We start from the raw sequence: 132143 nt of genomic DNA on the forward strand, positions 1-132143 counted from the left end.
ACATTCATATACAAGGGCCAATTTAGACAGGATCCAATTAACCTACCAGCATGTCTTTGGAGTGTGGGAGGAAACCCACACAGGCACAGGGAGAACATGCAAACTCCAGGCAGGAGGTGCCATGGTTGGGATTTGAACCAATGACCCTAGTACTGCCAGGTGGAAGGGCTAACCATTTAGCCACTGTGCTGCCCAACCAATCATGGTAAAGTATGAGGAAAATGGTCTGAAATTACACTGCTGTAGGAAAATCACAGCTTCTGCAAAGCCTGGTCAGAAAAGCAGCATGCTGAGTTGTCTTGTGTATAAACTAGGACAGATGGTGTGTTCAGTGCACCCCCATCATCACAAGAGCCAGTGTAAATCTGCTTTTATTGCTTGTTCTCAAACCCTCACATTCAATTCACAGTAATCCTTCACTTGTCCGCACATCCATAGTAGGACTTCTCTCCACAGATCACATGCCCCCTGAGCTCTTTATCATCCACATATCCATAGTAAGCCTTCTCTCCTACACAGATCACATAGCCCCTGAGCTCTTATTCATCCATAAATCCTTAGTAGTCCTTCTCTCCTCCACAGATCACATGCCCCCTGAGCCCTTATTCATCCACACATCCATAGTAGGCCTTCTCTCGTCCACAGGTCACATGCCCCCTGAGCCCTTATTCATCCACAGATCCACACATCCATAGTAGGCCTTCTCTCGTCCACAGGTCACATGCCCCCTGAGCTCTTATTCATCCATAAATCCTTAGTAGTCCTTCTCCCCTCCACAGATCACATGCCCCCTTAGTCCTTATTCATCCACACATCCATAGTAGGCCTTCTCTCCTCCACAGATCACATGCCCCCTGAGCCCTTATTCATCCATAAATCCTTAGTAGTCCTTCTCTCCTCCACAGATCACATGCCCCCTTAGTCCTTATTCATCCACACATCCATAGTAGGCCTTCTCTCGTCCACAGATCACATGCCCCCTGAGCCCTTATTCATCCACACATCCATAGTAGGCCTTCTCTCGTCCACAGGTCACATGCCCCCTGAGCCCTTATTCATCCATAAATCCTTAGTAGTCCTTCTCTCCTCCACAGATCACATGCCCCCTTAGTCCTTATTCATCCACACATCCATAGTAGGCCTTCTCTCCTCCACAGATCACATGCCCCTTGAGCCCTTAATCATCCACACATCCATAGTAGGCATTCTGTTCTCCACAAATCACATGACCCCTGAGCCCTTACTCATCCAAAAATCCACACATCCACAGTAAGCCTTCTCTCCTCCACAGATCACATGCCCCCTGAGCCCTTATTCATCCGCACATCCATAGTAAGCCTTCTCACGTCCACAGATCAAATGCCCCCTAAACCCTTATTCATCCACACATCCATATTAGGCCTTCTCTCCGCCACAAGTCACATGCCCCCTGAGCCCTTATCTCCACATCCATAGTAGGCTTTCTCTCCACAGATCCCATACCACCTGAGCTCTTATTCATTCACAAATCCACACATCCATAGTAAGCCTTCTCTCCTCCACAGATCCCATACCCCCTGAACCCTTATTCATCCACAAATCCACACATGCTCAATGAGCCCTCCCTCATACACACATCCACATGCAGTGTTGCCAACCATCAGTATTTTTACTGGCAGCCAGTACAAAAACAGGCAATTTTCTCCTGCAAGTAAATGCCAGTGACAGGAAAAGGTTGCCAGGTAAAAATATGGCTGAGACGCTCAATTCCCAGTCTGGAGCCAGTCGAAATCATCCGAGATTCTGCTACAGTGTGTTTTGGCAGCGGTGATGGGTCTGGCAGAGGCATTTCCTGAGCGTATCATGTGATGTCATGGTGGAAAGGAGTCGAACGGAGCATGGTGCAAGGGAGCCATGGTCAGAGCCTTGTGTGCGGCAAGGCAAGCCGGAACCAGGACTGTCTGTGCTGTTTGGACTGAAGGGACCACCTAGCATGGAGAGAGACTGTCACTGTGACTCAGGAGGGGACATGTCATGTCGGTGAGGTGTCATCGTCATCATTTGTGCTGCTGCACACTGCCACCAGTGTCACTGTGAGAGTCAATTTCATGTGTGTGTGCCTGCCCATTCTAATTTTTTGTCCTCCTGAGTCCTTTCCCTGAGCTACTTACTATATTGAAAATAAAATAATTTTTTTTTTTTTGTCTTAATATCTACCTAACATCACATCACTAATTGCATATTGTACTTCAATCAAAAAAGCTCCTAAACAGCCACAAAACACTACTTCCTCCCTAGGAAGTGAATAATCAATTATGTGTACTTTTTGTGATGAACTTCTAAATACACCCAATCTATCTTAAAGATTCAGTAAACCCATATATTCCAAAAGGTGATAATCAACTCTGAACCTAGAATAATAAACCACCCCACCAATATATAATCCGAAATAATCAAATATAACAATCAAAATAATAAAATAACAATAGAATAAAATAAAAATAATAAATAAAATAAGTGTCCAAATCTCCAAAAAATATAATATAATATAAAATAAATGTCCAAAATTCCAAAAAAAGGTTCAAAAAAAGTTCTTTTTGTGTTCAGTGAAGCAAAACGATTCCCAAAAATACCTTGATATCCTCAAATAAAAAGAAAAATATCATAGTGTAATACCCTCAAACATAAATATATATGCTTCACACTGTGCAAACTCAAATCACATCAAAAAATAGTGAAAAATCAATAAATAAAATAAACGTGAGAAATCGTGATCACTCCAATCTCAAGTGAATAGTGATACTAGGTATCAATATCCTTGATACTCCAGCCAAAGTAGATGCTAAATACTATTACCCTCTTATGGTATATTCAGGCATATACTGTTAGACAGGCAAGGTATTTCTCCATCATTCTTATCCCGGGGTATTCCTCATATGGACAAAGAAAGGCTCTATCAGGCAGATTCCATAAAAAGGTATAAATTTTAATCCACACTTATATGTAAAAACACGTTATCCAGCTCTCTGCACTGAACATTTCAATCTCTGGTTGAAAAACGATTGTTTCCAACCGACAAAATGGCCGCGGCGACACTTCCGGTTAGCGTGCGTGCGTGATGACGTCACTCACCTAACGCGTTTCGTCACTTCCGGACTTCATCTGAAGGGATACAGGAAGTGACGAAACGCGTTAGGGGAGTGACGTCATCACGCACGCACGCTAACCGGAAGTGTCGCCGCGGCCATTTTGTCTGTTGGAAACAATCGTTTTTCAACCAGAGATTGAAATGTTCAGTGCAGAGAGCTGGATAACGTGTTTTTACATGTAAGTGTGGATTAAAATTTATACCTTTTTATGGAATCTGCCTGATAGAGCCTTTCTTTGTCCATATGAGGAATACCCCGGGATAAGAATGATGGAGAAATACCTTGCCTGTCTAACAGTATATGCCTGAATATACCATAAGAGGGTAATAGTATTTAGCATCTACTTTGGCTGGAGTATCAAGGATATTGATACCTAGTATCACTATTCACTTGAGATTGGAGTGATCACGATTTCTCACGTTTATTTTATTTATTGATTTTTCACTATTTTTTGATGTGATTTGAGTTTGCACAGTGTGAAGCATATATATTTATGTTTGAGGGTATTACACTATGATATTTTTCTTTTTATTTGAGGATATCAAGGTATTTTTGGGAATCGTTTTGCTTCACTGAACACAAAAAGAACTTTTTTTGAACCTTTTTTTGGAATTTTGGACATTTATTTTATATTATATTATATTTTTTGGAGATTTGGACACTTATTTTATTTATTCTTATTTTTATTTTATTCTATTGTTATTTTATTATTTTGATTGTTATATTTGATTATTTCGGATTATATATTGGTGGGGTGGTTTATTATTCTAGGTTCAGAGTTGATTATCACCTTTTGGAATATATGGGTTTACTGAATCTTTAAGATAGATTGGGTGTATTTAGAAGTTCATCACAAAAAGTACACATAATTGCATATTGTACTTGTTTGTAGCCTAAATACTGAAACTTGCACTTAAAACTGTAATTCTTTAACTTTTGGAAATGCCAGTAAAAACATGGCTGTGCTAGTAAAATTTGGGAGTCATGTCAGTGAATTTCAATCTGCCAGTGAGCCCTCCCTCATCAAAAGTTTCAACATGTACAGTGGACCCTCCCTCATCCACAAATCCAATCATGCACAGTGAGCCATCCCTCCTCCAAAGATCACCACATGCCCAGTAAGCCCTTCCTCATCCACAAATCGGTATCATTACAGTGTGCCCTTCCCCCTCCACAAATCCACACATGCATAGTGCACCCTCCCTTGTCCATAAATCAGCATATGCACAGTGTGCCCTCTTTCACAAATCCACACATGCCCAGTGAGTCCCTCCTCCGCAAGTTCACACTTGTGCAGTGAGCCCAGGACATTGCTAAGTCACCCCCAGCTACCCAGTGAGCCTTCCTTCATTCACATAAATCAACACCAGCACAGCGTGTCCTCCCTTGTCCACAAATCCCAACATGCTCAGTACACCCACCCTCATCCACAAAGCCACACAAGCCTAGTGAGCCCTCCCTCCTCCACAAATCCTCACATGAACAATGAGACCTCTCTCATCCACATTTCCACACTTGCTCAATGAGCCCTTTCTTGTCCACGAATCCATACATGCCCATTGAACCCAGGACATTGCTAAGACACTCCCAGCTGCCTAGTTTGCCCTCCTTCATCCACACAAATCAACATCAGCACAGTATGTCTACCCTTGTCCATAAACCCCAAAGTGCACAGTACACCCACCCTCATCCACAAATCCACACATGCCCAGTTACCCTTCCCTCATCCACAAATCCATAGTAAGTCTTCCCTTGTCCACACATCCTTATTAACCCTTCCCTCATCCACAAATCCACACATCCATAGTAAGCCTTTTCTTGTCCACAAATTCACACATGCCTCGTGAGCCTTTATTCATCCACAAATCCACACATACACAGTGTAACCTCCCTCGTCCACAAATCCACACATGCCCAGCTAGCCTTCCCTCGTACACGAATCCACACGTGCACAGTTCACCCTCCTTCATCCACAAATTCCAACATGCACGGTGCGACCTCCCTCTTCAAAAAATCAACACATACCCAGTGTGCCCTTCCTCCTCCACAAATCCACACATACACAATGAGCCCTCCCTCTTCCACTAATCCACACATGCACAATGAGCCCTCTCTCATCCACAATTCCACACTTGCTCAGTGAGGCCTCTCTCATCCACATAAATCAACACCAGCACAGTGTGTCCTCCCTTATCCACAAACACCAAAGTGCACAGTACATCCACCCTCATCCACAAATCCACACATGCCCAATGATCCTTCAGTTGTTCACAAATACACATTTGCACAGTGAGCTCTACTTCATCTATAAATTTGCACATACCCAGTGAGCCCTTCCCTCCTCCACAAATCTATACATGCAAAGTGAGTCCTCCTTCCTCCACAAATCCACACTTGCCCAGTCAGCCTTCCCTCCTCCATAAATCTACTCATGCCCAGAGAGGCATCCCGCCTCCACAAATCTACTCATGCACAGTGAGTCCTCCCTCCTCCACAAATCTACACATGCCAAGTGAGCCCTCCCTCCTCCACAATTCCGCACATGCCAAGTGAGTCCTCCCTCCTTCACAAATCCACACTTGCCCAGTGAGCCTTCCCTCCTCCACAAATCTACACATGCCCAGAGAGCCCTCCCACCTCCACAATTCCACACATGCATAGTGAGTCCTCCATAAATCTACACATGCCCAGTGAGTCCTCCCTCCACAAATCCACACTTGCCCAGTGAGCCATCCCTCCTCCACAAATCTACACATGCCCAGAGAGCCCTCCTACCTCCACAATTCCACACATGCACAGTGAGCCCTCCCTCCTCCACCAATCCACACATGCCCAGTGAGCCTTCCCTCCTCCACAAATCTACACATGCCCACTGAACCCTCCCTTGTCCATAAATCCACACATGCCCAGTGAGTTCTCCCCTTGACCACAAATCCAAACATACACAGTGAGCCTTCTCTCTTCCACAAATCCACACATGCCCTATGAGCCCTGCCTCCTCCATAAATCCACATATATGTAGTGAGCCCTCTCTCCTCCACAAATCCACACATAAACAGTGAGTTCTCCCTCCTCTGCAAATCCACACTTGCTCGGTAAGTCTTCCCTCCTCCATAATCCCACATATGTACAGTGAACATTGAGTACTTGACAAAAAATGCAATGGCATTGGTTGTGTCACAGTAGAGAAAAAACTGCACCGGCATAAATGGTGTAAAAAAAAAGTCCCAGCATCAGTGGTATCACTGCAGGGAAAACTTGCCTCGTTGTCAGTGGTATTTTTGGAATGGAAAAATGCCCTGGAAGGAAAAAATGCATTGGTTGTACCACTGAAAGAAAAAACCTCCCGGCATCCATGGTATTGACCTTGTGAGATTTTTTGTTTCTTTTCTGCGCTGTGTGTCCTTGAAGACTAGTGCCCCAGTGTAGGATGCTGAGGAAAAGAAAATATGTGGATAGTGAGGTGTTCAGGGAGGAGTGGAAAGGAAAAACAGACTGCAAGCTGGGGGGGGGGGGTAGTTAAAATAGAAACAGGCTTACTGCAACTTGAGGGGAAGAGAAGAAACATGAGGAGTTACGAAGGATAGAAGGAAGATGAATACAGTGAGCAGTGGGAGAGGTCATAGATGCAGAGGCAGGGAGGGCAATGCAACAAGATGTGCAGGGAATAGGTTGAAGCTGAAGAAGAATAATAGGTAATTAGCTGAATGATCAGGAGTAACTGCATACTGCAGGAAAATGAAAGCTGCACAAATATATGAAAGCTGCACAAACATGAACTCTTCATAGCAACATATTTGTAACTCAATCTAGGTAACATGTTGCTGCATTGTAATAGTCTCCATAAGACTCTATAACAACAGAGTCTAACTGAGAATCACTACTCCAGTAAAACATTTCAGAACACAAATACTTACAATTATCCACCTAGACAGTGTCCCTCTCAATTGAAGTTCAGAATAGCTCTGGTAACACTGGTGAACAGCTGGAGGGCTCCAATGCAACAGAGTGGTCATCCTACTGGAATTAAAGTACTCTGGTAGCAATTAGAGAGGGGCTTTCTACAGTGCCTGGGCCTTCAAGAGAAGCTGCGTGATATTAGGATTCGACATGCCTACTCTGTCAGCAGATGACTTCTCACCTGGCTGAGGATCCCTTGCCCAGCTAAAACTACCAATGCAATGTTAAAGTGAGCACTTCAACACATATGGTGAACACTCAGTGACCACTTCAATTCATACAGTGAACACTCCGTGAACACTCAAAATAGTGATATTAAATACCATTACCCTCTGGTAGTATTCATAAGCTTATCATGATATCCCTGGTAAAAGTATTACTTCCAAGTTTTCCTTCACTTCAGGAGCCCATCCTCCATATTCCTCATAAAGCAAAGGAGACTCATATAATAGATTTCCAAGTATATGGATAAATGTATTAAATAACTTACATTGGAGATATTAAATATCAGCTCTGTGGCAAACAAAACCAGCCTTGAAATCAATAGGGCATAAAACCACGTCTTCCAGCAGTCAAAATGGGCGCTGCAGCACTTCCGGTTTTCGTGCGTGCGTCTTGACGTCACGTCCCCTTAACGCGTTTCGTCACTTCCGGACTTCGTCTGAAGTCATATGTATTGAAGTGCCCACTTTAAGATTGGATTTTGGTTCACATTTATTTAGTTGATGATTAATATATAAATTTTGGATATATACATTTATATTTATAAATATTTTTTTTTTCTTTTCTTTTCTTGCATAATAACTAATAATCACAGTTGTAGTGGTTTGGATTTTGCACAGATTTATTTTTGCACTTTTTACTGTGATTTGTTATTTGGAAGATAATGCACTATATGAGTGTTCTTTTTTTCGAGGTATCACGAGGATTGAAATAGGATTGGAATCCTTCCTACTGGACTTATTTGTATTTGTTTTGGTGGACGTTTGATTTGGACTTTAATTGGACTATTTTTCATTCATTTTATAGGTTTTTATTTTTGGGAATATTTGGTTAGATAATATTCCGATTGTTCACTTGGTATGGTGAAAGAAAGGTTATATTACATTATTGGACAGAATAGCAGCCATGGGTCCACCCAATGCCATGAGCTGTCAACCAAAGTTAGGCAGACCTGATAAAGAACTACTCTTTCAGTTCCTGAAAAGGCTTTGTCCACCCCTACAACAAAACGTCTTGGCTATGTATCTGTCAGTGTGACAGGGACAGTGATCGAGGAGGGAAGAAGTATGATCACTCCAAACTCATCTCCTGGCACGAACAGAATTATTTACCCTCCTGTGACAGATACTTGAATCAGCCACAAGCACCCACACTTTCAATGCAGTGGCCGAGTTCTAAAAGGAGTCTACAACACCCTTATAAATTCCCCTTTCTGGAGATTGTATAATCTGCTCATATTTCAGTTCATTTCTCATTGATGCATCTGTATTACTGCAATAGGGACATTAGATTTTAAGCTCCTTTAGGGACAGGGATTGTTAAATATGGTTAAATGTTATCTAAATCTCTGCAGCATATGATGGCACAAAATAAATGTAATAATAAGTAGATTAGACCTAGATCTGAATGTGTGGCCTCTGATGCCGGATGAAGATGTTTTATTGTATTTATTTCTGATATAATTCATGTTATGTTGCGCATTAACATGCTTTGTATTAGGGCAGCCCATTCGTTTTAAAGCTCCATGCACACTGGTCAGCTGGTCGGACCTTGGTTGCTGCATTGAGGAGTCCTTTATCATACAACACACACTGTTTATCTATGTAAGTGCCTGACAGGCAGTACCTATGTTGTATTTGCACTCCTTTGTTCAATTTTACAATGATTACTGTTTAAGTCTGTTCATCTTTTAGATGCATTGCTAGTCCAGTCGCAAAACATTTTGGGCGTTTTCCACACAGCTTGGACATTCCCCACCCTCTGAAGTAAGTAAATTGTATCTACCATCCCTACTTAACTTCCATTGGAACAGCCTGTAATTTGGCTGATGGGGGGAAACATGCTGTGTTTCAATTGTGCAATGCAATTTTAAATACACATTTGATATGTTTTAGATGTGACATGTTAATAAAGCAACAACTGATTTTATCTTTTGTGTACCAAGTTTATGTGCCTAAAAAGTCCATTAGTTAATGTTTTGACACAGGATTTAAAGACTTAAATCTGGGAGTTGATAACCCACATGTACAGAGAAGTCTGGCCTTACAGTGAAACTTATTTAAAGGCTCATTTGGCTTTCAAGTTAGCTTTACAGGCAAACCATTTAACAAACATGGTGTCCTCTCAGTGGTGAACGGTCTGTACGATCCACTGGGGTTCATAGTTCCTATCACCTTACAAGGCAAATCCTTACTAAGACATGTATCAGAGACTACTAAGGAATGTTACTCTCTTCTACCAACTGACAAACAAGCAAGTCTTGAAAACAATCTCTAGATGTCTTAGATGGGATTCACATACCACATTGCTATACTTCTCTTTCCCTAACTGCAAGTCAGAGAAAGGTGAATCATATTTTCTCAGATGCATCCGTGGAGGCCATAGCAGATGTTCCCTATCTCAAGGCAATAGACTCTTGTAATCACACCCATGTTGGTTTTCTGTTCTGCAAAGTCAAGCGGGCACCTAAGCCTGAGCATACAATTCCTAGGCTTGAACTTTGTGGGACTGTGTTAGCTGTGGAAATAGCAGACTTCTTAATGTGTGAGTAAGACATTCAAATAGATTACATAAAATTCTACACAGAAAGAAAAGTTGTTCTGGGCTGTATATACTGTACAACCAGACACAAAATTTCTATGTTGTCAGTTGCAAGGATTAGGAAATCCACCAAGCCTGAACTATGGCAATATAGTCATTTGTAATTGATCCTGCAGATCATGTCACCAGGCTAGTGTCTGCAAGTGCCTTTGCAGATTCATCCTGGTTAATAGATCCAGAATTCCTGCTGGATCATGCAGAAGAAAGAACAACTGTCATTTTTTATAATCTCCTAGACCCAGTTGACAATCTAAAAAAGTCAAAACTCTTGCTACCAGATCTAATCAGACGTTCAACCTGGGTTGCCAACACTTTGAACGTTTTGCGGACAAGTCTTGTATACACCCCTTCAAGGTTAGTCCATACTGCATACTGTTATCGCACTGGACCAACTGGCACTAACTGCCATGGCTGGCACATATGCCAAAGGCCTTTCTCCATTGAAGACATTGCTCAAAGTAAACTGATCATAAAAACCAGTGTACAACAGCATGTCTTTAGCACAGAAATGAAATGACTGCCAACTTGAACCCAGTGATTGATAGCAGTAGTATGTTAAGGGCTGGTGGTCATTTAAATAAGGCTAAGTTGGGAGGACAGGGACAGACCCCCTTTATTTTGCCTGGACACTGTCATGTCACCAATGTAGTGCCCTCCTAGTTTAGCTAAGGGTAGCTAGACTCCGATGGTTAGACAGGGGCTGAATTCAGGTACAGGTGTAATAGTCAGAGGGGTCAAATTTTGGTCAGGAGCTGGAAGGCTCTGTAGACTCAGCCTTCTGAGACTTCCACAGAAATAGACTAAAGGAAGCCACCTATAATGACACTGATAGCTAGTGTCATAATCATATCTCCGACTCACTTAACATGTAAGTGTGGATCCATAAACCCAAAAAGAATTGCATACTGAACAATATGGTAGTGACCAGAGCACCCCTACCCAAGGAAAGGAGGTTATTAAATGATCCACGCGGAGTAATATGGGTTCAAAGATTACAAACAGTATTTTATTCGATCACATGGATCATAGGGAGGTTAAACATGAGCACGGTGTACATATCAAACAAATAAAATCATTTTAAAAGCACTTGGCGTCCTCATTTCTGGGTCATTTTGGCAAGTAGAGTACCATATAAGGCAATGTAAGGTAGTGGTGTGGCTTTTGTTCTAGGTTTCCATAGATCTCCAGCTTGTATTAGGATAAACCATATATTCGGTAAGTATATTTTCAGTATGAGCCAGGGTGTGTAGAATAGCCTTCTGGCCCGTGGAAACTGGAACATAAAAATAGAAATAAGTATATATGAAGATGTAGGAGCTAATCACAGCTAAGCCCCACCAGACCTCCCTATAAAGTGGTCAGTGAACACTTCATTACCTTCTCAGTTGTAAGCCTGTCATACCCGCTTCTCAATTGTGGAGACTTCCTGGGTAGCCACCCCAAGTGAAAAAAAGTCCACAGTACCAAATGATTCTGGGGATATATATAAAAATTATAATATGGATCACAAAGCATCAATTAAACCCTGAAAACAGAAACAAAATATGGGTATATTACCATCAAATGAGGATCAAGAGGACTCCCGTCGACTTGAAATAGGATCAGGTCCTTGATGCTTGTTTAAAGATGCATATGGGGGTGGGAAGCCAGGTGGTCTCAATACGTAATTCCCAACACATATATTATGTATGTAGCAGGCCGTGAGTACCTGAGTCTATATACCCAATGAAGGGTTTCAAAAAATTACTCAATCTGAGGATAATAAAGCGGTTTATATAGGATATGGCTTTGTCACAGCAAACAGTGCCTCAGTAGGATTGCATATGTATATATATATATTTTAAATCCTCTAAAGAGGATTTCCAAAGAAAATTCCCCGAAAAAATAGGGTAAATTAGGCACATATAACATACCCTCTTAACTCCATATATGCTCTATGAGTCTAAACAGCAGTGAGCTAAAATAACTTGCCACCGGTGGAAGATATATTCCAATAGGGGATTGCCGTTTGCAGACCGCTGTAATAGTAGCCTTATGGTAGTTTTCAGAGGGCCTCGTGCCTTCCTAGCAGGGAGCTGTGACACCGCCGTTCCTTCCCACCTCGTGGGCGCCGCACCCTATGAAGACGCCGAGCGTAGTGACGTCATTACGTTGACGCGTTTCGTCCGCCAATCACCGCAGACTTCGTCAGAGATCTATGGAAACCTAGAACAAAAGCCACACCACTACCTTACATTGCCTTATATGGTACTCTACTTGCCAAAATGACCCAGAAATGAGGACGCCAAGTGCTTTTAAAATGATTTTATTTGTTTGATATGTACACCGTGCTCATGTTTAACCTCCCTATGATCCATGTGATCGAATAAAATACTGTTTGTAATCTTTGAACCCATATTAATCCGCGTGGATCATTTAATAAACTTCTGAGACTTCCCCCTGCCTAGAACTTTGGAGAAAGTTCTAGAAGCAGTGGGTGAATATAAGGAGTGGCTGATCTGCATATTCAAGGGACTCTGACCAATCCCCAATAGGAGGCTTGGCAAGTAGTCAGAATAGTCCTTAAATATGAGTGAGCATGTCCAGTTAGGGGAGTTGGGTGGAAGAAGGAGAGAGGAAGATGTGAGGCTGTGAGGAAGAAGGCTGCAAGGAGGCCCAATGGGATAGGGCCCACCTTCAGGCCTGGAGCTGGAAAGGGAGAAAGCTTGGAACTCACTGGCCACCTGAGAGAGGACCACCTGTATGGCAGGGAAGGAGCAGCCTAGATGAGGGGCCTGGTAGCAGTAGCCAACCCACAAGTGGTACAGGAGAGCATCTGAGTGAGTACACCTACACCCACTGGGTGGATAGGGGAAGGAACACTCTAGTGGAAGACCAGATTAGCCACCTACCAGTGACTGTTCAACTCTTAAAGTGAGAGGAACAGGATCCCCTGTTCAGGAACACCCCCAGAGTGCTGGGTGAAGAGGAGAAGTTCATCTAGAGTCTGGGGTGGTACACTAAGGAGACGCTAGCACTCCATCAGAGACTGTGCTGCAGAGAAAGCTTGTAAATAGTTCCAGGAAGTTGTCCTCAGTTATCGGTACCCTTAGGCATCCTGTACACCCCTAACCCTATCCCAGTTTAAATCCCCTAACAAAACAACAAAACCCAAGCTCAAGGATTAATTTCTGACTCTGGATACAAGCCTGTCTGAAGATGCGTGATGCCTGGCTGTGCAGGACTATAAGGGCAGCTCAGTGGCTAAATGGTTAGCACTTCCGCCTGGCAGTACTAGGGTCGTTGGTTGGAATCCCAGCCACGGCACCTCCTGCCTGGAGTTTGCATGTTCTCCCTGTGCCTGCGAGGGTTTCCTCGGGTACTCCGGTTTCCTCTCACATTCCAAAGACATGCTGGTAGGTTAATTGGATCCTGTCTAAATTGGCCCCTAGTATGCGTATGTATGAATGTGAGTTATGTACCTTGGATTGTATTCCCCTTGAGGGTTAGGGACTGATGTGAATGTACAATATACATGTAAAGTGCTGCATAAATTGACAGCAGTATATAAGTATCTGAAATAAATAAATAAAATAATCAATTCAAAGCCCCTAGTTCCAGTGTCTCTTTCTCTCACCCAGAAGCTTTGAACTGTTCCTGTTCCGTCTGGATTATTTACAGGTAACCTGTACCTCAGTCGGTACATGTACAACACCTAACAAATTGCTACTGTAACTGAAGAAGGAAGGAGTATCTTATCCTTCTGCATGGATGCAGAAAATGGCAACATTCTGACCCTTGAAAAATATTGACCTTGTCTTGTTGAAGGACCAACAAGCTGGGAAAATTTAATGGCCCATGGAACTCATTATTAAGAGCATTTCTAGTGTTGACAGCAAGGTACACAAGGTGGAGATGAAGGTCAGACTCACAACACAAGGTATTGTAAAGACTTTCATCAGATCTATCATTTACCTATTACTGCTTAATTTTGCACTTTGGGAAACTGGACTTTATTCTACCTGTAATTGATAGAAAGTTTTTCTGACACCTAACAGAAGAATTTGCCAAGAACATTCAGCTGAACTTGAACTCTTTTGCATTTGATAATGTCCTAAGCTGTTGCATTATAGGCTTGTTTCTCTTTTTTTTCTCTCAGGTTTAAAGACTTCAGGTGCATATTGCACCCCATTTAGCTGCATTTTCACAACTACCGTTATGTCATTTATATTACAGTTCTGTCTGACAATACCAGATGGGGAGTGTACAGACTCCACAGTACATGGGAATTGCAGTTGTATTTGTGTGTACAGGCTGTTCTTTAGTTATTTGTTTTTGATTATGCTGCCGCCTTGTGACTATTTTTCTATTGTTATTTTATTAATAATGTTATTTTCTGTATTTTCTCCTCCTTCTTATGATGTCATTTCCTTTTCCTTGTGTGTGAGTTTTTGTCCTTCCCCTTCAAGACACACAGTAGAGCTAGGAAAGCCAATACTCATTTTAACTGTCTATAACTCTTAATATCAAGTCTACCACATCTCTCTATTGCCTCAATGTTCTTCATACAATAATTACATTTTTGCACTCCAGTGTTTGGTGAGTTTAGCTACCTGAGAAAGACTGTCTGCAATGATTGTCTCTGCTGTGTTCAAGATATTTATAGAGATCTAAGGAAAGATAGTCTGTATTACAACAAATGGGGTCAGAATATGATTTTCGTTTGTGCCCTGCTAGAGAGATTTCTCCTTGCTTCCTGCCTTAACCCCTCGCCTACAGGGCACTTATACCCCCTTCCTGCCCAGGCCAATTTCCAGCTTTCAGCGCTGTCACACTTTGAATGACAATTGCGCGGTCAAACAACACTGTACCCATATGAAATTTTTATCATTTTTTTGTGACAGATAGAGCCTTATTTTGGTGGTATTTAATCACCTCTGGTTTTTTTATTTTTTTCTTAAACAAACCAAAAACCACTGAAAATTTTGAAAAAAAAATTTTTTTTCCTAGTTTTTCTTATAAAATTTTGTAAATAAGTGATTTTTCTCCTTCACTGATGTGCATTAATGAGGCTGCACTGATAGGCACTGATAGGCTGCACTGATAGACACTGATAGGTGGCACTGATGAGGAGGCACTGTTAGGTGGCACTGATGGACATTGACAGGCAGCACTGATACATGGCACTGATAGGCAGCACTGATAGGTGGCACTGACTGGCACTAATAGGCGGCACTGATAGGCGGCACTGGCACTGTTAGCTGGCACTGACTTGCACTGTTAGGCAGCACTGACTGGCACTGATAGGCAGCACTGACTGGCACTGATAGGTGGCACTGATTGGCAGCACTGATTGGCATTGATAGGTGGCACTGACTGGCACTGATGGGTGACACTGAAAGGCAGCTCAGACGGGCACTTATTTGTGGCATTGATGTGCACTGGTAGGCACTGATATGTGGCACTGATGGGCACTGGCACGATGCACTGATGAGCACTGACATAAGGCACTGATGGACACTGACAGGTGGCGCTGTTGGGGCTACACTGATCATCAAGGCACACTGATCATCAGTGCCCTGATGATTACTGTACATGTCCCCTCCGCGAAAAGCCGATTACCGGCTCTCCTCTCGAGCTGTCAGCGTGACAGCTCGAGAGGAGAGAAATGCCGATAACCGGCATTTCCCTGTTTACATGTGATCAGCTGTGATTGGACACAGCTGATCACATGACCGAGCCGACATCTTCGGTTCTTTCCTTGATCGGTGATCCGATGTGTCCGAGGGACACAGCGCACTGCCGATCGCTGCGCTGCGCTGCGCGCTCCCTGAGCCGCGCATGCGCAGTGAGAATGGGAGGACCTCATATGATGTCCACCCAGAACGAGAGAACCACCTTGCGCCCATCATATTACTATATGGCAGGCGGGAGGTGGTTAAAGGTGTAGCAAAAAGTGAGATACCCCTATCCTACACAGTAAAGCAAAGAAAAAGGAATTCCTGATTATAAGCCACCATCCCCAAAATATTATGCAAATTTGAGAAAAGAACCTTCTTTTCTCAAAGTCACCTATCTTCGACATTTTGCACTAGAACAAGTCTCCCCATTGGAAGATTATCCTTCACATCTTGCTGTCATAACAACTGTAACATTTAGGATTTTTTACTTTGTCACCAGAACACATAAAGGTTTGAATCTCCCAAGTAGGGCCACAGACCACAATAAAAAAATGGCAGAGGGTCTATCCCTTCCCCACTCTATCCAAACTAGAAATAGAAGTTTTGCCTTTACATGCACTTTACCACATCACAACACATATTTGCAGTGGCAAAGCGTGGACTTTAACACCCACACTCATATAGACATCACGGGCCGGTCGATGCTTATGTGCTGGGGGCACACTCACTCCTCGCTCCCAGCACCAAGACCAAACTATTGAAGACAACGGTCACATGATCACCTATCCTTCCAAAATTTTTAAAGGGACACTGGGACAGGAAGGAAGGAGTTAAGACATGACCACTGTATCTAAGCACATACATTATTTTATTTATTTATTTATTTCAGGTACTTATATAGCTCTGTCAATTTACGCAGCGATTTACATATATATTGTACATTCACATCAGTCCCTAACCCTCAAGGGGCGTACAATCTAAGGTATATGTATATGTTATTACTGTAGTTGCTTTTAACTTCCAGGGCAGTATACATATTCTTGACTTTTGTAATTTCACTGGTGCTGGAATTTCATTGTATTTTCTTATTTTATTTGCTGCATTCGTGGAAAAAAAATTATATATATATATATATATTTATGCAACATTTTAATTGAGGGTTAAGATGGGTTGAGCACTGTAGGATCAGTATAAGGGCGATATGTGTATTAAAATGTACAAATGGTTACAAAATAAATAAGTTCAGTACAAATATCTCCTAGATTGTAAGCGCTAATGAGCAGGGCCCTCTGTTTCCTCTTGTACCAAATTGTATTGTAACTGTAATGTCTACCTTCATTTTGTAAAGCGCTGCGCAAACTGTTGGCGCTATATAAATCCTGTATAATAATAATAATACAGATGAAGGGCTTTGCAAACTGTAAATTAGATACACATATAAAATTGTCCTGGTATTTTTTTCATTCAGCCCGCGCCCCCCCCCCCCCCCCCGACCTCTCCATCACGACCAACAATGCCACCATCAGCCCCACCCCGCAAGCCAAAGTACTAGGTGTCATTCTAGACTCCAATCTGTCTTTCCAGCCCCAGATCCAACCGCTGACAAATTCATGCAGACTCCACCTCCTCAACATCTCCAAAATACGTCCGTTCCTAACTCCAGAAACCGCAAAGCAACTCATCCACTCCCTTATCATATCACGACTTGACTACTGTAACTCCCTCCTCACCGGCCTACCTCAACACCGGCTATCCCCGCTTCAGTCTATCCTGAATTCTGTGGCCAGACTCATCCACCTCACCAACCGCTCTGTATCCGCCTCCCTCCTCTGCCAATCCCTCCACTGGCTTCCAATTGCCCAACGCATAAAATTCAAAATATTAACATCGACGTACAAAGCTGTTCATAACACTTACCCAAACTACATCACCAACCTGATATCCATCTACCACCCAAAACGCACTCTCCGCTCCTCACAAGACCTCCTACTCTCCAGTTCCCTGGTCTCCTCCTCCCATGCCCGTCTCCAGGACTTCTCCAGGGCTTCCCCCATCCTCTGGAACTCACTACCCCAATCCATCAGACTGTCACCTACCCTCCTCACCTTTAGGCGCATCCTGAAAACACATCTCTTCAGAGAAGCCTACCCCACCCTCACCTAATTTGCTGATCTCCTCCACACTTCCCACCACTTCATCCCCCACAGCTATTTCCTCCTGTACCACTCTCCCCTCCCTCCTAGATTGTAAGCTCCAAGGAGCAGGGCCCTCGAACCCCTCGTGTATTGTATTGTAACTGTACTGTCTCGTGTACTGTCTCCTATTATAATGTACAGCCCTGAGCAAACTATTGGCGCTATATAAATACTGTATAATAATAATAATAATAATATTCTACCCGCCGAATGCTGTGTAAGCAATTTTCCTGCCTGTCAATATCCCTGGCAGTCATATTAAAACATTAAATAATGTTTCATTTATATGGCACATTATTTATGTGTCTCTGAAAGGGAACATGCAAACAAAAGCACACACATAGGCATTGCAATTGTTCCCACTCCAAGCTGAAAACTAGCACAGCCCAGCAACAGAGCTGCCTTCTGTTCACACTGCAGACAGCTCATGTTTGGCCTGCACCACTGCAGGGAATGCCGGGGGAGTGTGTCAGAATATCTCATATTATCTCTGAATTTTTACTTTGTAACCTATCTTCAACACAAAATGTCATCACTGTGTTACCTTTCTAGACGTAGTATTTTAGTATTAGCGTACATGGTTCGAAATCCTTAAGTATTAGCAGTTGCACCTGTTGATGCCTCCCCTCGTAGAGCAATGGTAGACATCTGACATTTCTTTTGTGAATGCATTATGCTGGATGCAGAGATGGAGTTAGCTAGTGGTATTCATTTAGAGGAATCCGTAAAGGACTTGGAGCTTTAGCCTGCATGCATCCCTAACACATTTCCAACGACGGACTGAAAATGCAGTTTGGTCCCCATAGCCACTCCTCCTGCTAAAAGCACACTGCATTATCCCATCCTCCCAACTCTAAGGCAAGATGGACATTGTGAGGAAGGTCATTTTAGATTTTTGGAATTCTAGCATGATGTAGTCAGTGTGGTAGAATCAGATTTTTGCTCCTTTTCATCTCGTACTGATCATCTCAACTGAAAAAAAAAAAAAAAAAAAGAATTAGAAGACCCAATGTGACAGCATGTATGCAGCACATATGTAAACCTGCAGACCCACACCCCCATCTTGGTAATAAGAAGCCGGAGCTGGACACAATGAACACCATCTGCATCCTTCACCCTCAAGGTTCAGATCACTGAATGGACCAGACGACCTTTGTTGTACATTTATCATCAACCACTTCACTGACTGCTGGGGGGATCTTTATAAAGGTATGTATTTCCTATATAAACCACCTGTCTCTCTACATTTCTATTCAAGAACAGCGTAAATGTATCTTTTGTCTTCATTTATGGGTTGGAAGTGGATCTTTATCATTTTAATGTTTGTTAAGAGAAAATGTATGGCTTATGATGCAAATGAATATTTACATATAATAAATAACAGCATTTTTTTCTAAGAGGCACATAACCAAAAGGGACTAAAGAGCAGATTGAATTAAAGTTTAAAGTTAACCTTGGACTGACCAACAGGGCACCTCAGGACCCCAGCAATCCTAGAACATGTTATATGCAAATACAGATTATCATCTAAGTTTCTGTTTAAGTAAAGCTGTCCTTATGTTAAATGCTGCCTGTATCTTTGTGAATTCCCTGGGAGCCCCAAAACTCTCCCCGCAAAGCTCTATATTATGCAAAATTTGACTTATGACAACCTCAGACCTGCCACTTCATGTTCTAACCTATTGGTAAGCGAAGCCCCCCATCACAGCGAGAGACTATTAGTGTAGCCTGGAGGGGAGGGCAGGGGAAGGGGTCTTTAGCCTGACTTCGACTGGTATTAAACACAAAAGCAAACATTGATTATATTGCAGCTTACCATTTTGTAGATGTGATTGCTGCATTCATTTTCTTTTTAAGCTTGTCTTCATCTATTTTCACATTGTGATCTTGCCAGTAAGTCTGTTGTTTTTCAAAGGGACAAGCTCTCCAGCAGAATGTATCAGTTGCAAAAGTTGAGACAAACTATTTACCACTGACAGGGTTGCTTACAATGATTGGCTTTTATTTATTTATGGGAAACCTTTATCCTAAAAGGAGAAAAAAAACTGTTGCTGCATCTACAGTACTAGCTGAAGTATGGGTTTGCTAGTGTATTTAAATCTGCTAGTACATCCAACACTCCTCTCCCCCCAGACTGACACTGCTGCTGTTCAAAGGTGCCCCTGTGCGTCTTCATTCAGAGTGGGGGCACTCTAATACAGGAGGTGTGTTACTGGCCAGATCAACAGAGGGAAAATGTATGGCTTATGATGCAAATGAATATTTACATATAATAAATAACAGCATTTTTTTTTCAAAGAGGTGCGTAACCAAAAGGGACTAAAGAGCAGATTGAATTAAAGTTAACCTTGGACTGACCAACAGGGCACTTTAGGACCCCAGCAATCCTAGAACATGTTATATGCAAATACAGATTTACATCTAAGTTTCTGTTTAAGTAAAGCTGTCCTTGTGTTAAATGCTGCCTGTATCTTTGTGAATTCCCTGGGAGACCCAGAACTCTCCCCACAAAGCTCTCTATTATGCAAAACTTGACTTAGGACAACCTCAGACCTGCCACGTCATGATCTAGCCTATTGGTAAGCGAAGCCCCCCATCACAGCGAGAGACTATTAGTGTAGCCTGGAGGGGAGGGCAGGGGAAGGGGTCTTTAGCCTGACTTCAACTGGTATTAAACCCAAAAGCAAACATTGATTATATTGCAGCTTACCATTTTGTAGATGTGATTGCTGCATTCATTTTCTTTTTAAGCTTGTCTTCATCTATTTTCACCTTGTGATCTGGCCAGTAAGTCTGTTGTTTTTCAAAGGGACAAGCTCTCCAGCAGAATGTATCAGTTGCAAAAGTTGAGACAAACCATTTACCACTGACAGGGGTGCTTACAATGATTGGCTTTTATTTATTTATGGGAAACCTTTATCCTAAAAGGGACAAAAACAGTTGCTGTATCTAAAGTATTAGATGAAGTATGGCTTTGCTAGTGTATTTACATCTGCTAGTATATCTAACACTCCCCACCCCCCAGACTGACACTGCTGCTGTTCAAAGGTGCCCCTGTGCTCCTCCATTCAGAGTGGGGGCACTCTAATACAGGAGGTGTGTTACTGGCCAGATCAACAGAGGGAAAATTGCCTAAAAAAGAAAACCAATGCAGCCACCACACGATAGTGGACCCCAGCACTCATGGAGATTCACTTGCCTCAAGGTGCCGGAATTTCATTCACAATATCTGTTTAGTTCATTCACACCACATCCATTTGGCTGTGTTTTTCTGCACCCTACTGCACCGGTGTGTCTGAATGGGGCACACAGAAAACAAAGTAAAGACAGATTTACTTATTGTATACCCACTGCATCCCACAGTGCAATGCAGATGCATCTTAACAGGTACCCAGGGGGCTTGCAATCCATCGTAGGATGCATGCAACTTAAAATCAAGGTGGCATTTGTACACAGCATGTGCTCTAGTTCATGTTTAGAGGTATCTGATTCCTTAGAGATACATTTAGGTGAACCTTATATGTTACAGTTCATTGCATGATAATGTACTGTCAGTTAAGAGTGACAGGTTCACTTTATGTTAGTTATTGCAGAGTATATAGCTGCTTTAGCTGTTTGTGATAGCTATAGTATTTATAGGATAATATAGTAGGATTATTTCATAAAAGCAAAACATATGCATTACAGGAAAAAGAACTAAGATACTTGCGCGCTACCACTAAATTTGAATATTTATTTTATTGAGTATTATAAAGTAAAAGAGCTGCCTACACTGTATGTATCCCTACATCCATTCAATTGTTCATTTCATATACATTGCCTTGAAAAAGTATTCATACCCCTTGAAATTTTCCATATTTTGTCATGTTACAACCAAAAACATAAATGTATTTTACTGGGGTTTTATGTGATAGACCAACACAAAGTGGCACATAATTGTAAAGTGGAAGGAAAATTATAAATGGTTTTCAAATTTTTTTACAAATAAATATCTGAAAAGTGTGGGGTGCATTCGTATTCAGCCCCCTTTACACTGATACCTAACTAAAATCTAGTGTAACCAATTGCCTTCAGAAGCCACCTAATTTTACATAGTTATATAGTTAGTCTGACTGAAAAAAGACAAAAGTCCATCCAGTTCAACCATTAGAAAAAAAAAATTATAATCCTATACCCACAGTTGATCCAGAGGAAGGGAAAAAAACACAGCAAAGCATAATCTAATTTGCTCCTGCAGGGAAAAAAATTCCTTCCTGATCCCACAAGAGGCAATCGGATATTCCCTGGATCAACTTTACCTATAAATGTTAGTATCCAGTTATATTCTGTGTATCTAAGAAACAATCCAGGCCTTTTTTAAAGCAATCCACTGAGCTGGCCAGAACCAACTCTTGAGGGAGTTAATTCCACATTTTCACAGCTCTCACTGTAAAGAAACCTTTCTGTGTTTGGAGATTAAATTTCTTTTCCTCCAGACATAAAGATTGCCCCCTTCTCCTCTGTGATGACCTCAGGGTGAATAACTCTACACCGAGTTCACTATATGAGCCACTGATGTATTTATACATGTTGATCATATCCCCCCTTAATCTCCTCTTCTCAAGAGAGAATAAATTTAGTAATTAGTAAATAAAGTTCACCTGTGTGTAATTTAATCTCAGTATAGATACAGCTGTTCTGTGAAGCCCTCAGAGGTTTGTTAGAGAACATTAGTGAACAAACAGCATCATGGAGGCCAAGGAACACACCAGAGAAGTCAGGGATCAAGTTGTGGAGCAGTTTAAAGCAGGGATAAGTTGTAATAAAATATCCCTAGCTTTGAACATCTCACGGAGCACTGTTCAATCCATCATCTGAAAATAGAAAGAGTATGACACAACTGCAAACCTACCAAGACATGGCCGTCCACCTAAATTGACAGGCTGGGCAAGGAGAGCATTAAGCAGAGAAGCAGCCAAGAGGCCCATGGTAATTCTGGAGGAGCTGCAGAGATCCACAGCTCAGGTGGGAGAATCTGTCCACAGGACAACTATTAGTTGTGCACTCCACAAATCTGGAAGAGTGGCAAGAAGAAAGCCATTGTTGAAAAAAAGCCTGCAAGAAGTCATGTTTGCAGTTTGTGGGAAACTTTGTGGGGGACATAGCAAATGTGGAAGAAGGTGCTCTTGTCAATATGACCAAAATTTAATTTTTTGGCCTAAAAGCAAAACGCTATGTGTGGCAGAAAACTAACACTGCACATCACCCTAAACACACCATCCCCACTGTGAAACATGGTGGTGGCAGAATCATGTTGTGGGTATGCTTTTCTTCAGCCGGGACAGGGAAGCTGGTCAGAGTTGATGGGAAGATGGAGCCAAATACAGGGCAATCTTAGAAGAAAACCTGTTAGAGTTTGCAAAAGACTTGAGACTGGGGGGAGGTTCACCTTCCAGCAAGACAACGACTCTAAACATACAGCCAGAGCTACAATGAAATGGTTTAAATCAAAGCATAATCATGTGTTAGAATGGCCCAGTCAAAGTCCAGACCTAATTCCAATTGAGAATGTGTGGCAAGACTTAAAAATTGCTGTTAACGGACACTCTCCATCCAATCTGACAGAGCTTGAGCTATATTGCAAAGAAGAATGGACAAAAATGTCACTCTTTAGATGTGCAAAGCTGGTAGAGACATACCCAAAAAGACTTGCAGCTGTAGATGCAGTGAAAGGTGGTTCTACAAAGTACTGACTGAAGGGGGTTGAGTATAAATGCACACCACACTTTTCACATGTTTATTTGTAAAAAAAATTTGAAAACCATTTATCGTTTTCCTTCCACTTTACAATTATGTGAAACACACTTTGTGTTGGTCTATCACATAAAATCCCAATAAAATACATTTACGTTTTTGGTTGCAACGTGACAAAATGTGGAGAATTTCAAGAAGTATGAATACTTTTTCAAGGCACTGTATTAGTATGTGTGTATTAGTTTTATCTGCATAGGGTAAGTGGTATATCTTGTGTATATTAATAAATTTGATTAAACATTTCATGCTTTCATGTGTATTTCAAGCACAATGGTTGATAGTTTTTATATATTTATTGTAATTTATTAATATACACAAGAAATACCATTTATCATATAGAGATAAAACTGAGCGCCACACTAATATATGAAATTAACGAAAAAAACATATGCATTACTTTTGCTATCCTGCATTCTTACCTTTTTAATGATCAAATATGGAACTTACTTGAACACTTATTTCTAGTTATAAAGCTTTTGTATAACTTTTATACAGACTTTTAGGTAAATGATTGTATAGGTTTTCTATTTGTGTGTCTATGTTTTTTTTCTGTTGACTGAATTCAATGGACTTGTGTCTTTTTTTCAACCAGACTTATTATGTAACTATGTATCTTTAAAACAGAAAAATAAAAAAAATAAGGGGTATACTTTAATATTCTATGGGAACTGTCCTGAGTGATGGGCTGAGTTAGTTTCTGGCTTCTTCTAATTCTTGGATACTCCAACATATCTTCAGGAGGTCTACCTGTCATAATTCCTGACTTTGTCCCTATCCACCTGAAAGATTTAGGTATTCGCCCACCCTTATTGTGTTTCAGCATCTTCTGTTGGATTGTCTATAACCCGGGTGCCCAACCTGCAGCCACTGGGCCCTTTAAGATAGTAGTCTGTGTTTTGGTGTTTATTCAACCCAAAGGATAACGCCCCCCCCATAATAGCCACAGGAAGTGTGCAAACCCAAGGACCAATATCTCACTAAGAGAGTCCAAGAGAATAAATTCACAGGTAACTGAGTTGTTCTAAAGTCTATATGCTTTTTTTTTTTACCTTAGTTCATTTTCTGCATTAAGGTAAACAACACCCCACTAACTGTCCCTTCCCCATCTCTAAACACATACCTTATTTCGTTCACTGATCCAGCACTGTTCCTGCTCTAGCACCACTCCTTTCACTTCCTGGATTCACAGGAGACTCTGAGATGTGCAGGGGCCATAGGCTCATGTTGCTGTCAGTCAAACTCATTGGAGTAGAGAGCAGGGGCATGGCTTGCTGGTGCTGTGTGTGTTTATGGATGCAGACAGCCTGGCTCAGGAGCACGCATGGGTGCCCCCTTAGTAGCCAGCTTGCTAAAGCTGGATTCACATTTGAGTGATTTGGAGCTTGGAGCTCAAAAATGCTCAAACCTAAAAAATCAATTGTTCTCTAGGGAACCTGTTTGCAAGACCAGGTGTGAACAAGCACCATAGAGAACAATTGATTTTTTTAAAGTTTGAGCATTTTTGGAGTTTCAAGCTTCAAGCTAAAAAACACTCAAGTGTGAATCCAGCCTAAGGGGACAATCAAAGGAACAAGGAACAGACAGCACTGGTGGGGGACTGCGAAAGAGGAGCTAGGTGATATTGTTGCACAGAGCAAGTAAGTTTAAGATCTTTTTTTACTTTAAGGCAAAAAAGTAACCATTAGTATTACTTGAACTCTTTCACATTACCAAAAACACTGTTCAGGAGAACAGGTTGAAGTCCTTCTGAATGTCGTGGCCCAGGTGTTCAGATATACAATCCTAAAAGTGGTAAGAGACTATTTTGCACCAGGGTTTGTATACACAGGCAGTTGGTTTTGTCATAAATGTTTTCCCAATACAAATTGATGGGAAAGCAGTTCAAAGCAGCTTGAAGGTTAGCAGATACTCTAAACATAAATATCAAACTCATTCTGAATATACTTTTATTATGTAGTGTAAATACAGGAAAGAAATAATATTTAAATACTACTTTATTTGAATGAAAATTGATGGACAATTTTGGAAGAGTTGTCCACACTCTATTCTTCCATTCTTCATTGTGCATATAGTGCAATACTGGTGAAACAAAACTGAGCTACTGTAATCTCAGAATAGAGAATCTAACAAATAATTTACACGTGGTTTACTGAAATATCTATTTTCATGAGAAGTATGAGTAATTGGAACTGTAATGCTGCATCTGGATTCAGCAGTAATATATACAGAATCTATAAGAGAAGCATGAAACCACCCTGTGGCATTGTATTATGTATGAAATCATTAACTACCATTTGATTCCAGCATCCACAAAAAAACTGAAATAAAATGTATGGGTGGAGTTGATCTCTAATTGGGAATAATCAAAGGTAAATAACATAGGAGTGCGGCGCTTAAAATAACTGTAACAAATGAAAATAAAAGTCCAATTAATATATAATGAGGATGAAATAATCCCCTTTTCATAGGGACATCAATAACGTCATATATACTTCAATCTGGTCAAGGAGATGTAAGGGATCACCATCACCAACACCCAAAAACTTACCAGACAAAAAATGGCCCCCAAATATGGACAGGTCAAAATGCGCAATGCAAATTCCAAAGAGAGTGGCGTGGACCTGGATATATATTGACTCCGAAGGAACAAAACTGGACCCCAGTTGTGAAAGGATAAACACCCATAAAGCTGATTCCAAAAAACAAGCCGTATTCAGGACACTGATATCAACCCAAACTTGAACTCCAGAAATTCGATTGGAAAATGAACCTATAAAAAATTAATTCTCCACATAGCGGACAATTCCATTCCTTTATTCCTTTAAAGCCAGGCAAGCCAGTATTTCCCTTTGGTCCTCTTGGTCCTTGTTGTCCAGTTTGGAACAGGATATCAGAAGTGTTTAGTAGCCCATCTGTGTCATTTAGAAATAGCTCACAGGGGTACCATCTGACCCTCCCTGGTTATCTGGTCAGTGAAAACAACAATTGTTCCGCTGTATAGGGAGAAACACAATCAATAGAATTTTTAGGGTGTTGATGACAGTGGATCCCTTGTATCTCCTTCGCCAGATTGAAGTATGTATGGCGTTATTGATGGTCCGATGAAGAGGGCTTATTTCATCCTATGGACTTTTATTTCCATTTGTTACAGTTATTTTAAGCCCTGCACTCCTATGTTATTTATGCTTTATGTATTGTTGCCTGCAATGCTGAGATGGCTGCTTATCCTTTTTTATTGATTTATTATATATTATAGCGCAGAATTGTTTAAATATTTTTTTTGTAATAATCAAAGGTAGTAGCATGGTAGTCAGATTGTCACGTAATCCTCAAACATTTTAGGGGTCATTGCAGGTGAACTAGCAGTAATTTATAGTTGATCTCAAAAACTTTACAATGAATTTCAAGTATCGTCACTCTTGTGCACATTGATTTGACAACAAAATTTTCATTCCTGTATTGTGACCATTGCTGTGGTGTTAGCATGTGGACAACTTCACTTGCCATTTCATTATGTTGCTCCAGTGTCAATTATATATACATAGCTTCTGGCTGTCAGCCACAATATGAATTTATCCTTCAAAAGACACACATAGATGATCTGCCTACAGTCAGCAACCAGTATTATATGTATGCATAAACCAAATATACAAAGATGCAAAACTACCACGTAGTAAACCCTCTGCATCTTCCAAGAGAATATGGGCATCATCACAAAATCTAGGAAATGCCATCATCGTAAAATTATCCACACTTTCATTGTGCAAGCTATCTGGACATTTAGAGAATCATAGCTTTTTCTGTTCTGGTAGGTGTGCTCTTGAAGTCAGTGGAATACTGGTGTAAATAACTACCCCCAAGACGTTGTTGTATTTTTCATGAAACCAGGTGGTAAAATGGCATAGCGATGAATAGAAAGATGGATGAATAATTATGCCACACTGGATCATTTGTCTTTGACTTTAATGATTATGCCCAGATTTGATGCTGTCTTTTTTAGTGTAATTCAATGAAGATAGTCAAATTGGTACTACTTTTTTACTACTTTTTACAAAGGAAAAACAGGAGCTATTGTGGATTCTCATTTATTTATTGCCAGAGATACAGTGCACCTAAGGCTCCCATTTTAATATTTTTATATAGGATCCACTGCTCTACTTTCCTTGGAGGGGCTACATGGATCTACTGGCAGAACACATGTCATCAAAGACAGATTGTATATAAGGCACCCCCTTGTGATCCCAGTGTGCATGAGATTGACTGATGTATCTAGGCTTTTGTGAAGAATGTTGGGCAATCAGTCATTTTCATTTACAAGGCATTTTAAAAATTAAAATTTTTCTGACTGAGAATTTAAATACACTTTAAAATTTAATTACACACTTGAATATATTTTGATAGAAAAAATTTAATTTTATTCCATTTTAATATGTCTAGAGAAAAAAATCTACAAATAAAAATGCTGTTGATTTAATTACTATGTATCTGTCCTAAAAAGTGAATTCTGGGAATCTAAGGCCTCATTTACACATTTTGGTGAACTTAAATGCATGCGAAGCTAGACGCAAAATGTATTATAAGATATTTGCTATGTAAGTCAGGGGCGGACTGACCATTCAAGCACTCGGGCACTGCCCCAGGGCCCAGGGTCAGTAGGGAGCCCCATAAAATGCCCCTGGTACCTTTTATAGGCTTTTTTGGGTGTGTTTTGAGTGTGGTCAAGGACACAGGGGCCCCATGATCCCCAATTGCCCGGGGGCCCCGTGAGTTGTCAGTCCACCCCTGATGTAAGTCAATGGCCCTTTTTTAATCTACATCTTCTTTATTCAGTCCCAGTGTCAGGCTAGGTTCACTCCTATGCTTCTAGCCTCTTGTGTTTTGGAGAGTTTTTGAAGCACATTTTTGATGCATTGCAATGTGTTTTTTTTTCAGGTGTTTTCATGCTTCACGTTTTTTGGTTTTGGCCAACGCCAAGCTTTAAAAGTTTTTTTTTTAGTTAGTGACAGTAGAGCAAGAATGTTTGAATGCAAAAATAAGCATACATTAGCATATGCATTAAATTTATGTCCAGAAGATAGTTCCATTTTCTTTCTGTGTGATCGAGTAACTGTCCAGATCCACACACACCTATTGGGCAATGTCCTGCCATGCAATCTTCGTAGGTGTTGTTAGATGGGTCATAGAGGTAAGGTCTTGCCCTCACCAGCCAGATTAGCTCTTCTGGGTCAACCATACTATGGTTTTTTTACTTACTTGTGTGGGAGTTCACTTAAGTGTACTGCCTTACATGAATTTCAGTTCAGCCAGTGAAATAATTTTCAGGACTTGCTTTCTATTTTTATTCAAATGTAAAGTTCAAAAACTTGTGCAGAATGTTACCCTCGCAGGGGTCTTCAGCATCACAACAACAAATATAAATGTTCCAGCATCATGGCTATCCAGACTGCAAAATCCCTAAACCTCTCTTTGCACAGACTCACCACACTATCTTGTTCAGCTGCATGACTTAGGGCTCATGTACACTGCAGCTGATAAACTCATGTTTAGGAGCTGATCAGCGTTTTTTTCAGCAGCCCCTGAACTCTCTCTAAGGTTTTCCTATGTGTCCATGTACACTAAGTCGTTTACAGTCGTTTACAGGCAGCTGAATTTACAGTCGTTTTTTTTTGAACGTAGAAAACTTGTGTTTAGCAGTAGATTTTATCAGCGTTTCAAAAGCAAAACGCTTGTAAACGCGGCTAACCGCTTTTATAGGCGTTTGCGTTTGAAATTTTTTTTAACTCTTCCATTTCCAGATGCTATCCAGAGTCTTTTTTCATTATGAAAAATGCATGCAAAGCGTTTTCCCGGTACTCAAATGGACCTGGCACACCATACTTTGAGGTTTTACATGAAAAAAAAAATGTCAGACACTGCTGCAATAATTTCTGCACAGAAATGAGCTGGAACACATCCAAACACCACAAAAAAAAAACAACTAATCTCAACAAATACTGCTCTCTCTGCTTTTGCTCTCTCTATTTCTCTCAAAATATCTGACATAGTTAATTTTTTACTGTTTATCAGTGCATTCTGTGCATTTTAGAAGGTCTCCTGAGGTTATCTTAAAAAAATGCTTCTAAACACAAACTCTCATAAACACGCATAAACGTGGTATGCAAACGCGGCTAAACAGACATTTTTTAACCTACGTTTTCCAGCAGTCAGTTTCCATCGTTCAGAAGTGTCCCGTGTACATGGGACCAAACTGCCCAACTTGGGCTGCCCATGCTCCTGCCTAATTACAGTCTTTTAATACCTTTCTCAGGCTTTGGCTTGGTCAGATCACCTCTCCTTAAGGCTTCATTCACACTTGAACGTTTTGTAGCTTGAAGCTCCAAAAAAGTTGAAATTTAAAAAATCAATTTTGGAGCTTCAAACTACAAAACGCTCAAGTGTGAATGCAGCCTAAGGCCAGAGCACGCTCTTCCAGTAACTGATCACACATCAAACAACTGTTTGTGCAGCAGCTTATATCCAGGGAGAAAGCCCTGAACCATAGCCAGTCCCTGTGCTAAAAAGGCTGTGCATACATACACCATGAAGATGTTGGTTTCCAGTAAAATGTGGACCCAATGCAGATGTTACCGATCTTGGAGAAAACTGAAAAACCTTGTGTCGCAAACGTGCGCAGCACACAGTGAAGGACGCAGACTCCATTTTGTTAAGAGTATCCATTTTCTCCCCTCACTCCCTCCCGCTCCCTCTCTGAGAGGAGACATTTGGCCAGCATGTGTGTGTGTGCTGGTTGTGTGTTACTGGCAGGCCAAGGCATTTCTGAGCTAGGTGCCTAGCTGTATCGGAAAGCTGTACCATCTCACACCTCGGAAGAGATAATGCAAGCTTTCTCCGGAGTTGAGAGAGATTCCAACCTCATAAAACTTAACACAGCGTAGGTGACAGAATCAGATAACCTCGGTTAAAACCATTTTTCCCCTATGTCTCATATCTTGGAATTTAAGAGACTTACATAAAAACCGAGCATATCGCCAGATGGGCTAAGAGGAGCCGAACATTTTGGTGGGTCACTTGCCTTGTCTAGGACACACAGGAAAGCAGAAAAATAGATCTCACGGACCGTTCAGTGTACACTTTCATAATTCATATCTAAACAATCCTCAGACTTGTCTGCATAATAATCTACTCGTGGGTCAAATGTCACTTGTGCAGATGAAAAGTTATGAGCCCAAATATGAACTAGACGAGGTTTTGGGCTCTAGTTGAGGTCGACACCCAGACCTCCACGCCTTAAATGGGTTATTGGTCCCCTGCTGGGGACTACAAAATAGGCTGTCAGACCTAACAGTGTAAGTTGAAGACGTCTCCCAATTTTAACATCAATACCACCTGGGAAGACCCCTGCTTTTTGCTCTGAAACTTGGATCTGCTAACCCAGGACTTTGGCAAATACCTTAACCCTTTCACCTCTCTCTGATATCTCTTTGCTGTGCTGTGGTTCTTTGTATATTTATATATATATCTTAGTTACATCTTTTTTCTGTAAATATTTTTATTGCGCCCGTTTGACCTTTTAGTAATAAATCTTTCTTTCTGAAAATGTTGAACTGTTTCTATAGCTCTGTATTGCAATTTACAAATCCCTGCCTCTAAAGAGAACGCTACTGTTTGTTTAAACCTCTGTATAACAGGCCTGTGTTATAACCGTGTTATGCAGTCGATTATTTCAATAATTATAGTGTTATAACTGATAACGCGAGTTTCCTCTTTCTCTGTACAAAAAGGAGGTGGTGGCAGTGTGAAGGGTTAATTGCGTAATTAACCTGACCCAGTAACAATCGCCCAGGCTGCTGGTACATCGATTGTGGCCCATTAGCTGGAAAATCGTTGTGCAGGGTGCAGCTGGGTGTGGCATTGTTACGCACGTCACATCGCGGTTTTAGATCAGCTAGTCCTTCGGTCACGAGTTTTGGTGAGAAGGTCTGGGGTCTGACGCCGCGATCGTGACACCTGGAGCCCCTCAACTTGCAAAAATGAGGACCCTGGCTGACATCTAATCCTTCTAACAGTGTGACAAGGTGAAGCACTATCACACTTGTTATGTGCAGCCTGTAGAGTAGATGTTGCTTGGAGATGTCTTGCTGTCATGCTACAAAATATGTCAAAAAGGCATGTAAATGCTTTGTGCTTCAATTGAGGTCTATGGACTTCCAAAATTGCATTGCCGAAAAGCGCATAGGTGTGAACAGGTCCCTTAGAACAGAATAAGAAATGTAGTGCAGTGTTGTGCTTCAGCAAATGCGCAACAAATTGCACAGGTGTGAACATAGCCTAATTGGTTAAAATGACATGCATTTAAAAGCACAACAAAATCAAAAAAGAGAGTAGGACCTAAAGTTAAATAAGACAACGCATTTCTTTTTAACATACACATTTGTGCATTAATTTAGACATTTCTGCCGCTCAACTAACGGATGCACTTTTGCTGGTTTTATGTAAATGCTTTGTTGCTATGGAGATAAGCAGTCTTTTTTCTTAGTGCTTGGGAAATAAATGCTTTGGAGAATGTTCACCAATACTGTCAGCCCTCAATTTTCTAATTAACGGATAAATAAAGGGATGTGTACAACATTTCTTGTTTGATTCATAGATGACTTGGTTTGAAATCTGCTTATTAAGAAGTAGAGACAGGAGGGCAGTGTTGCTTCAGTGATTTCTCCAATGCTTATAAATGTAATTAGCTTTGTTATCCTATAATGGCTTTCACAATTGCTTTATGCAGTCTGTGACCCTTTAAATACTGGAGCCACACAGGAGATACCAGTTACGAATATAGGAAGTAATGACAGTATTGCAGAAATTGCTGACCAATTTATTTAGGCAAAAGTGGGCTTCGCATTTAGTGTGTGTATCCTACAGTATATATTATAACTGTGTACTGCTTCTGAAAACTCCTACTCTGTATTTGAACATGAATATCTTCTCTTTGCCTGTACGTTCCTGTAATACTGATTTAAGATTGATAATGTCATTGTCTATAGCAGTGGTCTCCAAACTGTGGCCCTGGGGTCAGATGTTGCCCTTGCTTGCTTTTATCCCACCCTTGGGGCACTATTCCATCCACTGACTCCAACAATGAGACATCATTCCTGCCACTGACATCAACAACGGTGCACAAATCCTCCCATTTACATGGATGATAGTATACAATTCCGCAAAATATCACCAACAATGGGGCACTATTCCTCCCAATGACATCAACGATGTGGCACTATATCTTTTGCTGACACCTACAATGGGGCACAATTCCTTCCACTGACACCAGCAGTTGGGCACTATTTATTTCACTGACACCTACAGTAGAACACAATTCCTCTCACTGACACCAGTGCTGGGATACAATTCCATTGCATAAACCATGGGACACCATTCCTGCAATTAACACCAGTGGTGGGGCACTGTTCCTCCCACTGACACCAATGATAAGTAATTTTTCCACCCACTGATGCCACTGATAGGGCACAATTCCTCCCACTAACACCAGCAATGGGCCACAATTACTCCTACTGACACCAACGATGGGGTACGATCCTCCCCTAATTCCAAAGATTGAGCGTTGTTTACTCCTAGTGAAGCCAGGACAATTATTGACACCTGGTCAATAAGATCCTCAAACTTTTTCTGCATGAGGCAGCACAGACTTTTTGCACAGGACATTGCAGTAGGGCATGGGTAAAGAGAAACTATAATGGGTTGTGGTTAACTGTATATTTAGTGTTTTGTTATATACAGTTGCAAGAAAAAGTATGTGAACCCCTTGGGATTACGTGGAGTTTTGCATGAATTGGGCATAAAATGTGCTCTGAACGTCATCTAAGTCACAATAGAAGAACACAGTCTGCTGAATATAATACTACACAAACATTAGATGTTGGCATGGTTTAATTGCACATAACATGTAAACATTCACAGTGCAGGGAGGAAAAAGTATGTGAACCTTTGGACTTAATAACTGGTTGACCCTCCTTTGGCAGCAATAACCTCAACCAAACGTTTCCTGTAGTTGCAAATCAGACCTGCACAATGATTTGGAATAAATTTGGACCACTCCTCTTCACAAAACTGTTTCAGTGTAGCAATATTCTTGGGATGTCTGGTGTGAATCGCTCTCTTAAGGTCATGCCACAGCATTTCAATCGGGTTGAGGTCAGGACTCTGACTGGGCCACTCCAGAAGGCGTATTCTGTGCTGTTGCAGCCATTGTTTTGTTGAATTACTTGTATGCTTTGGGTCATTGTCCTGTTGCATCACCCATCCTCTGTGGAGCTTCAGTTGGGGGACAGATGGTCATACGTTTTCCTGCAAAATGTCTTGATAAACTCTGGAATTCATTTTCCCATCAATGACAACAATCCGTCCAGGCCCTGAGGCAGCAAAGCAGCCCCAAACCATGATGCTCCCTCCGCCATGTTTTACAGTGGGGATGAGGTTTTGATGTTGGTGTGCTGTGCCTTTTTTTCTCCACACATAGTGTTGTGTGTTCTTCCCAAACAACTCAATCTTGGTTTCATCTGTCCACAGTATATTTTGCCAGTAGTGCTGTGGAATATCCAGGTGCTCTTGCAAACTTCAAACGTGCTGCAATATTCTTTTTGGACAGCAATGGCTTCCTCCGTGGTGTCCTCCCATGTACTCCATTCTTGTTTAATGTTTTCCTTATTGTAGATGTGTCAACAAAAATGTTAGCATGTGCCAGAGATTTCTGTAGGTCTTTAGCTGACACTCTGGGATTCTTCTTTACCTCATTCAGCATTCTGCACTGTGCTCTTAGAATCATTTTTACAGAACGACCACGACTAGGGAGAGTAGCAACAGTGCTAAACTTTCTTCATTTGTAGACAGTTTGTCTTACCGTGGACACATGAACATCAAGGCTTTTGGAGATACTTTTTGTAACCCTTTCCAGCTTCATGCAAGTCAACAATTCTTGATCGTAGGTCTTCTGAGGGCTCTTTTCTGCGAGGCATGGTTCACATCAGACAGTGCTTCTTGAAACCAGTAAACCCAAAACAGGTGTGTGTTTTTTAAGGGCAGGACAGCTGTCAGCAATACATCCAATATCATCACACTGATTGGAGTCAAGGTTGGCTCACTCCTGGCTCCAATTAGCTCTGGGAGAAGTCATTAAGCTAGGGCCTCACATACTTTTTCCTCCTTGCACTGTGAATGTTTACATGTTATGTGCAATTAAACCATGGCAACATCTAATGTTTGTGTAGTATTATGTTCAGCAGACTGTGTTCTTCTATTGTTGTGACTTAGATGATGTTCAGAGCACATTTTATGCCCAATTCATGCAAAACTCCACGTAATCCCAAGGGGTTCACATACTTTTTCTTGCAACTGTATATGCAGAGTTTGTATATCATTTTTTCATTACTCATATAAAATTTGTATGCCACAAATATACAATTAACAGAGTGCTTCATTACAGTTTATTTGCAGAGGATGCTTGGCTTTCTAAGTAGAAAGCCCAGCATTATCTGCTCACATTTTTGACTCTCCGTGACTGAGAATGTATGGCCTCATACACACTGGATATTTAGTCTCCGTGCATGGGACTGTGGCTGAAGAGCACAAGTGCACTATCTAACCACACTCTTTGGGAGTCTGACAGCTGCTGTGACAAGTCAGGGCTGGGCAGAGCACTCAGCAGTACATCCATTTAGGGCAGTATATGCCCAGGGATGAATGCCTGGAAAGACTGCTTGTGTTCTGAGCACTCGTCCCTAGGCGCATAATGCCCTAAACAAACATACTGCTCTACTGGATGGTGCATCTGTGCCCTCCAGCTACAGCTAAACACCAGAGCCTTGTGCACTGGAGCTAAATGTCCAATGGCATGAGGCCTATATGACTTTGTTTAATCACTTCCTCTCTGCCATATAGCAGAAGTACTGCTACAGTGCAGCAAGGCTGCACAAAATCACGTATATATGCACGATTTTGTATTTCTGGGTAGGATCATTGGCGGCTGCAGTTGTCCATCACTGGGTCTCGGCTGGAGATTCCCCACCAGCACCCAGTGATTGCCTGTCAGCCCCAGCACCCAGTAATTGCTTGTCAGCCCCAGCACCCAGTGATTGCCTGTCAGCCCCAGCACCCAGTGATCGCCTGTCAGCACCAGTACCCAGCGATCGCCTGTCAGCACCAGCATAGCAGAGCAATACAAAGCAGCATTCTTACATAGTAAAGCACAAACAACACACATAGTAAAACACACACAGCACACAGTTAACCATTTGATCGCCCCAGATGTTAACCCCTTCCTGCCCAGTGTCAGTGCTTTTTATTAGCACTGATCACTGTATTAGTGTTACTGGAGAAGTCAGTTGCAGTTAGTCAATTGCCCCCCAGTGTCAGAATGCCCGCCGCAATCCCACTATGAGTCTCTGATCTCCGCCAGTATAAAAGCTAGTATAAAAAAAAAATCCAGTATATATACCGCCATTTGTAGACACTGTAACTTTCATGTAAACCAATTAATTTACACGTATTGGGATTTTGTTTAGCAAAGATATGTAGCAGAGTACATTTTGGCCTAAATTTATGATGAAATTTTATTTTTTTAATTTTTTTACTAGATATGTTTTATAGCAAAAAGTCAAAAATATTGTTTTTTTTTTTCAAAATTGTTGGTCTGTTTTTGTTTATAGCACAACAAATTAATAAAATCGCAGAGGCGATCAAATACCACCAAAAGAAAGCTCCATTTGTGGGGAAAAAAGGACATAAATTTCATTTGGGTGCAGTGTTGAATGACCACGCAATTCTCAGTTAAAGTAACACAGCGCCATATCGCAAAAAATGGCCTGGTCAGGGAGAGGCGTAGATCCTCTGGAGGGCAAGTGGTTAAGCTAGAAATAGGAAATGGCCCTCCTCTTACTAATTCAGTAATGTGTGTTGTGAAAAAAGCTGACCAGAAGGAGATAAAATTACAAGTTATACATAGCATACTAGTAGAATGGTTGCAACATCTGCTGGAATAGCAAAAAAAGTTTTGTAATCCTAAATTAAAAACAAGGTATATGATATACATTCCTCTTGTTATATTCAGTGATCATTGTTATATTTCAGAGATCATGAAGAAGTTGATTGTCAATCACTTCATGATTTTCAGATCAAAGTAACAGAGTGAAGCAGTGACAGCGGAATGCAATCCAAACAGATAGTGATCATTCTGCATAAATAACCTAGTTTCTCACAGCTGTGACTGCTATGACTAACATGCTATGAGACATTGAAGACATTTTCAGGGATATTTCTGTTCATTTTTAAACCACCAGAACATAAAACAATAGTGCTATTTTCTTTAAAAGGCAGATACAACTGATATTGTAAAATATATTGTGTTGTTATTATGTGTATAACATTCTCATTGTATTCGCCAAGGCATCCTCATACGCATAAAAATAAACTATGCTGCCACCCACCTAAACTGCATGTGGATATTTTAAATATAAACAGGTGTTTGACCTGGAAAAGAAAACAAAATCATGAAAGAATCCTCATACAATCTTCCATGATGGTCCACAGGTAACTACTGAAACATATTCATGACAATCCCATGATGTGAAGCCTCTAGGGTATTGAAAAGAGGAGTCCAGAACAGGGCATATCAGACATACATTTTCTTGCTATACCCACTGCTATCATGTCTGGACCCTGACAACACCCCCCCCCCATTTATCCCCATATGGGAAGAGAAGCTGGAACTCTCCATTACAACAGCCCAAATAGATTAAGTAATAAACTTTGCCCACAGGTCATCTATTGCAAGTTGTTCACCTGCTGGTAAAGAGCCCCAAACGTGCTACCTCTTCCCTATGATCTCAAACAAGTGTTGGCTTTGTGGTGAAGGAATGTGATGAGGGTTCTCCACTTCAAATATTTTGGACTTGTACCAAACCATTGGCGTGTTGGCACATGGTGAGAACCATTTACCAAAAATTCACTGATGTCCCCATACCTTATGATCCATCCTTTTTCTTCCTTCACCACTTTGCTTGTCAACAAGTCACAGAAGCAATCACTACTCAACTGAATAATGCTGACAGAGCATATATTCCATCCTTATAATATCCACTCTGAGGGGAACCTAAGAAGCCTTCCAAGCAGCAGAGGTTCTACTGGATATAATGTAATACAAAATACATTATACTGATTGCTAACTACTCCTATTTATGTACAACATTTAATAATTCCTGTCCCCTCCTACCCCATGTCCCTCTCCTTTTTTCTTCCCCATCCCCAACCCTCTTATAAATCATCTTGACATTACGTGAACCTCACCTCCCCTCCATCACTAACTCCTGTCCCACCTATTCACACTCTGAATGTTGGTACTACCAAAATTTTTGTCCTAGTTACAGAGCTTTTTCTCTACTAAATGTAGATGTACAATCATTCTCCAAGATTCTGGTGAATAAGCTAGCCCAGTACATGCAAAGTCAGTGAAGGAGCAAAGCGAAAGGAAGTGAAGGATGTGCTGCTTGGACAAAGCACAGGTTTACTTTAAGAAATCAGACAGGCAACCCACCACTGTCCTAGCCACATCACTGTAATCTGAAAACTGAACTCAACTTCAATTTTCTATAAACAGCACAAAGGAGCCATTCCCTGGAAGTCATATATTCAGCAAAATGGTTGCCAAAAATACTAAGCTTACTTGTAAAATAAATATAATAGTATAGTACTTGTAGGTTGCAAATGATTTACTGTGGACTTTTAGGGGATTAGATGGTAGATGACAGCAAAGTCTACATGAGCAGATTGCAAAGTAGGTCAGATCTGCCCTGCAGTTTGCTCATCCCTATTAATACTACCTCTTTACAAAGATGGACATCATATCCATAGTGACTTTTTTGTTTTGCCAATACAGCTGGCCAAACACATAGGGTATCTCATCCTCTGGAAACATTCAAAAGCAATATATATTCAAATGAATATGCACATCCATTAAACATGAGCTGATCTCTAGACTACAGGTTATAATGGGGTACAGCAATGTGCCAAGTTATCTTTATTTATGCTGTATATTCTATAATCAGTAGAAATGTAAGTTACATTTTGCATGTTTCTGATGTTTTATATTTATGTATAAAAAAATGATAATCACCTAGGCTGACGCATCACTCCAATGCTGCACCTGTCTCCTGCTGTCTCTGAGCATTGAGTGATTAAACACCGCTGATCACTCAGTTTTCCTCTCTGCTCTGAGCAGAGAGCGGTGACTGTCGGTCTCTGCTCACTGGAACTCTGGGGGGTAGTGGGGGTGCTGACTCTGGCTTGCTGAGTGGCTGAGCCAGCTGCCGGTCCAGGCATCTGGGTGGATCCCAATGGAAAGTCAGGATAGATCCAGAACTTGGATTGACATCACCTGAAAGGGACTTTAGAACAACTGCACTCCTGTGATTCATAGGAGAAGCTTTGGCCATATTTCTCCTTTAATACGCAAAATCACGTAGAGTATATATACAAGATTTGGCAGCTCTGGGTAGGGGGCACGAGCACGCTGCCCTACCCGTGCTGCCATTGGTTGCAGCGGATGTCAATTACCGGGTCCCAGACAGTGATTGCTGGCTGGCACTCAGTGATCGCCGCTAAAGCTGAGAGGGGAAAGATCTGTGTGTAAACAGCACAGATCTCTCTCCTGTCAGCATGGACATGCTGCTTTCTCTCTCTCTGCACAGCAGAGAGAAGGAAAGCAGCATGTCTCCTTAGTAAAACAGCACACAACACAGTGTAAGCACAACACAACACACAGTTAACCCTTTGATCTCCCCAGATGTTAACCCCTTCCTGCCCAGTGTCATTAGTTCAGTGTCAGTGCTTTTTATTTGCACTGATCACTGTATTAGTATTACTGGAGATGTCAGTGGCCATTAGTCAGTTTCCCCCCAGTGTTAGAATGCCCGCCGCAGTCTCACAGTCCTGTTATAAGTTGCTGATCGCTGCTATTACTAGTATAAAAAAATAAATACATAAAAATTCCACTATACAGTGAGGAACAGAAGTATTTGAACACCCTGCGATTTTGCAAGTTCTCCCACTTAGAAATCATGGAGGGGTCTGAAATTCACATTGTAGGTGCATTCCCACTCTGAAAGACAGCGTTTCAAAAACAATTCAGGAAATCACATTGTATGATTTTTAAAGAATTTATTTGTCTTGCACTGCTGAACATAAGTATTTGAACACCTAAGAAACAGCAAGAATTCTGGCTCTCAAAGACCTGTTGCTGTGCCTTTAAAAAGTCCACCTCTACTCCACTCATTAATCTAACTTAGTAGCACCTGTCTGAGCTCTTTAAAGACACCTGTCCACCCCACAGTCAGTCAGACGCCAACTACTACCATGGGCAAGACCAAAGAGCTGTCAAAAGACATCAGAGACAAAATTGTGGACCTCCACAAGGCTGGAAAGGGCTACGGGGCAATTGCCAAGCAGCTTGGTGAAAATAGATCAACTGTTGGAGCAATTGCTAGAAAATGGAAGAGGCTAAAGATGACTGTCAGTCTCCCTCGGGCTGGGGCTCCATGCAAGATCTCACCTCGTGGGGTATCACTGATGATAAGAAAGGTGAGTAATCAGCCCAGAACTACAAGGGAGGAGCTGGTCAATGACATGAAGAGAGCTGGGACCACAGTTTCTACTGTCTGTAGAACACTACGCCGTCATGGTTTCAAATCATGCATTGCACGGAAGGTTCCCCTGCTCAAGTCATCACATGTCCAGGCCCGTCTGAAGTTTGCCAATGACCATCTGGATGATCCAGAGGAGGCATGGGAGAAAGTCATGTGGTCAGATGAGACCAAAGTAGAACTTTTTGGTCTAAACTTCACTCATCGTGTTTGGAGGAAAAAGAAGGATGAGTTGCATCCCAAGAACACCATCCCTACTGTGAAGCATGGGGGTAGTAACATCATTCTTTGGGGGTGCTTTTCTGCGAAGGGGACAGGACGACTGCACTGTATTAAGGAGAGGATGAATGGGGCCATTTATTGTGAGATTTTGAGCAACAACCTCCTTCCCTCAGTCAGGGCATTGAAGATGGGTTGTGGCTGGGTCTTCCAACTTGACAACGACCCGAAGCACACAGCCAGGATAACCAAGGAGTGGCTCCGTAAGAAGCATATCAAGGTTCTGGAGTGGCCTAGCCAGTCTTCAGACCTAAATCTAATAGAATATCTTTGGAGGGAGCTGAAACTCCGTGTTGCTCAGCAACAGCCCCGAAACCTAACAGATCTAGAGGAGATCTGTGTGCAGGAGTGGGCCAAAATCCCTGTTGCAGTGTGTGCAAACCTGGTCAAGAACTACAGGAAATGTTTGACCTCTGTAATTGCAAACAAAGGCTTCTGTACCAAATATTAACACTGATTTTCTCAGGTGTTCAAATACTTATGTTCAGCAGTGCAAGACAAATAAATTCTTTAAAAATCATACAATGTGATTTCCTGAATTTTTTTTTAAATTCTGTCTCTCAGAGTGGGAATGCACCTACAATGTGAATGTCAGACCCCTCCATGATTTCTAAGTGGGAGAACTTGCAAAATCGCAAGGTGTTCAAATACTTATGTTCCTCACTGTATATACCGCCATTTGTAGACGCTATAACTTTCATGTAAACCAATTCATTTACACGTATTGGGATTTTTTTTTTAGCAAAGATATGCAACAGAATACATTTTGGCCTTAATTTATGGTGAAAGTTTATTTTAAAAAATTTTTATTGGATATGTTTTATAGCAAAAAGTAAAAAATATTGGGTTGAATTTTTAAAATTGACTGTCTTGTTTTGTTTATAGCGCAAAAAAAAACAAAACACAGTGATTATCAAAAACCACCTAAAGAAAGCTCTATTTGTGGAAAAAAAGTACATAAATTTAATTTAAGTACAGCATTGCAAGACCGCGCAATTGTCAGTTAAAGTAAGGCAGCTGCGTATCACAAAAAATGGCCTGGTCAGGAAAGGAAGTAAATCCTCTGGAGGGCAAGTGGTTAAAGTTAAAGTGACACTAAACAGTATTCTTATTTTCCAAAAATAACCCATACACATCCACTACTTAATGGTCCTGTATTGTATTTTTCATAACATTGTTTCTTACTGTGTTTTTCTGCTTTCTTATAATGTCCTCCATGAACTCCCAAACATCCCCTTTTTCTTCTCACTTCTTTTGTTTGAAACTAGCAGTGCATGTTAGTTGCAGTCATGTGCACTGCTTTATGCACATTATAAATCACACAGTTTGTAGTCTCTACTCCAACTCAAGAGCAATCAAGAGATGGTGGCTATGATCGTACATATAGTGGGACCACGGAGAATGAACATGGTCACCATCTAGCTGAAAGTTGGATCACAACAGCAAAAAAAAAAAAAAGGAATTTGGAGATTTGGAAGAAGCTGATAACAATAGGTACATGTTTGATAAGAATAAAATACTGGAATATATATTTTTTTTTTAAACTGAAGTTTAGTGTCATTTAGCTACTTCCCAATCACCATCCCACAATGTACTGCAGATGGGAGGCTGGTGTAGCCAAAGCAACACGTGTAGCAGAAAATTTAGAAAGAAATTTGATTTTTTACATTTTTTTATTGAATGTTTTATAGCAGGAAGTAAAAAAAACATTTTTTTGTTGTTTTTTTTAAATTACAGGGTTTTTTTAGTTTATATCGCAAAAACACTTTAAAAACCCAGTGGTGATCAAATAGCAACAAATAAATTTCTATTTGTGTGAAGTGATATAAATTTTGTTTGGGTACAGTGTTGCATGACTGCACAATTACCAGTTAAAGTAGCACAGTGCTAAATGGCAAAAATGGCCTGGTCAAGAAGGGGGTAAAATCTGAAGAGGTTAAGGTTGAGGGGGTTTTTTGTTGTTGTTATTTTTATGCCTTTTCTTGGGTCAATCAGGCCTGATTTGTTCTGCTTTAGTGTGATGTGAGACAATTTCAAACTATATTTTAATATTAACAGCACTGTGTCACCTTAGTCTTTATATTTCAAAAGTGTTTGGTTCATTTACAGACTGGCATTTGTTTGGGGATAGATTAATAATAAATTACAAGGAGAAGGAAGAATGATACACAGTGAGTTTTATCAGCTGAGCTTTTGAACTTCCACTCCATCTCCCACGTTGTCTCTTTCTTTGTGCCTTTTCAGTGACTCTTGTTACTTAAAGATTCATTGGAACTTAATACCATTACGCGAAGTGTAGCCTTTAGCTGAAATAGAAGCCATCTAGCAGATGTCTGATTTGAGTGAGTATGAATGACACAATTATTTGAAATATCAGGTCATTTATTTACATAACCAATTACATTTTATTGTTTTCATGGGATTTGGGGTCAGGTAGGTGTAACAGCCAGGGTGTTTTACTACAGGGATGTGATGAATGGGCTACATTCTTCATGAATAGTAATAAATCACCATAAGTAAATCAAATAAAGCACTAAGGCCTATGTCTATACTATGATAACAGCATTAACTTACCAAATAAGTAAATGGAAAACATGAGCTCAGCTGTTAGTAGATTGAGAAGACCAACATTTTATACGATCCTAATAGCATTCTACGCTGACAGAAGCAATTTTTTTTTCAACAGAGCAGATGGTTTAAGACAAGCTCAGGTTATGATGCATTAGATTTTCCTGCGAATGGCTAACTCTAAATTTGTAGAAAATGTTTTCCTCTGTTTCCAAGCAATCTGCCAACCATATATTGTTTGCCAATTTAGAAAAAAAAAAAAAACAGCCATCATTCGATCTCTCAGTGCTGGGAATCTGACATCACAGATTGTTGTGGTTAAAGCAGCAATTTATAAAGGAAAAAAGTTTTTTTTTTTTTTTTTTTTAAGCAAAAAAAAGTTCTAATACTTACCATTCCTGCTAAGGAAATAAACATAGCTAAATGGAATTGTGATGGTTTTCTGGACATTTCTACCCAAAACCCCATAACCTTGTGGAATGGCCAGTCTTCAGCTGTAACTGATGGATGGTATTGATCCTTTTTTCTCTTGTCATTGGATTTTGTAGCAAGCTGATCTATTCCGATTGCGCAACGGATCAAATTCAAAATCCTAACACTGACGTACAAAGATGTCCACCATACTGCCCCGTACTACATCACTGACCTAATATCCAAGTACCGCCCAGCACGCACACTCCGCTCCTCACAAGACATCCTTCTCTCTAGTTCCCTGGTCTCCTCCTCCCATGCCCGCCTCCAGGACTTCTCCAGGGTGTCACCCATCCTCTGGAACTCCCTGCCTCAACCCATCAGATTATCACCTACTCTCCTCTTCTTTAGGCGCACCCTGAAAACCCATCTCTTCAGGGAAGCCTACCCCACCCCCTGCTAACCTGCCGACCTCCTCCACTCTTCCTACTACTCCATCCCCCACAGCTATCTCCTCCTGTACCACTATCCCCTCCCTCCTAGATTGTAAGCTCGAAAGAGCAGGGCCCTCAATCCCCTCATGTTTTGCATTGTATTGTTATTGTTCTGTCACATGTTCTGTCCCCCTTTGTAATGTACAGCGCTGAGCGAACTATTGGCGCTTTATAAATACTGTATAATAATAATAATATTGTACTCATATGTACTGTAGATGGACCCAATAATGAATGCAATTCCTTGAATACAACATTTTGGAGGTCCCCTACAAAATATAATAATCAGCCTGAAAAATAAATGTAAATATATTTCAAATCATTAAAAAAATAGGTTATATCACACCAGTAAGCGTGAAACTTAGTTTCTGACCCCCACTACTCATTCTTTAATGTTCTACAATTTGGGAAAGGTCACCCTTACTACAGCTCCAGTATTAGTTGTCCCACAATGATGAATGTTTAAATGGCCATTTCTGCTCCTGAAAATTGCTAGCTATGCTTTCTGTGTGGGAGAGAATGTGTGAAAAGAGAAATACAAATAGTAATATACTGTATACTGTACATTAGAACTATTAGATCTACCACAGAAAACACTAATAACAGAAATAAATTATTTGTTTAAAGGAAACCTGCCATGTGGTATGAAAGCTCACTGAACTCTCCTACTGAATACATTAGCTCTCTGATTGTCCTGCTGTTACAATAATGGTCTTGGTACTTTATACCAGGGGCGGACTGACCATCCGAGAACTCGGACACTGCCCGAGGGCCCGGGGTCAGTAGGGGGCCCCATGAGATGCCCCTGGTACCTTTCATAGGCTTTTTTGGCTGTGGTTTGAGTGTGGGTGAGGACACAGGGGCCCCATGATCCCCTATTGCCCGGGGGCCCCATGAGTTGTCAGTCCGCCCCTGCTTTATACATTACAAATTTACAACTAATATGTATATCAGGAGCTCTGATTTCTTTATGACCTTACCTACATGCTTGTTCCAGGTCAGTGTCTCAAAGTATTGAAGCCAGAGAGAGATGGGAAACTAGAATTATCTGAAAGAGTTCAGCATTGACGGTCTTTGTATTTGTCAGTACAGGTTTTCTTAATAACACTTTACTGATGTTAAACAAAGCCATTTGCTATGTACTTCTGTGGTCAAAATACTCTTTTAAAGTGACCCTATACAAAATATTAGAGAAAAGGCATATCTGTAAAAGATATGTAAAAGAGGAAACACAGACTTCCAGGATTGTCGATCTCCTGAGTCTCCCACAGTGTTAATGAATTTCCCTTGCTGACCTCTAAGTCACCATTAAGTCCTGTAGTGACATACACTCATTGGTCACTTTATTAGGTACACCTGTTTAATTGCATGGTAATACAAATTGCTAATCAGCCAATCACACATGGCAGCAACTCAAGTCATTTAGGCATGTAGACGTGGTGAAGACGGCTTGCTGAAGTTCAAACTGAGCATCAGAATGGGGAAGAAAGGGGATATAAGTGACTTTGAACATGGTGTGGTTGTTGATACCAGACGGGCTGGTCTGAGTATTTAAAAAACTGCTGATCTACTAGGATTTTCACATACAACCATCTCTAGGGTTTACAGAGAATGGTCCAAAATATAGAAAATATTCAGCGAGCTGCTGTTGTGAGGACGAAAATGCCTTGATGTCAGATGAGAATGGCAGACTGGTTGCTGCGACAGTCAGATGGTAGGGTCAGAATTTGGCATTAACAACATGAAAGCATGGATCCATCCTGCCTTGTATCAACTGTTCAGGCTGGTGGTGGTAGTGTAATGGTGTGGGCGATATTTTCTTGGCACTAGCAAAGTGTACCTAATAAAGTGGCCGATGAGTGTATGTCACTACAGGACTTAGAGGCCAGCAAGGGAAATTCGTTAACACTGTGGGAGACTTTGGAGATCGACAATCCTGGAAGTCTGTGTGTCCTTGTAGACTTTGGAGGGCTATTTCCCAGGACTGGAGAGCCATTCAGCTGTGCAGGCAGCAGGAAAAGTACAGTAAGTATGTACAACCATCTTTTACCGATATGCCTTTTCTCTAATATTTTGTATGGGGTCACTTTTCATTGTCCTGCCTTGTATCAACTGTTCAGGCTGGTGGTGGTGTAGAGGTGTGGTGGATATTTTCTTGGCACTAGCAAAGTGTACCTAACAAAGTGGCCGATGAATGTAGGAGTCAGTTGGAGAAAAAAGCAAGAGCTGTGGGGGACCTAGGAGATCAACACTCCTGTTAGTGGTTGTTTTTCCGTTGAATTTGAGAACCATTTCTTAGTTTCAATGTATTCAGTAGCCTGTGTGGTAGAAAAGGTAAGTATGAACAGTCTTATTTTAGAGATATACCTTTTTTCTGAGACTGGTATAGCGACATGGTCAGTATAAGCTTACATCAGCCATTCCTGTTTGAACATTATAGAATTAACAAAATATTGTTAACTTATAAATATTATATAATTGATATCAAGTTATTTCTTTAACTCTTTCTCTCCCAGGTCTGACCAAATGGGAATATTCCTATAGAGTACAATATTACTATTAAGAAGATGGCAAGGCTTCGAAGAAAGGCATGCATTGCACTTTTCTTATTCATGCTTTTCATATTTGGAACAATGATGGGCTTGCGAACTTTGAAACCCACTGATGGATTTTCTGACCTTGCACCTGGTCTGGAGCTAATGCCTTTTGGTGAACAATCTGAAAGACGCTCTGTTTCTAATGAAGTTATTTCCCAACCACAAGGTACTGCAAATGCAGTAGACCAAACAAAAGTCTACTATGATCTGCATGTTTTCTACTACATGTGGTATGGAAACCCGAAGTTTGATAATAATTATATCCACTGGGATCACGTAATGGTTCCTCACTGGGACCCCAAAATATCTGCCAGTTACCCTAAAGGTAGACACAGTCCTCCAGAAGATATTGGTTCCAGCTTCTACCCTGAATTAGGACCATACAGTTCCAAAGACCCAGAGGTCCTAGAAGAACATATGCGACAGCTCAGAGCGGCTGCTATAGGTAAGGAAGTATTTTGATTGTCTATTGTTTCATCTCTGGAACATTGTATGAGCCTGTTTTAATGATATCAGAAAACCGTGACTGCTTATATAACTTCATGGTCAATTAGAGAAGACTTCATAATAAATTGCAGGAATGGGAAGGGGTGAGGTGGGTGGGGAAGTTCCCCCTGTGTGCAGTGTTTTCATGTTGAGGAAAGACAGAAATGTAAAGTAAGTTTGTCACAAGAAAACAAGCTTTTGACTGGTAGAATGTCACACTCTTACAGCATTTTAGTTCAGGCAGCTCTGATACTGTTAGAGCCCGCCCCATCCCTCCCCCATACATTCCTATTGGCCCATCATTATTATGGACTGCCTAATTAGCCAATAGATATTAAGTACCTGCAATTTATACCTGTAATCTGTTTTTTTGTTGGTAAATTAAAGGAGTCACTTTTATTATATCCTGTTTATGCCCATTACATATACAGTGTGTAATGTGTGCATGCCATGGGGTTGATTTACTAAAGGAAAAAAGACTGTTCCCTTTGCAAGAGAAGTTGCACTTTACATTGGAATTTTCCCCAGAGCTTAATGAATGAGGTGAAGCTCTGCTGACTTCCACCATCCAAGCATGTGAAAGCAAAAATATTTTTTTTTTTTACATTTTCCTTGCACACAATTGGGTATTTTTGAAAATGAAATCTCATCACATTCACTAAGCTCTGGGAGAATTTCCCTTGCAAAGTACAACTTCCCTTTCAAAGTGAATAGCGCATTTGCCTTTAGTAATGAACCCCCATATATTAAGGATATAATTCTTTGCCATGGGGGAGCATCCACATTTTCATCACTAAAATCTATTGGCTGATTAATAGTAATTAGCATAGGGCATACTGCTGTTTGAAAGAATCAGAGGTGAAATTTAGAAAAAAAAAACCTGTACTATTTGAATCCAGAGTTCTGTTATAAATACCATCCAACTTTACTATGAAATTAAAATATTCCAAAATTTGTGAGGAGTTCATCACTTTGGGTCTGAATGATTTTGCCCTTGTAATATAACTGTAGTTCTTTAACAAAATTTATTCTAAAATTCTTTATTTCTTTAGGAGTGTTGGTATTGTCTTGGTATCCACCTGGAACAGCAGATGAAAATGGGGAGTCAGTGGAAAACTTGGTGCCTCTAGTCCTGGAAGCTGCTCACAGATACAACATAAAGGTAACTGTCAGTAATGTTTATTTGGAGCCCTCATTAATTTTAACCCAGAGGTATGTCTGTACAAAATAGGACTTCTTTTACTGTACGCTTGTTCTGGGTCATTAACTGAGAAAGTACTGTATCAGCATGCCAGGTAGGAAAATAGAATATCTTTTTTCTACATCATGGGATACAAAGCAACTTAGTAATCCTTACTAGCAGGGTTATGCGCCACCTACAGGTGATTGGACACTGGCAAGAAAAAGAAAGGAAGTCCTCTCCAAGGCATAACCCCTTCCCTGCCAGAAAGGCTTCAATCTTTTTAAAAGTATCTGAGGGTGATGGTCATTGCTGTGCCACTCTCTGCACTACCTACCAGATTCTCAACTGTTCCAATAGGGATCAGAAGACTGGTTCCATCTGCATCCATTCTTACAACTGAACAGATATTTTAACAGTTGCAAGGTCACAAGTCCACAAAATGGCAGAGAGGTAGAGATGCGGGAGGAACCTATATTATACAACATTGCTCAATATGTTGTTCCAGGGAGACAAATAATGTTTATGTGAAGGGCCCCTCCCCATTAGGGCACGGACAGCCTAGCAATGGTTATGTGGTATTTTTTAGATGTATTTAAACTGTGATGTGACTAACAAGCAAACTATGCTCTGAGTAAGAGGGCTTGTCCTTCAAAAGCGTCAGAATGTGCATCTGAGCTTGAGTGTTGCCTAGCTCTCTGTAAAACACTCCAACATCTTGGACGTGTCAGCACTTGGATTCTGCTTATTCAATGCTTTTAGCCATTTGGCCTTTTGTGAGCATGGTTTTTACACTTTTATATTTCATTATACTATTTTAAGGTATTGCACTAGGCTTTTGCGCCCTCTTTTTTGTCATTTTGCTGTTCAAGAAAGATTTTCCCAATCAGAAGAGGGCAACATTTGTGAACCACCAAAGCAAATGACTCTGATGATTTTGATTCAGGTCCTTACACTGAGCTAGTTTCCATTCTCTGCGGTATCCTAGCGCTGTTGTGTTAATATCTTGGACCAATGCATCTTTAGGGAGGAGTCTGAATGTAGCCCCTCTGTTACAGTCTCCCCTGGGGGTCCTCCTGTTCCTTGCAACTCTGACTTCCTTCACTTTTTGGGTAGTTTCCCTACTTCCAGGGCACTCCCCTCCAGTCCTTTGTGACAAAGAAGGATTTGTCTTCTGCATTATCAGGAATGATGCAACAGTTTTCTGGCATTCTAGCTGGTTCGAACCATCAAGGTCAAAAACCCAAGCATTCCCCCCCTTATCCTCCCCCTTTTTGATGGAAGGGGATACTTGGAAAGACATCTTAGAGGCAGAAGATGTACCTGTGAACAGGGAGGCGGAAGACTATCATCTGAGAATTCTGCACCTGAGGAACCACAGGGCCAGAGTTTAACTCAGCACCAAGAGGCACTTGTACAGTTTCTTACAGAAGTTGTCTGTAATGATCTGAAGCTGCCACTACCTGAATCATCTTCTCAGAAGGTTTAGCCTGGGATCATGTTGACTACTGTCACAAAGATCCACCATCCTTTCCAATACATACTCATCTTAAGTGAGTTTTTATGTGGATTGGATCCATCCCTAAAATATGTTTGCTCAACCAAAGAGATTCCCTCAGCAAAACCCAATGGAGGGAGATTTGAAGAAGTGGAGTACACTCTCAGTTGATGCAACAATCTCTTATCTCAACAAGATACTTACTTGTCCTCTGAATGCCATTCCAATTTTCTAGGATGCTTCTGACAAATGTCTGGAATCATTGTTCAACACATCTTTGGCTTAGTTGGGGAAGCTCTACAGGTTGCAACTATTAGAGTCTGCCGGAGCCTTAAGGTTAGGGCAAAACATCTCTCCAGAGAGTTGGAGTCCTCCATAGAGTTGCCATGTCTGGCGGATTTTCCTCAAGCCCTCTGTTTTGCTGTGGATGCTTTGAAGGATTCCATTCAGCAGATTTCTCTTTTGGGCCTGACATCAGTTCATATGCACAAAATTCTTCGACTAAAGTGTTGGTATGTAGAGCCTCCCTGCAAGAAAGTGATGATGAGCTTCCCCTTTCATAAGGGAAATTTGTTTGGGCCTGACCTGGATAAATGTACACAGAACAAAAGATTTCAGGAGGTAAGAGTACTCTCTTACCCCTTAAGAAGAAGGGCAATCAAGGTCTGCACCATCCACTTCTTCCATGAGATGTTCAACAAGCCAGCAACATTGGATGCCAAGTCCTCTTCCCAATAAAGGGATTCTCTCACTCGTGTGAGTGGGGGGGATATTTGCAGGCTTTTGTGGAAAAATGACAAGGGGGAATAGTGAAGCAGTGGGTCCGATGTGTCATGACTCTTGGATGAAAAAGCTAGAGTTCCAAAGCTTTCCCCCTCCATGCTTCATGCTTTTTAATCTCTTTGAATCCACAAAAATGCTTGACTGTTTGCAGGCCCTGAATCATATTCTTTCTCAGGGAGTGATCGTCCAGTCCCAGAGGATGAGAAGTTCCGTGGATTCTATTCAAACCTCTTCAAGGTTATAAAAGCGAAAAGTGATGTTCATCTGATATTAAATCTTAAGCATTCAAACTGAGATCTCCATGTACAGGAGTTCTGGATGAAATCAGTACGATCAGTAGCGGCCTCTCTACAGCCAGGGAATTTCCTAGCATCGGTGGATGCCTACCTACATGTCCCGATATTTCGCCTTCACCAGAGATTTCTACGGTTTGCAGTGGAGGAATGCCACTTTTAATTGTAGCCCTACTGTCTGGCCTGTTCACAGTCTGCAAGTGTTCAGCAAGCTCCTTGCTTCTGTTTTGAGCCTTCCATGGACCAAACAAATGTCTATTCTGGGGTATCTAGACAATTTGCGGGAGCAGTCTGCTCTTCTTCTGAGCGGTGCACTATTCCTCATGGCTCACACTCTGGAGGCCAATAGAAGGAGCTAGAGGCTCTGAGCGCGTAGCCTGGCTGTCCCACATCTGTGCACTTCATCCCTACTGACCCTCCGCCTCTTCCTGTGACATCACATCCTGTGTTCCAGGCTGGTTACTAGGCTCCTTCCTGCACAAATGACGCTGGATCGGCTCTACAACACCACCACTCTGCAGGATTGAAAACTACAGTGTCTCTTACCATCTCCATCAGCCCAGCTGCTATTGCACAAACCACCAGTGGCACCTGCAGGACGTTGTGAGGAACGGTCATCTCTCATATACACAGATGAGCTTATTTTATTACTTCCTTTGTGAGTGTTTTTAATCCTTTGATATTAAATACAGTGTTATTACTACACTCAGACGGGCGCCTCCTGTCTCTTTTCTTCTGTCCCTGCATTCAGAGCTGGCTTGCTCCGAGGATGGCTGCCATCTTTTTGTGCTAAAAAGATTCCAGGCAGATTGCCTGAGAGACTCTTATAAGGACTTATTGTACATCAATGCATTTACTTACCCTGTTTTAAAGTACTTGTATTCCAATATTGCCATTATCATCTTTTACTTGATATTTTATTTCCTTTTCACCCTTATGCTACTTTTACTCCTGTGCGACAGAGTTACTCATTCAAGACCTCTACCGAAAATTTTACCAGGTAGATGTTAGGGCCACTAAGGATGCTACTTTTGGTAGTAGTGTTTTGTGGGCTACTTTGTGAGTTTTTTCCTTTTCTGTTGCAGTGTTGCCCACCCCTCATTTAAATGCTTTGGTACATCCCTGCTAGTAAGGATTACTAAGATGCTCTGTGTACTGCGATGTACACTAAAGAAAACTGGATTTTTGTTTTACCTGTAAAGTCCATTTCTTGGACACCAAGAGCCTTCCCTTCCATTCTTTTTTTGTGGATTATGGCTTGCTACAAGACTGAAATCTGTCAAGAAGGGGAGGTGGAATTCCTGGGATCTGACTTCCTGCCTTTTTCTTGCCAATGTCCAATCACCTGTGGATGGTGCATAACCCTGCTAACCCTACTAAATTGCTCTGTGTTCCCTGATATACTCAAGAAATCCATTTTACAGGTGTGTCAAAATACAATTTTTAATGCAGGTCAGCAATGATAGCCCACCTATTTCTACCTTTAGGAGAAAGGGAATGTGTTCAGGGGGTGGGGTGTGCAACTGGGTGAATTATCTGATAAAGTAAAATCAATTAATTTTTTTTTCGTGTATGGTGGAGATATCAGATGAGGTCCTGTATGTGGCATCAAGGCGGTATGTCCTCTGTCCTGCAGGAGCATAGTGACAATTAAAAATTCTTATTAGGGCAACTGAGATACTCTTAGCTGGAGCATATTCTGAGAGAAGAAAAGCAGAAACCAAGTCATACCAAACTACACTAAGAAAATGCACCTGGTTGCAGTGACTCCTATGTTTCAAGTTCTCCTTGAGAGCCAAGAAATGCCCTGACTGAAAATGCATGATCCCAATGCACACATTTCTGCATTAAGAAATGGATGTGTGTATAAGCAGGTGCTGCAGCAACCATTGGCTGGAAGCGAGAAGAATCAGAGGAGATGAATGTCACCAGCACACAGAGGATCTCCAGTATGGGTCCAAAGCTTTAATAAGCGATCACATAGTTACAGCAAGAGTAATGTTTCAGAGTCTCTCAGGATGCCTTCATCAACGTTGCTTTTGCTGTACCTATGCATCGCTTATTAATGCTTTGGACTCATACTGGAGATCCTCGGTATGCTGGTGACATTCTTCTCCAAAGATTGCCCTGTCGCTGCAAGAAAGAATGTTCAGTAAAACATTTCTATTTTTTGGAAATACGAGCATCTTTTACTCGATTGCACCATCGAGTAACACCCCTGGTAGTGATGACAGGGAGTGTGAGCACAGAGTGACACAAGGATCGGTGTAGCAGGTAGGGCCAGCTGGGGTTTGCAGGAAGCAGAATACCATAGATTGCCAGGCAGGAACCAAGAACTGGAACATGGTGACACTTGCTTGGCGGAGAGGAGTGTAACCAGAATAAAAGCCAAAAGGTAATCAACAGCCAGGCAGCTTGGTACAGGAACATCAGGCAGAGACAGAGTCAGGATACAAGCCGGGATCAGTACACAGCTGGGAAGCGGGGTACAGGAACACAAGAGGGGAGGTGAATACAAGCCGAGGTCACAGCAGGCAGGCAAAAATTCAAGGACAGGTCAGGGGCAAGCTGAGTTGTACATAGGTAAGCAAGGATGGCAGATCAAGGTTCAGGTAAAGCAGGAACTACCTGTAGACTATTCAGTAGTCCATTCATGTTAGATTCCAGCTTAAATAGACCACTTGGCACCAGTACCTATACTTGTGCACGTGTGCATATATTTTCTACACATGCTACTACTTTTGCGTGCATGTGACAGTGCCTGTTTTACATTGAGCCTTTGCTCAGGATTATGAGCATGCACATAAGTATGAAATGTTCCAGCCTTCTTGTTCCAACATGTACTGAGCTTCTCTTACACAACCATTCTTTTTGGTGAAGCTACTGATGAACAAAAGATTTAGGAAATTACAAGAAAGTGTTGTTGCCTTTGAAAACAAGTACAAATGGTATTCCATGACTGTTTTTTGAATATGTATACCTCTGAGCTAATACTGCTACATCTAATCAATACAGCTGCTGTGCTGAACACATTTAAACAATATTCCTGAAGCTTACTAGAATAATGCCCAACACTTCCTATGAACCTAACTCACTCAAAACATCCAATGTGTTAAAGTGTATTTTCACCTTTTCAGAAAAAATTAAGAAGTGGATTAACATGACAGCTGTAAAGGGAAAAGGGTGTGGGGGGGGGAGGGTTAATGGTTTAATGTTTAATGAGGTTAGGGCTCTGCTGTGAAAAGGGGGGGGTGATATGAAGGGGGTGAGGACATTGCTGTGAAGGGGTAGAGGGTGTGATGTGAAGGGGGAATCTGAAACGGGGACCTGAGGATAATGTTATGAAGGTGTGTGGGGAAAGGGGGGGATGTGAAGGGGGACTGAGGACATTGTTTTGAAGGTGGGGGATGATGGCAAAGGGGGGCTGAAGACAATGCTGTGAAGGGGTGACTGATGTACTGCAGGGCTATGCTGTAAAACAGAAGCGGGGGAGAGAACTGTGATGTAAAGAGAAGAATCTGGATGTGAAGGGGGGACTGTGATGTAGAGGGGGGACTGTAATTTAAAGGGGGGGGGGGCGACTGAAGACACTAATATAAAGGGGAGACTGTAATGCAAAGGAGGGGCTGAGATGTGCAGGAGGGACTGAAGACACTGATGTAAGAAAAGAAATGTGATGTGAAGGATCTGAGCCTTAGCTATCTGAACCTCTGCGGGGAAAATATTTTACTGACCAGACTTTGAATTCTAAGTATACATTCCTTTGTAACTAATATTAACATCCAGGTAACTGGAAAAAAAAACATGAGGAAACATTGGCTCATTCAACAAAGAGATAAAGTATTAAGCTTTATTGCCTGCAAAACCACTAATCATTTACAAGCAACAATGGGAAAAAGAAAACTAATTTGTCCTAAAGATAGTGGGTAGAAGTTATGATATTGCAAATGTCATACCTTGAAGTATCACTCATATAAAATACACACTGGAATGCCCATGCAGGATGCAGTACGTAAGTCAAAAAGTAAGAGAACATGTAAATAATATTAAGTAATGTTTTAAAAATTGTAGTGTGCCCTAACATTCAGAGATTTCCACATAAGGGATCCTAGCATGCTTCATTTCTATGATATAGATAGCGTTTCTATGTGTAGGTATGGCTGGCTGAGCATTTACCATATGTTATAAATATTGTAATTTTTATATACTATACATTTTTATTTTGTTATCTTTATTTAAACTTTATTTTTGAATTTATTTACATATTTCCATGTATATATGACATTTTCTGACATGACATGCCCTCATTCTAAATCCATAGTGATTTGTAGTTTCATGGTTTCTAAATATATATAGTTACAAGATGAATTAAACCTGTATAATAGGTTTGGGATATATAACTTGTAATCAGGGGAGGACTGACCATTTGGAAACTCGGGCATTGCCCGAGGGCCCGGGGTCAGTAGGGGGCCCCATGAGATGCCCCTGGTACCTTTTTCATAGGTTTTTTTGTTTGGGCAAAGACACAGGGGCCCCATGATCCCCTATTGCCCGGGGGCCCCATGAGTTGTCAGTCCGCCCCTGCTTGTAATATGTGTTTTATATTGGTCCAGTAAATGAAGGATTAATTTATATGTGATCCTTTTAATATGGTAATATTTGTGTTGCAATGTTGGCAATATGTGTGTTAAGGGGTTACATGTATGTGCATAAGGTTATTGGAAGATTTTATCTTTTGGTAAAAACTTTCAATGAAATGCAGTTAGTGAATATTGTAGCATAGCATCTGTTCCGAAGTTCTGTTTTCTGAGCAATAACTTGAAAGGTGGTGAGCAGTAATAAAGCACTGCTGATTTAGAAGCTGATGAGTATGGAAAGCATTTGTGATTAAATAGAGGGAAAAAAGGGTTGGAATGGAAAGTCATTGATGGTTTTCTTGAGAAAGTTCCTTCCTGATGAAACGTTTTGGGCTGGACCAGTGACATCACCACGCACACACATGCTCTAGGGTGAATGGAAGAAGCAATCGAATTGAGCTGTTCATGTTAGTGTTGACTACAGCACTTTTATATTGGTGTGGTTTACTTTGTTTTTAGGTTAAAAAAAGGGATTTTATACTGTTTAGATCTTAGTTCTGTCTGAATTATGACATTTACCAAGGTGCATAGAAACCTGGCACAAGATCCTGGCTTGTGGAATTGATTAAATGTTTAATTACCATTCTGAAATTAATGTCAAATCTATCTGGTGCTTCTATTCAAGGATGGAGGTAACATGAAGATGAAGGAGTCCACAGATTACTGTTTGATTCAGGAGCAATTAGGGTGAAGATCACAGAGAAAACAGAAATAAATTCTATGGTTTCTGGTAGTTGCCGCAATGAATGCATTGACATGGAGAACTGAATTTAGATAACAGAAGATTCACACACAAGAAATCTTTTTGCACAAAACATTTTACTTCATTTTTTGCACACAAATTTGATGTCTTAGATTGTATCAATTATATACTGTATATTCACATCTTATATGCATTTTTCACAAAAGGTTACATTGGATGTTGGGACTAAGTTAGAGTCATACAAAGTGCTGGATGTTATTCTAATAAATTCCGCGACTGTTATGCATATGGTCTTAATATGTAGCTAGTTAGTGGCCAGGAACATGCATATAGGAAAGGGATTTCTAAATTAATACTTGTTCTGGGATAGAAAATTAGTGGCATCCTGATATTTCTTCCATTAAGAGTTCTTAAATGTAATTTTAAAAAATCCTATAATTGTAATAGTGAACAAAATAAGAATGTTCTTTACATGATCATCTTTTTTTCAGGTAGCATTTCACATTCAGCCGTATAAAGAACGTGATGATCGTACACTGCATGATAACATTAAATACATAATTGACAAGTAAGTATGTTTATCTATTATATTTGATATTGAAATTATAGTTTTAAAACCTTGTGAGGATGTGTCAGATTTGCAGACTATGGCTATATTGCCTTTCATACTGAGAAGTATCTTGGTGTTCTAGTGTCCCTGGTATTCATTCAATTACAGCGAAAAAGCAGTACTAAGAGAGATCTAGAGAGAATAGGGGCTATCCTAGGAGAGGGTGGTAAATCCAGTGGAGAGTTAAGGGCATTCCCTAACAATAAGGGCAGGATAGAATTTACAGTGCAGCCTTGGCCAAACGTTTTGAGAATGGTACAAATATTAATTTTCACAAAGTCTGCTCTTCCGTGTTTTTAGATCTTTTTGTCAGATGTTCTTCTGGTATATTGAAGTATAACTACAAGCATGTCATATGTGTCAAAGGCTTTTATTGACAATTACTTTAGGTTTATGCAGTCAGTATTGGCAGGACCTCTGCAATTTGCCCTGGCATGCTGTCAATCAACTTCTGGGCAAAATCCTGACTGATGACAGCCCATTCTTGCATAATCAGTGCTTGGAGTTTGTCAAAATTTGTGTGAGTTTTTTTGTTCACCTGCCTCTTGAGGATTGACCACAAGTTTTCAATGGAATTAATGTTTGGGGAGTTTCCTGGCCATGGACCCAAAATTTTAATGTTTTGTTCCCCAAGCCACTTAGTTACCACTTTTGCCTTATGACAAAGTTTCCCATCATGCTGGAAAAGGCATTGTTCATCACCAAACTGTTCTTAGATGGTTGGGAGAAGTTGCTCTTGGAGGATGTTTTTGTACCATTCTTTATTCACGGCTATGTTCTTAGGCAAAATTGTGAGTAAGCCCACTCCCTTGGCTGAGAAGCAACCCCACATAAATGGTCTCAGGATACTTTACTGTTGGCATGACGCAGGACTGATGGTAGCGTTCACCTTTTCTTTACCGGACAAGGTTTTTTCCGGATGCCGCTAACAATCAGAAAGGGATTGCGGCCTACTGAGATATAGCTGGGTAGACATAGTGATCACCTTTCCTCCATCAGCAACGCTTATACATGGCATTAAACCGGTTTAGAGAGACCACAGATGGTACTTCAATTGGATCTATTGGTTCCCCATGTGGGCGTTTGAATCATTTTGGGACATTCACTCATTTTAATTCACTGAGTGTAATTCACCAATTTACACTCGATTTTATTGTTATTATATGTCTTCTTTATGTCCATTTATAATGTTGTTTCATTATGTTTAGTTATATTTACATCTAGCGCTGCACCTTTTCTTTATATAAATTGATTGGAAGGTTTGTCCTTGGTTACCTTTTTGGTGTTATAGCGGCTATATTCTCTGCAGTTTCAGATAGCGCTCGCATACTATTTCTCTACAGTTAATGGTTTGAATGTAGCCTTACTGGGGATGCTGAGAAATGAAGAAACATACAAGAGCTGGTGTTACAAACTGCAAACCCTTTTTTACTTTACCAGCTGCACTGCAAAAAAAAAAAATCTTTCTGCATGATTTATTTTAATGACTTGCCCTCCTGAGGATTTACCCCCCTTCCTGACCAGGCCATTTTTGCATTACGGTGCTGCGCTATTTTAACCGACAGTTGCGCAGTCATGCAACACTGCACCCAAATGAAATTTATGTCCTTTTTTCCCAGAAATTGAGCTTTCTTTCGGTGGTATTTGATCGCCTGTGCATTTTTTATTTTTTGCGCTATCGAAAAAAAACACTGACAATTTTGAGAAAAAAACTATATTTTTGACTTTTGGCTATTAAACATGTCCAATAAAAAATTTAAAAAAATCTAATTTCATCATAAATTTATGCCAAACTGTATTCTGATACATGTCTTTGCTAAAAAAAATCCCAATACGTGTAAATTAATTGGTGTACGTGAAAGTTATTTACAAATGGCGGTATAGATACTGGGATTTTATTTTTTATTTTTACTAGTAATGGCTGTGATCAGCGACTTATAGCAGGACTGCGGTGGACATTCTGACACTGGGGGGAACTGACATTCCCAGTGACACCATTACAGTGATCAGTGCTAAAAAACAGCACTGACACTGTACTAATGGCACTGAGCAGGAAGGGATTAACATGAGGGGCTGTAATCACACTGCTTTGGATGGCTGTGCTGTGCACAGCCATCCAAAGCAGTGTGCCCGAGCTGACAGGGAGGAGAATTGTTAGTAAACAAAACAGTTCTCCCCATCGGAGATCCTCGGAAACCATCGGCGCTGGCGAGTAATCACCGGCCGGGACCCGATGATTGACAGCTACAGCTGCAAATGGACACGTATATATACGTGATTTTACGCACCCGTACCGCCCTGTAACAGTATTTCTGCTATAGGGCACCGGGAAGCAGTTAATGAATTCTATAGAAAACCTGTTAAGTTTCTGCTCAATAAATAGAGCTATGCTATAGTTATTTTTAAAGACAGTGGAGTGGAAAAATATGCGAAAGATCAAAAAAAAACACTTAATGAGTCTAAGACTCCATTCGCAAAAGCAGAATTCATAGAAAGCTCGCATGGTGCTTGAGGCAGCCAGGAGATCAAAATGTGTGACAAACAAGCCAAACACGCAGTAAAAAACAGGCTAACCTGAACACCCAAAAGGGTATAGGAGCTTCTTTGGCATGTTTATTGCACATAAGGCAGCCTATTCTAATGAATGGGCTGCCCTATGTGTGTACCGCACACAAACGCGCAACAAAAACACTCTAAAAACCACATGTTCACGTGGTGCAGAGATATGAATGCAGCCTGAAGCCTGGTACACACTGTGAGAAAATCGGACGACCGATCATCCGATTTTCCATGGAAGTGCGTATCATGATGTAGTCAGAATGGTATTGACTTGTAAGAAAATTCTCAGCCAACAAAGGTAAGCAAACATACAGTAGCTACTGTGCATACTAGTGTAGTAGAACAGTAGTGTAGGGTCTGTCCTTGCTCCTGATCATGAGCATTGTTTTTCTGTTCGATTATTTCCATATGATTACTGTACACATGAACAAAAATTGGACGTTGTGTTCACGTAGGATAAAAATTTTCTAGTTTGAACCCTCGGTTTTTGTTGTTTCGAAAAGTCGGAACTGGCTTTCAAAAGCACTATACCAATGATCAGGTAATCAACCGATTATTAATATTATAATACAGGATTTAGATAGAGCCAACAGTTTGCTCAGCACTTTACAATATAACGGGAGATAATACAGCAACAATACAGTTCAATACAAGAGGGTTTGGAGGGCCCTGCTCCTTGGAGCTTACAATCTAAGAGCCGATCATTCTTCGTATGGAAATTTTCGTACAATTTCTTATTGTGTGTACAGGCCATAAATGACACAAAATGTACAAATAGGAGAAAATAACATAAAGTGATTAGAAAAGATTGTCATACTGAATCCACCTGTCCCGGTTGACGGACCCAAACAGGACACAACCTATCTCACACATTTATGAGCTGTATTTAGTAACATGCATTATTAAAACACTGAACTCTCCACTTCACTGAACACACACGATGAAATATACAAAAATGACAGCAATATTTGTATTTCATAAAGCAGAATGTGACTGCTGTAAAATCAAGGATAAAACTGTTTGTTGCAATACAATATTAAGTGATGATAAATGACAAGAATATCCGATAGTTACAGATATGAGAGTACAGCTGCTTTTTTTTATCATATCACGGGAACAATTTGACCCATTGGGTAAGAAAATTTTTCTTTGGCACAGATAATTATCAATTTGTAATTTAAAGCAGAACAAAGACATGTTCACTCCGGATGCTTTCAGGTGCATGTTCTGCTTTCTGAACACAATGAAATCAGTGTTTTCCAATAACCCTAGTTCACACCACTGCATGCAGTTCCAGTGCTGTCAAAAACAGAAATCAACTCTTCTGTTAATTAAGAGTGATCGGTTCTCTGTTCTGCCATGGCTGTGACACAGTACAGAGAACAGGATAGCTGGAGCTGCATGGTCCGATCTCTCTGCCTGTCCCTGTTTCCCATTCAGCTCAGGAGGGAGGAGCAGGAGGTTTATTGACCATGCAGGTTTTGCTTGTGTAGTGTGACCACTTCACATGCAGAGAGAGAGATGTGACCTGTCTATTGACAGCTCACATCCTATGCACCAGCTCCAAGCTGACGGGGATCTGTGGCAGTTTTCTATATTGAAAACTGCTGTATTTCCTTTGTTAATTAGGTGCAGACCCTACACTAGTTTCTTTTTCACTTTTTGGTAGTAACTGGCACAGGTGGTGCAGACAGACCTGAAGCAGGTCAATCTGCTTAGTTAAGTGGTGCATGGTTGACAATATTCCTGCACCAGTTTAATTAATGGCACAAGAAGCTTTGTTAATTCCCCAGACAGTATGTATATACTCTTAACAGGCAGTAAAGGAGCTTTAAAACAAGACATCCATAACTTACCTCTCTAGCCGCTTTTAACGTGAAGTTATTTATTCTCTAAATCCTCAAAGATTACAACAAAGACTCTTTTAGCCCCATTTACACTACTGTAGTACAATGTCAGGCATTGCACATATGCTTTTTTGACACATTGTCGTGGATCCTGCACACGTCAAATGCAGGAAAGAAATTCATGTTTTGTTTTGTTTTTTGGAGCTTCACATGTTTTAACCACACATTTTATCGATTCTTGCTTGGCACTTTTTGGTTGCAGCTAGCAAGTTTGACACCCATTTTTTGCGATTCAAGATTGCACACACATTCTCGTGATTTTCACACTACATTAGTGTGAGTGCAGGCTTAGTTTTTGACAGCTTTAAAATGTCTGCTGTTGGTTTACATTAGAGGCCTGGCAGCCAGCCAGCCAGCCAAGATCTGTTCTCAAAGAAAAACACAGCCTGAATTGTGACCTTTGATAGTTAATTTCTTCACAATGCTTATAAATAGAAAGGTGAATGAGGGCTTGTCTCAAAGCTGAAGCCGGGCTTCTGTGTTTACAAGTGACAATAGTGAGCAGCAAGAACAGTGCCAGCACTGGAGGCCACTTTTCACAGGACCACTTTTCTAGCTTGAAAAAAAAAGTCCTGATTATTAGTTTGTATTGGCTCAATTTCTTGATTTAAAGTGTCACTAAACCCACAAAAGTAAAATCAGTCTATATATGTAGTAAAGCATGCTTGTTATGCTCACTGTGGAACCTAAGGGGTTAATCTTCCACATTGTGTAAAAGGGCAGTATGATCCTGTCTTCTCTGATCCTCCCCTTCTTTTGCTGTCCCCAATCCATCTGCTGATAGTATAGAGCCCTAGGAGTCACTCTGCACATTCTCAGTTTAGTGTGTTTGGCTAGAAAGCTATTTTTTTTTCTTTGGGAGGGTGCAGGTGATTGGCACAGGGCCAACCAGCACTGTCCAGACAGAGGGTCAGGGGTTATGCAGCCTCATAGGACAGTCAGAACCGAATGAAAACACCTCCTACAAGCTTTAACCAGAGCTCAGCTGGACACTGATAGAAGTCACAAGACTGCTATATACTGCTGATGAGAAAAGAAGCTTAGAAGTTTATATTCACTAAAATAATTGAATATACTACTGATCAGAAAAGGTACTTAGCAGTTTATATCCACTAAAATTATTGCATTTCCATGTTGTGTGTACCAGATATAGTGAATGTAGGGTCCTGGCTTTAGTAACACTTTAAATTTGAACAGTTTTTGAAGATGATTTTAGAGAATGCAACATTGTGTTTTTAGGGATCAGTTATGAAGTCAGATATGATTCTGTAAATTTAAAGAATATCAAAAGCCTATATTTTTTTTATTTTGGATAGTTGGGGAGGGTTAAAACTGCTGTTTTTTGCCATCTGGGTAGCTAGGGTATCATTAGAGATTTCCCCTCATTACCTGTCCTGCAGACTCAACAGGATGTAAGAAAACATCTTTCCAATGTCCCCATTGAAAGATTCCTTCCCATCCCCATTCCTGTTCTGGTTCTATTCCATCATAGAGAATAAATCAAGAAAGAAAAAGCATAGAAGTGGTTCTAACCTCTCACCTCTCTATCCAAATCTAACAAAAAGTTGAGCCTTTAGTCATACTTTAATTTAGGTTTAAATAGATGTTTTTCTATAATAAATTGCTTTTTTTGTAATAGTGGGTTTGACCATTTTAGCAGGTGTGATAGTTGCATTGTCAAGTAGTAAGAGTATTCATCAAGAAACTCCAGACCTTCCTTTTTTTCCAGGAAGTATGAAAAATAATTTTTTACCTTTTGTTTATTTTCCAAATAAAATGTAAGAATTTTTAAAAAATCTTTTTGAAAAAAAAATTTTTTTAATGGGTATTTTTAGTATTGTTATCCTCAAAAAGTCCCCCCTTACCATCAACACCCCCTTCATTCTTAGGGCCCATTCATAGCACATCACATGCTGTGTTCTGTATGGTGCTGCAAATAAAATCCAACCTGCTAAATATTGTCATTTGTCAAGGTGTGCATGTTAACTGGTGACAATGTGTGAATTGCCTCGTCAGGGTCCTTCTAAGATCTTCTCTGCATGGTCTGCTGAATCTTTTACAGTTACTGCTTCAAAAGTCCCCCAGCTGTGTGCTGCTTCTTCTGTGCATTTGCACCACAATCTCCATTCCTTACTATGGAAGGGCAGTAAATTATATGTTCCAATGCTGTATGGCCTTTTCATAGAAATGAATGGAGACATTACAGTAACTACCTTGGTGGAGATTTTTGCTGATTGGCTACTCTTCCAACCAGTCCATCCCCCACAGTTACTACCTTTTGTACCTCTAGCCCCTCCCTCTTAGATTGTAAGCTCCAAGGAGCAGGGTCCTCAAATCCCTCTTGTATTGAACTGTATTGTCTTCTGTTATATTGTAAAGCGCTGAGCAAACTGTTGGCACTATATAAATCCTGTATAATAATAATAATAATAATAATTGGCTAACATAATTATCTTTTGTTCTTTCTTTAGTTTTGGATCCCATGCAGCGTTTTATAGATATAAAACAAGTACCAGCAAAAGCCTTCCACTTTTCTACATTTATGATTCATATCTGACTCCACCTGAGTCCTGGGCGAACTTGCTCACTGTGACTGGTTCCCATTCAGTTCGCAACACTGCCTATGATGCAGTCTTCATTGGTTTGTTGGTAGAGGAAGGACATAAGCATGATATCCTAACAGCTGGTTTTGATGGCATTTACACATACTTTGCCTCCAATGGATTCTCCTTTGGTTCCTCACATCAGAACTGGAAAACAATCAAAAGTTTTTGTGATACCAACAATCTTATGTTTATTCCAAGCGTTGGACCTGGGTACATCGACACCAGCATCAGGCCATGGAACAACCACAACACCAGGAACAGAGTCAATGGAAAGTATTATGAGACTGCTCTACAGGCTGCTCTCACTGTTCGTCCGGAAATAGTTTCTATCACATCTTTCAATGAGTGGCATGAAGGAACCCAAATTGAGAAAGCTGTGCCAAAGAAAACAGCAACTCGTCTCTATCTAGACTACCTGCCCCACCAGCCAGATCTCTACCTTGTTCTTACAAGGAAATGGGCAGAACATTTTAACAAGGAGAAAGAGCAGTGGCTTATGTGAGCCCACAAATGGGAAATGTCATCAGATCTAAAGGAAATAAAGCATCTCAATAGTACCTATTTTAAGTATCGGGTATGCTCCAAGGAAGATGCTGAGGTACAATGTACCAAAGATGAACATTTTTTTTTGCCAATGCTGGTTGGCAGCAATGCTGCTTTGCTTTTCTTCTCATTAGGGCATTTTGTTCTCATCACAGGGTAAAATAGTGCCTGAAAGTTTTTAGAGAGAACCTGTCATCTTTTACAAACCTTAAGTACACAGTGCCTAGTGCATGTGTTTCCTGTCCCTTTCTGCACCCCCACTCTATAACAAGGGGCACCTAACGTCCTAGACATCAATATACAAAGGTCACAGGCAGTGAAGCAGAATGCAAGGGCTTAAACTGACGTTAGAGAAGAATGTTTTGACACTAAATGTTTTACAAATGTGCCTGCTATTCCAGAACACAGAGGGGCATAGAGAGCAATCAGGATGCATTGGAGTACACGGTTCACTACGCACTGTGTACTTTTAAAGTTTGTAAAGAGACCACTTTTTTTAAACTGTCAAGAAATGAATAACTGGCAGCTTAAATTTAAATATGTAAGTGAGGTTGTGCTGCTCCTATTTACATTTTTAAAGGACACATAAAAAAGAGAATTCATGCAAAGATGTCCTATATGAATATTACAAAGTCCCTTCTGTTGCATTGTTAATGACCATAACAAAAACAAATGATAATTTTACCCTCTATAAACAAAGAGTATATGCAAGATTGTACAGAATTTGTGAATGATTTTTCATACATTTAATTGTGAAAATGAAAAATTCAGGCAAGTGTTTTTTTTTTCACCATGCAAAAGGTCATTCTCTTTGTAGGATAATCAAGTATGCCAACATAGGTGATACACTGTTCAGCAGATTACAGCATATAACCAGTTTAATTTATCTGCTACTGATCAAGAACCCACAGAAACAGATTGGGGGATTCCTATTTAACCAAATATTTTAATACAGATTAACTGACCTTCCAAATCACTACTTTTCAACATGTTGCGGATGTAGTAAACAGACACGAAATAAAGTTGGATTTATTGGAATACGTATTCATTCTTTTTATTGCCATGCCTCAACCGAGGTGCAAAATAGGTCAACCCATCCAAAAGTTATATTTCAGTTTTATTTTATTAGATGTTCATGTAGGTGTGTTAAACCTAAAAGCATCTCTCTTCACTACTGTTCCCAGATTTGCATACCTAACATGATCATTATGAAAAGGGGCCCTAAATTCCCTGTAGGATTTTTTTCATATTATAGAGAACGGAACAAAGAGAAAGACAACATACAAGTCAGTCACCCCAGACAGTGAACAATGGATGGAGTGGGGAAGGGTTAGACCCTCTTTCAGGTTTTAGAGTTGTTCCCAGAACAAGAAGTACAGTAAAATCTTCCAATGAGGACACCTGTTCTTGCGACAACTGTCTAATAGGGGAATACCCCTCACTTTGGGAGATTTCCACTAACTTCTTGTTGTATTGCTGTTGTATTGCTTGGGCAGGAAATCATCAGAAAATTCCCCAGTAGTGCACAGAGAGCAAATAACAGACAAGGGTCCTAATCCATCCCTGCTCTACTCAAAACTAAAAAAAAGTTATGGCTACACATACACTTTAGAGAGGAGCTTCAGTTACTCCCCCCCCTCCCCAAAAAAAAAAGTCAGCAAGCAGCTAATACTGTAGCTGCTGATTTTTAATACAAGGATACTTACCTGTCCAGGGATTCAGCACTGTCCTCACCTAGAATGGTTCTTTGCCTGTCTATGGGTCACCGACACTGGCATGTTTACTAAGGGAAGCTGGCTGTGACTCCTTGTGGCTTCATAGCCAGCTTCCCTCTTTCCATGCGCGAACTGCACTGAGCTTTGTGAATGGTCCCGCAGCCTCCTCGGACAAGACACAAAAGGCTGCAAAGGGGGGGGGGTGTGAACTTCCACTTGGATCGCCTAGGCCAGTGGTGGGCAACCTTTTTTTCAACTGAGCCAAATCTCGCCAAAACCACGATTGAAATTTATTTTGAGAGCCACATTTTTAAAACTGAAAATACATCCCCCATATAGTAATTCATCCCCCATATAGTAATTCATCCCCCATAGTAATTCATCCCCCATAGTAATTCATCCCCCATATAGTAATTCATCCCCCATAGTAATTCATCCCCCATATAGTAATTCATCCCCCATATAGTAATTCATCTCCCATAGTAATTCATCCCCCATATAGTAATTCATCCCCCATAGTAATTAATCCCCCATATAGTAATTCACCCCCCATAGTAATTCATCCCCCATATAGTAATTCATCCCCCATATAGTAATTCATCCCCCATAGTAATTCATCCCCCATATAGTAATTCATCCCCCATAGTAATTCATCCCCCATATAGTAATTCATCCCCCATAGAGTAATTCATCCCCCATATAGTAATTCATCCCCCATATAGTAATTCATCCCCCATAGTAATTCATCCCCCATATAGTAATTCATCCCCCCTATAGTAATTCATCCCCCCTATAGTAATTCATTCCCCATATTGTGTCAATTCACTTACCTTTGCTCCGCGCTTTCCTCTCGCCGTGTTCCCGCGCCGTTCCGGTGTTCAGGGCGGACTGTGAGAGGAGAGGAGTTTGTCACGCTGCCCCGCCTACATCCTGACAGCCAATGTTTGCCACGCTCCGCGGGCCGGATTAAAAGGTCCCGCGGGCCGTAGTTTGCCCATTGCTGGGCTAGCTGCAGAGTCCGGACTTTTGGGGCGGCCGCCCGAGAGGAGGGAGGGGAGCGGGCGCCCGGCACACAGAAGAGCCGCATTAAAGTGTGTAAAGAGCCGCATGTGGCTCGCGAGCCGCGGCTTGCCGACCACTGGCCTAGGCTATCCGGGAGGGAGAGTGGGTATTTCTCAAAATGAGTTACCCACTACCCCCAAAAAATAAAAATTGACTAAAAGTAGTGGTGGTGGTGGTGGTGGGGGGGATAGAAGGAAGCCTCCACTTTAAGGTGGAAGGAAGCCTCCAGTGTAATGTTTTTTAACTAAAAGTTAAACAAAAGTTCAGGGTATGAGGTTGAACCCTTTGTTAATAGCCATGGAAGGTATACAGCCTTGAAAACTGCAGCATAGAGATGTCATTTTTATATCCCATGAGACACATTAGTTCTGAAGAGGCTAAAGATCTTGTAACATTCTCAGAGTTCAATAAACACCTTCAGGAAAAGGGTACAAATTGCCCTTTAGAGCACTTTTGTGAATCAAGTGGCTACATCACACTGGAACAACTCTTTAATTTACAAAATTAGGAGCTAGAAAGAGTATTACGCAGTTTGGCAGAATCCAGAATTTGTTGGCAAAAATCCCATAAGTCTTCTGTCACGGATGGGGGTACGCAAGGTGAAAAGACAAAGCCGATATGTTGCAGAAATCGATCAGCACACTGGCAGAAGAATCCAAAGTTTCATAATTTGAACACAGGTAACAACTGTAGATGTCAAGAATGCACCCATATTGACTTGCTAACCCGGGCGAGGACCTTGGTGCTGGAATAATGGGGAGGCAGCTTGCTTTGAGCAGGTAAAACAGTACTGTGAAGGTTATCAGTGTCTGCTGGACACAGTCTATGGGCTGTGGAGCAGACAAGTGATTACTAAACATTCCTCAAGCTATACTACAAGCTATAATTCTTGAGTTATCACTTCTCCCACTGCCTCACGTGATAGCTAACTGGTCTTCTAGACGATTATTCACACACTCACAAAGATCCCTTTTTGACAGGTCTGCTGGCCTACATACACTGACATGTGTTCTATTAAAAAAGAACATATGTGCTGAGAACACGCGCCCTGCACGCTCCCAGCACACGTCCAGTACTCACAGAAAGGTCCCGATCTCCTCTTTCGATCGGGACCTTTCCCAATCATGTGACCGCCGTGACATGACCCTAAACCCCGTCCTGCCTCCCGACTTCTGAAACCCTTAAAGTACCAGGAGGCGCCGACATGAAGGGGTTAAAAGAAGGACACTTTTTTAATTATAGTTTTATTATTTAAATGATTTTGAGATATTCAATGCTTTCATAGCGCTGCCAATGAAGAGGAGATGCATTTGTAGTGGGTCACCTATTGTTCACATGTTGAAGTTATACTTTGCAGAGTTCAGTGAGAGCTGTTTGGAGGGAAGGAACACCCTCCCCCATCCTTCACACAGCACACAGGAACAGAGTTGAGGCTGTCAGTCACAGGTGGTGTGCCAAGGATCTCTTCCCTGTCACCTTTTTTCTCTTGGTGTCAGGAAAACTTGTCAGATTAACTTTAAGATAACAGAAGAACAAGACAGCAGAAAGAAATGACAGTTCTCTGGATTGAGTCAGATAAACACTATAGGGCACATGTGTCAAACACAAGGTCCATGGGCTGAATCCGGCCTGCTAAGCCATTTCATATGGCCCTCACACCTCTCCTGTAGCTGCAGCACCCCCTCATCTCTACCCCCACCTTATTTCAGCAGTTGACAGCAGAGAGGACAGAACTCCTCCATCAGATCCTGCGCTTCTCTGTGCAGCGCAGCACCCCCTTAGCTCTGCCTCTGGTTTCAGCATGACACTCCTGCTATAGAGGGATATGCTTTATTCATATTTCAAGTCACCCTACCCAGACACACAGATATTTCTTTTCATTTCTGTACTGTACAGTTTACTACTGAAATCCAGGTGTAAAAACTTTCATTCAAATATATTCCTTAACCACTTGCCCCCCAAAGGATTTACCCCCCTTCTTGACCAGGTCATGTTTTGCAATACAAAGCTGCATTACTTTAACTGACAATTGCACGGTCATGCAACGCTGCACCCAAATGAAATTTACGTCCTTTTTCCCCACAAATGGAGCTTTCTTTTGGTGGTATCTGATCACCTCTGCGTTTTTTATTTCTTGTGCTATAAACAAAAAAAGACCGACAATTTTGAGAGAAAAAACTATATTTTTGACTTTTTGCAAAAATGTTCAGTGAATAAATTTTAAAAATCAAAGTTTGTCATAAATTTACACCAAAATGTATTCTGTTACATGTCTTTGCTAAAAAAAAATCCCAACACGTGTAAATGAATTGGTTTACGTGAAAGTTATAGCATCTACAAATGGTGGTATATATAGTGGATTTTTTTTTTATTACTAGTAATGGCAGCGATCAGCAACTTATAGCGGGACTGCGACGGACATTCTGATACTGGGGGGAACTAACTTGGTGTCACCGACATCCCCAGTGACACCAATCCAGTGATCAGTGCTAATAAAAAGCACTGACACTACTAATGGCACTGGGCACGAAGGGGTTAACATGTGGGGCGATCAAAGGGTTAACTGTGTGCTGTTTTATTATGTGGGCTGTGTGTGCTTTACACTGTAAGCACACTGCTTTGCATGGCTCTGCTATGCAGAGTCATACAAAGCAGTGTGCAGGAGCTGACAGGAGAGAGATCTGTATTGTTTACATCTCCCTGGTCAGTAATACTCCAAGATCAACGGGTGCCAGCAGGGAATTGCCGGCCAGGACTCAGTGATTGATAGCAGATGCTGAATCTGCAACATATATATAGGTGATTTTGTGTACCTGTGCCGCCCTGTAGCAGTATTTCTGCCATAGGGTGGCTCTGAAGCAGTTAACCACACACACACTATAAGAAAAAGATCTGTATGCTTACCTTTTTTTAATCAAGTTTGGTCTGGTGATGTGATCCTACTGCTCCGGCTCCCCTATGTAAGGGCTCTGCCTTGGATGTCACAAATTTTGTGCCTTGGTATTTTGTGTCACATTCTTTATTATTATGTACCATGAGTTGCACATATCATTTTTAGTATGCGTTACCTGAGACCTGAAAATAATTTCAATGGTTCCTTTATGATAGAAAGGTTAACCCCTTGACGCCGACGTCACATAAATATGCGGCCTCACAAAACTGGGCTTTTTTTCTGTGGGGCCCCATATTTGCATACCTGTCTTTGTGCTGGGAGCGTGCCGCACTGCGTGCTCCCAGCACAAAGACCGCGGTATCACTGAGAGCCCCGGGTCCTGTTCTAACGATCGGGACCCAGGACTCCCGATTCCGGGTAACATGATCACTGTGATAGCCTCTGATTAACTATCACAATGATCAGTCACTGTGCAGCCCAGCCCGTTTTTTTTTCACTCTCTATGAATAGAGAAGAGAGATACATTGTATCTCTCTAACTCCTAACAGTGAGAAAAAAATGTTTGTAAAAAAAAAAAAAAAATATTAAAAAATAAAATAAAAAATAAAGAAAAATTACCTAGATCAAGGTTTGATCTATTTCAGTACCAGGGTTATTGTTTGGGTCAAGGTCAGGTTCAAAAAGTCAGGGTCAAAGTTCAGGATTTAAAAATAAATTGGTGTTAGTGTCAATGTCAGTGTGTTTTAGGTAAAAAAAAAAAGACAAAAACAAAATGTGCACTATTGTTTCTGGGCTGTACTACGGGTACAAACAACAAATAACATACATATATATGGTATTGCTGCGAACGTCAAGAGCTGGAAAATTTATTTTGGGTTGTTCTTTGGTGGTAGGTTATGGTAGTAACAAGAAACACAAAGCTAAATTAAAAAATATATATTTTTTTACTATTTTGGGCCAGTTTTCCTTTGATAATAAAAAAAAATCAGAAGATATCCATTACCATTTACCACCAAATGAAAGCCCAATTTGTCCTGAAAAAAAAACAAGTTATAATTCACCTGGATGTACAAAGTAGTTGTGATGATATGTACGGTTTTACTAACACATGTCAATGTTGCAAAATTGCGCTGAGGCATTTAGATTTGTTTTACCCTTAGGCATGAAGGGGTTAAGAATGTCTGGTTTTTAAAAGAAGCCACAAAGTACAATATACTACATTCTATCTGCAGAAAATATGGCAGCATTCATTGACTAGTCTATTGGTTGCTATGGTGATGTTTCCCAAGGGAAGAAGGCAGCCACTGAACACTATCAATTTCCAGGGGGAGTAAACAGTCACAAATATAAAAATAAATAATAGTACACAATCTATATGTTATGTGTTATTCATTACCAATGTTCCCGTTATGAATTAAAGATATAAATAAAGATCAGTGTATTGATGATTGCACGCAATCAGATTGTACTAGCTGTTAATACATATCTAACCTAAGAACAAAAATGTAATATATACAGTGGGTATAGAAAAGGATCACACCCCTTTAAAATAATCACATTTTGTTGCTTTGCAGCTTGAAATGAAGACAGACACAGTTTTTTTTATCCAGCTGTATTTACTCATTGCAACTTATAACATCCAAGTGAAAGATATCACACCAACATGTTAGGAAAATATAAAAAAAAAATAAATCAAAACCAGATACACAGAGTTGGGAAAAAAGGATCAAACCCCCTCTTAAAAATGACTTGTAAACTCAATCAGGTGTAGCTAATCACCTTCTCAATGGCACACAAAGCCATTTGACTTTCAGCTGTGATCAGCTGTGGTCATTTTGATTAGCTCAGCATGAAAAGAGCTTTCCTGGAGCATTTCAGTCTCTGATAGTGCAACTAAAGCAAACAATCAACTGTGGGTGGCAAAGCACTGTCAAAAGATCTCCAGGATAGTTTTTTTTTACCTGGCCATCCTGCCAGTGACATATTTCCTAGCCTAGGGTGCAACACTCACTCAGATGCAACACCTCCTGCGCTCAGGGACCCAGATCAGTATAGGGTAGATGGACCAATACTATTAGAAAGTATGGAAGTTCGTCCAGGACCGATTGAAGGCTGTGCAGCTCTAACACGAAGCTGGGGAAGCTCGATACAAACTGTAGTGAAGAACAAAATTTAATACAATATTTTATTCAGGTAATTTTATCCGATTTTTGATGGCATCTATGGACTGGACATAACCCTTTGATGTTCACCTTTCACATACTCCTTTTTATTTATTTAACATGTACACACAATTTTAGTCACGTTTGAATGAATATTAGTATACGTATAAAACTGTGTCATCTTTTTGGCATGTTTTCATTGGTAGTTATATATCTACAATTGTATCTATATATTGATATTTCGATGTTTTATTTACATATATTTCTATGTTATATACATATATTTTTATCTTTGTTGTGATACATTGGCCCCACCTCCTAGGATGTGCTGGTCCCTCCCTTTTGGGAGGGCTCACACATTGATACTGACTTAATAAAGAGGAAGGTGTTCTCAGTCTGGTTAGCTCAGATGAAGAAGGGACCCCCCCTTCGAAACACGTCGGCGTCACTCTGAGAGTGTCCCCTCCATTGGGATTCGCACGTGTCTCCTTGTCGTATGATTTGGTTTTGGATTATACATGCCTGTTTTATTACTACTTTTGTGAGTATATTTCCTCAATCAACTGTTTACTGAGGTAATGCGCTAGGTCGGTGCGCTGTTTTTTGTTCTTCACTACTGAAAACCTTGTCACCCTAAGACAGCAGACGTGCCCAAGAATATAGAATGCATCCCCCTCTCTTCGTCTTCATAACATGGGGGGAGTTCTGTAGCTCACAAAGGTTAACGGGGCGGAGCTGGTACCACTATTTTGGATTTTCAGTGCAGCAGAGGCATTGTGTTTTCAGCTCACACAAGAAAGTATGAGCTCAGTGGATTTGTCAGGATCAAAATAGGATTTTCGATTTACCAGTAATTCCTGGAATAATGTACAGGACACAGGCGTCTCTAAAGTTGTTGTAAACCTCAGATATGAAAAATGAACAAAGCATATCCCTACATAGTGTGCTCTTGTCTCTATTAAGAGCACAAAGTACCATTCTGTCTGCTGCTGCTTCCTTCCTTTGCTATCAGCATGAACCATTCCTGACAAGTTTTCTTGACATCAAAAGAAAAAATGGTGACAGGGAAGGGAGCTCCAGCAGATTGACAGCCTCAGCTCTGTTCCTGTGAGCTGTGTGGAGGGGGGGGGGGTGTCCCCTCCCTCCAATCAGGGCTCAGAACTCTCCTCACCGAGCTCTGCAGAGTATAACTTCAGATCAGTGCCCACTGCTTTTCAGAGCTAACAGATCCTGTGTAAATTCTGCACTTTCAACAGATGTGGAGAAAAGAAGACTTCAGATAGACAAATACAATTTATGTAGGAGGATTCGTTTTATATCTGTGTATTGTCTGAGGCCACATACAGGTGTATGTAAGGGTTTACAAACTCTAAATCATTATGAACTTCAGGTGACTGGACGCTGGAAAAAGAAAGGCTGCAGGAACATTCTCCTATTGGGAAGATCATAATAACAGAGGAGAAAGTACTGCATCCTATACTGTACTCCAGGAACCTGAGGAAGTCACGTAGTCTGTGACGCAACGCATCAGTGCTTGGAGCCGAGTGACGTCACGTCCAGTCGCAGCTGAGACTGGAAGGAGAATATTCCATGCATAGCTGGAACACAGCTTAGGGCAGATAAGCCTATTTCATTTATCTCTATGCGAGTGGTATTCTTTTATTATAATAAAACGTCATTTAACTACTACACCAGGGTTTCTCAACTAGGGTTCCTCCAGAGGTTGCCAGGGGTTCCTTAAGAAATTAGCAATTTTTGCCTCTCAGGTAAGTTCCCACTGACACCGTTGATCTTTTAAGCAATCTGTAAGGGGTAATTCTTCCCAATGACCACAAGTGTAAGGAGCATTCTTACCTCTGACAATCACACTAACGTATCATAAATTGTAGATAAAGCCATTTTAGCAGGGGTTCCCCGAGACCAGAAAGTTACGTCAAGGGTTCCTCTGCATTGAAAAGGTTGAGAAAGTCTGTACTAAGCTATTGGTGGCCCCTTTTCTCTGTCATCTACTTTTGAGCTTTTGTGGCTGATGAGGAGAACCTGTACAGTATGGGAGAGGAGGAAGAACAGGAGCCAGTGTGAGGAAAAATTTCCACTAAGCAACTATGACCTATATGAGAATTTGGGTCTAACTGGTGAGCAGTCATTTCTTAAGGGAATGAAGTTTGTGATTCACTACACGTAGATTTATCTGAATACATGGACTGTTTACTCAAGAGAGGATAGTTTTTAGGACTTTATCATTTATGTTGTGTTTCATAGAGTGTTGTCCCATCTATATGCACTTCACAAGATACTTCAGTGGGAGAATTATTATACTTCTGTTATTTTATATTTACCATTGTGGTTATGGTCACAATTCAGTAGAAGTTCCTAGTTTGTGGTTTGCGCTGCACCACTTTTTACTATATAATTGAGCGATATTGTGTTTTTGTGCATTAAGATTCAAAAAAGCGTATTTTTTCAAAACATTTGCATTTGAAAAATCGCTGCACAAATATTGCAACACCCACCATTTTATTCTCCAGGGCCATTGCTTTAAAAAATACACTGCGAAAACACATGAGATCTCAATGGGTAAAAATATCATGCTGGATATCTATACTGATATGGACTGGTGAATGTGTTAGAAAAGTAAGGATGCCCTATTGTTTCATGGAAATTAAAATGATCAACCTACAGAGGACTGAATTCAAAGACACCCCGAAAATCAATTTTGCTGAAATTTCATTGCACAACTCAAAATGGTGCTCAATAGTTTGTATGACCCCCACATGCTTGTATGCATACCTGACAACTTCGGGACATGCTCCTAATGAGACGACGGATGGTGTCCTGGGGTATTTCCTCCCAGATGTGGGCATCACTGAGCTCCTGGACAGTCTGAGGTGCAACCTGGTGGTGTCAGATGGACCAAAACCTGATATCCCAGGGGTGTTCTATTGGATTTAGGCCAGGCGAGCCTTCATCCTCCAGGAACTGACTACATACTGTTGCCACATGAGAATGGGCATTGTCGTGCACCAGGAGGAACCAAGGACCCACTGCACCAGCGTAGGGTCTGACAATGGGTCCAAGAATTTCATCCCGCTACCTAATGACAGTCAGGGTGCCATTGTCTTGCCTGTAGAGGTCTGTGTGTCCCTCCATGGATATGCCTCCCCAAACCATCACTGACCCACCACCAAAATGGTCATGATGAATGTTACAGGCAGCATAACATTCCTCACAGCTTCTCCAGAGCCTTTGTCACATGTGCTCAGGGTGAACCTACTCGCATCTGTGATAAGCACAGGGCACCAGTGGCAGACCTGCCAATTCTGGTGTTCAATGGCAAATGCCAACCGAGCTCTATTGTGAGCAAAGGGCCCACTAGAAGACTCTCAGGCTCTCCCTCATGAAGTCTGTTTCTGATTGGTCAGAGACATTCACACCAGTGGCCTGCTGGAGTCCATTTTGTAGGGCTCTGGCAGTGATGATCCTGTTCCTCCTTGCACAAAGGAGCAAATACTGGTCCTGCTGATGGGTTTAAGACCTTCTACGGCCATGTCCAACTCTCCTAAAGTAACTGCCTGTTTCCTGGAATCTCCTTCAAGCTCTTTATACTGTGCTGGGAGACACAGCAAATCTTCTGGCAATGGCATGTATTGATGTGCCATCCTGGAGAAGTTGGACTGCCTGTGCAACCTTTGTAGGGTCCAGCTATTGCCTTATGCTACAAGTAGTGACACTGACCCTAGCCAAATGCAAAAACTAGTGAAAAACAGTCAGAAAAGATGAGTAGGTAAAAAAAATGTCACTAGCCTGCACCTGTAAAACCATTCCTGTTTTGGGAATTCTCATTGTTTCCGATCTAGTGCACCTGTTAATTTCATTAACACCAAAGCAGCTGATTAACAACCTCTCTGCTACTTAACTGACCAGATCAATGCCCCAGGCGTTTAATTGAATAAAAAGTGTGCCTTTAATTTTTTTTTCAGCAGTGTATATAATGTTTGGGAGTGCAGAGTAATTTTCTAGCAAAAAAATGTTTTTTCATGAAAACAAAAAGTGGCATACATGAGCAATATGCCATTTAAGTGACAACTTTGTGTAAAAAAAAAAATTGTCATTTTCCATAAATTTGTGGCAAAAAAAGATCTTCCATGAACTCATCAGCAAATTCCTTGGGATGTCTACTTTCCGAAAAAAAGGTAATTTGGGTTTTTTTTGTACTGCCCTAGCATTTTAGCACCTCAAGAAACGTGATAGTCAGTCAGAAAGTAAAAGCTGCATAAATTCCAGTATATATAGCATAGTTCATAGATGCTAAAACTTTCACACAAACCAATTAATATACACGTATTGGGATATTTTTTTTTTTTTTTTTACTGAAGACATGTTGTAGAATACATTTGGCCTAAATTTATGACTAACTTTGAGTTTATTGGATATTTTTTATAACCAAAAGTAGAAAATATCTTTTTTTTTCAAAATGTTCAGTCTTTTTCATTTTATCACAACTAGGTTTTTTATTTTTTTTTTGTGGTATAAAATACCACCAAAAGAAAGCTCTATTTGTGTGGAAAAAGGACATACATTTTCTTTGGGTACAGCATTGCTTGACTGCTCAATTACTAGTTGAAATACCGCAGTGCTGAAAAGAAAAGAAAAAAAAAAAAGGCCTGGTCAGGAAGGGGGAGTAAATCTTCCAGAGGACAAGTAGTTAAAAGAGGAGGGGATGGTAAACCCTGTTAAATATGACCCTGTCCCAACTTTGAGAGGTGTTGCTACCATTAATTTCAAAATTACCTTTTTTTTTCTTAAAATAGTAAATTCACAATTTAAACATTTAACATTATTTTCTTTTGTGAACACAATATGGGTTTATGAGATTTGCAAATCATTGCATTCTGTTTTTATGTCGATTTTACACAGTGTCAACTTTTTTGGGAATTGGGGTTGTACTATGATGCTTACAGACTCTGGGGCTGGTGGACAGATTCTTTTATGTATAAGTAATCCTAAAACAAGCGACCACCACGTCCACCAAAGACAGGTGCTCATATATCTACTAAATAGGGAAAGGTTAAAGAGTGGGAAATAATTTGGCAAATGAAAAAAAAACAGGTCATCGAATTACTATGAAGAAACCTTAGTAGAACATGTGCTTGCTTTCTGTGCCCCATACAACTAGCCCCAACCCATTCCCTGTGTGGAGGGGAGAAAAGATCAGGCACTGTGCATGGCTCCATCTATTCTCCCCTCTCTTCCTCGTCACACAGCTCTCAAGCAGCAGCAGAAGCCATTGGCTCCTGCTTCTGTCAATCAAATGCAGGGAGGATGAAGTGGGGGGGGGGGGCAGGGCTGTGTAAGTCTATTAAGCATGGCGGGGGACCCAAGAAGAGGAGGGTCAAGGTCACAGAGTAGGTGAGTATAACACATTTGTTATTTAATTTAAAAAAATGTTTTGACTTTAGTAACACTTTAAGATTTTTTTTCTCTAATGCATTCTATGCATTAACCTTCCCGCTGACGCCTCCTGGCACTTTAAGAGTTTCAGAAGCCGGGACGGGCGGGGTTTAGGGATCATGTGACCACCGTGACGCGTCATCATGGCGGTCACATGATCGGGAAAGGTCCCAATCGAAAGAGCAGATCGGGACCTTTCCATGAGTACCGGACATGTGTGCTGGGAGAGCAGGGTGCGCGCTCTCAGCACATATGTTTTTGTTAATTGCACGCAAATGTGCGGCGGCTCGGGGTCTAGGCCCAGATGCCAGGAGGCCGCACATTTGTGTGCGGCCGGCGTGAAGAGGTTAAGGTTAAAAAAAAAAAACAAAACAAAAAAGTCCAGCCCCCCCTATCCCCCTCTAAATACCTAGCTCTTCTTTTGATCCAGTGCTGTGCCTGAGAGTAGGCACAGAGGCAGCAGCAGGAGCCATTGACTGCTGCTGCTGTCAATCAAGTCTTGTGAGGAGGAAGCAGGGGTCGGGGCTGGGCTATGCTGTGTGTGTCTATGGACACAGAGAGCCTGGGTCAAAAGAAGCCTGCATGTCTGCCCCCATAGCAAGTGCTTGCTATGGGGGTAGAAACAGAATAGGGGGAGCCAAGAGAGCCAGTTGGAAACCACAGAAGAGCAGGCGAGTTTAACATTATTTTAACTCTTTTGCTGCCAGAGCCAATTTTGCATACATTTAAAAACTATTTCAAGCCTGAAGATTACATAAGACCCCCAAAACATATTTTCTGAAAGCAGACACCCTAGAGAATAAAATAGTGGTAATTCCGATTTTTTATGTCACACGATATTACCGCAAAATTTAAGTAAAATAAAACACACCAAATAAAAAACAGAAGTGATGTTATACAGATCGCTTTCTGGGTCACAGTGTCCGCTCTCCTCCCTCCCCCCGCCATGTGGTCCAAGGGCAGCCGAGGTTCAGAATACATAGTGGGGGCACGCCACTACTGAAGGTTTGTGGAAGCAATCTGACAGGAAGGAGCCTGCCTGTCAGTTGTAGACCTCCTCCACCCATCAGAAAAAGGGTTAAAGGATACACTCACCTTTCCTAACATATCACATCCATATTCAGAGTGTAACATGTTACGAAAGGACCACCCCCCACTAGCTGTCACAATTTAAAAAAAAAAAAAATGAGTTCTGTGAATGGTAGTTCTGTGAGTTCTATGTGGTAGTTCATAGATTCTTCCTGTCAGTGTGTACCGGCTTGCCCGTGTGAGGTACGAGCACACAAATACACTGACAGGTCTGCCAGAGTCCTGCAGAGCACTAGCGATCTGCTGATTGCTGGTGCAATGCTTTCCAGACTCACAACACAAAAAATATTAAATGCACATTTTTTTTACTTGCAGAAAAAAAAAAGTTCATTTATCATTTTTTGTTAAATGGTTAGCTTATCCTTTAGTTACAATAAAATCTCTGATGTGTTTAACCCTTTAATGTAAGTACCTCCTAGCCCTTTAAGGGGTTTCTGATGTCAGAAGGAAGGGCGGGGTTTCTGAGCATGTGACCGCCGTGATCATATGATCAGGAAGCTCCCAGTCGCAAGTAACAGGGCGCACACTCTCGGAACAGCTGTGTTTACATTCTGGTACACATATATGTGGCCTCCCAGCATTAAGGCCCATCCGTCAAGAGGCTGCATATATGTGTACTGTTGGCGTGAACAGGTTAATAATGCTTTGAGTTTTCAAGAGCATGCCACTTGCACCAAATCTTTGGTCAAGAAGGATGCTCTAATTTCAATGTCTCAGTGACTGCTTGGAACAGGCTAGCTATGGATCCTTCGCTGGAAGTAAGAATCCTCTACAATTAACCTATGATGAAAGAATTGGCACTGGGTGATAAACATCAGAGACTAAGACATGGGAAGGTGGAGGCCAAGTCAGCACCTCAGACTTGTGTTTCTCAGACCGTTCTTGAATTCATCAGACCAGGCCCCCATTGCTCTGTGTAGAGTAAAACAAAAAAACAAAAAGAGGGCGAACCGGCCTAGTGCATTACCTTAAAAATGTCTTTATTAAATGATAAAATTAGGTATTCTACTAAAAAAAAAAAATGACAATACAGTCAAAGGTACATAGAATAGGAACCGCTCAGTCCAATCTGCACTACGTGTGTGTCCGTAATGGAAACTCTGGACCTCCAACAGGCTGACGCGTTTCAAGGACTTGCCTCTTCCTCAGAGCCAACTCTATTGCTCTGTGGTCCATTTCTGATGCTCATGAGCCCATTGTAGGTGCATTTAGCTGTGGACAGCATGGGTACACTGACTGGTCTGTGGCTACGGAGCCCCATAAACAAACTGCAATGCACTGTGTGTACTGACACATTTCTATTAGAACCAGCATGAATGTTTCAGACATTTGAGCTACAGTAACTCTTCTATGGCATTGGACTACATGGGCCAGTGTTAGTTCCCCCATGCATCAATGAGCCTTGGCTGCCCATGACCCTGTCACCGTTCTTTTTTCTTCCTTAGACCACTTTTGTTAAGCCTTGACCCCTGCAGACTGGGAATATGCCACAAGAGCTGCAGTTTTGCAGTTGCTTTGTCCCATTTGTCAAGTCAATACAATTTGGCTAAACTCCTTATACTTGTTCATTTTTTCTGCTTTCAACACATCATACTCAGGTTCAACATGTTCACTTGCTGCCCAATATATCCCACCCACTTTCAGATACCACTGTAATGAGATAATTAAGTGTTCTTGCATGACAAGACCACTTACGGTTATCTCACATATATATTCTTCTTATTAGAGCCAAATTTACCACCCTAACTCCTCCCACAGTTTTTACACTACATAGACAGTAATATAACGAAACGTGCGGATTGTTCCCTATTGGTGTGCTATTACTTTGTGGAACGTTTCGCCAAATGGTTCACAAAATATCCATGTTTTTGTGGTGAAATTGGTCCCATAGGAATGAATGGCAGAATGTTCAAAACTAGGAGTGGGAGCTGACAAAAGCTAGAGTGTGAGCTGAAAAATCAGGACATGATTTCTAAACTGCCATCACTCCCTCATTTTTAAGCCCACCTACACAAATCTTATATCAAAACGTTCAGCTATCCCTGCTGCCACTAAAAATGCCCACGGCTAAGCCATAGTCCTGATAGTTTTCAAAATATGACCTTTTGTTTGCAACTCACGCCGCCCATTGACCTTTTCACAGTTACTCCAGCCACTCCAACCACACAACAGTTACTCAAGCCACTCCACCCAGTTACTCCGCCCACTCCAGTTGTAGACTACTGGTGGAGGCAAGAACACTTCACACAATTTCCCCAGAAATTGTAGCTTTTCTAGTTAATGTTATTCACTTTATCTGCCAATGACCATACTGTTATGGCAGATCGGTGTTTATAAGAAATACACAAACACCAATATTCAAGAAATACACATACTTGTATTTAGACACTTTTCAACCCTGAGTTCCAGCTTCAAAGCCCATCTCCATTAAAAACGATTTTAATGCATATCTCGGCAGATCAGCATCTACTATAATTCTAATGGAATCCGAACACAATTTCTTTGTATGGGGAAAGAAAGTTGTCTCTGTCCTTTCATTGCTGTCCATGTCCCTGTTGAGCGGGACTTCTCAAATGCAGACAGCAAAATGTATCCTTTATGAGAGCTACTATTTAAAACCTTTGCTTTCTGAGTCCTTACCGACGACAATCCCTTGTCTTCTTGTTCCAGTCACAGGAATCCCTGGTACAAAAACTGAAGAGAAATTCCTCTAACAAAGACCACAATGGAAACTGAAGAGAGGATCTAGCCTTCTAGGAAACAAGTTTTAGCCCTTTGCAAAGAGTTTTTCAATTGTGCTCACTGGGACAGGAAAGAGAAATACCCCTGAAATCCTGACTGAGGTTTTAACTCTTCCTCGTGCTATACAAAATTATAACAAACAAGTTTTGGCCAGAGTTGCATTCTTAGTGATTTTATACAAGACCAGTTTACACATCATAAACTATTAACATTTAGAATGGTCCTCTATGCATATTGGATTCAAGTGTGGAAATTTCCATTCACTTCCTGTACCATAGCCAAAACAGGAAGCGAGAAGAAATCCCTCTAAAATGAAGGTGTCACCAGAACTAGTGTCCCCTTTGAAAGATTTCCCCTCTGTTACTGTTCTGATATCAAACCAAAATTTAGGATTTTCTTTTACTTTCACTTTCCATGATAAAACGTAAACTTGACAAATAGCGACGGTGAATCAGCCTAACACAGGGCACAGACACTTATACGTTAAAGTGTTACTAAACCCAGGACCCTGCGTTCACTATCTGGTCTCCCACAGTACACAGAACATGGGAATGCAATTATTTTGGTAAATAAAAACTGCTAAATACCTTTTCTCATCAGAAGTTAGAGCAGTCTTGTGACTTCTATCAGTGTTCAGCCAAGCACTAGCTAAAGCTTGTAGGAGGAGTTTTCTTTCTGCTCTAGGAAGATGCAAAACCCCTGACCTCTGTCTGGGCAGTGCTGATTGCCCCTGTGCTGATCACATGTACTCTCCGAAGAAAAAAAAACCCTCTTCAGCACCAAACTGAGCATGTGCAAAATGCCTACAGTTCAGTCTGTCTTACCAGGAGATAAGAGGTGGTCGCTTAAACAAGGGGAGGAACAGAGCAATCGGGATCAAATGGTCTTTTTACACAATGCATGTATAAGAAGCATGCTTCACTGCATATACAGGCTGATTTTACTGTTGTGGGTTTAGTAACACTAATGAAAAGGCATGGATTGTATGAAACATGCACTAATTTGTCTGATTATATTACTGTTTGCAACAAGCAGCTCTACTGACTGTATAGGCTCATAAAGTCACTGATTATTGTGGAACGTGGCCATTTTAGGTCCATACATTGTAAGTGGAGTGAGTAACATAAATAAAAGCGTTTGTATAGTAAGGTCCCAAGAAAGCACCGATTGTGCAAATAAACCCACTTTTGTACAAGAGGCACACAAACTAAATATAATGCAGGAACTCACAGATATTACACATTAGAGGTTTTTCTGAAATCATTCAAGGTTAAAGACATTTATTTCAATTTAAAATTTACAACACAGATACAAGTCATAAATTAAACTTGGAAACAAAAGTTTGCGGTAACAAAGCGCCTTCATGTTCATCGACCTAAGGTTTTATGAAAATTATAAATAATGTCTTCGCCTATGAATCTTCCAGTGAAATTTAAAATCCAAACATGAACCAAGATGTAAAGGGAAAAAGGTCCCATGCTTTTAAAAGTCTATGGAGACATGGCATGCTATTCCTCACACTTTAGCAGCAGGATTTTAGAGTTATTGCCATGTGCTGGTCATTGGCAAACAGATTGCCTTGGTTTGCAGGAAAAAACAGTCCACCTGAAATATCAGGTGGTGGTTAATAATCCATGTCTGTTTTTCAGGATCTCCAATGTAGGGCTCAGAGCACTAATAAAAACAGCAAAGAAAAATACATAAGATACATGAATGAATTTGAAAACGCTTTAAAATGTTTATCTCCCACCGACTGAAAGTAGAAAAGGTAAACTGATTTAGCATGCACTTACAGCAGTGAGAAAAATTTTGCTATGTGGTGTCGCACCCACTCTCCAAACACAGAAATACCACAGGCCTATGAATTCTTAGACAAGGTGGCCATTTTGTTTGCTTTTTCCCTTTATTTTCACCCCTTGATGCAGCCAGTAAGTCTGTTATTTTTAAGCTGGCAGAGGGTTAAGACAACCCATTTAACCTTGGCAGAGGTGCTTACGATGGTCAGCTTTTAATAATTTCAATAAAACCTTTATCCCAAAAGAGAAAAAAAATACTGCTGTTAACTGTGCTGTGTTAACTGGAATTTGGCTTAAAGTAGAACTAAAGTCACTATACTTCCCTCATTTCTATCGGTCCAAAGTCTTTGAGGCGTCCCTCTCAGGCATCTTCTTTCCTGTTCCTTCTGGGTGCCACCTTTGGACATCTTTATTGGTCAGAGCTGGGTGACGCAACTCCTGCTCATGTGCAGGGACTGTGCCAGTGATGTAAACTGAGATGCACATGCGCAGCTCAGTTTTCATGCCACAGAAGACTGCGAGAGGGCATGTAGGTGTATTTTATTGCAGCAGAGACATTGCATGTCTTTTCTGTGATAAATAGCCTGGCTGCTCATAAGTTTTATTAAATAGCCTTCCATACTGCTTTAGCAGATTTAGATGGACTTGACAAACAAATTTAGAGTATCTAACAACACCCACTCTACAGTGCCACTGTCCAAAAGGTGTCTCTATTGCACCTCCACAGAAGTGGAGACACCCTAAGACAGAATTGTGTTACTGACCAGATCACCTGGTGAAAATAAAGAAAAACAAGCCTAAAAAAACAAAAAAAAGAAACAGATGCATTCATCCACATTTAAAAGGTGTGGTAAGCTACAATATATTATATTTTTGTGTTTTGTATTTATTAGTGTTTTTCTTACCATAATAAACCCAAAGTTTAGTGACACCCAAAATTAACAATTACACTTGTCACATGGCCACTCAAAGTGACCCCACCCTCAAGGCCTCCCCCCTTATTGGTGATATAGCATACCTAAAAGCACAGTTGGACATTTAGTTAAATTGGCTAAATACATTCCAAGTGGGTCAAAACAAAAGGTTTGCAACGTCTTACAGTCTGGTCTTTTAAAAATCAGCCACAGATTAGTAGAAAGGACTGTGCCCTGCCAGCAGAGACGTCCATAGGGTTGGTGTCACCTGGTGCCGACGATCCGTGCAGATCCATAATGGATCGGACTCCGATCCATTATGCTCAATCCGCACATCCAATCTATCCTGCGGGGATCATCAGCTTTCTTTACAACTTACCTTTTCTTGGAGCGGGTCCGGTGTCACTCAGTATAGGTTGCATGCCGACGATCCTGCAGGGATTGCCGGCATGCAACCTATGCGGGGTGACACCGGACCCGCTCTAAGAAAAGGTAAGTTGTAAAGAAAGCTGACGATCCCCGCAGGATGGATCCGATCCATCCTGCGGGGATCGTTGGCTTTTACAACTTACCTTTTGTGGAGGGGGTCCAGAGTCACCCGGTGTGGACCGCACCCCCGCACCTGCCTCGGGAAGCCTCTGCCTGCCAGCATGCTGAAAACTGGGACCCTTGCAATCTGGAGGGGAATCAGTAATCTCTCTACAGAGCCCAGAGCTCTCCAGTCAGTGGGGTACATGAGGTATGCCAACTGCACACTTACAGGGCTAACTGAAGGAAGGGGTCCCACGCTACAGCTGCTAACTGCTACTAAGGCTGTGGCTGCTTTAGAAATGTAATTAACTGTAAGACATCAAACATCTGGAATGTATTTAGCCGATTTTAACTGAAGGATTAACCAAAGCAGCCCAAAGATGCTATGCAAATGCTAGACATTAGCCCGACCTTACTACCCATATAATGGGACGCCTGTTCTTGAAGTTAATTTTATTCCGGGCGTTACAGTGGTGGAATAGGGCAACAGGCAATGACTCTTGACCTGAGAAATTGTTCTACTTTGCTGTATAAGATGTACATACACAAACTCTTGAAGAGAAAATGAAGCTGCTCACTATTTAAAAGCCTTAAAGTAAAACTTTATTCAGAAAATGAAGTCCTCCTAGATAACTTCAGGCTGGCCCCTTTGGCAAGTGTAGATATGTAAAACATTAAAAATAAGTGCTTATACTGTTTAAAATCCAGTAACACACTGTCTCACCATGTTCTGCACTTGCTCAGTTGCTCTTTTTAGGCACTGCTGAATTTGTAGAGTCCAATCTGCGGACAGCCTTACATCCCAGTCACATCAGGTACAACTTGACATGCGATCTGCGTGCCATGCAACTTGCAAATCATATGCCAAGTCACACCCTATCTTCCGCTATTAGAGACTTGGTCATAGCCGCACCGATTTCTAAAGTAGTACATGCATTACTTTTGGTGCGATTTGCATAGACATCTGTGTCAGATGTCTTGCAAATCGCACCTCAAATCGGCAAGTCACCAGACTATGAAATCGTGCGACTTCACTATAAGTCGCACAATTTCAAAATCGGCTTTGATGTGACCGAGGTGTTAGGGCTCGTTCACACTTGGCCGTTTTGCCAACGCTTGCCAAACGCCCTATAGCGTTTGGCAAGCGTTGGTCCGGCGTTTGCGGAGCGTTTTTTTAACGCTCGGCAAACGCTTCGCAAACGCCGCATGAGCGGTTTAGCGGAGGTTGCTAGGCGTTTGCCGAGCGTTAATAACGCCCCACAAACGCCTATAATGCAGTTTGAGTGGTGTTACCGCTCCGCAAACGCGTCGCAACCGCACCGCAAACGCCGGCCGTTTGCGGAGCGGCACCATAGACGAGAATAGGAGGCTTCAACGCCTCCTGACTCGTCCGGAGGCGTCCGTTTTGCCGCGACGCAACGCGACGCAAACGCTCCCGTTAGAACAGCACCACGTGCTGTAATGTGCAGAATTGGCAGAGGCGTTTGGGAAGCGGTAAAAACGCTTCCCAAACGCCTCTCTGCCGCCTGCACACAGCGCTAGTGTGAACGTAGCCTTAAAGCGGAATTAAACCCTCCTACAGCCAAGGAAACTGCTTCTGTTTGATCTGCAACTGCCATGATGCTGCACATGTGATCAAGTATGACTCCAGCCATTTGATGGTTTGACAGTTCGGTTGAGGACCCAAAAATGTGACAGTTAACAATCCCGGCATTCCAGGAATGTAACTGATTTTTAAACTGTTAAAATAGTAGTTAATAGTAGTATGTAGTTCCGCTTTATGATTTCCAGCTGTTCAGAGGCTCTCGGCTTCAGCAAAATGACAGCCTCCAGCAAGAGGAACAATGCTGGAGGCAATATACAGCACACGCTAATGATGGTAGCAGAACTATTAGGCCTTGTACACACCATATGAGCAGAAAAAATGTTGGATACTGACGCGCAGATTTCACCTACAGAGACATCAGTTCAGAAAAAATCTGCAAGGGATACCAGTGTTGTGGTGTGAACAGGGCACAGAGAACTGATGTTGTTGTGCCCTTGCAGAGCGTGTGCAGAAAAACTGACATCTCTGCAAAATGGTTTGGCGAGCCCTTACTGTGGAATATACTGTATGCTCCTTTCAAAAGAACATTTGTGTTTTATCAAGTTCTTATGGGTAAAGATCCACTATAATTTCAAGATTATTAACCACTTACCTACCACCCTATAGCAGATATACTGCTACAGGGCAGCCGCTCTTTGCAAAATCACTTAAATATTCGTGATTTTGCATTTCCGGGTAAGAGGCGCTCAGCCCTACCCTTGCTGCCATTGGTTGCAGAGGATGTCAATCACCGAGTCCCGGCCGGTGATTCTCAGCCAGCACTCTGATCACAACTGAAGCAGAGTAGGGATGAGAAGGGAGAGATCTGAGTGTAAACAACACAGATTTCTCTCCTGTCAGCATGGACATGCTGCTTTCTCTCTCTAAACAGAAGAGAGGGATTTTATTTTAGCAAAGACATGTAGCAGAATACATATTGGCCTAAATTTATGAAGAAAAGTTTAAATTTTTTTATTGGATATGTTTTATAGCAAAAAGTCAAAAATAGTGTTTTTATTTTTTCAAAATTTCTGGAAGAAAGCTCTAGTTGTGGGGGAAAAAAAAAAATTACAAATTTAATTTATGTACAGCGTTGCATGATCGCGCAATTGTCAGTTAAAGTAACGCAGTGCCGTATCGCAAAAAATGGCCTGGGAAGGGGGAAAATGGAAGGGGGGGGTAAATCCTTTGGAGGGCAAGTGGTTAAACTCTCCATCGTACAGACTGTACCATCTGGTTTACAAATACAAGGTGATATAGTCTGTATGATGAAGAGTATATTAAACTAGAATTAAGGTTTTTAACAGTAAGTGGCTTCCCTTCCACTTTGAGAGTTTGTGTGTGGAACAGCTAGCAACTGCCAGGAGCCAGCTCCCTGAGCTGGAGGATCAGTGAAGAACAGTGCCTGCAGCAGAACACTACACCTTGTCTCTCACCATAGATGTACTTACATTATACATAACCTAGAAGAAAAATGATGAGCTTACCATCCAGGTCGGATAACTGTAAACTTCCCAGGTATAGACAAGTCAACCACTGTTGATCCCAACCGACACTCTGGGCTCTGCAAATCTCCAATAGGTCCTCCATCAACCACTAGCGACAACATAGGCCACAGGTCCCTAAATTCCTAACAACAATAAAGAACAACCACCAATTGATTTATTCACATTATTTTTTATTTAATATATAAAACAAAATAAATACAGTGGCAAGGAAAAGTATGTGAACCCATTAGCATTAATTGGTTTTCTGCAGTAATTTGCTTTAAATTGTGATCTCATCCTCATCGAAGTCACAACAATAGACGAAACACAAGGTGCTTAAGCTGATAACACACAAACAATTCTTAACTTCTCATGTCTGTATTGAACACATCCATTAAACATTCACACTGTTGGAGGAAAAAGTAGGTGAACCCTTGGTGTTAATAACTAGTCAAACCTCCATTGGCAGCAATGACTTCAAGCAAGCAATTTCAGAAGCTCTGGATCAGACCTGCGCAGCATTCAGGAGGCATTTTTGACCATTCCTCTTTACAAAACTGCTTCAGCCAAGACACATTTGTAGGATGTCTGGTGTGAACGGCTCTCTTGAGGTCATTCCACAGCATCTCTAAGTGGTTAAGCTCTGGGCTCTGACTGGGCAACTCCAAAAAGGTACACATTCTTTTTCTGAAGCCAGACTTTGATGGGTTTAATGCTTTAGGGTCATTGTCCTGCTGCATCACCCAACTTCTACCAAGCTTCAGCTGGCGGACTGACACCCTGACGTTATCTTGTAGAATATTTTGGTAAAATGTGAGAATTCATTTTCTCCTTGATGATGGCTAGCCGTCTAGGCCGTGAGGCAGTGACGCAAGCCTGAATCACTATGTTCCTTCCGCCATAATTCACCATTGGGATCATGTTTTGATGTTGGTAAGCTGTGCCGTTTTTGCGCCGTGCATAGTTCTCTGTATTCTTCCTGAATATATGTTTTATTTTAGCAGCCCACAAAACATTTTGCCATTTGCTTTGCGGTTTGCCAAGGTGTTCTTAGACAAATTTCAGCAGCTAAGCAAAGGTTTTTTTTTTATGGAGAGCAGCAACTTCTTCCATGGTGTTCTGCCATGGACACCCTGCCTGTTCTTATGTATGGTAGGCTCATGAACAGGGATGTCTGCCAGTTCCAGTGATGTTTGCCAGTTCCAGTGATGTCTTGAAGCCTTCAAGCCATTACGCAAAGGTTCTTTACCTCAATGAGGATTCTATATTGTGCCTTGGGAATCATCTTGGCTGGGTGCCCACTTCTAGGCAGAGTAGCCACAGTACCAAACAAGTCTCCATAGACAACTTGTTTAACAGTTAACTGATGGATGACAAAACACTGAGATTGCTCTGCATCCCTTTCCGTAGAGCTCCTCTTTGTGAGGCATGGTTCACATCAACTGATGCTTCTTATAAACAGCCATCTTAAAATGTTTGAGTGTATGTTATCAATTGAAGTAGCTCGAAACCACACATCCAAACTCACTTCCTCTCCAATTAGTTTTTGTTTTAGTAATTAGTCTATGGGTTCATTTAGGTTTTCCTCCAGCACTGTGAATGTTTAATGAATGTGTTCAATAAAGACATGAGAAATTAGAATTGTTTGTGTGTTATCAGCTTAAGCACATTGTGTTTGTCTATTGTTGTGAGAGAAGAATCCAATCACATTTTATGGAAAATTAAGACAGAAAACCAGTTACAGTGCCTTGAAAGTATTCATACCTCTTGAAAATTTTCCACATTTTGTCATGTTACAACCTAAAACGTAAATGTATTTTATTGGGATTTTATGTGATGGACAAACACAAAGTGGCACATAATTATGAAGTGGAAGGAAAATAAGTGGTTTTCAAAATTTTTTTACAAATAAATATATGTGAAAAGTGTGGCATGCATTTGTATTCAGCACCTGAGTCAATATTTTGTAGAACCACCTTTCACTACAATTCCAGCTGCAAGTCTTTTTGGGTATGTGTCTACCAGCTTTGCACATCTAGTGGGTGACATTTTTGCCCCTTCTTTTTTGCAAAATAGCTCAAGCTCTGTCAGATTGGATGGAGAGTGTCTGTGAACATCAATTTGTAAGTCTTGCCACAGATTCTCAATAGGATTTAGGTCTGGACTTTGACTGGGCCATTCTAAACACATGAATATGCTTTGATCTAAACCATTTCATTGTACCTCTGGCTGTAAGTTTAGAGCCTTTGTCCTGCTGGAAGGTGAACCTCTGGCCCAGTCTCAAGTCTTTTGCAGACTCTAACAGGTTTTTTTCTAAGATTGCCCTGTATTTGGCTCCACCTATCTTTCCATCAACGCTGAGTAGCTTCCCTGTCCCTGCTGAAGAAAAGCATCCCCACAACATGATTCTGCCACCACTATATTTCATGGTGGGGATGGTGTGTTCAGGGTGATGTGCAGTGTTAGTTTTCCACCACACAGTGTTATGCTTTTAGGCCAAAGTTCAATTTTGGTCTCATCTGACTAGGGCACCTTCTTCCACGTTTGCTGTGTCCCCCACATGACTTTTCACAATAATCGCTCTCTTCTTGCCACTCTTCCATAAAGGCCAGATTTGAGGAGTGCACAACTAATAGTTGTCCTGTGGACAGAGTCTCCCACCTGAGCTGTGGATCTCTGTAGCTCCTCCAGAATTACCATGGCTGCTTCTCTGATTAATGCTTTCCTTGCCCGGCCTGTCAGTTTAGGGGAACAGCCATGTCTTGGTAGGTTTGCATATTTGCCATACTCTTTCCATTTTTGGATGATGAATTGAACAGTGCTCTGTGAAATGTTCAAAGCTAGGGATATTCTGATTTTATAACCTAACCCTGCTTTAAACTTCTCTACAACTTTATTCCTGACCTTTCTGGGGTGTTCCTTGGCCTTCATGATGCGGTTTGTTCACTAATGTTCTCTAACAAACCTATGAGGGCTTCCAAGAACAGCTGTATTTATACTGAGATTAAATTACACACAGGTGGACTCTATTACCTAGTTTGGTGACTTCTGAAGGCAATTGGTTCCACTATATTTCAGTTAGGGGTATCAGAGTAAAGGGGGCTTAATACAAATGCAAGCCATACTTTTCAGATATTTATTAGTAAAAAACTGTAAACCATTTATCATTTTCCTTCAACTTTACAATTGTGTGCCACTTTGTGTTGGTCTATCACATAAAATCGCAATAAAATACATTTAAGTTTTTGGTTGTAACATGGACAAAAAGTGGAAAATTTCAAGGGATATGAATACTTTTTCAAGGCATTGTCATTTCAGGGGGTTCACATGCTTCTTCTTGCCACTGTAAATAAATGTAGGTCACCCATGAACAACTGTATTACAACTACATTTTCACACATACTGTTAGGTAGGCAACATTACACAATTCAGCCTCATAGGCAGTGCTGACTGGTCATTACTCTCACTTTGTTGGTCTGCTTGTTTATTAACATAAAAACTAAAAAGTTAGACGTGATGTTCAATTAAGAACAGAAGCTTAGAAAATATTGGATTTAATGCACGGGCTCTAAAACATCTTGTACTATTCTATAGTGTTGTTTAAACCTCACAGAAAAGATTGAAACATTAGCTCTAAGGCAAAAAAGCAAGCAACGCCCTTGTGCATACTTCTTTATCCTGCGATAGTTTATGGTTTTTTGGCAATTGTGCATTGCTTTAAAACACAAGTAAGATTTTTAGCTTTCAGCACTTCCATAAGTGGCAGTGGTTAGCGTCTCCTGTCACTCAGAGACATAAGGGCTGACAGAAAGTACCACTGAGTGTGGCTAGGAGCCAGGCATCCGACACACCTGAAGTGAAGTTTAGAGGCACAGGGAAAGGGACAAGTATTCAGTGTTTTCTTTTAATATATGGCTTAATTTTATTTCTTTGTTTGTAAACAGAGTTACTTTATTATTAGGTATACATCTGGAAGTCACAACTTAGCTTTAGTGGTAATACCTCTACTGTCAATGTGCTCTCCTGCGTACTGATGTTGGCACTTGTTAGTGCCAAGGGCTCCGAGCAGATCTGTGCCAGCTGTCTGATGAATGCATGGTCAGGAATACGAACACCAACCAACTAAAATAAGATGAAACAACGTATGAACAAATTGAATAACAAGATGTTTTGCCAAGATCTGAAAATCCAATTACAAACAGTGTGTGTGTTCTCTGCAATAATACTCACAGAAGTATAAGGATTAAGCTCCTTATTAAGGCCATCTGAGCGTTCCATTACAAGAGTAACTGGTCCTGGTAACAAGTCACGAAACAATTGGTCTGGAACATTAACCTGACAGTACCTGCAGATATCACAAGAAATTAACCTGCAATAACTGACAGGTATTTATATAAGCAACACGCAAACAGTTGGGTTGGAGACAAGTTTAGAAACCAGTAATTTCAATCTAGAAGCCGACAATTTTAAAGCTGAATGTTATGCAAATAAAATACTAAAAATCTAGTTACATAAACATAAAAAATTAGGTGTATTACAAAACAAAAATCATTAAAATGTCTTTTTAAACTGAACAAGTATTAACCGCTTCCATACCAGGCACTTTTACCCCTTCCTGCCCAGGCCATTTTTCAGGTTTCAGTGCTCTCACACTTTGAATGACAATTGTGCGGTCATACAACATTGTACCCAAACTAAAATGTTATCATTTTCTTCACACAACTAGAGCTTTCTTTTGGTGGTATTTTAATCACCGCCAGGGTTTTTATTTTTAGCTAAATTAACAAAAAAAGACCGAACATTTTGATTAAAAAGCACGTTTTTCTTTGTCTCTGGTATAAAAGTTTGCAAATACCGTATTTTTCGCTCCATAAGACGCACTTTTTTCGCCCCAAAAAAAAGGGGGGAAAATGTCAGTGCGTCTTATGGAGCGAATGTAAAGCGGCTGGTCCGGTATTTCTGCCGCCACCATGTCAGAATATCGGGCCGGCCGCTCAGCTCTTCTCTCCTGCAGGACCTTACCTGTTCCTCACTCCAGCGCTGCAGTCTTCCCGCAGCGGCTTCTGTGACAGCCGGGTGCCCACTGCGCATGCGCGAGAAGCGCTGCGCTTTGTGAATGGTCCGGTGTCTTCTGGGACATGACAGGTCCCAGAAGGCTCCGGGCCATTCACAAAGCGCATCGCTTCTCGCGCATGCGCAGTGGGCACCCGACTGTCACAGAAGCCGCTGCGGGAAGAAGGAAGGACAACTCCACGGAAGTGGGAGCGGGTACCTGTCAAATTCAGGTACCCGTTCCCCCTCCCTCCCCAAAAGTCCACAGTCTCTGGTCAACCCCTGTACCGTGTCCGCGGTCTCTGGTCAACCCCTGTACCGTGTCCGCGGTCTCTGGTCAACCCCTGTACCGTGTCCGCGGTCTCTGGTCAACCCCTGTACCGTGTCCGCGGTCTCTGGTCAACCCCTGTACCGTGTCCGCGGTCTCTGGTCAACCCCTGTACCGTGTCCGCGGTCCATTGGTTCAAAATATTTTTTTTCTTGTTTTTCTCCTCTAAAACCTAGGCGCATCTTATGGTCAGGTGCGTCTTATGGAGCGAAAAATACGGTAATTGTTCTTCATAAATTTAGGCCAAAATGTATTCTACTATTTGTCTTTGGTGAAAATAACCCAAATTAGGATGTATTTTTTAGTTTGTAGGAAAGTTATAGAGTTCACAAACTATGGTATAGATCTGAATATTGATCAATCCTGAAGTACTGACAGCCAATCTAATTTCTTGAGGTCCAAGAATGTCAGAACAGTACCAATATCTCCCAAATGACCCCTTTTTGCAAAGTAGACAGTCCGACATACTTCATAAGAGTCATGGCGAGTTTTTTGAAGTTGTATTTTTTTGGTCATAATTTTTCAGAAAATGAAAAAATTAAAAAAATTATTTTCACTATTTTTTTTTTTACATACTGTCACCAGTGCAGTACAGCATTATTATATAACTGGCATGGCGGTGATCAGGGACACTGACTGGTGACAGTAATTTTAATTATTTTTATTACATTTTTCTTTTTTTTAAGATTTGTTTTTCATATTTCACTATGTCCAAAGTAGTACAATGTTACCATAGTAACATGTACAACTTTGGGGAAGTGATAAGTATTTTTTTCTTTTTTACACAATTTGCTTATAGCAAAGAACTACTTTGCTATAAGCAAGCATTTACCTGAATTACATCGATTCATTCAGGGGTTTTTTTTTTGTTTTTTTTTTTTCGTGCTTAGCTGTGATTTGGCCACAGCTAATCACATGACATGTGCATATGATCGCTGTGACCATTCACAGCTAGACACTAGTATACAATGGATGGCATGAATGAAGTCATCCACTGCATACAACTGTCATGTGACCTGCTGTGATTGGTCTCTACTGCTTTAAATAGTGCTGTAAGCCTAACACGGTAACCAAACTTAAAGGAGAAGTTCACATTTGGAACATGTTACATTTTCCACCTGTTTTAAGGTTGGAACATGTTCCAGCATCTGCAGCTTCTCCCGATCTCCCCCTTCCTGTGACAGCAGGTGGGGGATCCTCTCCCTGAACCTGCTGTCACTATTTGAAAACAGCGGTTTCCTGTAAATGGATAGACTACGAGTACTGTCAGCCATTGAGGCTTACGGCTTGAAGCTCTCAAACTGCAATGGCGCTGGTGAGCACTTTCATAGTCCACTGATCTTCCTGCTCTGAAATATCTACCTGCCCTGCAAGTCTGCAGGAGCCTGAGATTGCGGGTTCAATGCTCTGCAGGCAAAAATTAAATGAGAAAAAAAAAAAAAAAAAAAAGGCTCCCCCCCAAAAAAAACTTCAGTTCTGCTCTCTCTCTATACCAGCTCCAACCCCTCCCTCCGCACCACCATTATAGCATATGCACAGATGTGCCAAACGGCTTTTATAGCCTTCGGGTCCTGGCGGAGCCCTTCAGCACATTTACGCACACAGGTGCTTTCCCACATATGCGCAAAGACAGCAAAGCCTCCTGACTTCCCTATTAGGTGAAGGCTAATAGGGAAGACTGTAAGGTCAAGGTCAACTCCGCAGGCATCATTCTGCATAGGGACCAGGCTACTTGAACGGTCACAGGTCCCTGCTAACCTTGTAGGTTATGGGGTCCCAAGAAGATAGGGGTAAAAATGAGGTGTACAGCAGTGTCCAAGGATATAGAGCTCTGCTGAAGGATTGTACACATGTGGGGGTACCACTCCAAGGTCAAGTTTCTACGGGAGTAGAAAAAAAGGGGTCCCAGGGTACAGCAAACCCAGAGAGACCTGGGAAGAAATACTGCTATGTGCAGTAACACCAAAAAAATGGTAACGAGCAGCTGAAGGAGATGTCAAACAAAAGGGTTTAGCCAGTGAGTTACAGAGGATGACCTAAGCACTCAAATGCTGAGGAGGGAAACTACCCAAGGACCCATTTGGATATACAGACAGCTCCCCAACTTGCAGAGGTTAACTGAACTCTGGTTTTGAGCTCTACAACCTGAGTGGGAGCCAGGCTCTGAATGTCAATGTATACTTACTGCTTAAATAGATGGACGAGAGGGGTAGGATTCCTCCAACCCTTCCACAGGCCAACTGTGAGGTTGCTAATGACGGTGTCAAGAGCACAGCTGAAGACACAATATCCCTCAAAGTCAGGGCTCGACAATTTCCAGGCACCACGTCGCTATGGCGAACAGAAACCGAGTCAAAGGGCCTGGGCCCCCCATCAGCCCACACTGATCTGTTGTCCCACACCCCACGTCCTCAGCCGGAAACTCTTCCCCACCCCACAGAGTGGGGTGCCAGCATTCCAGGACCCCCGGAGTCTCCCCCATCCCTCCCCGTGCACAGTTTCCAAGCAGAACACAGAGCTGCACAGCTCCACGAAAATCAGCCACCAGGAGAACACTGCAGCCCCCCCCCCCGGGCCCATGGAGTGCAAGATGCGGCCTCCCACACCAACCACACAGCCCATAAATGCCGCCTTCAACTGCAGTGGTGCTCCCTATCAGAGGACCGGAATCACCAGGGCCACCAAGTCTCTCTCCCTGTGCGATAGTGGACAGCCCCACCTCCAACACGGTACCGAACCCCCCAACAGACCACAATAACCAGGTGGACATCTGGAGGAGCCACTGCTGGACAGGTGAGAGCTGTCCTGCTGCCCCGTCTGGTGATGCTGCCCCCCACCTCTCTGCCCCCAACCTATCCCGCTGCTGCCCTCCTGTGACGCTGTCCCCCATCTTGTCCTCCTCCTGTGACACTGCCCCCCCATCTTTCCCACTGCCCCCCACCCCGCCACCTGTCCCGCTGCCCCCCCCATCTGTCCCTGTCCCCCACCTATCCCGCTGTCCCCTCGTATGATGCTGCCCTCATCGGTCTTGCTGTCCCCTCCTGTGACACTGCTTCCCAACTGTGATGCTGCTCCCCTCCCATGATGCTGCCCCCCCACCTATCCCACTGCCCCCCTCATGTGACGCTGCTTCTCAACTGTGATGCTGCTCCCCACCTGTCCCACTGCTCTCCTCCTATGATGCTGCCCCCCACCTATCCTGCTACCCCCCCTCCTGTCCCATTGCCTCCTCCCATGATTATTCCCCCTCCTGTCCCGCTGGCCCCCACCGGTCTTGCTGCCCCCCCCCTTGTCCCACTGTCTTCCTTCTGTCTTGCTGCCCCCCCTCCTGTGATACTTCCCTCCCCCTATTCCGCTACCCCCCCCCCCCCCCCCCCATCTGGCTCTTAACTTCTTTTAGCTGGCTCCTAGATTCAAAGCAAATTTATCAAGCCCTGCTCAAAGTATAATTGAATCAGATGCTCTTTGGACAGATCAACGTTAAAGATTAAAGCTACCTGCCAACAGGACAGAAGACCATCCTGTGATCTAAGGACAGAATTTTACTGACTGTCAGTAAAATCCAGAAAAGGTAAGCACACCTGCAACCTGCTTGTCTGGGGTTTGCCTGTTTTAAAGTGAATCACTGGTATAACCATGGTGAGAACAAAAGCACATATTTATAAATTCCTTCTCAAAGGGAAAAGTTTCAATGTATTTCTCAGGTGGATCCCAGAAAACTATGGGATGTTAAATGCTATAAAGAAACCAAGACTTGGAGCAGCAGACTGATCCTCCAGATGCAGGCTAGTACACACTGCAATCATAAGGTCTGAAACAACCCTCTGCAAATATGAGTGAACTGTAGGATACTGTGGTACCTCAAAATGCATCTCTCCGGTAATAGAATGTTGGGACTCTGAATCAGAGCTGGTAACAGGGCCCACAGAATTTAATTTAGGGGGCCAGAAGAGTAAGAAAGAGAGACTCTGAACTGTCAAAGATGAACTCTGCATGGGGTGGCAACACATGGCGCCAGAGCATGCTTAAAACCTCTGGAGGGCAGAGTGTTCCCAATATCTGATCACAAGCAGTCAGGAAGTCCAGAGTGAAAATAAAGGTCCCTGTGGACATGGGAAGGCCTCAGCCCAATTGAGCCAAGAAAGACTCTAAGGACAATTACCCTATGACAAAAGGGGTTCCAGATTACGTATGTTGGTTCCTTCTGGGGCTACCTGATAAATGCCCCAATACCACTAGTGTATGGGCTGAGGTCACCCATGGGACTGTCCTTGATGTGTCTTAGCATATACATGTTCTGGCAGGCTGGGGGTGGCTAGATGAGGCAAGGTGGTGGAAAACAGACAAAGGATTCACCTGGTGGTTTTGGAGCAGCAGGAATATGATTACTTCAAGCGGAAAGAGGGAAAGTGCAATCCAGCACTCCACCCAGCAGATCATTGCAACTCTAGATCCCACAACCTTAACCGTTACCTAAATGAAACAGGTGGTGGAAGGAAATTTGAATCAATGCCCAACGGTCCACTGAGTCTTCAGAGACAGGGTCACTCCCGAGGCTGTGCGTTGGCTCTGAACCCAGAAATCACCACAGGTCTAATTTACAGTACACTAACATAGGTATCTTTTTTAAAAGGGCACTGGGGAGGAGTCAGGTGGAGCCAGCTCATCACTGCAGTACCATCCACTCAAAATTTACATTTTGCTGACCTTATGTCTATCCGAACTAACATACACAACTTTACCTAAATGAACAGCAGAAGACAGTAAACCTGATGGCGGTATTACATGTGTCAACATTCCAAATGACATTGGACACTAGCCTGATTTCTCCTTTCATACCCCTTATTAATGTATATGCAGAAAATAAAAGTACACATTATTACCCAATGCAAAAAAAAAACAAAAAACAAACACTGCAAATCAGTTCAATCTACTGAGGAATAGCACTGTAATCACACACACAAAGCAAAATATCATCATACACTCTTAGCTGCGGTTCCTGAGCCCTTTGTAGAATTTAGTGTGCACAGGGAGGACGTGCAGTCTTTCTAATCCAAAGTAAACTGGCTCTAAGGAAGAGGTGTGTACCACATAGGACACACCAGCAGTAATCAACATCTCCTGAAGTCCAGCAGGCATGCCAAAGATAGTGGGCCCTGTTCAACAATTGGCATTTGCAGACACAAAGTGTGCAGCTGCAAAGCCTTTCAATAAAATTTGGAGGCACATAGTGGGGGAACTGAAGATTACAGAGGAACACAGTTTGCCACCAAGCAACTGAGGCAAAAGCAGATAGGATAGAAACAGGTAAGGCTTCTTTGAGTGTATGCAAACCCAAGAACAAAAATATAATATTGCAGCTCAGATGTGGTGGTTGTATTAGTTTTCTTTTTTTTTTCCAGGCTTTTTCTCTTATTTTTCACTTCAGGTCTTTAGGTGACAATACTTAATCACTGTACTATATCCATGGAGCAGTGTTGCCACCCTGGGAGAGGAAGTATTGGGACTACAAAACATCCCCCCTCTCCTCTTCTCCATAAAGTGTTCTGCAGTCATTATACACTACTTGATAATATTACTTGAGATAAGCTTCCAAGTGCATGTGACATCACAGCATTCCTGGCAGGATCAACAGGTATTTTTGAATGGAACAGATATAAAACACTTTGAATTGTATATTTATGAAAGAAAAAGGGGAGCAAATTAGAGAAATTCTTATTAGGGTCTACATTTACATGTAATCTATTCATCTGTCACATTTACATTTCTGTACATGCTGCTGAATCTAACCACAGTTTGCACAACTTTAATTTTAAATTAGATGCAAAAACCGATTCTGACAACCTTATTGCAGTTCATTGACTACACAATGCCTATCAAATACCGATATGTATTTGTTAGTAACAATAAGAATTTACTAACCTGTATATATCCTCAATGTCTCCAACACATATAGCTAAAGGTTTAGTTCCATTTCTTCCTTTCACATTGTAGATGTTGCTAATAGACTGAGAGTTCTGTGCCAAGCAGGCAATGCCATAGATGGTATCAGTGGGTACACCAATGACTCCACCTTGCTGTAAAAGACCAGCTGAAGTATTTAGTATTTCTTTCCAACCTGCAACATATGAAAGGACCAAAATTTGGAATAAATTGTGTTAAGCTCAGAGTCTTGTGTTTTGAAACACAAATGAAAAGTAAATTCTCTACTGCCCAACTCTGTACATTTTCTACATGATACCACTTCACTCCATAAACTGTGGTACACTCTCTACCCAATGCCATCCACCTAACTTTAGGTTGTATGTGTTGTTACAATCCCCCCCATGGCCACAATGGGAACTATTTTGCTATTTTACATACAAATAGTCAAACTATGTAAAAACATACAAGCAGGGTTTAAACCACTCGAGAATGTGCTTCACATGTTGCTGACGCTTTATTATAAAATTTTAACTTCATATAGATATAAAAAGAAAGCAAAAAAAAACCAAAAACGAAAAAAAAAAAAAAAAAAAAAAAATACCAAATGAACACATTTTATGTATTTGTTGAATGTATTTCTACAAGTAATTCGTTTAAGAACTCAGTATAAACACAAAGAAAAAAGTACTCAGATTTATTTAGAAATTCTATGAAGTCCCTCCACTACAGAACTCAGATGGAGGACCAGCACCACAATCCAATCAGTGCACATGTGCTGACAGGAGGAGACAGAACAGCGCAATGAGCGACAACTTCTCAGTATACAGCTTTTTCTGAATTTTGCCATAATGCTAAGGCTTGAAAACTGGCCTATTCCTGCTGAATTGACCAAGATTTGAGCTGTGGCCAGTCCTGTTGGAATAAAAAAAAAAAAATGGGTGGAACACTGTCAAACAAGCAATGACTGCATTCAATTAGATGTAGTCACTGGGTATTCATACAGCTACGGATGTCGCTGCTGTCTGAATACAACAGCTGGCAATGTAGATTCCACTCAAGTATAAGGCTTGCATAATGCCTTGCTCAAACTGGTGCAAGGAACAGGCACTTGCTTCAAATTATTAAAGCTTTCCAAATGCATTGCCTTTTCTGTAACATAAAAGCAAAGGGTCAGGTGACAAAAAATTCAGAATGTGTTTGCATTGATTTGCATCTCCCTAGCAATTTTTTCCTGGCATTAGCAACTTGCAAAACTAGCCAAATCCCTCATTTGAAGTCAATTCCCTTCCAAAAAAAAAAAAAACCTGTTTAACAAGGCCCTGAAAAATTTACATATGCCTCAAACACTAGTCAAAAACGTGCTAATAATGTGTTTCTTTTTAACACCTGAGTGAACTTACCCTAAGGTTTTGACCAAGCAGTGATGGAGTCAAGGTCAACGATCTGGCTCTGCTGTCTGGCAGAGATGCCTGGATAGCAAGAATAGCTGAACATAATTACAAAGCCTTTGGCAGGTAAAAAGTTCCTGCATATGTAGTTCACCTGTGTGCTGCCATTTACAGAAGTACCTCTGGGGTTGTCATGTTTGTCTTGTCTTTACTACTTTGTGAGTCACTGATCTGGAACAGGCATGCTGAGATACTTGATATGTACACATTTGTATCCGGTCAGTGGCTCACTAAAGAGTGATGTGAAGATGGGAATGAAAGGAGAATAAAATTTAAAGAGGAATTTCACTACCCCAGATTTACTTTAGCTACAGCACTCTGTCCCCAGCCAACACCCCCCCCCCCCCAGCTGCCGTTCTTGCCTGGGCCAGAATGACATGTCCCTGCTCCTGTACCCTCCAGGGATATCCCAACCACATATCCCAGGAGGCTGCAGAAGCAGAGACACACAGTGACCAGCAGGTGGACCTGGAAGCATGTCATTAGGGGGCCTGGATGAGACAGTGGACTCTCGATAAAGTCAGAGAAAAAGATGGCGGTGAAGGACTTGGCATATGGCAGCGGATTGGAGAATCACAGCTGGATGGAATCACTGAGCAAGTGAGTACGTTTTCTGGTGATAAGCCTGCATAAAAGATAAGCAGGAATAGGGAAAGAGTGGCGGGTGAAGATCCTCTTTAAGGCTTTGTTTACATGAGCAACACTCTATAGGCCCTCAAAAGAGCAATCCATGCTCGATTTCTTTTCAAAGGGCAGTAAAGAAGTGCAAAAATTTTGCAAAAAGGAAATTTTTCTCCTTCACTGATGTGCGTTGATGAGGCTGCACTGATGAGGTCGCACTGGTGGGCATTGATGAGGAGGCATTGATATGCAGGAATGAGCGACGCTGATTGGCAGTGCTCTGATGATCATTACCGATCTGCTCTGTGACAGCTGCCGGTTATCAACAGTATTTACTCACACTAACTGCTGCTGATAACCGACAATTGTCATGGGACACAGCTGATCACGTGATAAAAGGCTGCTGTCATTGGCCTTTTACCTCATCATGTGATCAGCTGTGTCCGTACGACACAGCGATCACGGAGATCGCCGGGTACGCGCCACTGGGGGCGTGCGGGAGGGCGCGTTTTGGGAGGACGTCATTGTGACGATCACGGCGTCAGACCCCCAGCCCTTCTCACCAACTTGTGACCGAAGGACTAGCCAATCTAAAACCGCGCTGTTACGTGCGTAACAATGTCACACTCAGCTGCACCCTGTACAAAGATTTTCCAGCTTATGGACCACAATCTATGTACCTGCAGCCTGAGAGCGATTGTTACTGGGTCAGGTTAATTACACAATTAACCCTTCACACTGCCACCACCTCCTTTTTATAGAGAAAAGGAGGAAACTTGCCAATCTTAGCAGTAACACTATGTTTGAATAATCATCTGTATACCACTGTCAGCGCAGGCAGAGATATATAGAGGTTTAAAACACACAGTAGCGCTCTTCAGAGACAGGGATTCTTAGTTTACATTAAAGAGCTTTAGAAACAGTTCAACACTTTTCAGATAATAGGATTACTAAAAAGGTCAAAAGGGTGCAATAACAATATTTACAGAAAAAGACGTGGCCAATATATATATCTAAATACAGAGAGCAATAACACAGCAAAGAGAGAACAGAAAGAAGTTTTAGAGAGGTGGAGTACTTGCCAAAAGTCCTGGGTTAAGCAGATCAAGTTTCAGAGCAAAGGGTACCGTCTCCCAAGCTGATTCCTGATGTTAAAAGGGGAGAATTCTTCAACTACTGCTCCAAGCATAACGGTCTTTTTCTAGGAACTCAGCAGGGTGTCTCCTTACAGCAGAGAACCAATTGCCTCATTTGGGGAGGGGTGTTGTAGGCGGGGGACTCAGACTAGAACCAAAATCCCTCCCAAGTAATACCAGAGGCCATAACCTTCCCTAGGTACATGTAACATTCTATCCACGGGTAGATTAATATGCAGAATCATCTGCTGAACATCTAGATATCAAACATGGCATAGTTCACTATTTCAGCTAGAACTATATGGCTTTCTGCTCTCCTGTAGACTTCAACTAGGGGGTGTAAGATATCAGACGACTCGCATTAAACTGAGCTATCCGAATATATGCTTGGTTTTTATGTAATTATTTCTCATCTCCAGATATAAAATTATATGGAAAAGTGGGGTTTTAAATGTGTTGTCTGTCTGGAATGTCTTTCAAGCCCAGTAAAGGACTGGTTTATGGTTTTACGATTCTCTCAGATTGAGAAGCTAACAGACACCCGGGCACCAGCTAATTTGGGATTTATAACCATGAAGCTGTCCCGCTGTGCCTGATTGCCTGTGCACTTCTGAACCCAGACACTGGGACCACGTGTCACGCAACAGAGAGGGAGGGGGGATTGGTGGGAGATACAAGATGGAGGATCCTTAGCAAGATGGATGACCGCATCCATCTCTGTGTGCACAATTGCTACACTCGTATGTGGTTAAAGTGGTTCTAAAGCCTTAAGGTTTTTCACTTTAATGCTTTTGATGCATTAGGGTGAAAAACCTTCTATGGTGCAAGATACCCCCCACCCCATATACTTACCTGAGACTGATCTGATCCAGAAATGTGCACGGAAGCAGCGGCTTTGCTGCTGTCTCCCTCCTCCCTGGGCAGATTGGCTCCTGCTGCTGTCATATAAATGCTGCGCCGAGCCTGCGCAGGGTGGGGCCGAGCCACCTGCTCTGTGTCCATGGATGCAGACAGGGCAGCTTGGGAGTGAAAGCCACTTTCCATGGGGACACCTGCCAAATAGGAAGAGCCTGGAGCACCAGTGGGGGACCCCAGAAGAGGAGGATTTGGGCTGTTCTGTGCAATATCATTGCACAGAGCAGGTAAGTATGTCATGTTTGTTATTTTAGTTAAAAAGAAAACCAAAAAAAAAAACCACAAAGGCTTAACATCGCTTTAAAACCTAAAATGTAAATTGTGCGCTGCCACTAATAAATTTTCATGTGAATAAGCAAAATAAAGCTGCTGCAAAACACCAATTCGTGTGTGGTCTTCACAAAAAAAGAATAAAACCAAAAGTGTACAGTGTTGCGCTACTCCAATAACAATACTAAATCTCTATCAAATATGCAAGCAATATAGTGCCAAGTCATACAAAATAAAATCAAAAGTAAATCCCATAAAGTCTCTTTCACTCAAAAATTTTGGTCCTATAGCCATTTCCCTGCTGGTGAGTGAGTTCACTTTCCCGGTGCTGTAAGCCTTATAAATTGAAGTAGATACTTGTGGACCCTCACCTTCATTTATTTATAAAATCTCAAGTGTGGCGGTGGTGGGCTTCCATTTATAAGGCTTACAGCACCAGGAAAGTGAACTCGCTCACCAGCAGGGAAACTGCTATAGGCGCAAAAGTTGAGTGAAAGACTTTATGGGTTTTACTTTTGATTTATATTTTGTTTATTGATGTCGTATGATTTAGCACTTTTCTAGCACTATATGGATTGCATATCTGAGATTTAGTATTGTTATTGGAGCAGCACAACACTGTACACTATTTTAGCTTTAGGGTCCGTTCACACACACACAAAAAAAAAAAAAAAAAAAAAAAAACCGCAGTCCAGATGAGTTCTGGATGTTTCCGTTTTTGACATGTTCTAGTGCATTTTTGATGCATTCCAGTGCATTTTTCCCCCTCTCTTTTTCTTCAATTTAAATAGGGACATGTGCGTTCCAGTGAATTTCTGATGCATTTTACCACGTCCCAGTACAGTTCTGTGCAGAAAAAAAAAGCATCATGTTCTACTTTTTTTTTCTGCAACTGGAACTGCAAGCACTGATGTGATTCATATAACCTACGTTCTGTGCGTTTTGAATGCAGAAAAAAGCAACTGAAAAGCATGTAGTGTGAACTGGTCCTTAAAGTGGAGCTCCACCCAAAAGGGAAAGTTCCACTTTAAAGGTTGGTTCCCCACTGCCTATTAAGGATTGGCACATTTGGGGGGGGGGGGGCAGGTACCCGAATTTGACAGGTACCCGCTCCCACTTCTGCTGCGATCGCCTAGGCATCCGGAAACGGAAGTTGTCCTCCTGCTCTCCCTCCCTGAAATCTTGTGGTACACGTGACAGGTCCCAGAAGACGATGGGGCCACTCAGGAAGAGCAGTGCTACTCGCGCATGCGCAGTGGGCACCTGGCTGTGAAGCTGCAAGCTGTCACAGCCAGGTGCCCACACTGAAGCAGCCGGCACCTGGAATACAGGACGACCGGTGAAACAGGTTGCAGTGGGGGGCAACGTGGGATAGTGGGACAGGTAAGTGGCTCTTTTTTAAAAGTCAGCAGCTACAGTTTTTGTATCTGCTGACCTAATTTTTTACAGAGTGAGTGGAACTCCGCTTTAATGTCGCTTTAAGCCCACTGGCTGAACCATGTATGGCCAGCTTAAGTGGCTTCATGCTATTGTATAGTTGGGTGGCCAAATCACTGCCTGTTTTACTGGCCTATGGGTCATTTCCCATTGCCTACACTGATCATATAGAGATGCATATAGTACCAGGGATGAGAGAAATCTCCATTCGGTGTGTCTATGTGATAGTATTTGAGGTACACAGCTTACATACAGCTATGGATTTTTACCATCAGGAAACTGATAACGTGCATCAGTTGTGGAACTACAACACTCAGCATGGTCGATGCGTCACATGACATTCTCTTCCCAACCTTCCTCACGTAAGGAAGAGGACCTGTCACTGCCAGCACCATGCACAGCCTGTCGCCTCTCCAACTCCTTACCCTTCACATCCTTGTCCGGGCCGTTCCTGCTTCCCCGGGCTCCGGCCGGTAGCTTCACTACTCTACACGCCATCTCCCTGGCCGGAGAATGATGCACAATCCCGGCCACTGTACACTGGAGCCGACTAACCAGCCTCATAGAACTCCGCTTCCCCGGCAACCACGTGTGTGTCTCCACTTCCGGGTCCGTCACAGCACTCCGGAGCTGGATGCTGCATGACGCCATTTGACAGCACAGCGCAGCCTGGAGGGGGGGAGGAGAACTGTTTGTCAGCCTGTCATGGAGAAGAGGCTGTATGGAACATTGGTTGGTTTCTGAGCACGGCTGGCTGTTTTTCTTTTCTTTTTTTTTAAATAACCACTTGCCTACCGGGCAACCCCCTTCGTGCCCAGTCTAATTTCCAGCTTTCAGCGCTGTCACACTTTGAATGACAATTGCGCAGCCATGCAGCACTGTACACATATGACATTTTTATCATTTTTTTTCACACAAATAGAGCTTTCTTCTGGTGGTATTGAATCACCACTGCGTTTTTTACTTTTTGCACTATAAACAAAAAAAGAACAATTTTTGGGGAAAAAAAAGCTTTTTGTTACTAGTATAAAACTTTGCTAACAGGTAATTTATCTCCTTCACTAATGTGGGTTGATGAGGCTGCACTGATAGGCAGCACTGATGTGCATTGATGAGGCTGCACTGATAGGCGGCACTGATGGGCGATAATGAGGTGGCACTGATAGGCAACACTGATGGGCGATAATGAGGTGGCACTGATAGGCAACACTGATGGGCAATGATGAGGTGGCACTGATAGGCAGCACTGATGGGCGATGATGAGGTGGCACTGATAGGCAGTAATGACGCTGCACTGATGAGCAGTGATGAGGCTGCACTGATGAGCGGTGATGAGGCTGCACTGATAGGCGGCACTGATGGTCAATGATGAGGTGGCGCTGATAGGCACCACTGATGGGCAGTAATGACGCTGCACTGATAGGCAGTGATGAGGCTGCACTGATGGGCGATAATGAGATGGCAGTGATAGGCAACACTGATGGGCAATGATGAGGTGGCACTGATAGGCAGCACTGATGTGCGTTGATGAGGCTGCACTGATAGGCAACACTGATGGGCAATGATGAGGCAGCATTGATGGGCACTGACAGGCAACATTGATGAGCAATAACGAGGCAGCACTGATAGGCAGCATTGATCGGCAATGATGAGGCAGCATTGATAGGTACTGATAGCACTGATAGGCAGCATTGATGGGTAATGATGAGGCAGCACTGATAGGCAACAGTGATGGGCAATGATGAGGCAGCACTGATAGGCAGCATTGATGGGCACTGATAAGTGACAATGATGGGCACTGACAGGCCCAGATTGGCAGCACTGTTGGGAACTGATGAGCAGCACTGACAATCAGTGCAGATGTCTGCTTTGACAGTTGCTGGTTATCGGCAGTACTTTCCTGTGACAGCATGAGGAAAGTACTGCCGACAACCAGCAACTGTATTTACATAGTGGTCAGCTATGATGGGACACGTTGCTGACATGAGCTGATCCCGTGGCAAAAGGCTGCTGTGATTGGCCTTTTACCATGTCTTGTGATCAGCTGCGATCACAGACAGCACCACAAGGGGGGGGGGGGGGGTGTTGTTCTGTGAGATCATATGACGCCCTCCCAGAACTGGACAACCGCACTGTAGCCGTCATTGGGCTATAGCGCGGTAGTACAGTGGTTAAAGTGGATTAGCTACAGATGTATGCGTCACATAAAGTGTATACATGCTGAATAATGTGGGAGTGTAGCCATACCACCCAACTTTGGAACTTGAGAAAGAGGGGCAGTTTGGAAAGAAAAGGACAGGCAATGCTCAAATAGGGTAATAAATATATAGTAAGCGCTCAACAACAGTAGCAGCAGCTGAACATATAGGAAAACGCATATAAAGTCCCACAATTCATATATATAAAAAATGCAGCGCTTAGGGAAGTGATAATAAAACACAGTCCGATGAGAGAAGTGCTCCGTGATTCCTAGTGCAAATGGTAAAAATTCACACTAACCAGACAGCGCGAAAATATACGCATGTGTGTATATATCCTGAAGAATCTCCTCTCCACTCAGATCTAGTCAAAGGAATAGCCGGAAAAGATAGAAGTCCTACGCCCTCATGTGGTGAAAGAATGTCCAGCAGGTCAGAGAAATATCTGGGTAAGCCTCCCCCTTCACAGGAGCTGACACAGGGATCACTTGGGGCTGTAAGAATTGAAGAAGCTCCTCACAGGAGACATAGGGAAGTACTCATAGTGTAGTAGATAAGGCTTTATTATGAGAACATAGGTGCATAGTGAACAGGGTATATAGCAAGTATGAATGAACACACTGACCCTTAGAAAATAAAGATGGCCGCCGGGCCTCCTCGTGGCACTGGCGGCTTAGTGTCAACGGCGTCCTGGGTCCCATCTGACGCGTTTCGTGCGCACGCACTTCAGAGGTGGAACAATTGTGCGTGCACACGAAACGCGTCAGCTGGGACCCAGGACGCCGTTGACACTAAGCCGCCGGTGCCACGAGGAGGCCCGGCGGCCATCTTTATTTTCTAAGGGTCAGTGTGTTCATTCATACTTGCTATATACCCTGTTCACTATGCACCTATGTTCTCATAATAAAGCCTTATCTACTACACTATGAGTACTTCCCTATGTCTCCTGTGAGGAGCTTCTTCAATTCTTACAGCCCCAAGTGATCCCTGTGTCAGCTCCTGTGAAGGGGGAGGCTTACCCAGATATTTCTCTGACCTGCTGGACCATTCTTTCACCACATGAGGGCGTAGGACTTCTATCTTTTCCGGCTATTCCTTTGACCAGATCCAAGTGGAGAGGAGATTCTTCAGGATATATACACACATGCGTATATTTTCGCTCTGTCTGGTTAGTGTGAATTTTTACCATTTGCACTAGGAATCACGGAGCACTTCTCTCATTGGACTGTGTTTTATTATCACTTCCCTAAGCGCTGCATTTTTTATATAAATGCTCAAATAGGGATTCATGAAAGGGCTGTAGGGTGCACACTAGAAGTGTCAGTCCTTTGCCTGATTCATGTACCTGGCATGGCCAGGTTTTTGATGTTCCCAAATGTCTGAAGTGACGCTGGGATGTCCACATTCATCCTCAGTGCATTCACAATGACAGGCGCATGGCTGGGAGTTTTGTACTAGATGGTGAGACTAGTTCCCCATCAGGTCCACTCTACTTTTAGCATGGATGCAGCCTCTCATGACATACTGATACCGGCTTGTTTATACTTGCTTCCACCTTAACACACATTAACCCAAGGCTTGAAAAGCCGCTAGCCCGCTCGCCAAATGCGAGGAGAAATTCTTCTCTGGCAAGTGGCTGCGAGCTGTGAGCACAGATGAAGTATGGAGCGACTGCACCTGCGCTCCAAGCCTCATTGTGAAGCCCAGTTCCGGTTTCCAACTTCCGGTTTCTGGCTTCTGCGGCACTGCCACCGAGGGGACAGGTGCAGGAGAGATCCACTCTTCTCCGCTAAGAGAAGACACCCTCTCCACTGTCGCGGGGGACTCGGGGGGACAGTAAGTACTGTATACAAAATGTCCCATCACTATAATGGAGTACAGGGGAGCTGGGATATACATTACTGTATACATGTCCTATCACTATAATGGAGTACAGTGGAGCCGAGATATACATTACTGTGTACATGTCATATCACTATAATGGAGTACAGGGGAGCCGGGATATACATTACTGTGTACATGTCATATCACTATAATGGAGTACAGGGGAGCCGGGATATACATTACTGTGTACATGTCATATCACTATAATGGAGTACAGGGGAGCCGGGATATACATTACTGTGTACATGTCCTATCAATATAATGGAGTACAGTGGAGGCGGGATATACATTACTGTGTACATGTCCTATCACTATAATGGAGTCCAGGGTAGCCGGGATATAGATTACTGTGTACATGTCCTATCACTATAATGGAGTACAGGGGAGCTGGGATATACATACTGTGTACATGTCATATCACTATAATGGAGTACAGGGGAGCCGGGATATACATTACTGTGTACATGTCCTATCAATATAATGGAGTACAGTGGAGGCGGGATATACATTACTGTGTACATGTCCTATCACTATAATGGAGTCCAGGGGAGCCGGGATATAGATTACTGTGTACATGTCCTATCACTATAATGGAGTACAGGGGAGCTGGGATATACATACTGTATACATGTCCTATCACTATAATGGAGTACAGGGGAGCCGGGATATACATTACTGTGTACATGTCCTATCACTATAATGGAGTCCAGGGGAGCCGGGATATACATTACTGAGTACATGCCCTATCACTATAATGGTGTACAGTGGAGCCGGGATATACATTACTGTGTACATGCCCTATCACTATAATGGTGTACAGTGGAGCCGGGATATACATTACTGAGTACATGCCCTATCACTATAATGGTGTACAGTGGAGCCGGGATATACATTACTGTGTACATGTCCTATCACTATAATGGAGTACAGGGGAACCGGGATATGCATTACTGTGTACATGTCATATCACTGGACCAGGGTATCACTTAGCTCCTCTGACAGTCTGAGGTGCAACTTGGCGGTGTCGGATGGACCGAAACATGATATCCCAGAGGTGTTCTATTGGATTTAGGTCAGGCGAGCGTGGGGGCCATTCAATGTTATCAATTCCTTCATCCTTCAGGAACTGCCTGCATACTCTTGCCACATGAGAAAGGGCATTGTCGTGCACCAGGAGGAACCCAGGGCCCATTGCACCAGCGTAGGGTCTGACAATGGGTCCAAGGTATTCATCCCGATACCTAATGGTAGTCAGGGTGCCATTGTCTAGCCTGTAGAGGTCTGTGCATCCCTTCATGGATATGCCTCCCCAGACCATCACTGACCCACCACCAAACCGGTCATGCTGAAAGATGTTACAGGCAGCATAATGTTCTCCATGGCTTCTCCAGGCCGTTTCACGTATGTCATGTGCTCAGGGTGAACCTGCTCTCATCTGTGAAAAGCACAGGCTGCCAGTGGCAGACCTGCCAATTCTGATGTTCAATGGCAAATGCCAATCAAGCTCTATGGTGCCGGGCAGTGAGCACAGGGCTCACTAGAGGACGTCAAGCCCCCAGGCCACCCCCATGAAGTCTGTTTCTGATTGTTTGGTCAGAGACATTCACACCAGTGGCCTGCTGGAGGTCATTTTGTAGGGCTCTGGCAGTGCTCATCCTGTTCCTCCTTGCACAAAGGAGCAGATACCAGTCCTGCTGATGGGCTAAGGACCTTCTATGGCCCTGTCCAGCACTTCTAGAGTAACTGCCTGTTAATTTTATACCTAAATTACTTAATTCCCTTTCCCTCCAGGAAAATGGGAACTCTTTTTGTAGGGCCTGCTTCGGTATCTTTGAGAGACTAATATTCAAGATCTCCGACTTTGAGGGGTTTATCTTCAGATTTGATAACTCTCTATACTGTTTTAGTAGTCTCATTAAATTTGGTAGCAATAACCTGGGATTCACCATATAGAACAACAGGTCATCTGTGTAGGCTGCTACCTTATGTTCCACTTTGCCTATCTTAATTCCTGTTACATCTACACTCTCTGACCATCGCCAGTAAGGGTTACAGAAATATTTTACACATAACAGCAGAGAAAGTGAACATTACCTGTCTTGTACCGTTATTTATTTTAAAGGACTGTGAGAGGAACCTGTTTACTTTTACAGCAGCTGACGGCCCACTATAAAGCCCTTTTATCCACTTTAACATTTTAGGCCCTAATCCCAGCATCTCTAACGTATCCATCATAAATCATTAATCTACCCTATCAAAAGCTTTTTCAGCATCGAACAACAAAATTATTGGTCGGCAGCTTCTCTCTCTGCTTTTTGTAAAAGAAGTCATGATCTCAGGCCATTATCCCTCCCTTCTCTGCCCAAGATGAATCCCAACTGATCTAGGTGAATGCATTCAGGCATCAGTTCTTTCTTCCTAGTTGCTAATATTTTCGCATATACCGTATTTTTCGCTCCATAAAATGCACTTTTTTCCCCCAAAAAATGGGGTAAAATGTCTGTGTGTCTTATGGAGCAGCCGGCTCGGTATTCCTTATGCCGCCACCGTGTTAGAATACCGGGCCGGCCGCTCGGCTCTACTGTGCAGAAGAACCCGCTCCTCCATCCTACCTGTTCCTCGGTCCAGCAGTGTCCTGCTTCCATCGGCCGTCTTCTCTCCCTGGCGCTGGCATCTTCAGTGTGGGCACCCGGCTGTGACAGCTTGCTGCTTCACAGCCGGGTGCCCACTGCGCATGCATGAGAAGCGCTGCGCTTTGTGAATGGCCCGGTAGTCTTGTGGGACCTGTCATGTGTCCCACAAGACTATGGGGAGGGAGGGGGGAGGAGAACTCCACCTGTCAAATTCGGGTACCCCCCCCCTCTTCCCCAAAGGTCTGCAGGCTCTGGTCATCTCCTGTACTGTGTCCGCAGTCCCTGGTCATCTCCTGTAGTAGGTCTGCAGTCTGCAGTCATCTCCTGTAGTAGGTCTGCAGTCTGCGGTCATCTCCTGTAGTAAGTCCGCAGTCTGTGGTCATCTCCTGTAGTAGGTCCGCAGTCTGTGGTCATCTCCTGTAGTAGGTCCGCAGACTGTGGTCATCTCCTGTAGTAGATCCGCAGTCCCTGGTCATCTCCTGTAGTAGGTCCGCAGTCCGTGGTCATCTCCTGTAGTAGGTCCGCAGTCTGTGGTCAGCTCCTGTACTATGGCTGCAGTCTGTGGTCAGCTCCTGTACTGTGTCCGCAGTCTCTGGTCATCTCCTGTAGTAGGTCTGCAGTCTGCGGTCATCTCCTGTAGTAGGTCCGCAGTCTGTGGTCATCTCCTGTAGTAGGTCCGCAGACTGTGGTCATCTCCTGTAGTAGATCCGCAGTCCCTGGTCATCTCCTGTAGTAGGCCCGCAGTCTGTGGTCATCTCCTGTAGTAGGTCCGCAGTCTGTGGTCATCTCCTGTAGTAGGTCCGCACTCTGTGGTCATCTCCTGTAGTAGGTCCGCAGACTGTGGTCATCTCCTGTAGTAGATCCGCAGTCCCTGGTCATCTCCTGTAGTAGGTCCGCAGTCCGTGGTCATCTCCTGTAGTAGGTCCGCAGTCTGTGGTCAGCTCCTGTACTATGGCTGCAGTCTGTGGTCAGCTCCTGTACTATGGCTGCAGTCTGTGGTCAGCTCCTGTACTGTGTCCGCAGTCTGCGGTCATCTCCTGTAGTAGGTCCGCAGTCTGTGGTCATCTCCTGTAGTAGGTCCGCAGACTGTGGTCATCTCCTGTAGTAGATCCGCAGTCCCTGGTCATCTCCTGTAGTAGGCCCGCAGTCTGTGGTCATCTCCTGTAGTAGGTCCGCAGTCTGTGGTCATCTCCTGTAGTAGGTCCGCACTCTGTGGTCATCTCCTGTAGTAGGTCCGCAGACTGTGGTCATCTCCTGTAGTAGATCCGCAGTCCCTGGTCATCTCCTGTAGTAGGTCCGCAGTCCGTGGTCATCTCCTGTAGTAGGTCCGCAGTCTGTGGTCAGCTCCTGTACTATGGCTGCAGTCTGCGGTCAGCTCCTGTACTGTGTCCGCAGTCTCTGGTCATCTCCTGTAGTAGGTCTGCAGTCTGCGGTCATCTCCTGTAGTAGGTCTGCAGTCTGCGGTCATCTCCTGTAGTAAGTCCGCAGTCTGTGGTCATCTCCTGTAGTAGGTCCGCAGTCTGTGGTCATCTCCTGTAGTAGGTCCGCAGTCTGTGGTCATCTCCTGTAGTAGGTCCGCAGACTGTGGTCATCTCCTGTAGTAGATCCACAGTCCCTGGTCATCTCCTGTAGTAGGTCCGCAGTCCGTGGTCATCTCCTGTAGTAGGTCCGCAGTCTGTGGTCATCTCCTGTAGTAGGTCTGCAGTCTGCGGTCATCTCCTGTAGTAGGTCTGCAGTCTGCGGTCATCTCCTGTAGTAAGTCCGCAGTCTGTGGTCATCTCCTGTAGTAGGTCCGCAGTCTGTGGTCATCTCCTGTAGTAGGTCCGCACACTGTGGTCATCTCCTGTAGTAGATCCACAGTCCCTGGTCATCTCCTGTAGTAGGTCCGCAGTCCGTGGTCATCTCCTGTAGTAGGTCCGCAGTCTGTGGTCATCTCCTGTAGTAGGTCCGCAGTCTGTGGTCATCTCCTGTAGTAGGTCTGCAGTCTGCGGTCATCTCCTGTAGTAGGTCCGCAGTCTGCGGTCATCTCCTGTAGTAGGTCCGCAGTCTGTGGTCATCTCCTGTAGTAGGTCCGCAGACTGTGGTCATCTCCTGTAGTAGATCCGCAGTCCCTGGTCATCTCCTGTAGTAGGTCCGCAGTCTGTGGTCATCTCCTGTAGTAGGTCCGCAGTCTGTGGTCAGCTCTTGTACTATGGCTGCAGTCTGTGGTCAGCTCCTGTACTGTGTCCGCAGTCTCTGGTCAGCTCCTGTACTGTGTCTACAGTCTCTGGTTATTTCCTCTACTATGTCTGCAGTCCATTGGTTCAGAATTTTTTTTTCTTGTTTTCCTCCTCTAAAATCTAGGTGCGTCTTATGGAGCGAAAAATATGGTAACTTACATTAGTTTCCATATTTAGTAATGATATAGGTTTGGAGCTGGCGCATTGTGCGCCATCTTTCCCTTCTTTAAGTATAATTGTCATATATGCAATGATTCTTCTCTCATTCCCAACCCTTCTCCTAACACATTTATATATGCACCTATTCTAGGCACCAGTATGTCTTTAAATTTCTTATAATAGCCCACCGTATATCCATCAGGGCCTGGGCTCTTTCCTACTGCCATACTCTTCAATGCCAAAATAATTTCCTCCTGGGAGATGGCTCTCTCTAGGGCCTCTAAATTTTCTTCTGGCATTCTTGGTAGGCCAACCTCCTTTAAATATATCTGCCTTTTTCCCTTCCTTTCCTCCTCTGCTTCTTTCTGGTCCCCATTCTTTACATCATACAACCTACCATAGTATTTTTGAAATGTATTAGTGATGTTAGTGGTGGAATATACCAATTCTCCTTTTTCATCTTTAATTTTTTTATATAATTCTTTGATTTCTTAATTACAGGATCTGTGTCAGCATCCTCAACTCTGTGGAAAGCCCACAAAGCATTTATTAGGGGTCGCTTTATAATGGAAAGCTCACGTCTTAGAAATCTATGCTCCACCATAAAACTGATCTTATGTACAATTATCCCAAGCGGGAAAAAAAAACGTATAGATTTGCCCTTTTTGCCTAAACTTCGACTAGTGGTTCAACTTAAAGATCAACTTAAGACACTTGAGGCTAGCTCTATAGTGAAGAAACTGCTATGGATGAAACAAAAGTTTTATCAATATGCTAATAAACCTCATAGGATATTGGTTAATAAACTGAAAGCACATTCGACAACTTCTGCTCCTGAATTTCTGTTTCAAACAGATGGCACCCCTACCTTTTGCCCTCAACAGATAGCTCAAGTGCTCAGAGACTTCTGTCGTAAGCTTTATAACTGCTTATCACCAGATATACACCCCCCCTTTCCATAAAGATTCCTTTTGATGCTTTTTTCTCAGCTCTTCACCTCCCTAAACTGAAAAGGGAAGATTGATTAATCCTAAAGGCACCTATTACTATGCAGGAACTATGTGCAGTTATTAAGGAGCTACCATCACACAAAGCCCCGGGACCAGACGGGTTTTCTTATACATATTAAAAGCAATTAATCGCAGATATCGGCCCTGCTTTGTTGGAATTTTACTCCTCTCTGCTGAGCGGAGAAACACCCCACTCTTAATTCCACCATTCTCATATCACAGTCATTCCCAAACCAGAAAAAAACCTAACAACCCCAGCTAACTACAGGCCTATAGCATTATTAAACACGGATTATAAATGTTTTACAAAACTATTAGCAAATCGTTTGGCTCGTTTGCTTCCCAGAATTATCCATAACGATCAGGTGGGATTTGTCTTAGCGAGACAGGCAGGGGACAACACTAGACGTACGATCAACTTATTTGATGTACTTCATAGCTCATGAACACCGGCACTATTGCTAAGTTTAGATGCCCAGAAGGCATTTGACCGTTTGGGATGGCCATATATGTTTGAACTACTACGGCATATGGGAATACAAGGGCCTTTTTTTAATGCTATTATGGTGCTGTATTCACGGCCTACCATGCAGGTCAAGCTCCCCTATGCCACATCCGATACTTTTCCCATGCTCAACAGAACTAGACAAGGTTGCCCTTTGTCCCCACTCCTATTTGTATTGTGTCTTGAACCACTAGCAGTAGTGATCAGAGCACACCCTGATATAGCAGGAGTGACTGTGAAGTGGAAGGAATATAAACTCTCACTTTTTGCGGATGACGTTTTATTGACAATAACTAAGCCTCACTTGTCACTACCCGAATTGCATAAACTTTTACAAACCTTTAGTGATTTATCTGGTTATAAAATAAACATTTCAAACATGGAAGCTATGCCCCTTAATATCCCATCCCAAGATCTCTCACTACTCCAACAAAATTACTCATACCACTGGTGCATGTCATCTATTAAATACCTTGGTATCCATATAACCCCAATTTATGCTCAGTTGTTTGAAGCTAACTACCCCCCTCTGTTTCGGGAAATCAAGGCTCTTCTAAACCAGTGAGATTCTTATAAGATATATTTCCTGGGTAGAGTAAATGTCTTAAAGATGTCAATTTTGCCAAAGCAACTTTACCTTTTTGAGACTCTACCAATCGCAATCCCTCATGCTCATATGCAAACCCTACAACGAGCATTTCTTAGATTTACTTGGCATGCTAGAAAGCCCAGAATAGCGAGAACAGTTCTTTTGTCATCTAGAAATAACGGCGGCTTAGGGGTACCAGATATTATCAATTACTACCTAGCTACTCATCTGAGACAAACGCTATCATGGTTCACCCAAAAACCTCAGAATAGATGGGCAGAGATTGATTTAGGCTATATTTATCCGATCCACACATGCTCATTATTACGCCCTTTTCACTATACATCACCTCTATCTCCTCCACCCCCTTTGTTTGAATCTATGAAATTTACCCTCAAAGTTTGCTCAACTTGTGTGAAAACTCAGCAGTTCCTGTCCATGTGCTCTCCATTGTTAAACATTTTATATAATTCGGAGCTCCCAGATAGTCTGTCATACCCACAGATGAACCCTGGGGCAATTAATGGGATATTCCAACTCCGTCAATCTGGTCAATCCTGTCTCGCACAGCATTCAGTCATTTGAGGAGATTAGAGCGTGGAAACCCACCATACCTGTATTGCCTAGATACACCCATCTACAGTTCCATCACTTCTTCCACTCCTTGAATTCCTCTTTAACGTTAGATCGACCCACAGATTTCGAGAGAATAGCTATTAAAGGTCCATCCCAACAACATCTTATCATGTCTCTATATAAACTGCTTCACAATAAGGACTCTCTTGTTGAGAGGCCTCACCATTATATGAAGAGATGGGAGGATGAAATCCAATGCTCAATTTCTTTGAAATATTGGCAGGTGATATGGGATTCAGCTGCTAAGACCTCTCATTGTGTTGTATAGAAAGAAAATCTATATAAAATATTGATGCATTGGTACAAGACCCCTGTAGTGCTACATGCGATTACCCCAAATCTGTCTGACAAGTACTGGAGATGCATGGGAGGAGGTGGTACATTGGCACACATTTTTTGGTTTTGTCCACAGATTTTGGGTTATTGGGCTACAATCAGAAAAGTATTGGAACAAGTACTCAATGCTATTCTACCCCTAGACCCGCTAAACTATCTTTTGGGGTTACCCTTTAGGGGTATCCCCAAGTGATCTAAAAGGTTGGGAGTGCATATTCTGACAGCCGATAGAAGGGTGATACCACAACTCTGGAAATCAGTAGATGTTCCCACGCTAAGTCATCTTTTAGGAGCGATCTCTGAAATCAGGGAAATGGAATATCTTACAGCTCTAGTGGGTGAACACTCAGGTCACTTTCACTCTATTGGGATTTATGGGATCCATTCTCCCTTTGTTAGACTTCCTTCCCCCCTCTCCTTATATAGTCCAGACACTTTTCTAGGTAACATGCCTTTGACAAATAATGTAATCCATTGATGTGCAGGTTTATGCTGATTTATGATTTTTGAATGGTGCAGACTACCATGCTGTTTATTTCTGTTCATATTTCTCCTGATTCTGTTTTCATTTATATTAATGCTCTCATTGCAACATTTACACTTAAAGTGATGTTGTTGTAACTATGTTCTGTTTAAAAAAAAAAAGAAAAAAGGGCACTGGCCCTCAATAAAAATTTACAATATTAAAAAAAATTCCCCACAGTTTTTTTGTATACATCTTTATACAAAGTATTTTTGGATTCCTGGAGGGGGAGTATTGTACTTTCCTGTCCAGCTCTATTTGAAACCTGTTCTACACTGTGCCCTGTTCGCTTTCAGGTCACCTCTGCATTTTCAACACCTTTTTTCTTCCTGAATGCTATCTATATCAGTGATTAACCCCTTATAGCTTTTTTTTTTTTCTTTTCACTTGTCCTTTTGGCTGTGTTTTCCTTTCTAGCAGGCCACCTTATTCCCATAAGTCATGAACCAGTCACCACTATTCAGGACCCTCACATGCCCACTAGGTAAGGGACCTATGGTTCAGGTAGGTGCATTTCAGAGATAAAAAGTGCCTCTGATGCTGGCTACTTTTCTGTATCTAGTTCTACCCGTTCACGCTCTAATAGGTCTAAGAGGTTTGCAAAGCATTTCCTGCAACCTGACAATGACAGCCCTTTATCAGAAGCTTCCAGGTGTCATTCTCGATCTGGAAAAAAGTCCAGGAAGTGGCATCACTCTTCTCCAGAGTGCCCCCATCACCCTAAATGAAACACTTGCTGGGCCTGTGGAGTGCCCCCATGGCCAATGAGTTAGCCTACAGCAACTGCATAGGGGAAATTTCAATTGAAAGAGAGTATGTGAGTCTCCAGGTACCCATCTCTCCTTAGGCAAGTGGTTCAAGACTCCATATCAGAACTTACCACAGTCCTCCTAGTGCAGGGCCCCTCTCAATCACCATGCCATGATGCAGATCAGCCAGAGCCATCTTTGAATCCTTCCATTTCTCATACCTTGTCTTGGGTTACTCACCAGAGTGAACCACTACAGGGAGACAATGAGGTTTCTTCCTGAGATCAGGAATGAGAACATTTAAGTTTCAATTTTGCGCTTCTACAATCCTACATACAGGCAGTCAAACAAGCCATCAGATGGGAAGAGGAGTAACGCCCCAAGAAGGATAGGAGTTATTTCTCATTTCTCCAGAAGTGGCAATCTTTTTTTCCCTTTATGGAAGCAATAAAAGGTTTCATTAAGTAGAAGTGGAAGAATATGGAAAAAGCTTCTCGCTGAATCACTTCAGTAAACTATATCCTTTTACAGGAAGCAGATGCCCCACCGGTAGTAGATGTTGCCTCTTCACACCATACTTTTCTGAGACATTATAGGATTGGTCCTTACGTCCTGACAACCATGGAATTCAAATGACAAACAAACGATGAACTATCCAAGTATCGATCAGACATACAATAAAAAAACCTTTATGCATCAACCCACTCTGTCAGCTAGTTATTTATCACACGGATGCTGCCATGTAGGCACCAGGAAAATTGTATCAAATACGTACTGTAATTTCTCTTGCCTGGTACCTATTCATGGCAGCATACAGACCCACCCTCAGTATGTAGCTGGTTACAGAGAATGCCGGGGCCCCAACCTTTCTGTTTTTATGCTATTCACTGGTCCTTAGGGAGGGGTTAGGGACAGAGCTCCATCACAAGTATACTGCCAGGGATAGGCATCAGAAAAGAAAAGTTACCATATTTGATACATTTTGTTTTTACTTCTGTCTGTATTGCTGTTAGAGAGATTTCTCCTCACTTCCTGTCCTAGAAGCAACCTTTTTACTAGGTAGGAAGCAAAGGAATATCTTGCAATGAGCCTTTGATGTAAAACCTTCTAACTGTTCTCCAATCTATCCAAAACTACACTGTGTGCACAATTATTAGGCAAGTGAGTATTTTGACGAAATCATAATTTTTATGCATATTGTGCAGCTCCAAGCTGCATAAACTTGAACGCTTATTGGATTTAAGCAAAGCAGGTGATGTGTATTTGTGAAATGAGGGAGCGTGGGGCCTAAATAGATCAACACCCTATATAAAGATGTGCATAATTATTAGGGGGCTTCTTTTCCTCAGGCAATAAGGGCCAAAAAAGATTCAACTGACTCTGAAAAGTCAAAAATTGTAAAAAGTCTTTCAGAGGAATGCAGCACTCTTGAAATTGCTAAGATATTGGGGCATAATCACAGAACCATCAAACGTTTTATTGCAAATAGACAATAGGGTTGAAAGTAAAGTGTTGATAAAAAAAAAAGGAAATTAATTGCCAAACATTTGAGGAGAATCAAACTTGAGGCTATTAGGAACCCATTATCCTTCAGTGCTGTCATATTCCAGAACTGTAACCTACCTGGAGTGCCTAGAAGTACAAGGCATTCGGTGCTTAGAGACATGGCCAAGGTGAAGAAGACTGAAACCTGGCCACCACTTAACCTCCCTAGTGGTATGATTATGTCAGTATTTCTTTGCTCAAAGAGGTACATTTTTTTGCATGGAAATATGTCGTTTTTTTCATTGTAGGCCTGTAATTCTTAGGAACAACTCACTGAAATCTGTCCGAACAAGAGTCTAGTAAACATCCCGGGTATGATAAAATTTGAAACACAAAATCATAAATTATAATATAATAAATAATCATAAAAAATAATATAAGAAATTTTATTCAATAATATAATCAAACCAAAAACACTGAAATTTGAAATATAGCGCCAAGTTCGCACATCACTGAGCAAAGTCGCAAAATCGTTTTCAGTGTCTGATGACAAATTTCCCCACGAATCATTATCACTCAATTCTGCAAGTGATTCTAATTTACTATCTCTGTTTTCTAGCTGGTCTAAAACCGCTTTTGACCTAAAGGGATGCTTTTTGGACGCCATGGACATTTCTCAGTTTCAAGGCAGAAAGAACAGTAAAAATGCAGGCAGGGCACAGGACAAAGCACTAGGGACAAAGTATGTGAAATGCTTTGAAACAGTAACGTTATACTATGTGATTTTAGTGTATTTAGTGAATGTCACTTAACATTTTCAAATTTCCCGCCGGTTCCGTCCCCCGTACGTACCGACGCTCGCAGGGAACGGAACCTGGAAGACAGATGTCGGCATTGGCCAGAGGAGATAGCTGGGGATACTGCAGGGGGGACATAGCGGCAGCGCAGGACAAGGTAAGTGATACAAGGATCACTGGAGCAGCGCTACAGGGTATTCCCGAGTGTAGCTCAGGGTTACCGCTTTTGCTACTGAAAGTGTACCCCGAGCTACACTTGGGAATACCGCCAGGGAGGTTAACAAGACACATACTGTACGTTGAAATGTAAAGACTGGGCCAAAAAATATCTGAAGACAGATTTTTTAAGTTTTCATGGACTGATGAGAGTGACTCTTGACGGATCAGATGGATGGGCCCATGGCTGGATCAGTAACTGGCACACAGCTCCACATAATACCAGCCCATACCAGAACCCCACCTTCACCTTATTGGCATCTGATGGAAATGAAAATGGTCAACCTACAGAGCACTGTACACTCAAAGTGAAAAAATGATGCAGCAGGCTAGTCCATTTTGCTGAAATTTCATTGCAGCAACTCAAAATGGTACTCAGTCGTTTGTATAGCCCCCACGTGCTTGTATGCATGCCTGACAATGTCAGGGCATGCTCCTAATGAGACAGTGATTGGTTGTCCTGGGTTATTTTCTCCCAGATCTGGACCAGGGCATCACTGAGCTCCTGGACAGTGTGAGGTGCAACCTGGCGTGGTCAGATGGACCAAAACATGATATCCCAGAGGTGTTCTATGGGATTTAAGTCAGGCGAGCATGGGGGCCATTCAATGGCATCAATTCCTTCATCCTCCAGGAACTGCCTGCATACTCTCGCCACATGAGGACAGGCATTGTCGTACACCAGGAACCCAGGACACACTGCACCAGCGTAGGGTCTGATAAGGGGTCCAAGTATTTCATCCCCATACCTAATGGCAGTCAGGGTGCCATTGTCTAGCCTGTAAAGGTTTGTGTGTCCCTCCATGGATATGCTTCCCCAAAACATCACTGACCCACCACCAAAACGGTCAGGCTAAATGTTACAAGCAGCATAATGTTCTCCACGGCTTCTCCCGACCCTTTCACGTCTGTCATATGAGCTCAGGGTGAACCTGCTCTTATCTGTGAAAAGCACAGGCTGCCAGTGGCGGACCTGCCAATTCTGGTGTTCAATGGCAAATGCCAATCGAGCTCTATAGTGCTGGGCAGTGAGCACAGGGCCCATTAAAGGACGTTGGGCCCTCAGGCCACCCTCATGTAGTGTGTTTCTGATTGGTCAGAGACATTCACACCAGTGGCTTGCTGGAGGTCTTTTTGTAGGGCTCTGGCAGTGCTCATCCTATTCCTCCTTGCACAAAGGAGCAGATACCAGTCCTGCTGATGGGCTAAGGACCTTCTATGGCCCTGTCCATCTCTCCTAGAGAAACTGCCTGTCTTCTGGAATCTCCTCCATGCTATTGAGACTGTGCTGGGAGACACAGCAAACCTGGCAATGGTATGTATTGATGTGCCATCCTGGAGAAGTCAGACTGCCTATGCAACCTTTGTAGGGTCCAGGTATTGTCTCATGCTACCAGAACGGACACTGACCCTAGCCAAATGCAAAACTAGCGAAAAACAGTCAGAAAATATGAGTTCCTTTCAATTTTTTTCAGCAATGTATATTATTTTTTTTTTATATCTTTTATTAAATTTTTTTCATTACAAAAATCCACATTGTGTCCAACAATTCATAAATACTACATAATTTGTACCTGTTCCTTACACCACCCACACTTGTTACCACCCCACCGATACCCCCGATCCACCTTCTATAATCTTTCCATGTCTTCCTATATATTTCTATCTATGTCTATATCCCTTTCCTTCATCTAGAGCCCCATAGCAAATCAGTTACCCTTTCATACTCTCCCAACTCCTACCACTTCCCAATATCTTTTAGATGATTTAAAATCATACCATCTACTCCACACTTCTCTAAATGTTTTCATTTAATCCTCTTCCATATGATATAACGCCTCCATCTTATATATGTATTCAACTCTTTTTATCCGCTCCTTTATTTTTGGGGGCTCTTGGACTAGGCAATATTTATTGATAAGACTTTTGGCCGCAGTAATTAGGTGATATAATACCCTATTTTTGTGTTGTTTCACAGAAGTCTCGGTGTTATAAAATATACAAACCCATGGGTCCCTCTGAACAATTGTCCCCGATTTCTACTGTACATATTGCATTATTTCCTGCCAAAACTTCTGAATTTTATGGCAATCCCACCATATATGTGCCATTGTTCCCTCATTCCCACACCCTCTCCAGCATAATGGTGAAACATCTAATCATTGTTTATGTAACTCGCTGTGATATACCATCTTGCTAAGCACTTATAATTAATTTCAACTGTATTCATATTCGTCACCTCGTGTGTTAATTCAAATATCTTTTTTTTTTTTTGCTCGTTCAATTTTGTTATCAGCTCCTTTTCCCAATTCTCTAAGTAAGGAGGAGGATCAGAACCCTCCAGATCAGTAAGGATCTTATATATCCTGGAGGTAACATGTTTCTGTATTATGTTTGAACTCGACATATTTTCTAAGGGGTACATATCCTCCAGTGTCCTCAGTGGTTGTGGAAGCGCTGCAACAAAATGTCCTAGCTGATAGTACCGCCATTCATCTATTGTGAAGGCTAAATCTTTTTTTTCCCTTTACATCTTAAAAAGTGTACCATTTCCTCTTATCAACTATATCCTTCAAACATGCATTTCTATCTTTAATCCATTTCCCCGAGATATTGTCTTTCCCTGGTGGAAAATGCTCCGTACCCACCAGAGGAATCAATACTTATTGATATTTCCAATCCATTTGCTTATGCAGTGCATCCCACACTCTTAGCCCCTTTACGTGTCAATGTACTAGTGTTTTCATCTAAGATACAAAACTTATGTGGTATCCATATAATCTTCTCTAATTGTGCCTTATTTAAAAATTCTTCCATATTTACCCAACCTTTCCCATGTTAGTTATATGTCCAATCTACAATACGTGAAAGTAATTCCCTTTTTTTTTCTTTTATACAATACTTCATATTTAATTCTTGGTTTCTTATTAGCCCATATAAACCTAAGTATCATTTTCTTTATTGTCTCAAAGAAGGACCCTGGTATATGTGCAGGGAGCATGTAAAACTTATTTAAGATTTTTGGCGCTATTACCAAATTTATACGGCCTATCCAGGAGGCCCATCCCCTTGAGAGTCTTCCCAAATCCCCCTTTCTTTTGTTGATTAATGGGATATAATTTGCTTGGTATAAATTCTTTATTAATGATGTTAATTTTATATCCAAATAACTTAATTCCCTTTCCCTCCAGGAAAATGGGAGTGGTCATCTCCTGTACTGTGTCCGCAGTCTGTGGTCATCTCCTTTACTGTGTCCGCAGTCTGTGGTCATCTCCTGTACTGTGTCCGCAGTCTCTGGTCATCGCCTGTACTATGTCCGCAGTCTCTGGTCAAACAGTCTTCTGTTTCAAACAGATGGCACCCCTACCTTTTGCCCTCAACAGATAGTTCAAGTGCTCGGAGACTTCTATCGTAAGCTTTATAACTGCTTATCACCAGATATACACCCCCCCTTCCATAAAGATTCCTTTGACGCTTTTTTCTCAGCTCTTCACCTCCCTAAACTGAAAAGGGAAGATTGATTAATCCTAAAGGCACCTATTACTATGGAGGAACTATGTGCAGTTGTTAAGGAGCTACCATCACACAAAGCCCTGGGACCAGATGGGTTTTCTTACACATAGTATAAGCAATTCATCGCAGATATCGGTCCTGCCTTATTGGAATTTTACTCCTGTCTGCTGAGCGGAGAAACACCCCACTCTTAATTCCACCATTCTCATATCACAGTCATTCCCAAACCAGGGAAAAACCTAACAACCCCAGCTAACTACAGGCCTATAGCATTATTAAACACGGATTATATATTTTTTACGAAACTATTAGCAAATCGTTTGGCTCCTTTGCTTCTCAGAATCATCCATAACGATCAGGTGGGATTTGTCTTAGCGAGACAGGCAGGGGACAACACTAGACGTACGATCAATTTATTTGATGTACTTCATAGCTCACAAACACCGGCACTATTGCTAAGTTTAGATGCCCAGAAGGCATTTGACCGTTTGGGATGGCCATATATGTTTGAACTACTACAGCATATGGGAATACAAAGGCCTTTTTTTAATGCTTTTATGGCACTGTATTCACGGCCTACCACGCAGGTCAAGCTCCCCTATGCCACATCCGATACTTTTCCCATGCTCAACAGAACTAGACAAGGTTGCCCTTTGTCCCCACTCCTATTTGTATTGTATCTTGAACCACTAGCAGTAGTGATCAGAGCACACCCTGATATAGCAGGAGTGACTGTGAAGTGGAAGGAATATAAACTCTCACTTTTTGCGGATGACGTTTTATTGACAATAACTAAGCCTCACTTGTCACTACCCGAATTGCATAAACTTTTACAAACCTTTAGTGATTTATCTGGTTATAAAATAAACATTTCAAACATGGAAGCTATGCCCCTTAATATCCCATCCCAAGATCTCTCACTACTCCAACAAAATTACTCATACCACTGGTGCATGTCATCTATTAAATACCTTGGTATCCATATAACCCCAATTTATGCTCAGTTGTTTGAAGCTAACTACCCCCCTCTGTTTCGGGAAATCAAGGCTCTTCTAAACCAGTGAGATTCTTATAAGATATATTTCCTGGGTAGAGTAAATGTCTTAAAGATGTCAATTTTGCCAAAGCAACTTTACCTTTTTGAGACTCTACCAATCGCAATCCCTCATGCTCATATGCAAACCCTACAACGAGCATTTCTTAGATTTACTTGGCATGCTAGAAAGCCCAGAATAGCGAGAACAGTTCTTTTGTCATCTAGAAGTAACAGCAGCTTAGGGGTACCAGATATTATCAATTACTATCTAGCTACTCATCTGAGACAAACGCTATCATGGTTCACCCAAAAACTTCAGAATAGATGGGCGGAGATTGATTTAGACTATATTTATCCAATCCACACATGCTCATTATTACGCCCTTTTCACTATACATCACCTCTATCTCCTCCACCCCCTTTGTTTGAATCTATGAAATTTACCCTCAACGTTTGCTCAATTTGTGTGAAAACTCAGCAGTTACTGTCCATGTGCTCTCCATTGTTAAACATTTTATATAATTCGGAGCTCCCAGATAGTCTGTCATACCCACAGATGAACCCTTGGGCAATTAATGGGATATTCCAACTCTATCATATGGTCAATCCTGTCTCACACAGCATTCAGTCATTTGAGGAGATTAGAGCGTGGAAACCCACCATACCTGTATTGCCTAGATACACCTATCTACAGTTCCATCACTTCTTCCACTCCTTGAATTCCTCTTTAACGTTAGATTGCCCCACAGATTTTGAGAGAATAGCTATTAAAGGTCCATCCCAACAACATCTTATCACCTCTCTCTATAAACTGCTTCACAATAAGGACTCTCTTGTTGAGAGGCCTCACCATTATATGAAGAGATGGGAGGATGAAATCCAATGCTCAATTTCTTTTAAATATTGGCAGGTGATATGGGATTCAGCTGCTAAGACCTCTCATTGTGTTGTATATAAAGGAAACCTATATAAAATATTGATGCATTGGTACAAGACCCCTGTAGTGCTACATGCGATTAACCCAAATTAGTCTGACAAGTGCTGGCGATGCATGGGAGGAGGAGGTACATTGGCAAACATTTTTTGGTTTTGCCCATAGATTTTGGGTTATTGGGCTACGGTCAGAAAGGTATTGGAACAAGTACTCAATGCTATTCTACCCCTAGACCCGCTAAACTATCTTTTGGGGTTACCTTTTAGGGGTATTCCCAAGTGATCTAAAAGGTTGGGAGTGCATATTCTGACAGCCGATAGAAGGGTGATACCACAACTCTGGAAATCAGTAGATGTTCCCACGCTAAGTCATCTTTTAGGAGCGATCTCTGAAATCAGGGAAATGGAATATCTTACAGCTCTAGTGGGTGAACACTCAGGTCACTTTCACTCTATTTGGGATTTATGGGATCCATTCTCCCTTTGTTAGACTTCCTTCCTCCCCCCCCCTCTCCTTATATAGTCCAGACACTTTTCTAGGTAACATGCCTTTGACAAATACTGTATTTTTCGCTCCATAAGACGCACCTAGTTATTAGAGGCGGAAAACTAGAAAAAAAATATTCTGAACAAATGGACTGCAGACATAGTACAGGAAATGACCAGAGACTGCAGACATAGTACAGTAGATTACCAGAGACTGCGTACATAGTACAGGAGATGACCAGAGACTGCGGACACAGTATAGAAGATGACCAGAGACTGCGGACACAGTACAGGAGATGACCAGAGACTGCAGACATACTATAGGAGATGACCAGAGACTGCGGACACAGTACAGGAGATGACCGGAGACTGCGGACACAGTACAGGAGATGGCCAGAGACTGCGGACACAGTACAGGAGATGACCGGAGACTGCGGACACAGTACAGGGGATGACCGGAGACTGCGGACACAGTACAGGGGATGACCGGAGACTGCGGACACAGTACAGGGGATGACCGGAGACTGCGGACACAGTACAGGGGATGACCGGAGACTGCGGACACAGTACAGGGGATGACCAGAGACTGCGGACACAGTGCAGGAGATGACCAGAGACTGCGGACACAGTACAGGAGATGACCAGACACTGCGGACACAGTACAGGAGATGACCAGAGACTGCGGACACAGTACAGGAGATGACCAGAGACTGCGGACACAGTACAGGGGATGACCAGAGTCTGCAGACATACTACATCATATAAAGTCCCAACAGGGCCCCTCCACCCAATAGAAAGAATATCAAATGATCTGACACCATACATCAAGTAAAAGGACTACAACTCCCAGCATCCATCATTTTTAACTTACACAAGGCAGGCTTTAGAAGGCAGGGGGCGCACTGAGTTCCGAGGACAGGCCACACCAGCAGATAGGACCGGACTGCAGAGCAGGGAGCGCACTATGGACACATGCCAGGAGCAGGGAGGAGCTAAAATAGGCCACACCTACAGACTATGGACACATGCCAGGAAAGGGGAGGAGCTGTAAGGACAGGCCACACCTGCAGACCGGACTGGACTGCAGAGCAGGGAGCGCAGTACAAAGACATGCCAGGAGTGGGGAGGAGCTCCGAGGAGAGGCCACACCTGCAGGGCGGCCCGGAATGCAGACCAAGCTGGCTGGGTTCGGTGAGGGGACTGCCTGCTATGAAGAGCTGCGGGGACACACCGCTGAGAGAGGGGATAAGGTAGGGTGAACTTCGGTGACAGCCTGCAGTGGGAGGGGTCAGCCGCTGGCCCTAACACAGGTGACAGGTGGAGGACTGGTCAGTATTCGCTCCATAAGATGCACTGACATTTTCCTCCAGATTTTTTGGGGAAAAAAGTGCGTCTTATGCAGCGAAACATACGGTAATGTAATCCATTGATGTGCAGGTTTATGCTGATTTATGATTTTTGAATGGTGCAGACTACCATGCTGTTTATTTCTGTTCATATTTCTCCTGATTCTGTTTTCATTTATATTAATGCTCTCATTGCAACATTTACACTTAAAGTGATGTTGTTGTAACTATGTTCTGTTTAAATAAAAAAAAGAAAAAAGGGCACTGGCCCTCAATAAAAATTTACAATATTAAAAAAATTCCCCACAGATTTTTTTGTATACATCTTTTTACAAAGTATTTTTGGATTCCTGGAGGGGGAGTATTGTACTTTACTGTCCAGCTCTATTTGAAACCTGTTCTACACTGTGCCCTGTTGGCTTTCAGGTCACCTCTGCATTTTCAGCACCTTTTTTCTTCCTGAATGCTATCTATATCAGTGTTTAACCCCTTATAGCTTTTTTTTTTTCTTTTCACTTGTCCTTTTGGCTGTGTTTTATTCCCATAAATCATGAACCAGTCACCACTATTCAGGACCCTCACATGCCCACTAGGTTCAGGTAGGTGTATTTCAGAGATAAAAAGTGCCTCTGATGCTAGCTACATTTTTTGTATCTAGTTCTACCCGTTCACGCTCTAAAAGGTCTGCAAAGCATTTCCTGCAGCCTGACAATGACAGCCCTTTATCAGAAGCTTCCAGGTGTCATTCTCGATCTGGAAAAAAGTCCAGGAAGTGGCATCACTCTTCTCCAGAGTGCCCCCATCACCCTAAAGGAAACACTTGCTGGGCCTGTGGATGCCCCCATGGCCAATGAGTTAGCCTACAGCAACTGCATAGGGGAAATTTCAATTGAAAGAGTAGGTGAGTCTCCAGGTACCCATCCCTCCTTAGGCAAGTGGTTCAAGACTCCATATCAGAACTTACCACAGTCCTCCTAGTGCAGGGCCCCTCTCAATCACCATGCCATGATGCAGATCAGCCAGAGCCATCTTTGAATCCTTCCATTTCTCATACCTTGTCTTGGGTTCCTCACCAGAGTGAACCACTACAGGGAGACAATGAGGTTTCTTCCTGAGATCAGGAATGAGAACATTTAAGTTTCAATTTTGCGCTTCTACAATCCTACATACAGGCAGTCAAACAAGCCATCAGATGGGAGGAGGAGTAACGCCCCAAGAAGGATAGGAGTTATTTCTCATTTCTCCAGAAGTGGCAATCTTTTTTTCCCTTTATGGAAGCAATAAAAGGTTTCATTAAGTAGAAGTGGCAGAATGTGGAAAAAGCTTCTCGCTGAATCACTTCAGTAAACTATATCCTTTTACAGGAAGCAGATGCCCCACCGGTAGTAGATGTTGCCTCTTCACACCATACTTTTCTGAGACATTATAGGATTGGTCCTTACGTCCTGACAACCATGGAATTCAAATGACAAACAAACGATGAACTATCCAAGTATGGATCAGATATATCAAATGTTTTATTGCAAATAGACAATAGGGCTGAAAGTAAAGTGTTGATAAAAAAAAAGGAAATTAATTGCCAAACATTTGAGGAGAATCAAACTTGAAGCTATTAGGAACCCATTATCCTTCAGTACTGTCGTATTCCAGAACTGTAACCTACCTGGAGTGCCCAGAAGTACAAGGCATTCAGTGCTCAGAGACATGGCCAAGGTGAGGAAGACTGAAACCTGACCACCACTTAACCTCCCTAGCGGTATGATTATGTCAGTATTTCTGTGCTCAAAGAGGTACATTTTTTTGCATGGAAATATGTCTTTTTTTATTGTAGGCCTGTAATTCTTAGGAATAATTCACTGAAATCAGTCCAAACAAGAGTCTAGTAAACATCCCGGGTATGGTAAAATTTGAAACACAAAATCATAAATTATAATATAATAAATAATCATAAAAAATAATATAAGAAGAAATTTAATTCAATAATATAATCAAACCAAAAACACTGAAATTTGAAATATAGCGCCAAGTTCGCACATCACTGAGCAAAGTTGCTAAATCGTTTTCAGTGTCTGATGACGAATTTCCCCACAAATCATTATCACTCAATTCTGCAAGTGGTTCTAAATTACCATCTCTGTTCTCTAGCTGGTCTAAAACCGATTTTGACCTAAAGAGATGCTTTTTGGATGCCATGGACTTTTCTCAGTTTCAAGGCAGAAAAAAACAGTAAAAATGCAGGCAGGGCACAGGACAAAGCACTGAGGACAAAATGTATGTGAAATGCTTTGAAACAGTAATGTTATACTATGTGATTTTAGTGTATTTAGTGAATGTCACTTTTTATCATTTTTAAATTTCCCGCTGGTTCCGTCCCCCGTACGTACCGACGCTCGCAGGGAACGGAACCCGGGAGACGGATGACGGCATTGGCCGGAGGAGATAGCCGGGGATGCTGCAGGGGGGACATAGCGGAAGTGCAGGACAAGGTAAGTGATACAAGGATCACTGGAGCAATGCTGCAGGGTAATCCAGAGTGTAGCTCGGGGTTACCGCTATTGGTACTGAAAGTGTACCCTGAGCTACACTCGGGAATACCGCCAGGGAGTTTAACAAGACACATACTGTACGTTGAAATGTAAAGACTGGGCCAAAAAATATCTGAAGACAGATTTTTTAAGTTTTCATGGACTGATGAGAGTGACTCTTGACGGACCAGATGGATGGGCCCATGGCTGGATCAGTAACTGGCACACAGCTCCACATAATACCAGCCCATACCAGAACCCCACCTTCACCCTACTGGCGTCTGATGGAAATGAAAATGGTCAACCTACAGAGCACTGTACACTCTAAGGGAAAAAATTATGCAGCAAGCTAGTCCATTTTGCTGAAATTTAATTGCAGCAACTCAAAATGGTACTCAGTAGTTTGTATAGCCCCCACGTGCTTGTATGCATGCCTGACAATGTCGGGGCATGCTCCAAATGAGACAACGGTTGGTTGTCCTGGTGTATTTCCTCCCAGATCTGGACCAGGGCATCACTGAGCTCCTGGACAGTGTGAGGTGCAACCTGGCGTGGTCGGATGGACTGAAACATGATATCCCAGAGGTGTTCTATGGGATTTAAGTCAGACGAGCATGAGGGCCATTCAATGGCATCAGTTCCTTCATCCTCCAGGAACTGCCTGCATACTCTCACATGAGGACAGGCATTGTCGTACACCAGGAACCCAGGACCCACTGCACCAGCGTAGGGTTTGACAATGGGTCCAAGTATTTCATCCCGATACCTAATGGTAGTCAGGGTGCCATTGTCTAGCCTGTAAAGGTTTGTGTGTCCCTCCATGGATATGCTTCCACAAAACATCACTGACCCACCACCAAAACGGTCAGGCTGAATGTTACAAGCAGCATAATGTTCTCCATGGCTTCTCCAGGCCCTTTCACGTCTGTCATATGTGCTCAGGGTGAACCTGCTCCCATCTGTGAAAAGCACAGGCTGCCAGTGGTGGACCTGCCAATTCTGGTGTTCAATGGCAAATGCCAATCAAGCTTTATGGTGCTGGGCAGTGAGCACAGGGCCCATTAGAGGACGTTGGGCCCTCAGGCCACCCTCATGAAGTGTGTTTCTGATTGTGAGACATTCACACCAGTGGTCTGCTGGAGGTCATTTTGTAGGGCTCTGGCAGTGCTCATCCTGTTCCTCCTTGCACAAAGGATCAGATACTGGCCCTGCTGATTGGTTAGGGAGCATATACGGCCTTGTCCAGCTCTCCTGGAGTAACTGTCTGTCCCCTGGAATCTCCTCCATGCTCTTGAGACTGTGCTGGGAGACACAGTAAATCTGGCAATGGCACATATTGATGTGCTACCCTAGAGGAGTCAGACTGCCTGTGCAACCTCTGTAGGGTCCAGGA

The 132143-nt window shown here is 42.2% G+C and overlaps 2 protein-coding genes across 2 annotated transcripts; one reads left to right on the top strand and one right to left on the bottom strand.

Moving 5' to 3' along the window:
* Positions 1-18415: 18415 nt before the first annotated feature.
* Positions 18416-65451, top strand: MANEAL (mannosidase endo-alpha like). The gene is made up of 5 exons (XM_089688787.1): positions 18416-18975; positions 46528-47053; positions 48147-48256; positions 56680-56756; positions 63736-65451. The coding sequence occupies exons 2-5, from the start codon at positions 46579-46581 to the stop codon at positions 64370-64372; spliced, it is 1299 nt and encodes a 432-aa protein (XP_089544913.1). The 5' UTR covers positions 18416-18975; positions 46528-46578; the 3' UTR covers positions 64373-65451.
* A 17339-nt stretch (positions 65452-82790) lies between these two features.
* YRDC (yrdC N6-threonylcarbamoyltransferase domain containing) lies at positions 82791-105587 on the bottom strand. The gene is made up of 6 exons (XM_089688788.1): positions 105398-105587; positions 99143-99338; positions 92071-92185; positions 91843-91962; positions 87841-87983; positions 82791-83201 (listed from the first exon to the last, which is right to left on the bottom strand). The coding sequence occupies exons 1-6, from the start codon at positions 105534-105536 to the stop codon at positions 83141-83143; spliced, it is 774 nt and encodes a 257-aa protein (XP_089544914.1). The 5' UTR covers positions 105537-105587; the 3' UTR covers positions 82791-83140.
* Positions 105588-132143: the final 26556 nt, after the last annotated feature.

Source organism: Staurois parvus, unplaced genomic scaffold (assembly GCF_062004578.1).
Source record: "Staurois parvus isolate SC_StPar_1 unplaced genomic scaffold, SC_StPar_1.0 ptg000454l, whole genome shotgun sequence".
NCBI lineage: Eukaryota > Metazoa > Chordata > Amphibia > Anura > Ranidae > Staurois > Staurois parvus.

Coding starts and splice junctions, on each gene's coding strand:
- MANEAL (XM_089688787.1), top strand. CDS start 46,579: ATGGCAAGGCTTCGAAGAAAGGCATGCATTGCACTTTTCTTATTCATG. Junction 48,257..56,679: donor CTCACAGATACAACATAAAG/GTAACTGTCAGT, acceptor TCTTTTTTTCAG/GTAGCATTTCACATTCAGCC. Junction 56,757..63,735: donor ATTAAATACATAATTGACAA/GTAAGTATGTTT, acceptor TTCTTTCTTTAG/TTTTGGATCCCATGCAGCGT.
- YRDC (XM_089688788.1), bottom strand. CDS start 105,536: ATGAGGCTGGTTAGTCGGCTCCAGTGTACAGTGGCCGGGATTGTGCAT. Junction 87,984..91,842: donor AGAGCACATTGACAGTAGAG/GTATTACCACTA, acceptor TATTGTTGTTAG/GAATTTAGGGACCTGTGGCC. Junction 83,202..87,840: donor ACAGTTATCCGACCTGGATG/GTAAGCTCATCA, acceptor TGTTTTTATTAG/TGCTCTGAGCCCTACATTGG.